The 144,179-nt window shown below is 44.9% G+C and overlaps 3 protein-coding genes and 1 pseudogene across 3 annotated transcripts; 3 read left to right on the top strand and 1 right to left on the bottom strand.

Moving 5' to 3' along the window:
- The first annotated feature begins 28,443 nt into the window (after positions 1-28,443).
- LOC149301502 (uncharacterized) lies at positions 28,444-112,842 on the top strand. Its single transcript, XM_089484017.1, has 4 exons — positions 28,444-28,533; positions 31,383-32,207; positions 82,060-82,614; positions 111,756-112,842. The coding sequence occupies exons 1-4, from the start codon at positions 28,485-28,487 to the stop codon at positions 112,463-112,465; spliced, it is 2,139 nt and encodes a 712-aa protein (XP_089340143.1). The 5' UTR covers positions 28,444-28,484; the 3' UTR covers positions 112,466-112,842.
- LOC149301504 (uncharacterized) lies at positions 45,590-53,436 on the bottom strand. Its single transcript, XM_089484071.1, has 4 exons — positions 53,395-53,436; positions 51,801-51,965; positions 50,174-50,294; positions 45,590-46,508 (listed from the first exon to the last, which is right to left on the bottom strand). The coding sequence occupies exons 2-4, from the start codon at positions 51,873-51,875 to the stop codon at positions 45,868-45,870; spliced, it is 837 nt and encodes a 278-aa protein (XP_089340197.1). The 5' UTR covers positions 51,876-51,965; positions 53,395-53,436; the 3' UTR covers positions 45,590-45,867.
- LOC149301503 (protein C-mannosyl-transferase DPY19L1 pseudogene) lies at positions 93,853-99,707 on the top strand (annotated as a pseudogene).
- Positions 112,843-129,813: 16,971 nt separating the features above from the next.
- Positions 129,814-137,256, top strand: LOC149301501 (uncharacterized). The gene is made up of 2 exons (XM_089484297.1): positions 129,814-129,844; positions 135,876-137,256. Exons 1-2 carry the CDS (start codon positions 129,814-129,816, stop codon positions 137,192-137,194), a joined length of 1,350 nt encoding a protein of 449 aa, XP_089340423.1. The 3' UTR covers positions 137,195-137,256.
- Positions 137,257-144,179: the final 6,923 nt, after the last annotated feature.

Here is a 144,179-nt window from a genome sequence, read left to right as displayed (position 1 = left end):
CGGGCTGCTTGCCGCTCCGATTCGTTACCTTCCTCGTCCCTTCGTCTCTCTAAAAAGCTTGTGAATCGGGCTCTGGGGAGTCCCCCGGAATGCTATGTGGGCGCCTCTGGATTCCCCTTATCGAGGGGGATACTTCGGTCCCGTCAGCTGTCTCCCGCGGGACCTAGTTGCTGGCGGTTGTCGCCCCAAGGAAGAGCCTCTCTCAGATGCGACCGCCGCGATCCACCATACCACCGGAAGCCCTTTCAAGCGTAGTTTAATTGTGATAGCAACATCCTGTAGAATATTTGAATTTGTAAGTTTACTGAGGCACTATTGCTCTCCAGTTTCTAAGGATTCTGAAAAACCCATCCTAAAGTTCCAATTCTAGGATTTTAGGGAAGAAGCCATGGAGATTAATGCTTCTCACTCCCAAATGGTACTCAGCACATTCCTGAGCAGGTTTTCTAACTTTTTTGGCCCCTCTTCCATCCTTTTAAGGCTCTGGAGAGTCTTCTTGGGGGAAAGACCTCCCTTGGGCCTGGAATGGCTCAGAGAGGGCCCAACAGTGGCAAAATGGCCTCCACTTCCCCAAAGGGATGCTGTGGGATGTTGGGGGCAAAATATTATTTCACCCCCCCCCCAGGCAATACAATGTGGGGTTGCCCCTGAGATCTCCTCCAAACCCCATCAGTAGTTCATGCCTGTCTTATAGATGTTTTAAGGCTGTTTTAAAGCTGCTCCCTGGCACTTGACCCTCGCCAAAATTGGAGTCCAGGTCCCAGCCCCCTTACTCTGCCTTTGCCAGTGAGTTATTGGAATCTGACTCCAACTTAATTTAATATCGAATAGGGAGGAATAAACATAGGGCTAAATCTTGGGATAACACTTTCCTCTCTTAACTCTGATATTCAGTATTACCTGTCATTATCCTTCTTTACAGAAGAACTTGTCAGTCATGAGAGAGTCCACAGAAGAAAGAAGTCACATAAATGCCAGCATTGTGGGAAATATTTTTCTTTCAAGTCAAACCTATTGAAACACCAGAGAATCCACACTGGAGAGAAGCCATACAGATGCCAGCATTGTGGGAACAGTTTTTCTTTTAAGTCGAACCTACTGACACACCAGAGAATCCACATAGGAGAGAAGCCATTCAAATGCCAGCATTGTGGGAACATTTTTTCTTTGAAGGGACACTTAGTGAAACACAAGAGAGTCCACACAGGTGAGAAGCCATACAAATGCCAGCATTGTGGGCAAGGTTTTTCTCAGAAGTCACACCTAGTGACACATCAGAGAGTCCACACAGGAGAGAAGCCATACAAATGCCAGCATTGTGGCAAATGTTTTTCTCTGAAGTCAAACCTAGTGATACATCAGAGAGTCCACACAGGAGAGAAGCCATACAAATGCCAGCATTGTGGGCAAGGTTTTTCTCAGAAGTCACACCTAGTGAGACATCAGAGCGTCCACACAGGAGAGAATTCAAACAAATGCCAGCAGTGAACTAATATTTTTTTTCAAGAAGGATTACAGAAAATATATTTTCAATCCAGTCAAACCAATGCTCTTATGATTTTGTTTGTAAGGTTTTCTGTCCATATGTCTGTGGTAGATCTGTGCATATGTCTGTTTATGTTTTAAAGTTATATTTTGTTAAGTTTAGGTTTTAATTGCCTTTACATTCTGCCCTTGGCTTACGTGGGGGATCCATTCTGGACCCCCCCCCAACATAAGCCAAATACCACACATGCTCAAGGCCTATTTAAGTGAATGGGGCTTGTGCTTGCGATGGTGCGGTGATGCCCATGCACCACGGGCCCGCGCCCCCATCATCCGAATGGGACACACCACCCCTTGCGCCCCTGCGTGGCTTTCACCATATACTGAAAGCCGCATGTGATGCGGGTGCGCTGTAATATAGATAATTGTTTTGGATTATAAACTTGGCTGGGGATTATGATTTGTGGTATAGGTTACCTAGATGGGGGGCTGGGATGTTTTGCAGCTGGCTAGAATATTTATGGGAATGATAGCATTTGCATTGTGTGGGATGTTGGCTGAAGAAAGTTGTCGGCTGGTATTAACAGAAAGGGCTAGTTTCTGAGAATGACAAAGGGGGCCTGGTTAACTGCGGGGCATAGTCTCTGGGAATTGGAGGTGGGGTTTAGGTTTGGAAGAGGGTGGGTTTCAATGTTTTCTTTGTCTTGGGGAGGGTAGTTCTGGCTTAAATGCTGGGTTTCTGATTATGTGTTCTCAATAAAGTTATTTGTTGTTTCAACACATTGGACTCTTTGATGCACAGAAGTTCTGAATTTGCACAAAACACACTTTCTTCTCTTCTCATTCTTCAACTCAGCTCCCAGCCACAAGAAGAACAGAGGCAAACACATCCTCCAAGTCTCCTCAAAGGTAGAAAGTGTATGGAAATGTATGAGAAAAGGGGGCAGGGGGCCCTTGAGGAGAGGCATGGCCATGGGGGGAGGGGGCAGGGTCCTTTCGATGTAAAAAGGGCTTTGAGGAGCCCCTCCCTCCTGGAAAGTAGGGCAGAGGAGAGACCCTCCTCCCTTCCTCTTCATTTGGGGGGAGATGAGGGCTGGCAAGCCCCTTTCTTTGGTCTTCCAATGGGGCATCCTCTTCATCTCTGGGGGGCTGGGATGGGGTTCAGAAGAGGGGAGGCTCCCAGTCAAAAGACTTTTGTGACAAACAAAAAGCATCAGACAGCATAGGCTTCAATAGCATTGGAAACAACAGTTTTCTGGGGGAAGGGGTTTTCTCTGGGGGAAGGGGGCTCTGTTTGAGTGGGAGAGAAGAGCCCAGATTTAGGCCAAAGCCAAGAGCAGGCAGATGGAGGGACCTCAAAGCCCCTTCTGGGGAGAGGGACACCACCTGGCTACTAGGCTTAGAGGCCCACAGGATCTGGATTAACCCCCCCCCCCCAACACACACATCCTTTCCTTACCCTTCACAACAACCCTGAAGAGGAGGGCCAGCAGAGAAATCAATGGTCCTCCTGCTGGGAACATACAAAAGGGCATGGAAGCCATTGTTAGTTCTTTGCCTGAAAGTCCCCTTCCTTGAAGGGATAGAGGTTAAAGGAAGGAAGGAAGGAAAGTGCCAAGGAAAGAGCAGGAATAAAGGGGGCATCTGGATAGGAATCCCTCAGTAGCCATTTTGGGAAAAGGCTCTGCCTCTGGACAGAGAGACGGAGAATTTGCACATTTGGGGAAAACGTTAGGATCCCTATATTGGGCCACCGGCCCCTCTGCCCTGGAGCCTTCTTCTGCAAGCCCCATAGACAGGGAAGATCTAGATCATGCCCTCCCCAGGAAAGGAAGCCCCCACCCTTCGCAGTCCCATAGACGGAGGGGAGATGATGTTATAAGCGCCAATATTATAATGAAGATTACTATGTATTGTAGGAAAGAAATGGTAATATCTGGGGAAATATGTACAAAGGATTTACACTGAAAAGGGGAGAGATTAATAAAAATGGCAAGAATAAGAAGGGGTCCCAAATCCTGAGAGCAGCCCCCAAGCAGCCCTCTCCTGCCTTCCCCCCAAATGCACCTGAGAGGTCCGTGGGACAGCAACCAGGGCCTCCCCAGAAGATCCCAAAACCAGGACAGGTTTCATGCAGGAGAGAACAGGAAGATTGGCTGCAAAATCCGAAACTGGCACATTTTTTGAAGGCCGAAGAACTAGAGTATCTTAGATGACAGCCTGCTCCATTATGGCTGAGGAGGACCTTTTGTCTTGAAACGTCCTCCATCAATTCCCAAAGACAGGGATAATAACACTTACTTAGTTTCAGTCCATCTATTTTAGCAGGTCACCTGGAGCAGAGATATTGGAGGCAGTTTGTGTCTTGTAAGTGTTCCTTTTGTTTTTTTGTTGTAGTCCATTTTTATCGATGTGTATTGTCACTGTACTGAAGCCTTTGTGTACCTGTACTCACAGTTGCCCTTGTGTATATTGTTTGTTCTAGATATTATCCTGTATTACCTACATTAGTAGGTTATTCATAGTAATAAACTGAAGTTAGCTCTTACATTATCATTGTTTAGATGTTATTCTGCATGACATCAGTATGTTATTCAGATTAGATCAATTGAAGCTGGTGTGTGTATTATAATTGCTCTTTGTACATAGATCTTTTCTTTTCATTACATAGCATGACCTTGCCATTACATGTCTCATGTTCACTTGGGGACCAATAAACCTATTTGGACCTCGTCCCCCCCCCCCAACTTGGTTTGGTTTCCCCCCAATAACACCCTCCCCCCAAAAAGGAAAGGAGACCCTAAAAGGGAGGTGTGTGTTTCTGATCTCTCTTTCCTTCCTTCGTTCTTCATTAATTTATAATTAATTCTTAAAATGTCATTGAAAACTGGTCTCTTTCAGCAGCAGGCCTGTCCTGGCAGTTTTCTAAAACTGTAAACTTTGATCAGTTTAAAAGGTGGATGGTTTAAAACATCTGTGTCTCCTTTTTCTTTTCAATGGATGGATGTTTGAACTGAAGTTGTCTTCTTAACTGATATTGTGTATTTTATGGTCTGTCATTGTTCCCTGCCTCCATCCATGGAGAGATGCAGATAAGAAATAATAATAATAATAACAATAATAATTCTTTCTTTCTTTCTGAAAAGCTCTCCTTTGGCCCTGAAAGAAGATCCCAGGTAAAGATGGGGCAGGAAGGAAGGAAGGAAGGAAGGAAGGAAGGAAGGAAGGAAGGAAGGAAGACAGGCCCCACAAAATAAATACAAGCAATCTCCTCTTTTTCTGTAGGAGCACTAGTATGTTTCTTCTTTTTGCCCCATTGAAAAGGTGCCTCTGGTTTCCACTGGTTTCCAGTATTGAATGTTCTTTTCCGTGGACAAATCCTTGAACACTTTTAAAGGAATTAAACCCCTGTCATCTCTCTTCTTGTGTTGGAATAGCATTGGGCTGGGAGGGAGGCAGAGATGGGGGAGCTTTGCAGTCAAATGTGGGGGAATATGTTTGTGCATCAGGACACCCCCCTCCCTCAGCAAAACAGGGTGGGAATAGGAGGCACTTTGTTTTATTCACCCAAATCCTCCTCCTCCTCCTCCTCCAAAAAGCCTCCCCCTCCAAGCCCCCCACATGCCTTCAACCCACACTTTTGCTGCCCCCAACATGGTGACTTCAGGGAATTTACTGTCAGGAAGTTCTTTCTAATTTTGAGCTGGAAGCTTTTTTCCTGGAGTTTGCATCCATTGCTCCATTTTGCTGTTCTCTGGAGGAACAGAAAACAAGCTTGCTCCCTCCTCAATATGACATCCCTTCAAAGGTTTTCAATAGGGCTTTCCTATCCCCTCTTAACTGTCTTTCTTCTCCAGGCTAAACATACCCAGCTCCCTAAGTCTCTTCTCATAGGGTTTTATGGTTTCAAGACCCTTCACCATTTTGGTTGCCCTCATCTGAACACACTCCAGCTTCTCAGCATCCTTTCCGAATTGTAGTGCCCAGAACTGGACACAGGGTTATGCCAGGTGAGGCCTGACCAAACCAGTGTTTGTTTTTTTTCTCCCTAAGCGCAGTACCTTACATTTCTCCCTGCTGAAATTGATTTTGTTCATTTTGGCCCAGCTTTCTCATCTATTAAGGTTACTATGGATATTGATCCTCTCCTCTGGGGTATTAGCTACTGCTCCTAATTTGGCCTCATCTGTCAGTTTGAGAAGCAGGCTCTCTGTTCCTTCATCCAAGTCCTTGATAAAGATGTTGAAAAGCTCTGGGCCCAGGACAGAAACCGGTGTCACCTCTGTGGCCCAGAACATCACATAGATGTAGAATGCCTTAATATTTAATAGTAAGGAGCAATGTGCCAGCATGGTGTAATGGACTCTGGGAGACCTGGGTTCAAATCCTCACTTTGCCATAGAAACTCATTGGGTAACCTTGGGCAAGTCACACTCTCTCAGCCTCAGAGGAAGACAAGAGCAAGCCCGCTCTGAACAAATTTTGTCAAGAAAACCCTGTGATAGGTCCACCTTAGGGTTGCCATACGTTGCCAACATGGAGAAGGCACACAGCAGCAACAACAACAAAACAAAGAAATACCTCTTGTCCTTGGAAGAGATTTCCAACGATGCCTTGCTTCCCAGCTGGGAAAAACAGGAGAATTCCAGAGGTTCCCACTTCCACTAAGATTAGCAGCTCCCTAATTTCCATGGAAGAGGTTTCCTAAGGCATGTGCCAGGACAGAAGGGGGGGGGGAAGTGGGTTCATGGTGGGTGATTTACCATTTGTCATCTGAACTTGGGGCTCAGAGTTCCTAAGAAGAGGAGGTGCCCAGGCCCCCCAGGTTCTCCTCTGAGCCTCCATGAGAGCAAGACTCAGGGAAGGGCCAGTCTGCAACGGGCTGAGAGCCACTTGGATGAAACCTTGAAGGCATATTTATTTATTTATTTATTTATTTATTTATTTATCTATCTATCTATCTATTTAATGGTATTTAAAGGCTATCAGAGAAGCTTACAATTATTATTTTTAATTAGACAGTTCCCTGCCCTCAGGCTTACAATCTAAAAGACACGACACAAAAGGAGAAGGGAATGGTAGTGGGAAAGGGGATGAGGTCCAGTGGTTCTTCTCTCCCTCTGAGGCCTGGGCCAAGGCAGATGGACTGGAGGGAGGGCTCTTCTTCTTCAGGCTAGCCCTGGTGGAGCTGGGCCTGCCTGGTCACTCCCTCACAGTCCAGAGGATGACAGTTATGGAGGGAGGAGTCTCTTCTTCCAGGCTAGCCTTGATGGAGCTGGGCCTGCCTGGTCACTCCGTCATGGGCCTGAAGATGGCAGTTATGGAGGGAGGAGTCTCTTCTTCCAAGCTAGCCCTGATGGAGCTGGCCAGGATTGGTTTCAGGGTCTGGCAGGAAGAGAAAGGGACAGACCTCTCAGCCTCTTGAGGTTATTGGCTGTGTTTGCAGAGTACTTCAACAGGAATGTGGATTTCAACAGTTCCTATGAAATGGTTCCTCTGGTCTGATGCCCAGAGAATACACCACAAGGATTCTACTTTAACTGATATGACAACACTGTGGGGAATCCCGCAGGCTTTGCACATTTGGAAGGTATACTGGGAGTTTCCTGCAAGAACGTTCTAGTGCCGACTACACTACAAATCCCAGGATCCCGTAAGATGTAGTCTAAACAGATAAAGTGGAATCAAAGGGTTCTTTCACACTACACTGCTATAGCACTGTTTCTGTTTTGAGTTTTAATGCCTACATGCTATGAAATGGTGGGATGTGTAGTATGGTAGGCACTAGATCTCTCTGGCTTGGATTTCTAAATGCCTCTCTCTATGCTGCAAATCCAGCATGGATTGTGGTTAGCTCATCCCCACATGCAAGAGCCAGCCTTTGGGGACTGGAAAGTACAGAATGGCCTCTTTGGTCTGTCTCCTTTCCCATCCTATGGTGGGTTTCTGATGACAAACCAGTCTTTCTTTTTGGCCTCTGAAGAACATCATAAGCCGGTTCTCCTCCTTCTGCCATAAGCTCACCTTGCACTAGCCCTACTAAACAGCCAAATAAGCCAAGGGTCCAGAAAAAGTCCAGCGAGCCTCGTCTCCTTTTCCCAGGAAGGGCCAGGCCAAGAAATGCCTTTCCATTGCTCCAAAGGGAGAGCCTTCCTCTGCTGAGGTTGCTCTCCTCCTGGGCAGCTGGGATTCAGAGGGAAAGGGCCACCTGCCTCTCAACACGGAGGCTCTCTGTAGCCAAGAGACAGTGGGGAAACCCACCCTCCGTGGGTCCATGCCATCCTCCCCACAGGCCTCTCTACACCAGGAACTGTCATGGCATCTTGGAGCAAGGCTGGCCAACACTTTGTGGAAAGAAGGGTTGGTTTTCTCCCTCCAGAACCAGAACCATTTCAAGAAGGGAGATGGAGAGATCTTTGTGTAGTACTACTCAGCATCATAGCTAGATGTCAAAGGGAAGCCATGTTCTCTAGGAGGGAGAAGCAGAGGGATTTGGGGAAAAAACCCTTAGTCTTTGAGAAGACTCTCTTGTCTGTAAACCCCCAAGAATAGGATTCCAATGAAGAACAAACCCACTCTCACTGGGAAATTAAAAGCGGTCAGGAACAGTCTAAGAGCCTGAGTCCTTCTTTCCCAACCCATCCCATCCTAGGGTTGATTTTCAGTTGAACTCTCTTCTTTCTCCAGAATTACTACATGAACTGACCTTGTGTTGTCTTCAAGCCTATCAAAAGAGTGCAGGAAAGCCATCAGGAGGAGAAGGCAACGTTCCCCATTGGCTCCCATAAGCTCTCCCTGAATCGTCCCAGGACCTGTGGTTTGGGAGCTAAATCCTAGCTCCTGGGGCAGGGCCTCTAGCAACGTCATGCAGCCGAATGCATAAAATACCAACCACAGTTGCTTTCAGCTTGACATTCAGATATTCACAATATATGTTCCTGTGTGGAAATGAAGACTGACATTTTTAACAGACTATTCTCAGATCAATGGGAACTGAGAAGAATATTCTTTTCCACTTCCTTGGAGAGACAGGATGAAGAAGATGTAATTTAGCCTCCTTGTTTCTAGCCAGATGGAGGATGCAGAGTAGAGAGTGATTCCCCTGCAATCTTTGCCAGTCGAAGCAACAAATCAATTAAGCCCTGCAATTATAACATTAGCAATCAATCAGTTATTAATACTTAATACTACTTTAACATTTGCATACAAAATGTTAAAATACAATACAGCTGTAGGAACAGCATAATAAAAGTACAAGACAAGTAAATTACATAATAATCTTGCATGTAAAAGGTTTAAAATACAATTCGGTTAAAATATAGACAACAAAACTATAACTAAATGAGGGCGTCCTCAAAGCAATCAACAGCAATATTGGCAATATATCTAGCCCCAAACTTCATTGCTGCCAGGGAAAAAGGAGGAACCTTAAGAGTTAAAATCAGACAGGAAATTAAAAAGGAAAAGCCCTTTCTGAAAGAAGAGTCGAATCCAAAGGAGGCAGAATAGATCGCCCCAAAATTGCTTCTCCTTCTTTGTCTTCACAGCTAGCGTTAATGGACTCCATTATGGCGCTGTTGCTTAGCTTTCCTTAAGCCGCGCGTCTTGTCTCTCCACTTACGGTACCCCGCTTCCGGCTTCGTTTGTGAGGCATTTCTGAGCGTCCAGGAGACTAGGAGCGGTTTGGACGCACTTTAGAAGCGGTTTAGTCGTCGTTAGGCAGAAACCCTTGAAGTATTTGTGTAATGACTGGGCTCCAGTCAATGGAGGTCTTCTTCAGGCAGTAAAGGGAGGTTTATGCAAATGCAGAATGACATCACTGCTACGGAAGGCTCTTTTGACCAATCAGAGAGCAAGATAAAGGTTCTTCTGGAAGCTTCCGTGAGAAGGAGATATAAGGCCTGAGAGACCAAGAGACAGTTGGGGGAATTGTGTCGGTTGGAGATCGAGAGAGAGAGTTAAAGAGCGGATCTTGGAAGTCAGTCTCAGAATTGGACGCTTAGGTTTATTTATTATTTTAATAGCTTGTGTGAATTGAATATTATATACTTACAAATATTGTACCTGCAAGATTCTTAATATCTTGTATGACTTATGTTTTAGTTATATTTTGTTATCCATAATAAATATCTCCTTGGAGTATCTACTACTCGACGCTCCTTTTACACGTGTCTTGGATCGGTTGATGCTTGGGAAGATCAGTAAAGAAGTAGAAATAAGGTTCCTTAACTGGTCCCAGTGTAGGTTAAGGGAAGTCCTTTTATAATTCACTGGATGATGGCAGAGAGATTTAAGGAATTTAAGGGTCTTCTGGACTAAGAGCCATAATGTCTAAATGTCTAATTAAAAATTTGTAATCCACTCTGATAGCCTTTTGGCTGAAAAGAGGGGTATAAAACTATTATTATTATTATTATTATTATTATTATTATTATTATTATTATTACAGGGTGCAGTTTGGCTGCTTGGACCACCGGAGATCATCACAGTGAGTCAGTTGGAAAAGTCCATCTCACTCCAGAAAATAAAGGTACTTGAGGAGTTTGCACTCTGCGTCTTTCTGTAATAATAGCTACAAAACTGATAATAGCATTTGGGACATTTAGTCTTTTAAAAACAAATATGGCAGATTTAAATGCTGCTTTAAAACCTCTTTCCATCTGCCAGCTTTGCTCTGGTTTTGGGGGGAAATGAGAAAGTGTTGGGAGGGAGGGACTGCCAACAGAATAAGGGATGCAGGGCTGGCTCATCCATATAGGCGAACTAGGCAGCTGCCTAGGGCGCCAAACTGCAGGGGGCACCAGAGAGAGAAAGAGAGATAGTGGCTTTAACCTGAGGATCATAGGCGCATTACAGACTGCCCGTTTGGGGCAGCCTGCACCCGCCCCTTTCCCCGCTGTATCGGGGCCTCAGCTGCCACAACGGCAGCCTCTGAGGCCCCGATCCGCTGCTTTTCAGGCAGTGGGGAAGCAGCAAAAGGCCGCTTCCCTGCGGCCTGGAAAGGGGTGTCCTTGGGGCTTCATGCCCCAAGGACACCCGACGGCAGCGGGGAGGAGGAGAAAGGGGCCACTTGGCTCCTTTCTCCCTTACCTTGCTGGTGCAGCCATCTAAAAGCTATGCCAGCGATGCAAACCGCAGAAGGAGCTCCGTTTTGGAGCTCCTTCTCGCGCCGCGGAAATGGCGCTTTAGGTGCCTTCGCGTCGCACAACGATGTCACCACCGCGCCGCATCATTTGGAGGCAGCACGGTGGTGACGTCATAATGGTGGGCCCCTTGTGGAACGGGTGCCGCCATTTTGTACGGATTGGGTCCGTACTAGGGTTAGGGGCGTCAAGAAGTGATGCCTCTTTCTAACCCTAGTATGGACCCAGTCCGTACTATTACGCCCGCCAGCCTCCAAGTAGCAGGAAGAGAGACCTGCTTGCTGAGGCTGGAAGGAGGAAGAAGTTTGCTGCACTCTGCAACTCCTGGGCTGCATCCACACTGGAGAATTAACCTGGTTTGGCACTGCTTTAACTCTTTCTGGCTCAAGGCTATGGAATTCTGAGAGTTGGAGTTTGTTGTGGAGTGCCGAGCACCTCCTTTCTCCTTCCTTCCTTCCTTCCTTCCTTCCTTCCTTCCTTCCTTCCTTCTCTCCTTTTCCTTCCCTCACTCTTTCTTTCCTCCTGTCAATCTCTCCCCCTTCCTTCTTGCCTTCCTTCCTTCTTTCCTACCTTCCCCCTTTCTTCCCCCTTCCTTCCTTCCCTCCCTCCCTCCCTCCCTCCCTCCCTCCCTCCCTCCCTCTTTCTTTCCTCCTACCCCTCCCTACCTCTCTCCCTCCCCTTCCTTCCTTCTTTCCTACCTTTCCCCTTTCTTCCCTTTTCCTTCCTTCCTTCATTCCTTCCTTCCTTCACTAACTCCTTCCCTCCCTCCCTCCCTCCCTCCCTTCCTTCCTTCCTTCCTTCCTTCCTTCCTTCCTCTCTCCCTCTCTCTCTTGCCAAGAGAGAGACTTGTTCAGGAAAGGCTTGCCATGGCCTTCCTCTGAGGCTGAGAGAGTGTGACTCCCCCAAAGCCACCCAGTGGGTTTCCATGGCCCCATCCTCCCCCCCCCCCATTAACTCCTTCTCCTTCCCAGACTTTGGCCCTATTCCTTCTCTATCCACCCACTTTTGCCTCCCTTCCCACTCACCCACCCTTTTCTCTTATTCATAGACCCTCTTGTTATTGTTGTTGTATGTTGCTGTGTGTCCTCAAGTCCTTTCTGCCTAAGGCCACCCTCTCATGGCGTTTCCTTGGCAAGGTTTGTTCAGAGGAAGCTTGCCATGGCCTTCCTCTGAGGCTGAGAGAGTGTGACTCCCCCAAAGTCACCCAGTGGGTTTCCATGACCGAGCTGGGATTTGAACCCAGAGTCATAGTCCAGTGCTCAAACAAATAGTCCACACTGGCTCCAACAATACACTTTAAAAGCTTGGTCTCCTTCCCAGGGTGTCCAGATGTCTTCACTGCAAAATAAGGCACCACAAAATGGAAGACATTCAAATAAAGGGGATGACAGGACTCAAGAAAAGTTCCAAACAATGTTAATGCATGCTTCTTAGTCATGCTCAGAATGGAGGACAGAAGGTTGGAATGGAGGACATGTCCTGGAAGAGGAGGAGGTCTGTCCTGCCCTGAGGTGAACCTACCATGGGGTTTTCTTGGCAATATGAGTTCAGAGAAGCTTTGCCAGGGCCTTCCTTTGAGGCTGAGAGAGTGTGGCTTGCCACTCTTGGTGGCTGTGCCTACTATGTGTCTTTTCTTTCTCAACCTGGAGCCATTCCCATCCTTTTTTCATAGGCTGCATCTACACTGCAGAAGTAATGCAATTTGACACCGCTTTAACTGCTCTGGCACCATGCTATGGAATCCTGGGATTTAAATTTTTGGAGGAGAATTCGCCTTCTCAGTCAGAGAGCAGTGGAGCCACAACAAACTACAAATCCCAGGGCTCCATACCATGGAACCCGCAGGATGACCAAATGTCCTCTTTTTCGGGGGTATACCTTACATTTCAGTCTTCTGTCCAGGAGGAATTCCAAAAATGTCCTCCCTTTTGAGCATCACTAAGAAGCATGAATTTATATTTATATGAAGGGTTTCAGCTTTTACTGGTCATGTCCTCCATTTTACTTGAAAGCCCTACATTTTGCAGTGCCTTGTCCTCCTTTGTGGTTAGTACAAGTGGTCACCATGGGAGCCAAAGGAAGCTAAAGTGGTGTCAAACTGCAGCCCCGGTCCTCTCACCTGGTGACCCTTCTGGTTTTCTTTCTTGTGAGACCCTTTTCTGCCCCTTGGGTGAAGATTTTTAGTTTTTAGGGGTCATACATGGACCACTACTACCCCATAAATTCATGGGATGGGACCCAGATTTTCCCACATCATTAGAATGAATAATGCTTCCAGATTGCAAAAGGAATATGTGTGCGTTAGTCGCCATTTGAAATATCACAGCAGTCAATTAACCTGTAAAAACCTAATTGGCTTTTTGACTAATTCGCAATATTGTGATGAGAGATTGGAACCTAAGTTTTATGTCATGTTTAGCTTTAATAAATGAAACAGTGGAAATCAAGGAATGAAAATAATTATGAGGGGCGACAGGGGTGCCAAAATATTTCTCGCCTAGGGTGGCAAAATACCTAGAGCCGGCCCTGGGAACAACTGTCCCCAAGCGTCTCCATCTGGAATCTGCTTGAGAGATAGGACTAGAACCACCACAACGTATTATCCCCATCCTCAATTTCCTCAAACCATTCTGGATGCCATGGTCGACGGTATCAAAAGTCGCTGAGAGATCTAAAAGCACCAGCAGGGTCACACTTTCCCTGTTGATATTCAAGTGGAGATCATCTACTAAGGCGACCATAACAGTTTCGACTCTGTATCCCATCCTGAAGCCAATTTGAAATGGTCTAGATAGTCTGTTTCATCCAAGACCGCTTGGACTTGAAGAGCAACTGCCCTCTCAAGCACCTTGTTTAGAAATGGGAGATGAGAGACTGTCTGTAATTGTTCATCTCCAAGGGATCTAGGGAGGGCTTTTCCATAAACGGCCGTACCACCGCTTCTTTTAAGCAAGATGCAAAATAGCCCTCCCTAAGAGAAGCATATCTCAGGTGAGTCCTAAGTGCATCTCCTCCTTGGATGACCAGCCATGAAGGGCAAGGGTCCAGAGGGCAAGTTGTCTTCTTCACACTTCCAAGGAGCTTGTCCATATTTTTGGTACTTACAGATTCAAATAGACCCAGTATGATCTTATTCACAGAGTCACTGGACACCTCACCTATAGCCTCTGCAATAATGCCAGTGTCCAATTCGGCTCTTATCTATGTTCTCTGTGAGATAGTAATTTAAATGGTCAAAGTGAGCTGTGGAAGGCTCTAATAATGAGTTCTCGGGGGAAGGTGCCTGAGTCAGGTCCCAGATGCCCCCCGCCCCCGACTTCAGCACTCCCTTTATGCTTTTCTTTCCTTGGCACTTTCACTCCATTCCTTCCTTCTTCTCCTTTAACATACATCCCTTCAAGGGAGTCCAAGGCCCTTTCAGCATGTTCCCAGAACCGGGGGGGGGGGGGCATACTTTCTGGGGCTGAGGGTCTCTCCTCTGATCCTCTTCCACAGACTTGTTTTGAAGGGAAAGGTATGTATGTTGGGGAGTGCCTAATCTGGATCCTGTGGGCCTTTAAGCCTAGTTCCCAGGTTGCCAGGGGGTGTCAGTGTCCCCAGAAGGGGCTTTGGGGTCCCTCCATCTCCCTTCTCTTGGCTTTGGCCTAGATTTGGGTCTTCTCTCCCCCCAGACAGAGCCTCATCCCTCCAGAGACAACTCCACCCTTCCCGAATAATGTTGTTTCCAATGCTATTGAAGTACCTGTGCCCCAAGGCCATGCCTCTCTCCAAAGATCCCCCTGCCCTCTTTTCCCATAATAACCCCCCCCCCCCAAGTACCTGGGCCCCGAGGAATCCCCTGAGGAGGGGGCAGTGTTTTGTCCCAAGAGCAATGCTATGGACTTTGGGTGTAGTAAGGCCTCTGGCTCTCAGGAACACAGCCAGAATAAAAGGCTTGTCCACAAATTTCTTAAGTTTCCAAAAGCTTTACTGGTTATAAACACAAAAAACACAAAACTGATCTCCTTTTTCTCAATAGTCCTTCCTAAATACCTTGTTCTCTTTTTGGTGGACTCCTATCTTTCTTCTTCTGAGGACAATCTTTCTTCTTTTGTGGACTTATCTTTTTGTCAAAGGAAAATACTCTTTCCAGGTATGACTTGGCTGAAATCTTACTACACACTGAAACTAACTAGACAGCATAAGACCCTGGGATTTTCCACAATCCTTGTCTTTCTTAAAGCTGTAGATTTCTATTTCCCCTCCTAAACTGATACATAGAAAGCCTAATATAATCTCAACTAAATATATGTCTCAAGAGCATCAAAGATGCTCTGGAGGCATGACAATAATAATCATGTCTCTTGTCCACAAAACCACAGAGCCTTGTGAAAACTGAAAGACTAACAGAGATCCAAAACACACTATCCAGTTTGGGACTGTTTAACTCCTCTGGCTCAATGCTAGGGAGTTCTGGGATCTGTAGTTTTGTGAGACATTTAGCCTTCTCTGTCAAAGAGCTCTGGGGCCACAATAAACAACAATTCCTAGTATTCTCTAGTATTGAACAAAGGCAGTTAAAGCAATCTCAAAGTGGGTTATTTCCGCCATGTGACTGGGACCTCTGTTAGTCTTTGAGCTTCCACAAGGCTTTGAGACCACTTTAGCTGCCCTGGCTCAGTTCTAGGGCATTCTGGGAAATGTTGTTTTGTGAGAAAGAGCTCTGGAGCCACAATAAACTACAATTCCCATGCATCTGAGGAAGTACGCTTAAGTCTAGGAAAGCTCACACTGCCAACTTTTCTTTCAGTGAGTCTCAAAGGTGCTACAAGATCTCTCTCTCTATTATTATCACTATTATTATTATCATTATTAAATCCAAATGCAGCTGAAGAAATGGATTTAAATTGGCAACACTGATATACTGTAGACTCTTTCTCTGGGGCTGTGATCTGGAAGCGTGGAGGCAATTCCCTTGTCAAACCAGGGAATCCTGGGAATTGTAGTTTGTTGTGACATGTATGTATATATATGTGTGTGTGTGTTTGACTGTATATATATATATATATGTGTGTGTGTGTGTGTGTGTGTGTGTAATACACTGGTACCCCGGGATACGAAAGGACCGGGTTACGAAATATTCGGGATACGAAAAAAGCGGCTGGTAAAAAGCTGTCCCGGGTTACGAAAGATTCTTCGGGTTACGCAATCCTTTTCGGCGCGAAATTCAAAAGATGCAAACTGCAGCGATAGGCTTTCCAGGGATTTAAAGGGCTAACGGCTAACCCAGGGGGCTGGGTTAGGGGTTAGCTTGGGCGCGAATTTTGAATTTCGTTAGCAGCAGTGATTGGCTTGCGAAATCAAGCTGATCAACTGTATTGGCTAACGAAATTGGGGGGGGTGGCCTGGCTTGAGGTACAAAAGCCGGCTTCCATCGATCTGCTCCTTTGTCTGGCCCTGTGGACTGTGTGAGGAAGAGTTGATATTTTGAGCTCTGACTCTTGGGTTCACTTGCGGTTCGGACTTTGCCTGGCTTTGGACTTTTGCTGCCTTTGCCAGGTGTATCTTCGGATCAAGACCGGCCATCAGGAATTTCTCTACAGGTAGGTTGATGGATTTTTACCTTCTTCTTGTGGGGTGGGGTGGGCTGAGACAGTGTGACCATGCTTTTGCTCTGGGGTGCTGGGGTGCTGTTTTTTTTTTTTAATTTTTTAAATTTTTTTTTAATTTTTATTTTTTTTTTTTATTTTTTTGGTGTTTTCAAAGTGTGGATTGTGGGTTTTGCTACACTACTGGCATGTTCAGATTTGTGGATGATGGGCTAGAGCTGCTGGGTTGCATTTTTGGGGTTTTTTTGCTGTTTGGGTAACATGCTCTGATGTGTGGATGATGGGTTAGAGCTGCTGGGTTGCATTTTTGGGGGTTTTTTGCTGTTTGGGTAACATGCTCTGATGTGTGGATGATGGGTTAGAGCTGCTGGGTTGCTTTTTTGGGGGTTTTTTGCTGTTTGGGTAACATGCTCTGATGTGTGGATGATGGGTTAGAGCTGCTGGGTTGCTTTTTTGGGGGTTTTTTGCTGTTTGGGTAACATGCTCTGATGTGTGGATGATGGGTTAGAGCTGCTGGGTTGCATTTTTGGGGTTTTTTTGCTGTTTGGGTAACATGCTCTGATGTGTGGATGATGGGTTAGAGCTGCTGGGTTGCTTTTTTGGGGGTTTTTTGCTGTTTGGGTAACATGCTCTGATGTGTGGATGATGGGTTAGAGCTGCTGGGTTGCATTTTTGGGGGTTTTTTGCTGTTTGGGTAACATGCTCTGATGTGTGGATGATGGGTTAGAGCTGCTGGGTTGCTTTTTTGGGGGGTTTTTGCTGTTTGGGTAACATGCTCTCATGTGTGGATGATGGGTTAGAGCTGCTGGGTTGCATTTTTGGGGTTTTTTTGCTGTTTGGGTAACATGCTCTCATGTGTGGATGATGGGTTAGAGCTGCTGGGTTGCTTTTTTGGGGGTTTTTTGCTGTTTGGGTAACATGCTCTCATGTGTGGATGATGGGTTAGAGCTGCTGGGTTGCATTTTTGGGGGTTTTTTGCTGTTTGGGTAACATGCTCTGATGTGTGGATGATGGGTTAGAGCTGCTGGGTTGCTTTTTTGGGGGGTTTTTGCTGTTTGGGTAACATGCTCTCATGTGTGGATGATGGGTTAGAGCTGCTGGGTTGCTTTTTTGGGGGTTTTTTGCTGTTTGGGTAACATGCTCTCATGTGTGGATGATGGGTTAGAGCTGCTGGGTTGCATTTTTGGGGTTTTTTTGCTGTTTGGGTAACATGCTCTGATGTGTGGATGATGGGTTAGAGCTGCTGGGTTGCTTTTTTGGGGGTTTTTTGCTGTTTGGGTAACATGCTCTCATGTGTGGATGATGGGTTAGAGCTGCTGGGTTGCATTTTTGGGGGGTTTTTGCTGTTTGGGTAACATGCTCTCATGTGTGGATGATGGGTTAGAGCTGCTGGGTTGCTTTTTTGGGGGGTTTTTGCTGTTTGGGTAACATGCTCTCATGTGTGGATGATGGGTTAGAGCTGCTGGGTTGCTTTTTTGGGGGGTTTTTGCTGTTAGTGTGGCATGCTCTGATGTGTGGATGATGGGTTAGAGCTGCTGGGTTGCTTTTTTGGGGGGGTTTGCTGTTAGTGTGGCATGCTCTGATGTGTGGATGATGGGTTAGAGCTGCTGGGTTGCTTTTTTGGGGGGTTTTTGCTGTTAGTGTGGCATGCTCTGATGTGTGGATGATGGGTTAGAGCTGCTGGGTTGCTTTTTTGGGGGTTTTTTGCTGTTTGGGTAACATGCTCTCATGTGTGGATGATGGGTTAGAGCTGCTGGGTTGCATTTTTGGGGTTTTTTTGCTGTTTGGGTAACATGCTCTGATGTGTGGATGATGGGTTAGAGCTGCTGGGTTGCTTTTTTGGGGGTTTTTTGCTGTTTGGGTAACATGCTCTCATGTGTGGATGATGGGTTAGAGCTGCTGGGTTGCTTTTTTGGGGGGTTTTTGCTGTTTGGGTAACATGCTCTCATGTGTGGATGATGGGTTAGAGCTGCTGGGTTGCTTTTTTGGGGGGTTTTTGCTGTTTGGGTAACATGCTCTCATGTGTGGATGATGGGTTAGAGCTGCTGGGTTGCTTTTTTGGGGGGTTTTTGCTGTTAGTGTGGCATGCTCTGATGTGTGGATGATGGGTTAGAGCTGCTGGGTTGCTTTTTTGGGGGGTTTTTGCTGTTAGTGTGGCATGCTCTGATGTGTGGATGATGGGTTAGAGCTGCTGGGTTGCTTTTTTGGGGGGTTTTTGCTGTTAGTGTGGCATGCTCTGATGTGTGGATGATGGGTTAGAGCTGCTGGGTTGCTTTTTTGGGGGTTTTTTGCTGTTTGGGTAACATGCTCTCATGTGTGGATGATGGGTTAGAGCTGCTGGGTTGCATTTTTGGGGTTTTTTTGCTGTTTGGGTAACATGCTCTGATGTGTGGATGATGGGTTAGAGCTGCTGGGTTGCTTTTTTGGGGGGTTTTTGCTGTTTGGGTAACATGCTCTCATGTGTGGATGATGGGTTAGAGCTGCTGGGTTGCTTTTTTGGGGGGTTTTTGCTGTTAGTGTGGCATGCTCTGATGTGTGGATGATGGGTTAGAGCTGCTGGGTTGCTTTTTTGGGGGGTTTTTGCTGTTAGTGTGGCATGCTCTGATGTGTGGATGATGGGTTAGAGCTGCTGGGTTGCTTTTTTGGGGGGTTTTTGCTGTTTGGGTAACATGCTCTGATGTGTGGATGATGGGTTAGAGCTGCTGGGTTGCTTTTTTGGGGGGTTTTTGCTGTTAGTGTGGCATGCTCTGATGTGTGGATGATGGGTTAGAGCTGCTGGGTTGCTTTTTTGGGGGGTTTTTGCTGTTTGGGTAACATGCTCTCATGTGTGGATGATGGGTTAGAGCTGCTGGGTTGCATTTTTGGGGTTTTTTTGCTGTTTGGGTAACATGCTCTGATGTGTGGATGATGGGTTAGAGCTGCTGGGTTGCTTTTTTGGGGGGTTTTTGCTGTTTGGGTAACATGCTCTGATGTGTGGATGATGGGTTAGAGCTGCTGGGTTGCTTTTTTGGGGGGTTTTTGCTGTTTGGGTAACATGCTCTCATGTGTGGATGATGGGCTTCATTTGCTGCTTTGATTTCTTCATGGCTGTGCTGTTTTCAAAGTGTGGTGTGAGACTTTTAACACTTTGGCTATGGTCACATGTGGCCAGAGACTCTCACCATAGGGTTGCATTTTCAGATTTTGGGTTTCTGGCCTATGGGCTTGTGTTCTTGTGTGCTTTGGCCATGGCTGTGATGATTTGAGAGTGTGGGGTGGGACTTTTGCAAGTTTGGGCCAGAGAGTGTGACCATGGGGGTGGGGGTGGTTTCCAATTGTGGCTTTTGCTCAGTGCCTGTTCCTTTTGTCCTTTTTAGGCTTGAGCTACAGTATGGCTCCCAAGCCAAGCGGTGAGAAGAAGAAGAGGGCTCCCTTGTCCTTGGAGGACAAGAAGGACATCATTGCCAAGCACGAGAGGGGCGTGCGCTTGGTGGACATTGCCAAGGAGTATGGACGCAACCCATCGACGATTGGCACTGTCCTCAAGCAGAAGGAGGCCATCAGAGCTGTTGTGGCTCCAGCGAAAGGCGTGACGACCATCGCCAAGCAGAGGACACCGAAGCATGAGGAGATGGAGCGCCTGCTTCTCCTCTGGATCAAGGAAAAGGAGCGAGTCGGGGACACTGTGACCACCTCGGTCATCTGCGAGAAGGCCACCGCCATCTACGAAGACCTGGCCAGCAAGGAGGCAGGCGAAGGAACTTCTTCGCAGGAGGAGCCAGCCACCCCGGACTTCAAAGCATCACGTGGCTGGTTCGACAGGTTCAAGAGGAGGACCGGGATCCACTCTGTCGTCCGTCACGGCGAGGCGTCCAGCGCAGACCACCAGGCCGCTGAAGCATTCGTCGTCGCGTTCAAGGCCATGGTGGAGGAGGAAGGCTACGTCCCGCAGCAAGTCTTCAACTGCGACGAGACGGGCCTCTTCTGGAAGAAGATGCCTCGCCGCACCTACATCACCCAGGAGGAGAGGAGACAGCCAGGCCACAAGCCAATGAAGGACCGCTTCACACTTGCGTTGTGTGCCAATGCCAGCGGGGACTGTAAGGTCAAGCCCCTGTTGGTGTACCACTCCGAGAATCCCAGGGCGTTCAAGGCACACAACATCCAGAAGGACAGGTTGCCAGTGATGTGGCGCTCCAATGGCCGCGCATGGGTGACACGCCTCCTTTTCGTCGAGTGGATCAACAGTGTCTTCGCCCCGACAGTGAAGCGGTACCTGGAGGAAGAAGATTTGCCCCTGAAGTGCCTCCTCCTCTTGGACAATGCTCCTGCGCACCCGCATGGCCTGGAGAAGGACATCCTCGCGGAGTTCTCCTTCATCAAGGTCCAGTTTCTGCCACCCAACACGACCTCCCTCTTGCAACCCATGGACCAGCAGGTGATCGCCAACTTCAAGAAGCTGTACACCAAGCACCTCTTCAAGCGTTGCTTCGATGTGACCGAGAGCACACAGCTGACCCTTCGTGAGTTCTGGAAGCAGCATTTTGACATCGTGGTGTGCTTAAAGATGGTGGACTTGGCCTGGCAGGCGATCACCAGGCGCAACCTGATTGCTGCGTGGAGGAAGCTGTGGCCTGATGCTTCTTCCTTGGAAGGGTCACAGTCCGAGGGTGCTGAGCCAGGTGAAGAGGAAGAGGTGCACGAGATCGTCTCCATCGCGAGGTCCCTGGGACTCGACGTGGACAACGAGGACGTGGAGGAACTCATCGAGGAGCACAACGAGGACCTGACAACAGAGGACCTGAAGGCCTTGGCGGCGATGCAACACTCGGCCGTGGATGAAGACGTGCTCCATTTCGACAGGGGCCAGGAGGAGGAGGCTGCGGGGGCATCTCTGCCAACGGCAGAAATTAAAGACATTTTGCGGCAATTCCACAATGTGGCTTCCTTTGTGGAGAAGCACCACCCTGAGCAGGTGCTCACCAGCCATGCCATTGCCCATTTTGATAATGTCTGCCTTAGCCATTTTAAGAACCTGCTTAAGGGCCGGCAAAAGCAGACATCCTTGGACCAGTTCTTCCCTAGAGCGGGAGAACCGTCTTCCAAGAAGGCAAAAGGTGACCCTTAAAAAAAAGGTGACCCTTAAAAAAAACACCAAATTCTTTTTAAAAAAATGGTTAACTTTGTTAAATTGGTGGCATTGGCTAAATTGGCTGAATTGGTTAAATTGCTTGAATTGGCTAAATTGGCTGAATTTGTTAAATTGCTTGAATTGGCTAAATTGGCTGAAGTGGTGAAATTGCTTGAATTGGCTGAAGTGGTTAAATTGCTTGAATTGGTTTAAATTTGGCTTTTTGGGCTGCCCCTCTCCTCCTCCTCCTCCTCCTGCCTCACTCCGAGATGCCAGGACCAGATGCCAAGACCAGCAAAGATAAGAAAAACACTTTTGTACTGTATGGTCATGGGTGTGATGATTTGAGAGTGTGGGATGTGAGGTTTGCATGTTTGGCCTTGATTTGATGTGGGCCAGAGAGTGTGACCATGGGGTGGCATGTTCAGATTTGGGGTTTCTGGCCTTTGGGTTTGGGTTCTGGGGTGGCATGGTCATGGGTGTGATGATTTGAGAGTGTGGGATGTGTTTGGCCTTGATTTGATGTGGGCCAGAGAGTGTGACCATGGGGTTCCTTTTTTAGATTTGTGGTTGCTTTGGTCATGGCTGTGATGATTTGAGAGCAGCTCCTCCTCCTCCTTCCCCTGCCTCACTCTGAGATGCCAAGACCAGCAACACTTTTTTTCTTTATCCTTTAGAATGGGCCTTACCATGGGGATGCATGTTCAGATTTGGGGTTTCTGGCCTTTGAGTTTGGGTTCTGGGGTGGCATGGTCATGGGTGTGATGATTTCAAAGTGTGAGATGTGAGGTTTGCATGTTTGGCCCTGATTTGATGTGGGCCAGAGAGTGTGACCTTGGGGTGGCATGTTCAGATTTGGGGTTTCTGGCCTTTGAGTTTGGGTTCTGGGGTGGCATGGTCATGGGTGTGATGATTTCAAAGTGTGAGATGTGAGGTTTGCATGTTTGGCCCTGATTTGATGTGGGCCAGAGAGTGTGACCTTGGGGTGGCATGTTCAGATTTGGGGTTTCTGGCCTTTGAGTTTGGGTTCTGGGGTGGCATGGTCATGGGTGTGATGATTTCAAAGTGTGAGATGTGAGGTTTGCATGTTTGGCCCTGATTTGATGTGGGCCAGAGAGTGTGACCTTGGGGTGGCATGTTCAGATTTGGGGTTTCTGGCCTTTGAGTTTGGGTTCTGGGGTGGCATGGTCATGGGTGTGATGATTTCAAAGTGTGAGATGTGTTTGGCCTTGATTTGATGTGGGCCAGAGAGTGTGACCTTGGGGTGGCATGTTCAGATTTGGGGTTTCTGGCCTTTGGGTTTGGGTTCTGGGGTGGCATGGTCATGGGTGTGATGATTTGAGAGTGTGGGATGTGAGGTTTGCATGTTTGGCCTTGATTTGATGTGGGCCAGAGAGTGTGACCTTGGGGTGGCATGTTCAGATTTGGGGTTTCTGGCCTTTGAGTTTGGGTTCTGGGGTGGTTTGGTCATGGCTGTGATGTTTTCAAAGTGTGAGATGTGTTTGGCCTTGATTTGATGTGGGCCAGAGAGTGTGACCATGGGGTTCCTTTTTTAGATTTGTGGTTGCTTTGGTCATGGCTGTGATGATTTGAGAGCAGCTCCTCCTCCTCCTTCCCCTGCCTCACTCTGAGATGCCAAGACCAGCAACACTTTTTTTCTTTATCCTTTAGAATGGGCCTTACCATGGGGATGCATGTTCAGATTTGGGTTTTCTGGCCTTTGGGTTTGAGTTCTGGGGTGGTTTGGTCATGGCTGTGATGTTTTCAAAGTGTGGGCATCGATTTTTGCAAGTTTGGCCTTGATTTGATGTGGGCCAGAGAGTGTGACCTTGGGGTGGCATGTTCAGATTTGGGGTTTCTGGCCTTTGAGTTTGGGTTCTGGGGTGGCATGGTCATGGGTGTGATGATTTGAGAGTGTGGGATGTGAGGTTTGCATGTTTGGCCTTGATTTGATGTGGGCCAGAGAGTGTGACCTTGGGGTGGCATGTTCAGATTTGGGGTTTCTGGCCTTTGAGTTTGGGTTCTGGGGTGGCATGGTCATGGGTGTGATGTTTTCAAAGTGTGAGATGTGTTTGGCCTTGATTTGATGTGGGCCAGAGAGTGTGACCTTGGGGTGGCATGTTCAGATTTGGGGTTTCTGGCCTTTGGGTTTGGGTTCTGGGGTGGCATGGTCATGGGTGTGATGATTTGAGAGTGTGGGATGTGAGGTTTGCATGTTTGGCCTTGATTTGATGTGGGCCAGAGAGTGTGACCTTGGGGTGGCATGTTCAGATTTGGGGTTTCTGGCCTTTGAGTTTGGGTTCTGGGGTGGCATGGTCATGGGTGTGATGATTTCAAAGTGTGAGATGTGAGGTTTGCATGTTTGGCCCTGATTTGATGTGGGCCAGAGAGTGTGACCTTGGGGTGGCATGTTCAGATTTGGGGTTTCTGGCCTTTGAGTTTGGGTTCTGGGGTGGCATGGTCATGGGTGTGATGTTTTCAAAGTGTGAGATGTGTTTGGCCTTGATTTGATGTGGGCCAGAGAGTGTGACCTTGGGGTGGCATGTTCAGATTTGGGGTTTCTGGCCTTTGAGTTTGGGTTCTGGGGTGGTTTGGTCATGGCTGTGATGTTTTCAAAGTGTGGGCATCGATTTTTGCAAGTTTGGCCTTGATTTGATGTGGGCCAGAGAGTGTGACTTTGGGGTGGCATGTTCAGATTTGGGGTTTCTGGCCTTTGAGTTTGGGTTCTGGGGTGGTTTGGTCATGGCTGTGATGTTTTCAAAGTGTGGGCATCGATTTTTGCAAGTTTGGCCTTGATTTGATGTGGGCCAGAGAGTGTGACTTTGGGGTGGCATTTTCAGATTTGGGGGTTCTGGCCTTTGAGTTTGGGTTCTGGGGTGGTTTGGTCATGGCTGTGATGTTTTCAAAGTGTGGGGTGGGACTTTTGCAAGTTTGGGCCAGAGAGTGTGACCATGGGGTTGCTTTTTTAGATTTGGGGTGCTTTGGTCATGGGTGTGATGATTTGAGAGCTCATCCTCCTCCTCCTGCCTGACTCTGAGATGCCAGAACCATCAAAGAGAGAAAAAAACTTTTTTTCTTTATCCTTTAGAAAGTTTAGAATGGACCTGTCAGTCATTGTTAAGATCATTAGAAAGTTTAGAATGGACCTGTCAGTCATTGTTAAGATCCTTAGAAAGTTTAGAATGGACCTGCCAGTCATTGTTAAGCTCTTTAGTGCCTCAGGCAACTTTGTATTACATTGTATTGTAGGGTACTTAGCTTAATAGGCCTCTATTGTGACTTTGTTTTGACTTGCAGGTTCAGTCTGAGGTCATGGAACGCATTAGTTATTTTCAATGGGAAAAGCGCTTCGGGTTACGAAATTTTCGGCTTACGAAAGGAATAGCGGAACGAATTAATTTCGTAACCCGGGGTACCAGTGTATATGTATATATTATGTGTGTGTATATGTGTGCGCGCATATATATAGATATATATAGAGATATAGATATATAGATATAGATATAGATATACCTTGAAGTCTGAAGAATAGCCAAGAAAATCCGACAAGAAAGAGGGCAAGGTAGGGCCTGAGGAAGAGGAGGAGGAGGAAGAAGTCTTAGAGGAAGGGCTTGAGGAGGAGGAGGAGGAGGAAGAAGAAGAAGTCTTAGAGGAAGGGCTTGAAGAGGAGGAGGAGGAAGACGTCTTAGAGGAAGGGCCTAAGGAGGAGGAGGAGGAGGAGGAGGTCTTAGAGGAAGGGCCTGAGGAGGAAGAGGAGGAGAAGAAGGCTTAGAGGAAGGGCCTGAGGAGGAGGAGGAAGAGGAAGAAGTCTTAGAGGAAGGGCCTGAGGAGGAGGAGGAGGAGGAAGAAGTCTTAGAGGAAGGGCCTGAGGAAGAGGAGGAGGAGGAGGAAGAAGTCTTAGAGGAAGGGCCTGAGGAGGAGGAGGAAGAGGAAGAAGTCTTAGAGGAAGGGCCTGAGGAGGAGGAGGAGGAGGAGGAAGTCTTAGAGGAAGGGCCTGAGCAGGAAGAGGAGGAGGAGGAAGAAGGCTTAGAGGAAGGGCCTGAGGAGGAGGAGGAAGAGGAATAAGTCTTAGAGGAAGGGCCTGAGGAAGAGGAGGAGGAGGAGGAGGAAGAAGTCTTAGAGGAAGGGCCTGAGGAGGAGGAGGAGGAAGAAGTCTTAGAGGAAGGGCCTCAGGAAGAGAAGGAGGAGGAGGAAGGTTGAAAGGAATAAGGAGAAGAAGAAACAACTCCTGGGCAGAATCCTTTTTGGTTGTTGCTTATTATTATTATTATTAAATTTAATTTATTTGTTTATAAAGACTTATTTATAAGGATAATCAGGGAGTTTCTATAGCATCACATTAGGAAAACATTTAGATGTTGTTAAGGCCTGGAAATGCTGTTTGGGGTCCCTTCCAACTTTCCAGCCCTTTCAGCCTCCATTTTCGGTTCCCTGAAGCCCTCAAACTGCCAAGTGATCAGGCAGAGGTGGCCATTTTGTGTCCTGGGGGCCATTTTGTGTCCTGGGGGCCATTTTGTATTCTGGGGGCCATTTTGTGTGCTATTTGTGATAGTGGGGAATAATGTTCCGGAACCTTCTCTGAGGCTTCAGTTGAACAGAGGCCTCTCTTTCTCTCCTGAGGCTCCAGAGAGAGAAGGAAGCCAGGCTCATTGGGTCAAAAGGAAGGAAGTGTGTCTCTTTGTGTGTCTTTTGTGTGTCTTTTCTGAGAGGGTTTTCTTATTACACAGCTCTGCTCCTTCTGGGGATCATGGGTTTTAAAAGGGATCAGAAATGGGGAGGAGAGTTTTAATACAAGCCTTATTATTATTATTCAGAAACATTGGGCTTTGGCTTCTAAGAGGAGGCTAGTCCCCCAAAAAAGGCCCAAAGTGGCTCCTTTGGGAGGTTTTAAAAGTCTCCCCAGTTTCCTTAATAATAGATTTTCAGGCAAGAAGGAAGCTGACATACCAGAATAACTCATATTACCAAGAATGATGTATACAATCATACAAACAAACAAGAACAACAAAAATAAGGTTTGGCGACTAAAAGAAATTACATATTTTTTTTAAAGGAAAACCATTATTAGGATGGTAAAAGCAAGAATTGGGTGCTTCTACCCTTTTACAACCAACTCAGGCTGTATCTGCACTGCAGAAATCATCCAGTTCTGAAGTGAGTTAACTCTTCTCGTTCCATCCTATGGAATCCTGGGATTTGAAGTTTGTTGTGGAATGACAGCTCTCTGGCAGAGAAAGCTAAGGCGGGATACAGACCGCCATAAAGTACGTCTTCTATACATACTAGGGTTAGGAAGGGGCGGTGCTTCCGCACCCCCCTAACCCTAGTACGTATAGAATACGTACAACATGGCGGCGCCCCTTCCACATGGGCGCCGCCATGTTTACGTATCGGACGCTGAGCGTCCGTATGTGTCGCGGCGCCTATGACGTCGCGAGTCCGCGCCAGGCGCCTCGCGACGTCATAAAGGCGCCGCAAAAAGAAGCTCCGAAATGGAGCTTCTTTTTTGCTCCGCGCGGGAGCCGCGCGGTTTGGCTGCTGCGGCTCCCTCGCGGAGCAAATGGCGCCGGCGGGAGACCGCCGCAAAGCGGCGGTCTGTATCCCGCCTGAGTGTCCAAAGGTAAAATCCCAGGATTCCATAGCACTGAGTGGTTAAAGCGGTGTCAAAGTGTCATATTTTTATAGTGTGGATGTAGCCTTCTTGGAAAAGGGGCTGATGATGGAGAAAAGCACTAAGGAACTCTGGAGGTTTCAGCAGATGATTTATTTATTTATGATGCACTCATTTCACATCTAGCTATGGGGACATAACCAGGGCCCTCTCCAATTCCCCACCACTCTAAGAAGGCATGGAATATCTGTTGTGAAGGGGAGCTGCAGTGAATCTATGCTAGGTCCAGGGGGCTTTGTTTGGTGCAGAGGGAGGAAAGGGATGCCCACCTCTGCATTGGCCCAAAGGAGGCATATGTCATCTGCGTATGTCACCAGGAGGATGCTGTTCTCTGTGTCTTTGAGTGCTGCAGGGTTTCTTGCCAAGCCAATCCTAACCCTGGTCCCTTTTCTCAGGAGCGTCATCTCAGACTCCTTGTACACGTCTTTGGGGCCTGTCTTTCTGGAAGTGACCCAAGTGCAGGACCACCAGGACCTCTGCCCACCTGATGGCCAACACAGAGGCCAACCAGAGGGAGTTGGGCTCCAAGAGAAGGAGGCTGCCGAGGTACAACAACTCTTTGGTGAGTCACTATCCTATTAGCTTCATCTGTGTCTCTGCTGTCCCAGTTTATGAAAGGATGCAAATAAAATACTGCCCGAGTTTGGCAGAGACAGTCCTGGTTAATCCTCTGTCACCCCATTATTTTGGGGGCTTTTAAAATGTCCTGGGTTCTTTTTCCTCCTCCCACTTTCCTTCTTCTTCAGCTCACTTCAATTTCTGCATAAGGAGTGCAAAGGGGTTTGCACCACATCAACTCAAAAGTGGGGAGAGAAGAGGAAAGAAGGAGGGTATGGCCCTTCCCAGGAGGCTGAAGCAAAAGCAAACTGCTGTGCACTTCCTAGCATGTGTGAACTTCCTCATAAACAACTTTGGCCATCTTGACCACCTTTTGGTGTTGCTTGTCCACATGTGTCTTGCTTTTCCTATCTGTGAAATGTTGGGGGCTGTGGGAGAACATCTCTGCATTTAAATATGGGGTGGGCCCAGTGGCCCTCAAGCCCACAGTGCTCCCCAGAACAGTTATTAAAAATGATGTTTGCCTCTCAAATGTGGCAAAAAATATCTAAATGCACCACAATTCTTTGGTGGCTAAATATACTGTATGTGTTGGGATAGTCAGTATCCTAATCCATCATCAATATCCCAAACATGTTCTCAATTATATTGTGTATTATAGTGTATATTATATATTATATTGAAAAGCTTCGAGACAAACTGGATTTCAAAGGCAGTAACTTTTTTCTGGCTGACAGAATTTAAAGTTTATTTCCTGGACTGAATTCTAAAGTGATCAAATAATATTTGGATGCACCATGTGCTTTCCTCCCCTTTTGCTTAGTCACTCTGTGGATGAGGGCTATTTTCTGTTGCAGGTGACCTTTGCAGATGTGGCAGTATATTTCACTGAGGACGAATGGAAACTGTTGTCGAAGAAACAGAGACTTATGTACAATCATATAATGATGGAGAATTATGAGAACGTGGCCTCTGTGGGTAAGGAACCGGAATCCACTAGCATTATAGAATCATAGAGTTGGAATAGACCACAAGGGCCATCCAGTTCAACCCTCTTCTGCCATGCAGGAATACACATTCCAAACACCATCCAGCCTCTGTTTAAAGACCTCCAAAGAAGAGGACTCCACCAAACTCTAAGGGAGTATATTCCACTGTCAAAGAGCTCTTACTGTCCCAAAGTTCCCCCTAATGTTTAGGTGAAATCTCTTTTTCTGTGACTTGCATCCATTGTGGTGTCTCTTTTTCTCTGTAGCAGCAGAAAGCAAGCTTGTTCCATCCTCAATACGACCCTTTCCAATATTTAAACATGGATATCATATCCACTCTTAACTTTCTTTTCTCCATGGTAAACATACCCAGCTCTCTAAGCTGCTCCTCATAAGGCTTGATGGTTTCCAGATCCTTCACCATTTTGGTTGCCTTCCTCTGGGCATGTTCCAACTTGTCAACATCCTTTTTGAATTGTGGAGGCCAGAACTGGACACAGGATTATTCCAAGTGAGGCCTGACCAAAGCTGAATAGAGTGGCACTATTATTTCCCTTGATCTAGAAACTATACTCATATTGATGTAGCCTTTTTAGCCGCCACATCACATTGTTGGCCTATGTTGAACTTGTGGTCTACTAGGAGTCCTAGATCCCTTTCAAGCGTAGTTTAATTGTGATAGAAACATCCTGTAGAATATTTTAAGTTGTAGGTCAGTGAGGCACTATTGCTCTCCACTTTATAAGGATTCTTAATACCGCATTGTAAACTGCCAATTGTCAGAACCAACTTCTGTGGTTCATCCAGAATGGTATTGGTGTTTAGGGGGGATTGTTAGTAGTTTAAATGCTAGTAGTTTTAAGTAGTTGGTAAGTATAATGGGGCCTAGAACGGCTTGGGGAAAGGAAGCAGTTGTGGAGGCTCTTAACTGACTAGTTTTCCTTAAGTTCTTTACAAGTGGGTAAGCCTGCCAGAAGAGATCCGTCTTAAGTGCTTTCTTGAAAGCATCCAAGGTGGTGATAAGACAGATCTCGTTCAGTAAGTTGTTCCATAACTTGGGGGCCATGGCTGTCTACGCTCTGTGAGAAGTTGTTAAAGGTAATAACCAAAACTTAGTATTGTGCCCAGAAGCTAATTGGCAGCCAATGTAGGGATACTGGTGTTATATGGTCTGACCTAGATGTTCTGGTGACCAATCTGGCTGCCGCGTTTTGAACTAACTGAAGCTTCCGAACTTGGAACAAAGGTAGCCCCATGTAGAGCACTGAACCTAAGAACTGAACTCGAAATCAGGCCCTTGTTTTCATACATATTAAGGGTTCCATTTAGCAATTATGAGCAATGTCTATGAAGAGAGGAAAGGGTGACACAAAAGTTCCTTTTTCTCTAATGTCTCTTTTCCAACCTGAATTTGCTTAGCTCCATGGTTGATTCCAGAGGCCCTTTGTCACTCGAATTGCTGGAGTCTGGGGAGGACAAACCCAAATGTTATGCTTTTAGGGGAATTTCATACTTAGCTCAAAGGAGAGATTGAGGCAACAGTGACCTCAGGATTCATCCCAACTATACCAGGCCTGAAAGAACACAGAAGTCCAGAGGCATTTCAAATAGGTTTTTGTGTTTTATTTAGGGGAAAAGCAAAATATATGCATACACACACATATACACATATAAGTGTTCACGCACACACGTAAGAACTGGGTAACAAAGGTGGGAGTGGTAAATAGTGTAAAGCTTTGCTAATGGTAATACATTACCTAGATGGATCTTGATCCCAATTGCTGAGGGTCCAGGAAGGGGAGAGAAGTCAGTAACTCCAATGGCAACTGGGGCTGGCGAGTGTAGTGAGGTGTTTAGCAATGTACACCAATGGACTGTCTGTCTGCAACTGGACTTACGCTGAAGAACAGCCAGTTAGGGCTGATATTTATACTGAAATTGTTGCTTGGGGGCAGAAACAGAGCATTCGAAGAGGTTTAAAATGTTTTAGAATGATTCCTGGGTGGGGAAAGTACTGTCTGAAACTGAAATGAATGTAATGGGTGCTTGGTAGAAATACTTCAACCAAAAAAGATTGTCACACCCGCTCTTAGGTCCTTCATGGCTCTGAATTCTGGTCCCATTCACAAGCCAATGTATAGCACAGTCTGAAGGCAACACTCCCAGAGCTCAACAATAACAGAGTACAGAAGCAAATCTCCAGATATAGGTATTGGCAATGCACTAACCACTTTCCACACTTAAAAATAACTCACAGACACAGTTGATTTCCTCCAAGTCCTTGGAGGTTCTTTATCTTGAGTTGCAATAGAAAACAAATATTTACCAGTTTTCCTCTCTGACTTCCATCAACTTCACAATCTCTTGTGCACACAACTCCAACCCACATCAATCCGCATGTGAGCTGTATACTGTATTGGTTGTGAGTCATCTCCTGGTGCCACACAGCATGAAGCATCCTCTGCAGTTAGCTTGCATCATGCCATGTGCTCTGACTCAACACTCTATGGCATTCTCACAGGAAATGATGCCACTTTTCAATTAAATAGTTTTACATATATTTAATGGTATATATTTCAACTGCCTGACTATCTGCTTCTACTGATTTCCTCATGGCAGTTCCCCTTCAATCTCTTCTTTGGTAGTTCCTATGTGTAAGGATACAATCATTATATGGATTTGGGGCATCCAGAACAGCGTCATGCTCAGGTCACTCTCACCAACTTTATTAAGTTAATCTCAAATAGGGAGGGGTGAACGTGGGGCTAAATCTTGGGACAAGACTTTCCTCTCTTAACACTGAGATTCAGTCTTGTCTGTCATTGTCCTCCTTTACAGAAGAATTTGTCAGTCACGAGAGAATCCACACAAGAAAGAAGTCACATAAATGCCAGCATTGTGGGAAATATTTTGCTTACAAGTCAGTCCTTGTAAAGCATCAAAGATTCCACACAGGAGAGAAGCCATACAAATGCCAGCATTGTGGGAAATGTTTTTCTCAGAAGTCAAGCCTAGTGACACATCAGAGAGTCCACACCGGAGAGAAGCCATACAAATGCCAGCGTTGTGGGAAAGGTTTTCCTCGGAGGTCACACCTAGTGAGACATCAGAGAGTCCACACAGGAGAGAAGCCATACAAATGCCAACGTTGTGGGAAATGTTTTTCTTCAAAGTCAGACCTAGTGACACATCAGAGAGTCCACACAGGAGAGAAGCCATACAAATGCCAGCATTGTGAGAAATGTTTCTCTCAGAAGTCAGACCTAGTGAAACATCAGAGAGTCCACACAGGAGAGAAGCCATACAAATGCCAGCGTTGTGGGAAATGTTTTTCTTCAACGTCAAACCTAGTGAGACATCAGAGAGTCCACACAGGAGAGAAGCCATACAAATGCCAACGTTGTGGGAAATGTTTTTCTTCAAAGTCAGACCTAGTGACACATCAGAGAGTCCACACAGGAGAGAAGCCATACAAATGCCAGCGTTGTGGGAAATGTTTTCCTCGGAGGTCACACCTAGTGAGACATCAGAGAGTCCACACAGGAGAGAAGCCACACAAATGCCAGCATTGTGGGAAAGATTTTTCTTGGAAGTCAGACCTAGTGATACATAAAAGAGTCCACACAGGAGAGAAGCCATACAAATGTCAGCATTGTGGGAAATGTTTTTCTTCAATGTCAGACCTAGTGAAACATCAGAGAGTCCACACAGGAGAGAAGCCACACAAATCCCAGAATTGAACGAACATTATATTTGTAAAGAAGCATTACAAAGAATATATTTTTAATCCTGTGGTGATAAGAAAAGGTCCTTGTGATTTTGTGTGTTAGGTTTGTGTGTCCATATGTCTGTTTATGTTTTTCAGTTATATTTTGTTAAGTTGAGGTTTTAATTCTATTAGTATAGATTATTGCTTTAGTTCATAAACTTGACTGGGGATTATGGGTGGTGGAATAGGTTAGCTAGACAGAGGGGTGGGATTTGTTGCAGCTGATTAGAATAGTTTTGGAATGATAGCTTTTGTAATTTGTGGGATGTTGGCTGAAGAAAGTTGGGGGCAGGTATTAACAGAAAGGGCTAGTTTCTGCTAATAGCAAAGGGGCCTTGTTACCTGTGGGGCATAGACTGTGGGAATTGGAGGTGGGGGCTAGGTTTGGAAGAGGGTGATGTTTTAGGTTTTGGGGTTTTAATGTATTGTTTAGCTTTGGGAGAGCAGTTCTGATTTAAATGCTGAATTTCTGATTATGTGTTCTGAATAAAGTTCTTTGCTGTTTCAACACATTGGACTCTTTGATGCACAGAAGTTCTGAATTTGCCCAAAACTGACCCTTTCTTCTCTCTTCAGTCCTCAGCTCCATTCCCAGCCATAAAACAGAGGCAAACACACACACACACACACACACTCTCAAAAAGACAGAGCTATATGTACAAAGCAGAGCCTTCCCAGACTTTCCCTCCTGAGCCCAGCTCCGCAGCTTGGGCTCCATTCCGGAAGGAGGAAAAAAAGGTAATAGTTGTTCCCTTCTTCCAAAGGCCTACAGTGGAATAAACAGCAGCAGCAGCAAGGGCCTTACAATCCCTGCACATACTCAGGAGCGGCCTTTAGGGCATCTGCGCATACACACTCTCAGCCCCTTAAGCTGCTGCCCTCGCAGCCTGCTGTGAGGGAGGGAAGTGGGGAGAGCCCTTGGTCATTTGGAGGAACCCCCCAGTTCGGGGACCATGCTGAAAGGGCCTTGGGCCCCCTTGAAGGGATCTATGTTAAAAGAGAAGAAGGAAGGAATAAAGGAGTGAACGTGCCAAGGGAAGAGAAGCATAAAGGGACTGCTGAAGCTTTCTGGGATCTGACCCAGGCACCTTCCCCTCAGAATCCACAGCTCACTATGATGGTTTAAATGACTATATCACAGATAATATCTCTCAGATAAGAGCCAAATTGGACGTCAGCATTATTGCAGAGGCTGTAAGTGAGGCGTCCAGTGACTGTGAGTAAGATCATAGTGGATCAAATTGAATCTGAGTACTGAGGACGTGGACAAGCTCCTTGGAAGTGTGAAGAGGAGAACTTGCCCTCTCAACCCTTGCCCTTCATATATTGCCCGAGATATATCATAGATGCATCTCTTAGGAAGGTCTATTTTCCATCATGCTTAAAAGAAGCGGTGTTACGGCCATTTATGGGAAAACGCTCCCTAGATCCCTTGGAGATGAACAATTACAGACCAGTCTCCCGTCTTCCATTTCTAACCAACATAATTTTGAGGGCAGTTGCTCTTCATCTCCAAGCAGTCTTGGATGAGAGATTATCTGGACCCATTTCAAACTGGCTTCAGGATGGGATACGGGGTCAAAACTGTTATGGTTGCCTTAGTAAATGATCTTTGCTTCAAGGTGGGATGTAACTTACCAAACTTTAAGCTGTATTATGCAGCTTGTCTCAAATGGTTAGAAGAATGGTTCAAATTAGAAAACAAGAATTTATTCAATATAGAAAAAGCTAACCTGAATCTTGGTATACATGCATATATGTGGTATAGAAAACGAAAAGATAATAATGCTTTTAACCATCATGTTATAAGAAGATCATTGCTTAAAGTATGGTATAAAATAAGACATCAGTTTTGGGTGTCATTGCAAGAAGCCTATTACAATAGAACAAAGGACAAAGATGCTCCATGGCTAAGATAACGGAGATTTAATGAAGAAAACACCAGAAGGAAAATACAATATGAAATCTATGGAAGAACTTAATGAAAAAGGAAACATGAAGAATTGGTTTTTATACAACCAATTAAACAATTGTTTTAAGGCAGACAATAAAGCTCCTGGGTTAAGGATGGATAACCGTGAAATAGATAAAATTATGATGGATAAAAAAGGTAAACACATATCTAAATATTATAAACTATTAAAAGAAAGAGACCTAGAAGATGAAATTATTAAACACAGCATTGTAAGATGGGCAGGTGATATAAATAAAACTATAACTATAGAGGAATGGGGAAAATCATGGAAAGGAACAAATAAATTCACTCTGTGCCAAAAGTACAGTGGTACCTCGGGATACGAATTACCCAGGTTACGAAATTTTCAGGATACGAAAAAAATTAATTTAAAAAAACTGTTTCGGGTTAAGAAAGTTTTTTCGGGTTACGAAAAAACTTTTGGTGCTTTTCGGCGCGATTTCGCACCAAAAAGCGGCTTTTCCCCATTAGCGCCTATGGGGATTCGGCTTGCGAAAGCCTTTCGGGTTACGAAATTGACAGCGGAACGAATTAATTTCGTAACCCGAGGCACCACTGTATAAAGAAAATGATATCAAAATGTTATTCAAGTGGTATCTAACCCCCAAAAAACACACCAGAGATACAAAGCTGGCAATACTAAGTGCTGGAAATGCGGAGAACCTGAGGGAAGCTTCTTTCATATTGGTGGACATGCATTAAAGCTCAAGGATTCTGGCAAAGGATTCATGGAAGCATCCAAAACATTCTGGATATAAATATTCCCTTTGAACCCAATTTATTTTTACTAAACATGACACACAACATAAAGTCAGTAAAATACAATAGACTTGTTTTATATATGGTCTCATGTGCAAGGATCTTATTTGCTCAAGTTTGGAAATCTACAATTACTCCTTCTATCGAAGATTGGTTGATTAAGATACATGAAGCTAGAAATATGGATATAGTTTCTGCCTTACTAAGAGGGAGATCAAAAGGATATTTAGAAATGGAACAGAGTTGTCTTAAAACATTTGAAGAAACGGATGATAACACTCCGTTAAATTAATAGTTAATGTTTGGTCGATATTTGGTAATTTAAATACTATCATGGGAATATCTCAGTGTAATAAACATTTTTGAAAGTCAAAAAAGGAAGACCCACATCATTGTTGTGGGGAGCACCACACACCGAGTTGTATAGCCACATTCTGTGCTGCTCCTGGCCTTGCTGCAGGTGAGCCATTGACAGTTCGAGGGTGGCGACACGCTCCAACGCTGCAATGGTCAAAGGAAGTGTTTAGACTTTGCTTGTTGTTTCTTGCTCCCTTCACCCTTAAATGTAGGGGCCATTCAGACTACATTTTACCCTGGTTCCCAAACCAGTTTAAAAGTTGGAAGTACACACTCACGCTGATTATAACACAACTTGATCAGGGGCTTGCGCAAGAGATCCAGGGCAAATCCCCCCTAGCGTGGCTTTACTGAAAGTGGACTATTGACCCTTTCTTTTTGAAAACAACTGGCTCTTCCCTGCTACCGGCAAATATGAACTCAGCCCCGGTCATGATCGGGTCAAGTTCAGGGGGTTGATTCCCCTGATTGAGGTCAAGGGTAGTAGGAACTTGTTTCCGGGGAGATTCAATATGGGGGAACCCGGATCTGCCCAGTTCTATCCAGGGCAAATGAGGGAGTGGGAATGGGGCCTTTGTGAAGGTGGGGGGACTGGCCTTCCTGGTGCTGGCCCTCCAGGTGAGCGATGCATTGGGCAAGGAGTCCCTCTCCTCATCGCCTGCAGCCTCTGGTTCCCCTGGAGGCAGGGACTCTTCTCCAGCATCACCTGGAACACGGAACCAGAACAATGGACAACAACAGACAAATAAGAGAAAACACAAGATTAGTATTAAACATATTGGAATTCTATGAAAAACACAACGAAAGAGAATTAGGCTTATTATTAGTAGATCTAGAAAAAGCATTTGACACAGTTTGTTGGGAGACACTTTTTGAAATTTTAGGGAAATTGGAATTAGGCACCAAGTGTATAGGATGGATTAGAGAAATATATAAAGACCAAAAAGCAAGAATTATGGTGAACGGCGAAAAATCCAATTTTATCAAAATTAACAGGGGTACACGACAGGGCTGTCCCCTCTCCCCGTTATTATTTATACTTACAATTGAAAGACTGATTAAAATGATCAAGAATAATGACCATATCCAAGGTTTAAAAATAAAAAAACCACGAATACAAAGTGCGGGCTTTCGCCGTTGACCTTGTAATTTTTTAAAATGACCCGTGTAAAAGCGCAATAGAATTAGTAAAAAAAGTTGAAGAATTTGGAGAAATAACAGGTTGTAAGCTAAATAAAGATAAATCCACGATATTAACTAAAAACATGTCTCCAGACAAAGAAAGGAAATTATCAGAAATGTTAAAGATTAAAATAGAAAAAAACACAAAATATTTAGGAATAACAATATCTAACAATCTGAATGAGCTATTCGACATTAACTATAAAAAAACATGGAAAGAAATTAAATTGAAATTGGAGAAATGGAGAAAATAAAATTTATCATTCATGGGGAAAATAGCAGCAATAAAAATGATGGTTCTTCTGAAAATTTTATATCTATTCCAAACACTCCCAATCGTAATCAAAGACATTTTTTTCAAAATCTGGCAAAGAGATTTAAGTCATTTTATTTGGCAAAAAAAGAGACCTGGAATTAGATTAAAAACAATGCAAGACTCAATAGAGAGAGGTGGATTAGGCCTACCAAATTTAAAATTATATTTTGAGGCATGCAGTTTAATGTGGATCAAAGAATGGATTTTGCTAAAAGATGAAGAACTATTAGAGATCGAGGGTGACAAAGTAATATTTGGATGGCATGCTTATTTGGGATACGATAAAATAAAAGCAAATAAAGATTTTAATTTACATTACATTAGAAGGTCACTACTCAAAACATGGAATAAATATAAATTTAGAATTATGGCAAAATTTCCTACTTGGCTTTCCCCCCAGGAAGCTATTCAAAAATCAGAAACGAGACAAAAAACAGAATGGCTAACATATTCAAAACTATTTAAAAAAGACAAAAAGGAAAGTGTAGAATTCAAAACACAAAAGGAACTCTTTGAGGAAGGGATAGAATTAGATTGGTTTAGATACTGGCAGATAAGAGAAAGATTCAAAGTGGATTCCAAAATAGCAAATTTTGAGGCCGAATCTAATGAATTTGGGAAAATAATAGAAAAAGAAAACCCAAAATGGATATCAGAATTTTACAAATTATTGCTTAGTTGGCAGCAAGAAGAAGAAGTAATAAAAGAAAATATGATACAATGGGCAAAAAATATTGGTTATCCTCTAAATTTAGATAGATGGGAAGCGGTGTGGAAAAAGAGATTAAAATATTCGGCCTCACATAATTTGAGAGAAAGCTATTATAAAACCTATTTCCGGTGGTACTTAACGCCAGAAAAGATATCCAAGATTTATAAATCAACAAACAATTTATGCTGGAAATGCCAAAAAGAACCTGGAACTTTATATCATTGCCTCTGGTCATGTAAATTAGTTAAGAATTTCTGGAAAAAGGTATACGAGACGATAAACCTGACTCTACCAACAAAAATCAAATTTCTCCCTGAAACTTTCCTATTAAATATGTGGGAAGAGGATGTAGACAGAAGACATGGGAAGGTTTTGTATTATCTAATATCAATGGCGAGATTGGATCTAACGCAAAAATGGAAAGGGAAAAAGTTTCCAAGCAAAAAAGACTGGCTAATGAAAGTTTATGATGCAATAGAAATGGATAAAATGACACAATTGCTCAGAAATCAATCTCTAGAGGAAGTAAATGAAGAATGGGCGAAGGTTTTGGAAAGTTTGAACAAGGAATGGGGAAAGATAGCAACAATTAGCTTTTGTAAGTAATAGTAATAAATAAAATAGTAGAGTACACATATCATTTCTAGTAGATTATAAGAGTTGGAGAGTTAAGACGAAACAAAAAATCTCGACGACCTAAAATAATAAAAGATATTAGATGGGTTTAAAATGAATTACGTATAGGATCAATAAATAGATAGCAGTAAGATCAAGAATAAGCGGAAAGGGAAGATTTAGAAATCATACCATCGCTGTGGATGGACCTTTGAAAGGAAAATAATAACGATATCATAAATCTGAAGTAAGTTCAAAAGGGTGGAAAACAAAAACAACTATACCCAATAGGATCAGAGAGAGAAGTCTGGTAAGAATGGGATGAGAGATGGTGGAAGAGTGGAAGAGGGAAGAGAATGAATGAATGAAGGTAAAGTAGGTGTTGGAAGGTGAGTGTATGTAGTAAAGATAGGAGAGAAGAGGAGTGGTGAAGGTAATTAGACGGGAGGAAGAGAAGAAGGGATCTAAGGAGAGGATGGAAGAAGTAGAAGGTAACAGTGGGAAGGAGTTCAACTAAAACAGAAGGAACAAGGAGGGATGTAACGGAAGACAAGAGGTAAAGGGGAAACAAAAACACTAAAGAAAGAAGATAAGATACAACATCTAAACTTTATGGGAATAGAGAAAGACTCACTTCTCCAACACGTAAATATATATATGTATATATATATCTGTACATGTATATCTTCCCCCTTGGGTTACGTAATCCTTTCTAGATCTCTGCTCTGTCCAATTTCCTCTTGATGTACAACTCGATATAAGGACTAGTGAGTCTGTACCGAGATACATTTGTTATTGTTGTTGTGTGTTTTTAATTTTCAATAAAAAATTTAATAATAATAAAAAATAGAATCATATTGTACAGACAATCACAGAGGAATAAGCACAACATTAAATCCAATAACAATAGTAAATGCAACATTGAAATGCCTATAGATCTATATTCTTGCATTTCCTCATGGTTTGTTGTTAACTTTCTGAAAGCTTAATTTTTTAAAATTTCTTCAAATATCCTTTATTTATGAGAAATTACAATCATTGATATCTACAGATCCTTTTCAAAAACAGATAATAAAACATACCCATCCTAAATTACTTCTGATATATACATTATGTACATCTTTGAATACTACTATATTATCTAATTCTACCTATCTCTTCCTAAGGCTAATTACCATTATCCTCCATTACCTCCTAAACTACATCCACTAGCTCCTATCTTTTTTCTTTTATGACTTTCCATAGAATCCTTTTCCTATTAATATGGAATCCTAAACTTCCTTTAATTACCCCTTTAGAGTGTTACCCCCCGGAACTAATTTCTCCTTCATATACTGTTCGCTTATACTTCAAGCCCCGTCTGTATTGTAACCGCTTTTTCTCTCTCTAAGTATTCCTTCCGAGGTTTCCATACTTGGTAAAATTTATTCAAGGTGCCTTTCCTGAGTAGTGTAGTCAGTTTGTCCATCTCTAAATAATCCATGACTTTCAGTCTCCATTCATCTATCCTCGGACTTTCCTCCACTTTCCAATATTTGGCGAATGATACTCTTGCCGCCACGATCAGAAAGAAAAGCAATTTTTCATTTTCTTTATCCAAATCTAAAGTGTCTGTCAAGATTAAGAGATACAGCTTAGGTCCGGCTTTTTCTCTAACCTTAATTATTTTTCCAATCTCTATGTATCTTCCTCCAATATTTTTCTAAATTACTACAGCCCCACCAACGGTGTAAGTATGTTCCTACTTTTGTTTTGCATTTCCAACACATTTTTGATATTTTATATGGTGTTAAATACCACCTATACATTGTTTTGTATACATTTTCTTTTAACATTACACGTTGTGTATATTTAATTTTTGTCTGCCACAAATTTTCCCAATGTTCCAATTGAATCCGTTCCTTCAAATCTTGTGCCCATTTAATCATAAATTCCTTGACTGTTTCTTGTTCTAATTCATACTTTCTAATTAAATTGTATAATTTGGAAATTTGTTTTGTGTGGTCTTCTATTATTTTTTCTAATTCTCTCTCGACCGAACCAATTCCACCTTAATATCCGTTAGAAATCTCTCCCTCAACTGTCTGTAGGTGAACCAGTTGCATGAGAAGCCTTCTTCAATCAACTCTTCCTGAGTTTTCATAACTCTCTCCCATTCTTGAAGTTTAGAGATATCCTTATATGCCACCCAGGGATTTTTTTTTCCAATTCCTCTCTCTTAAATAGTGCCTCATTAGACGAGGTCCAAAGTGGTAATTGGGGACACCATCTATTCCTGTATGTTTTCCAAATTCTTAAAAGGATTCTCCTGATTATGTGATTATTAAAATTTGCATCTATCTTAATTTTGTTGTAGAATAAGTATCCGTGAATCCCAAATTTTAAATCCATTTTTTCCAAATGTATTATTCTTTTATTTTGAAGTTTAACCCAGTCCAATACCCAATCCAACACACAGGCATGGTAATACCATTTTAAATTTGGGAGGGCAAGACCCCCTCTAACCACTGAGTCTTGTAGTACTTTTGTTTTTATTCTTGCTTTTTTCCTATCCCAAATGAATTTAGAAATTTCTTTTTCCCATTTCTTAAAAGTCAAGTCATTGCCAATTATTGGGAGAGTTTGAAATAAAAATAAAAATTTGGGAAGCACCGCCATCTTAATTATTGCTATCTTACCCATCCACGAAATATGTAATTTAGCCCATTTTTCCAAATCTAATTTGATACCACATCGTTTCATAGTTGTTCTTAAATAATTCTATATTTTTGATATTAATATTACCCCTAAATATTTTACTGATTTAACTATATTGAAACTTGATTTTTCTTGTAGGGACTTCCTTTCTTCTTTATTCAGATTCATCGTCAAAATGCTTGTTTTTTCTATATTTACATGATAACCTGCTACTTTTCCAAATTTCTTTAATATTTTTAAAATATGTTCAATGCTCTCTTCTGAATTTGAAATAGTCAGGACCAAATCGTCTGCATACGCACCTAATTTATACTCTTCCCCCTTCAGTTTAAATCCTTCAATTGATTAATCTTCTCTTATTTTGTTTAACAGTACCTCCAGGAAAATTATAAATAGCAGTGGAAAGGTTAATAAATTGTTATTATTACATTTTTGAGACTCCATTATAAACATTTTCCCCGATTTGATTTCTTTCCAGTCAGTTCCACCTGTAATGGTTGAATCTCATTTCATCTAGAAATAGTATAATGTGTAATATCTTCCCTATACACAAGTTGAGAGGTTCAAGTATCGAAGAGAAGCTCTTCAACGGGTCTATTTTGAGTCTGGCTAAAAAAAAAAAATCAAACCAGGAGTACTTTTTTGGGCTATGTGGCCATGTTCTAGAAGAGTTTATTCCTGACGTTTCGCTGATATCTGTGGCTGCCATCTTTAGAGAATGCTGACCTGGAAGAGAATGGGTACACACACACACACACACACACACACACACACACACTGTGTGATCCTGGGTAAGGAGAAGTGATTCCCATGTTAATCTGTGTATTGCTCTGTTATTGATGGCCTGGCTTCAGGGTTGGGGGATATCACCAGTGTGTGCATTACAGTTTTCAGTTCTTCAGGTTCCAGGAAGGGGTGCAGATAGCGTATCAACTGAAGCTAATAACAGGCATTCATGGCCATCATATCTATCTGAGCCAACGTCTGGAGCGATGGATTCAGGAGCACCCCTAAACTGCAAACACAGTCCTTTAGGGGAAGTGTGACCCCATCCACAGATGGATCGCAGGTGACAAACCTCCATATCTGGATTAGGATCTCCAACAACGAGCAGCTCCGTCTCATCTGGATTCAGCTTCATTCGGTTTTTCCTCATCTAGACCTTTACTTTCTCAAGACATTCATTCAGAGGGTAGATGCCTTCCTTAGTTGACACTGAGGCAGCCAGGCTGGTCGCCGGAAAAAATAGGAGTGACCGAATAACACCCATCCTAAAATCTCTACACTGGCTGCCTATTCATTTCCAGGCACAGTACAAGGTGTTGGTTACTCAACTACAAGGCTGACTCAACTGCCCCCTCCCCTGAACCCTATTTTAGAACCATCGATAGCCTGCTGTGATGAATTTAACAACTTCTTCGCGGATAAAATCTCTCAGCTGAGGGCTGATCTCGACGCCAGTATTTTGCCAGAACCTATAAGAGAGGTATCCAGAGACTTTGTGGACTCTATTAAATTGGATCACTTTGAGTTTGTGAGTACCGAGGAAGTGGACAAGATTCTTCAAAGCGTAAGGAAGACGACTTGCTCTCTCGATCCCTGTCCTTCATGGTTGGCAGCCCAAGGAGGAACGGCAGTTACTTCCATGCTCTGCTGTATAATTAATTCATTCTTCAGGGAGGGACAATTTCCATCAAGTCTAAAGACAGCAATAGTAAAACCATTGCTAAAAAAGCCCTCCCTGGACCCCCTATCACGGAATAACTATCGACCGGTATCACTGCTGCCTTTCCTGGGAAAGGTGATCGAGAGAGCGGTTGCTCTCCAGCTTCATGGGATCTTGGAAGAAACAGATTTTCTAGACCCATTTTAAACCGGCTTCTGGGCGGGCTATGGAGTTGAGATGGCCATGGTTGCCTTAGTCGATGATCTCTGTCTGGGCATGGACAGGGGAAGCGTGTCCCTGTTAGTGCTTTTGGACATCTCAGCGGCTTTCGATACCATCAACCATGGTATCCTTCTGGAACGCCTGGGGGAGTTGGGAATCGGAGGCACTGCACTCCAGTGGTTCCGTTCCTACCTCTCGGGTATATTCCAGATGGTGCAGCTGGGGGACGTGTGCTCCAACAGGAGGGCACTTACATCTGGTGTCCCTCAGGGAGACATTCTGTCCCCCATGCTATGTAACATCTACATGAAACCGCTGGGTGAGATCATCCGGAGACACGGGGCGTGGTGTTATCAGTATGCTGATGACACCCAAATATGTTTTTCTGTGTCTCCGACTGATGCAGTGACTAGGGTTGGCATCTCTCCTCTAAATGCTTGTCTGGAGTTGGTAATGGGCTGGATGAGGGAAAACAAACTCAGTCTGAATCCAGAGAAAATGGAAGTACTTGTGATAGGCTCTCCTGGTCGGGGTGAGGTAATTTTCCACTTGTCCTGAATGGGGTCACGCTTCCCCTGAAGGACACAGTCCGCAGTCTGGGGGTGCTCCTGGATTCGCTGCTCCACTTGACTTCTCAGGTGGATGCGACGGTCAGGGGCACCTGTTATCAGCTTCGACTGATACGCCAGCTGCGACCCTACCTCGACCGGGGGGACCTTGAAACTGTGGTACATGCTCTGGTAACCTCTCGATTGGATTTCTGCAATGCGCTCTACATGGGGCAACCCTTCTACCAAACTCGGAAGCTTCAAATAGTTCAAAATATGGCAGCCCGGTTGGTCTCTGGATGTTCCAGGGCCAACCACATAACACTGATTCTGAAAGACCTTCATTGGCTGCCTGTTCGCTTCCGGGCACAATACAAGGTGTTGGTTATGACCTATAAAGCCCTAAATGGCTTGGGCCCGGGGTACTTGGAGGACCGCCTCTCCCCATATAATCCGCCCCGCACTCTCAGGTCATCTGGTAAGGATCTGCTGAAAATCCCTTCCTCCAGATATAAGTCAACCTCACAGAGAGCTTTTTCCATCTCAGCACCTGGGATCTAGAACACCCTTCCAGAGGATCTCTGTGCCACCTCCACTTTAGATCTCTTTAAAAAGAGATTGAAAACTTTTCTATTTCATCAAGCTTTCCCCGAAGTCCCATGTTAACGTGATCCTTCCCTATAATTGTGTGATAACTTCAAATATTTCAGCTGGCGTGATTGTGTTTTATCGGTTTTAATATGGAATGTGTATTTTGTATTGTTTTATTAGCCTTTGTATGAATTGAGTATTGATCATTGCATTTTTATCTTGTATTGCATATTGAATGTTTTGTACACCGCTGTGATCTAATTTTGGAATAGCAGTATAGAAATAAAACTTATTATTAACTTATTATTATTATAACCTTTAAAGCCCTGCATGGCTTGGGTCCAACCTATTTGAGGGATCGCCTGCTCCCACATAATCTGCCCCGCACCCTCAGGTCCTCTGGGAGGAATCTATTGCAGCCTTTAAAAACCAGGGCCTTCTCTGCAATTACTCCCAAACTATGGAACGGTCTGTGAGACGAGATCCGTCAAATTGCCAGCTTAGACAACGTTAAAGAAGCTGTCAAGATGGATCTCTTCCGGCAGGCCTTTCCTGAATAAAAGTGCCGGCCACAGAATGACTGCCCCCCACATCATGTATTAGCCCACTGGTTTGTCCTCGCTGTATTTTTTATTGTGTTTTTAATAGATATTTTAACATGTTTAATCCTGTTTTAAGGGGGGGAATTTGGGACATAATTTTGTAAATGTGGATTTTAATGTGTTGTGAGCCGCTTTGATTGTCTTGTCACAGAAAAGTGGGATACAAATAAAAGATTTATTTATTTATTTATTATTTATACCCCCTTCCCCAAGTACCTGGGTCCCAAGGAAACCCCCAAGGAGGAGCTGGGAAGGAAAGAAGAACAGGAGGCCTGATAGGCCCCCTGCCTTTCTTTGGGGGAAGAAGAGGGGCTTCCTTCCTTCTTACAACACCCCAACTCTCCCCCAGAAGACCCTCCAGCCATTCCTCTGAATGGACGAGGGCTATCCCCACTTCACTCCCTCCCTCTGAATAGACTGTGAGGGCAGTAATGGCTTCAGGGGCTCAGACTGTGCATGCATAGATGCCCCAAAGGCCCCTCCTCAGCATGCGCAGGGATCGAAAGGCCCTTGCTGCTGATGCTTTTTCCACTGTCGGCCTTTGGAAGAAGGGAAAGAGTACGCCCTTCCTTCCTTTTTTCCTTTCTTCCTTCCGGAAAGGAGCCCGAGCTACAGAGCTGGACCCAGGAGGGAAAGGCTGGGAAGGCTCTGCTTTGTACATATAGCTCTTTCTCTCTCTCTGTGTGTGTGTGTGTGTGTGTGTGTATAAATTTATGTGTGTTTGCCTCTGTTTTTGTGGCTAGGAAAGGATCTAAGGCCTGAGGAAAGAAGAAAGTGTCGATTTTGTGCAAATGCAGAACTTCTGTGCATCAATGAGTACAGTGTGTTGAAACAACAAAGAACTTTATTAAGAACGCATAGTCAGAAATTCAGCATTTAAGTCAGAACTGCCCACCTCAAGCCAAAGAATACATTTAAACCCCAAAACCTAAAACTCCACCCTCTTTCAAACCTAGCCCCCACCTCCAATACCCACAGTCTATGCCCCACAGGTAAGAAGGCCCCTTTTGCCATTCCCATAGACTAGCCTTTCTGTTAATACTGGCCTCTAACTTTCATCAACCAACATCCCACAAATTCCAAAAGCTATCATTGCCATAACTATACTAGCCAGCTGCAACAAATCCCACCCCTCTATTCAGCTAACCTATACCACGACCAATAATCCCCAGTCAATCTTATAAACTAAAGCAATGATATATACTAATAGCAATTAGAACCTAAACCTAACAAAATAAAATTTAAAAACATAAACAGACATACGGACAGACACACCTAACACAAAACATCACAATTCTTGACAAAAATAATGTTAGTTCACTTCTGGGATTTGTGTGGCTTTTCTCCTGTGTGTCACTAGTTGTGACTTCCAAAAAAAACATTTCCCACAATGCTGGCATTTGTATGGCTTCTCTCCTGTGTGGACTCTCTGATGTTTCGCTAGGTCTGACTTCTGAGAGAAACATTTCCCACAATGCTGGCATTTGTGTGGCTTCTCTCCTGTGTGGACCCTCCGATGCATCACTAGGACTGACTTCCAAGAAAAACATTTCCCGCAATGCTGGCATTTGTATGGCTTCTCTCCTGTGTGGCCTCTCAGATGTGTCACTAGGTGTGCCTTCCGAGGAAAACATTTCCCACAATGCTGGCATTTGTATGGCTTCTCTCCTGTGTGGATTCTCTGATGTCTCACTAGGTGTGACTGCTGAGAAAAACATTTCCCACAATGCTGGCATTTGTATGGCTTCTCTCCTGTGTGGACTCTCTGATGTGTCACTATGTTTGACTTCAAAGAAAAACATTTCCCACAATGCTGGCATTTGTATGGCTTCTCTCCTGTGTGGACTCTCCGATGCATGACTAGGACTGACTTGTAAGCAAAATTTTTCCCACAGTGATGGCATTTATGTAACTTCTTTGTTGTGTGGATTCGCTCACGACTGACAAGTTCTTCTGTAAAGGAGAACAATGACAGAGAAGACTGAATCTCAGCGTTAAGAGAGGAAGGTGTTACTCCAAGATTTAGCCCTACATTCACCCCTCCCTATTTCAGGTTAAATTAATAAAGTTGGTGTGAGTGACCCGACATGACCCTGTTCTGGATGCCCCCAAATCTATATAATGGTTGTATCCTTACTTATAGGAGCTTGCAAAGAAGAGATTGTAGGGAAACTGCCATAAGGAAATCAGTGAAAGCAGAAAATCAGGCAGTTGAAAAAATTCCATTAAATATATGTAAAACTATTTTGATTGAAAAGTGGCATCGTATCTTGTGAGACGGCCATAGAGTCCTGATCCAGACCCTAAGGCATGATGCAAGCTAACTGCAGAGGATGCTTCATGCTGTGTGACACAAGGAGATGCTTCACAACCAATACAGTATACAGCTCACATGCGGACTGATGTGGGTTGGAGTTGGGTGTAGAAGAGATTGTGAAGTTGATGGAAGTCAGTGAGGAGAGCTGGTACATATTTGTTTTCTATTCCAACTCAAGATAAAGAACCTCCAAGGACTTGGAGGAAATCAACTGTGTCTATGAGTTATTTTTAAGTGTGGCAAATAATCAGTGCATTGCCAATACCTATATCTGGAGATTTTCTTCTGTTCTCTGCTATGTTATTGTTGATCTCTGGGAGTGTCGCCTTCAGATTGTGCTATACATTGGCTTGTGAATGGAACCCAAATTCAGAGCCAAGAAGGACCTGAGAGCCAGTGTGATGATCCTTTTTGGCTGAAGAATTTCCACCAAGGACCCACTGCATTTAATTCAGTTTCAGACAATTCTTTCCCCATCCAGGAAACATTCTAAAGCAATTTAAACCTTTTCGAATGTTTTGTTTCTGCCCCCAAGCAACGATTTCAGTATAAATATCAGCCCCAACTGACTAGTCTTCAGCATCAGTCCAGTTGCAGAGAGACACTCCATTGGTTTACATTGCTAAACACCTCACTACACTAGCCAGCCTCACTTGTCATGGGAGTTACTGACTTCTCTCCCCATTCTGGACCCTCAGCAATTGCAATCAAGTTCCATCTAGGTAATGTATTACCATTAGCAAAGCCTTGCATTATTCACCATGACCACCTTTGTTACCTAGTTCTTGTGTATGTTCATGAACACTTAGATGTATGTGTGTGTGTGTGTGTGTTTTGCTTTCCCCTTAAAAAAAACACAGAAACCTATTTGAAATGCCTTTGGAGTTCTGTGTGCTTTGGGGCCTGATATAGTTGGGATGAATCCCGAGATCACTGTTGCCCCAATCTCTGCTTTGAGCTAAGCATGAAATTCCCCTAAAAGCATAGCACTTGCGGGTGTCCTCCCCAGACTCCAGCATTTCAGGTAACAAAGCACTTCTGGAATCAACCATGGAGCTAAGCAAGCTCAGGTTGGAAAAGAAACATTAGAGAAAAAGGAAATTTTTTGTGTCCCTCTTTCCTGTCTTCATAGACATTGCTCATAATTGCTAAATATGTTAGAAAACAAGGGCCTGAACCAGTTCTCACCAGTTCAGGTCTTAAAATCTGTCGAGTTGGTGGCTGCCTCCCAATCCCCAAGGCCCCTCTCCTGGCCCTTCCTAGAGATCCCTTCCTGTCTGCACAGAGCTAGGCAATCCTGGCTTTGCTCCTGCCTTCCCCTCCTGGCTCCCAGAGGCCTGATCCCCTTCCCTTTCTCTCTCTGCTCTCCAGCCTTCACTCTTGCGCATCTGCACTGCTTCAGCATTTCACCTTCACCATCTCTTTCCTGCTTTTCTGTTTTTCACATTCCCTCCATCTCTCTATCACAGACACACACCCACAGAGTGTGATGCACAAAAGGGACACTTTGAGACTCATTTCTTGAGAAAGGCAGGACAATCAATTTACAAATAATGCATTAGGAAAAGCAGAATAAAGGGGCTGGGACCTGGATTCCAATTTTGGTGAGGTTCAAGGAGAGCCTTAAAACAGCTTTAAGACAACTCCAAGACAGGGATGGACTACTGTTGGGGATTGGGGAGAGTCACATTGGCTGCCACAGGATCTTGAGGCAACCCCACATTGTGTCGCCTAAAAATATGGCATAATATTTTGCCCCTCAATATCCCACAGCATCCCTTTGGGGAAGTGGAGCCCATTTGGCACTGCTGGGCCTTCTCTGGGCCATTGCAGGGCCAAGGGAGGCCTTTTTCCCACAAAGCCTCTCCAGAGCCTGGAAAAGTGGAAACAAAAGCCAGGAAACTTGTTCAGGAATGGGCTGAGGACCATTTAGGGGCAAAAAGCATTAATATCCATGGCTCCTTCCCACAAAATTCCAGAATTAGCAGTTTAGGGTTGGATATCCTTACAAAGTGGAGAACAATAGTGCCTCACTAAAACTAAAAATTCCAAGATTCCACAGGAATATGTTTTGACAATTAAATAATGTGTGAAAGGGAACTAGGAATGGTAGTAGAGCACAAGTTGGGCATGTGTCAACAGTGTGATGCAGCAGCTGAAAAGGCCAATGTGATCCTAGGCTGTATCAATAGGAGTATAGTGTCAAGATCAAGGAAAATAATAATGCCACTCTATTCTGTTTTGGTAGGGCTCACTTGCAATAATCCTGTGTCCAGTTCTGGGCACCACAATTCAAACAAATGCTGAGAAGCTGGAGCATGTCCAGAGAAGGAAACCAAAATGGTGAATGGTCCGAAAACCATGCTCTCTGAGGAACCACTTAGGGAGCTGGGTATGTTTACTTTAGAGAAGAGAAGGTTAAGAGGGGACATGACAGCCCTGTTCAAATATTTGAAGAGATGTCATATTCAGGATGGAGCCAGCTTGCTTTCTGCTACTCAGAGAAAAGGACATGGAACAATGGATGCAAGCCACAGGGACAAGAGATTCCACTTAAACTTTAGGAGGAACTTCCTCACAGTAAGAGCTCTTCAACAGTGGAATATAGGCCCAGTACTGACCATGGAAAAGGGGTGGTCTGCAGCTGGCCCTTTCCACTGAGGATTTGGGCCAGGGCAGCGATACTGGCAGCCAAGAGGCCCCCAATCCAGCACAATTCCAGGCCATGGAGAAGCGGCAAAATGCTGCTTCCCTGTGGCCTGGAAATGGATGTCCTTGGGGCTTCATGCCCCTGGACACCATGGGAGCCAGAGCTATGGCAGAAAGGGGCCTCTCTCCCTGCCATCATTCTCGCAGCCGTTTGGTGGCTGTGAGAATGAGGTGCGTGTCCAGAAGGAGCTCTTTCAGGTTTAGACATGGTGCGTGCGTGACATCATAATAGCAGTGCCCATGTACACAGGGCGCTGGCATTATGGTGCTGCTGGTATGTATTACGGTTAGGGAGCATGTACATGATGCACTCTTCCCAACCCTAATACCGGTGCTGGTATGCCGCTTGTTGACGGTCTGTACTGCGCCATATTCCCTCAGAGTTTGGTGCTCTTTCTTTGCAGGTTTTTTGACAGAGACGGGATGGCTATCTCTCTATTCCTGCATGGCAGAGGATTGACCCGGATGGTCCTTGCAGTCTGTTTCAACTCTTTGATTCAATAATTCTAAAGTGGAATTATAGCGTTCTGACATTGAATTATGAAAGGGCCCTCAGTCTCCACAGGAAGGGCAATGGATTCAGCTTCCTTACCCACAGAGGCCACATTTTCATAATTCTCCATCATCACAGAACTGTACATAAGTTTCTGCTTCTTTGTCAACAGTTTCCATTCCTCCTCGGTGAAATATATCGCCACATCCGCAAAGGTCACCTGCAATAGAAAATAGCCCTCATCCAGAGAATGACCAATAAAGGGGGGGGGGGGGGGAGCACATGGTGCATTGCAAATATTATTTCAACACTTCAGAATTCAGTCCAGCAAATAAACTTTAAATTCTGCAAGCAAGCAAAAAGCTAAAGCCTCTGAGATCCAGATTGTCTTGAACCCTTTCAATATAATATACAATATAATAAAGAATATAATTTAGGCCATTTCTGGGATATTATTGATTGATTAAGATACTGACTATCCAGACATGTATAGTACATTTAGTCACCAATGAATTATAGTGCATTTAGCCATATCTCACCTAATTTGAGAGGCAAATTCCATTTTTAAAAAACAGTTCTGGGGAGTACTCTGGCCTTGAGGGCCACTGGGCCCACCCTCAATTTAGCCCCAGAGATATTCTTCCATATCCCTCAGCATTTCAGAGATGGGGAAAGAAAGACACATCTGGATAAGCAACACCAAAAGGGGGTCAAGATGGCCAAAGTTGTTAATGATGAAGATCACAAAAGTGAGGAAAGGTACAGCAGTTTGACTTGGCCCCCAACTCCTGGCAAGGGCAAGACCCTGCCCCTTCTCTCCTCCCTTCTCCTCTTTTGAGTTGTTGAGCTGCACACATCTTTTGAACTTGGAACACATTTTGCAGCAACTGAACTGAAGGGAGAAAGTGGGAGGAGGAGAGAGAACTAGGACATTTTCAAAGCCCCTGAAAAAATGAGGTGACAGAGGATTAACCAGGACTCTCTCTGCCACACTGGGACAGTATGTTCTCCGCTTGCTTTCATGAGGTGGCCCAGCAGGGACACAAATGAAACTAATAGTCAGAAAATTCTTCTCTATGCTATAATAGCAGCAAGGTCAGTGTTTGCAAAACAATGGAAAAAAGAAGAATGTCCTACAATTGAAGAATGGGGATTGAAAATGTTAAGATTTTTTCGAAATGAATAAATTGACTTACTTTGTAAATAATAAATCATTAGATAATTTCTACAAAGAGTGGAATGTTTGGAAGGAATATATTAAGGAATGGAATGTTTGGGATGAGTATTGTAGAATATGCCAAAAGAGTTGAAATGATATTGGAAAATATGAAATATAGAACATATGAAGGTAAATATATGAAGAAAAATAAATAAACAACACAGTGGTGATATTGATAACACAGTATATGGTATAAGGTGGAATGAAAAAAGTATAGAAAAGTAACGTGATAACAGGTATACAAGCCTTTATTCAGAAGTATTAAGAAGCCATTGATAAATAGTTGGTAAAGAGATAAGAGTTCAGTTAAAATAAAATGGTTTTTATTTTTGGAGAGATCTGGAGAACCAGGAAGTTTATTTAAAGAAATCTTCATAAGTCTAATAGATAAAAGGGTTTGCTTGATAATGTAATTGGATTGTCATATGTCTTTTTGTCATTTGTAATTTTTAATATTTTCAATAAAAACTTTTAAAAAAGAAATTAATAGTCAGGGTGGCAACTTACAAAAGAGTTGTTGTACCTCAGCAACCTCTTTCTCTTGGAGCCCAACTCCCTCCGCTTGGCCCCTGTGTCGGCCATTAGGTAGAGAGGTCTTGGTGGCCTTGCACTTGGATCACGTCCAGCAAAAGATACCCCAAAGCAGTGTACAAGGGGGCCAAGATGAAGTTCCTGAGAAAAGAGACCAGGGTTAGGCTTGGTTTGGCAAGAAACCCTGCAGCACTCAGTCACAGAGATCAGCTGGTGACATATGCAGGTCACATATGCTTCCCTTCTGGATACCGAAACACAGCTGGATGCTTCTCTAATACCTCGCACCCAACTCTCCCACCAGGGTGGACCCTCATTCTCCCAGTGGCCAAACCAGTTGCACTCCACTGACCAGTGAAGCCCCTGGCCAGGCATGGCAGGAAAGGAGCTCTCTCTTCTCAAGTTTCTTCCCTTCCATGGTAACCAGCCCTCCTCCCAGGATCAGGGGGCATCAGAGGATTGAGCTGATGGGAAGGGAGCACCCAATTCCCATGGCAGCCTTCTGCATGCAGAAAAGTCACAATTTGGAGAGTGTCTCTTTCCATGTGGAGAGTGTCCACTTTCCAAATGTTACCTGGCCATCTTTGCTTGGGAATATCCTGTTCCAGGCACATGCTGGCCTAAATCCTAGTCTGTATCCTATGCTTAGTCCTGATCAGAGTAGAATCACTGAATCAGTTGGATTTATCTATATGTGGACATCAGCAGTCACTTATCGATTGAGTGAGTCTACACTCAAGGGTTAACCAACAGGATTCAGGACTCCTCAGATTTTTAAATGCAGGAATGCAAATTTTTCAGGCTGTGTCATCATCACTGATGAGAATTTGACTTCTCTTTCACACAGAGGAAAAGGAGGAAGACCTGCTTTATGTCCCAGGTGGAGAAGCTCTAGCTCCTGGGCTGGATAAGACCTGCATTACCTTAAGGATCTGATCCATGGCCTCCCCTCATCATGGCCCCTCCTAATTTACACACTGGTGAAAATAATTATTTTATTTTTGCAAATAAGACCATTTATCTGAGCTTAACTGCTGTGTTTATATTTCGGTCAGAGATGGAGCATGAGGTGTGCATCACCTCTCTTTGTTTCCTGAAGGCACGCAGAAATTGATGCATGTACATTTGTGTGCACTGTTTCTGAATTAACCTATTGTCAAAATCACATTCACTTCACTTTACCTTGCATGTTTTTAAAAAGTCTGCACAATGCTGAAGGCGGTGCATTTGAAAAAACAAAAGTCTATAAATGTATAGGTCTTTGATGGAACATTGCACCCTGGACTGTGGTCATTTTTGAGAAGCGAAATCATATGTAAATTCCATGAAACAAATATCTCACAAAGCTCTAATAACACGTACACACAGTCCCCACACAAAGGACTTACTGTGTGTCTGGGTCTGGAAATCTCATTTCCACTTTCTGGAAAGACAATGCTGCCAGAGAATGAATTTGGGGCTTTATGCTTGCAAAACATGGGCTCTTTCTCTCAGCTGCAACCTTTCCATACAATCCTGGACTGAAATATTTAAACAAAGTCCTCTTCCAGCTCCAGGAATAAAGACCTACCTTCAGTACAAGGACACTGATTCCTGCAGCCCCACAAAGGGCTCTTCTGTAGTCCTTTATGGCCAGATCTTCCCTGGGTCAGAGGCCGTCTCCTCAGCCTTAGAGAAGGGTTGCTCTGAGTGCGAAGGAGGAGGAGGTCCAAGGGCTGAGGGAGGGAAGGCAATGGGAAAAGGTCAGTGCCAATGGCCATGGAGGGCAGAAGGTCACAATGCCTAGGAAACTCCTCTGAGTCCCAGCCATTCTAGGAATGAGTGGCAGGAGTGAGTCCAGGGGGCTGAGGGGGTTTCCTTTCCCAAAGGGGGAGGCAAGGATTGGTGGACCCTCCCCAGCTAGGGCCCAAAGGGAGGGTCTCTTTCCTCACCTCTCTCTCCCAGCCCCCAAAGCCCAGCCTCCCCACTGGACCTGAGTTCCTGCCTCCCTTCCTCAGACCCCACAGGCCCCTTCCTTCCTTCCTTCCTTCCTTCCTTCCTTCCTTCCTTCCTTCCTTCCTTTTCCCCAAAATGGAAGGCCAGAGGCACAAAGGGACACACTTCCTTCCCTTTGGCCCAAGGAGCCTGGCCTCCTTCTGACTCTGGAGCCTCAGGAGAGAAAGAGAGGCCTCTGTTCAACTGAGGCCTCAGAGAAGGTTCTGGAACATTATTCCCCACAGTCACAAGCAGCACAAAATGGCCTCCTGAGTCTCAGCACTTGGCAGTTGGCAGTTTGAGGCCTTCAGGGAACCCAAAATGGAGGATGAAAGTCAGAAGGGACCCCAAACAGGATTTCTGATCCTAAAGAAAGGTTTTCCTGATGGCACCCGATGGCTGTGAGAACAGAAAAAGTCCCCAAACAAGACTTCCAAATCTTAACAACACCAAAACATTTTCCTGAAGCTATTGAAAGGAGGAACCTCATCCCCTCCTTAATTACAATCAATAGTGGAAGATATTAATATTAATATTAAGAGTGTCCATCGTCCACAACCCAGCTCAGGTCTTGACCGCTCAGGGAGGCCAGTCCAGCTGCAAGTGACCCTCCGTCCGTCCGTCTGTCTGTCCTCCTTTCCTTCTGCATTCCTCCTCTTTTCCCCAGCATCAGCCCCTTTCCCAAGAAGGCTGCATCCACACTATAGAAATAAGGCACTTTGACATCGCTTTAACCGGTCAGTGCTATGGAATCCTGGGATTTTACCTTTGGGACACTTAGCCTTCTCTGCCAGAGAGCTCTCATCCCACAACAAACTACAAATCCCAGGATTCCATAGGATGGAGCCAGGGGAGTTAAACCGGTTTTGAACTGGATTATTTCTGTAGTGCAGATACAGCCTGAGTCGGTTGGAAAAGGATAGAATCACCCAAATCAAATTTTTATCCCGTTTATGGTTTTGCTTTTTCAAAATATAAGAATTTTGTTTGTCTGTATAATTCTTATTCTTTTTCTTGTTGTTTGTTTGTATGTTTGTATGTATCATTCTTGGTATAGGAGATGATCTGGTCTGCCTCCTTCTTTCTTCCCTGAACATCTATTAATAAGAAAACTGGGGAGACTTTTAAAACCTCCTAAAGAGCTCCTTTTGGCCTTTTTTGGGGGACAAGCCTCCTCTTGGAAGCCAAAGCCCAATGTTTGTGAAGAATAATAACAATAAGGCTTGTATTAAAACTATCCTCCCCATTTCTGATCTGTTTTAAAACCCATGTTCCCCAGAAGGAGCAGAGCTGTGTAATAAGAAAACCCTCTCAGAAAACACACACAAAAGACACACAAAGAGACACACTTCCTTCCTTTTGGCCCAAGGAGCCTGGCGTACTTCTGACTCTGGAGCCTCAGGAGAGAGAGAGAAGACTCTGTTCAACTGAGGCTCAGAGAAGGTTCCGGAACATTATTCCCCAAAGTCACAAGAACACAAAATGGCCACTAGAACACAAAATGGCTGCTGGAACACAAAATGTACAGAGGAACACAAAATGGCCACCAGAAAAAAAAAATGGCCACTTGGACACAAAATGGCTTTCAGAGCACAAAATGGCTGCTTCTGTGTCAGCTCTCGGCAGTTGTCAGTTTGAGGTCTTCAGGGGAGAGAGAGAGACTGAGAGAAGAGTGGAAGGAGGCCCTGGAGGGAGGGGGCCTTGGGAGATATAGGGCCTTCCTGAGCTATTCAGGGTTCACTTCCTAACAAAGGGGTTTCTGGCCTCATAAAGGATTTGGGGCAAACTGGATCTGAAAGGCAGTACAGTGGTACCTCGGGATACGAAATACCCAGGTTACGAAATTTTCAGGATACGAAAAAAAATAATTTAAAAAAAAATTTCCGGGTTAAGAAAGTTTTTTCGGGTTACGAAAAAACTTTTGGTGCTTTTCTGCGCGATTTCACACGGAATCGCGGCTTTTCCCCATTAGCGCCTATGGGGATTCGGCTTGCGAAAGCCTTTCGGGTTACGAAATTGACAGCGGAACGAATTAATTTCGTAACCCGAGGCACCACTGTAGTAGCCTTTTCTCTTGCCAATGGGATTTACAGTGTATTTCCTGTACTGGATCGCCCAACATCCCCATGGCCAGAGAGAGGAGGGGTCCTGCCCTGCAGTAAGGCCCCTCCAATCCCTCTGAACCCAGGACTACAACTCCCACATTTTCCTGGCCAGACACATAGTCAATATCTTTCTTTCTTTTTTTCTCTCTCCCTGTCTGTCTTGTGAGCTGTGATTAGGCCCTGTTAGTGGTGTTACTGCTCTTGTTGTCATTTTGTGCCTCCAAGTTTTTCTGACTTATGGCAACCATAAGTGAAGCCCTTCTCAGGCTTCTTTTGGCAAGATTTGTCCAGAAGTGGTTTTTTAAGTCCTTTCAAGTGCGGCTGAGAGAGTGTCACTTTCCTAAGGTCACTCAGTGCGTTTCTGTGGCCAAGAGGTAATTCATACCCTGGGCTCCAGGGTCATATTCCAATGCTCCAGCCACTAAACCACGCTGTCTCTTTCTTGAGCCTTTGTAGTTTTTTGTGGAGTGGCTCCAAGTCATTGCCGATTTCTGGGGAGCCTCTCCTGGGGTTTTCTCTGCAAGAGTTGTTCAGAGGAGGTTTGCCATTGCCTTCCCTGAGGCTGAGAGAGTGTGGCTTCTTGCCCATGGGACCCAGCTGGTTTCATGGAGGAGTGGGGCACTGGATCCTGGCCTCCAAATTTGCAACCTAACACTCAAACCACTGCACCACATTGCCTCCCATTCCCATGTGCAACCTGAGAAATACCACTTTTTTCTCCTCTTCATGTGTGTCTTCAAGTCGTTTCCAACTTATGGCAACCCTAAGGCAACCTTATCATGGGGTTTTCTTGGCAGGTTTCTTCAGAGAGGGGTTGCAATTGCCATCCTCTGAGGCTGAGAGTGTGTGACTTGCCAAGGGTCACCTGAGTCCAAAACACACTGCAGCAATAATCCAATCTGAGTCCGCTTTAACTGCCCTGGCTCACTGCTAGGGAATTCTGGGAAATGTAGTTTTGTGAGACATTGAGCCTTCTCTGTCAGAGAGCTCTGGTGCCACAATAAACTCCAGTTCCCAGGATTCCCTAGCACTGGGGCAGGGCAGTTAAAGCGCTCTCAAACTGGACTATTGCTGCCGTGTGTTTTGGACCTTTCTTGGCCGCAAACTGTCCATATCCTGCAATGCATCTCCTAATTCTGTTGGCAGTCCCTCCCTCCCAACACTTTCTCATTTCCCCCCAAAACCAGCGCAAAGCTGGCAGATGGAAAGAGGTTTTAAAGCAGCATTTAAAGCGTCGAGTAGTAGATACTCTAAAGAGATATTCATTATAAATAACAAAATATAACTGAAATATAAGTCACACAAGGTATTAAGAATCTTGCAGGTACAATATTTGTAAGTATATAATGTTCATTTCATACAAGCTATTAAAGAAATAAATAGACCCAAGCGTCCAATTCTGAGACTAACTTCCAAGATCCGCTCTTTAACTCTCTCTCGATCTCCAACCGACACAATTCCCCCAACTGTCTCTTGGTCTCTCAGGCCTTATATCTCCTTCTCGTGGAAGCTTCCAAAAGAACCTTTATCTTGCTCTCTGATTGGTCAAGAGAGCCTTCCATAGCAGTGATGTCATTCTGTATTTGCATAAACCTCCCTTTTCTGCCTGAAAAAGACCTCCATTGACTGGAGCCCAGTCATTACACTTTCCCAAGGCAAGGCTTGCCCCTATTTCCCAATGTTGTTCTTGGGGTCTGCCTTCCAGTTGTTTCCAGGTCTTATGGTGACCTTATGGGAGTCTCTGAAGGGGTTTTCTTGGCAGGTGTCTTCAGAGTGGGTTTCCCATGGCCATCCTCTGAGGCTGAGAGAGTGTGACTTGCCCAAGGCTTCAGTTCTTTTGGAAGCCTTTTTGCTTTCTCTTCTAGAAGGCAGCTGAGATGTTGCTTCTTGCTCTGAAGAATGAGAGGAACCTTCTGGCATCCAAAAGGCTAACATTCTCTGGAGTTATGTCTGATAATATATATAGATAGGATTGCAATCCCTGTTCATTTATTAAAAGGTTTCATATCATAGAATCTCATAGCTATGACCCTTAATAGCAGTTAACCAAATTAAAGAGTATATAAAACAAAAACATGAAACAGGCTAGACAAGGTAATTGTAACATAGATTTCTAATTGGTTGACCGGCCGAACCGAAAGGTTGCTCAACAAAGGCTCCTTTTCATCCTGGGGAGAAGTGACCAGTGTCCAGTGGGGTTCTCTCCTGGGCACAGTGCTATTCAACATCTTTACCAAGGACTTGGATAGTTATCCTATTAGAAGATGACACCAAATTAGGAGGAGTAGCTAATAACCCAGAGGACAGGATCAAAATTCAAAAGGACCTGAATAGACTAGAAAGCTGGTCCAAAGGTAACAAAATCCATCTGGGAGAAGGGGGAAAATATAAATAAATTTTATTATTATTATTAAAATCATTTTCAATACGGAGAAATGTAAGGTATTGCACTTAGGGTGGTAAAATTAAATGCACAGATATAGGATGGGTGACACCTGGCTGAATGAAACTACGCGTGAAAGGGATCTCGGAGTCCAAGTAGACCACAAGTTGAACATGCGTCAACAGTGCTTTTCGGCAACTAAAAAGGCCAATGTGATTTTAGGATGCATCAATAGAAGCATAGTGTCTAGATGAAGGTAAGTATTAGTGCCACTCTATTCTGCTCTGGTCAGGCCCCACCTGGAATATTGTGTCCAGTTCTGGGCCCCACAATTAAAAAAGGATGTTGAGAAACTAGAGCGTGTCCAAAGGAGGGTGACCAAAATGATGAACATTCTGGAAACCATGCCCTATGAAGAAAGACTTAGGGAGCTGGGGATGTTTAGCCTGGAGAAGAGGAGGTTAAGAGGTGATACAATAGCCCTGTTTAAATATTTGAAGGGATGTCATATTGAGGAGGGGAGCTAGCTTGTTTTCTGCTGCTCCAGAGACTAGGACCCAGAACAATTGATGCAAGTACAGGAAAAGAGATTCCAGCTCAACATTAGGAGGAACTTCCTGACAGTAAGGTCTGTTCGACAGTGGAACAAACTCCTTCCTTGGAGTGTAGTGGAGTCTCCTTCCCTGGAGGTCTTTAAACAGAGGCTGGATGGCCATCTGTCTAGGATGCTTTGATTGAGATTTCCTGCATGGCAGAATGGGGTTGGACTGGATGGCCCTTGAGGTCTCTTCCAACTCTATGATTCTATGAATCCCCTTAAATCTTGCATCATTTTGATATAGTCCATCACTTTATCCCATTCAACCAGTCTTATTATATAATGTACTATATTCCAGTATTCTTTCACTTTGACACAGGACCACAAGAGATGGAAAAATGTGCCCTTTTCATTTCCGCACATCCAGGTCCCATCAGGTCTTAGATATTTTATGTATTTTTTCAGGTTTCAAATACTATATAAAATACTTTGTAGTAGTTTTCCTTAGGGCTTGGGAAGCTGTGTATTTTATCCTCTTCAGATTCCATAAAATGTTTTAACAGGATTGTATACAATCTCCTCACAAGTGAACCTTTTCCGATAGCAAGCACATTTCCTAGTATTTCTGTACTAATTATTTCTATTCCATATGTTTTCATATCCAACAAAAACCTCTCTCTTATTTGCCTGAAAATAAGCCACTTACATTGTTTACTTTCTGCTCTTATTTCTTCTAACGTTTTTAATTTAATCATATTGCCTTGCTTATTTATCATTGTATTATTATTATTATTATTATTTATATCATGCTTCTCCAAACAGATCAAAGAGGCTAACAGTAAAACCATCAGTAAAATGCAATAGGAACTTACCATTGTTGCGTCCAAAACTCTCTGAATTCCTCCCTTCCACATTAAAATACAATTAAATTCTTAAACAATTATTAAAATAATTATTAAAAATAGATCAGAGGCAGTTAGAATAGTTGTTGAACAATTTATTAAATTAATTGGAGATTGCTGTAATGTTATTCTGGAAAGGCCTGCTGTAAGATATACGTCTTGATTGCCTTTTTAAAGCCTTCAAGACGGGTGATATATCAGACCTCTTCTGGAGGCTATTCCATAAACTGGGAGCGGCAGAAGAGAAGGTCCTCTGGGTAACTGCAGCCAGCCTTGTTATTGCTGGTTTCATTAAGCTTTTACTAGAGGACCTCAATGTGTGGGGCAGGTTGTGTGGGAGAAGGAGATCACGTAAGTAAGCTGGACCCAAGCCATGAAGGGCTTTAAAGGTTATAACCAAGACCTTGTACTGTCCCCGGAAATTAATGAGCAGCCAGTGAAAAGACGTTAGTATAGGTGTGATATGGTCACCTCTAGATCTTCCAGTGACCACTCTATCTGCCATATTTTGTATTAGTTAAAGTTTCCGGACTTGATACAAGGGTAGCCCTATGTAGAGCACGTTACAGAAGTCAAGACATAAGATTACCAGCGCATGCACCATAGTTTTTAGGTCTTCCGGTTTCAGGAAGGGACGCAGTTGGCGTATCAATCAAAGATGATAACAAGCACTCTAGGCCATCGCATCTATCTGAGCTGACATCTAGATAGATGGATCCAGGAGCACCCCCAAACTGCAAATACAGTCCTTTGGGGGAAGTGTGACTCCATCCAGGACCGGTTGACAGACCTCCATACCCAGAATAGGACCTCCAACAATACACATCTCCATTTAATCTGAATTCAATTTCAATCTGTTTTTCCTCATCCAGCCCATTACTGCCTCAAGACATTCATTCAGAGGGAGATGCCTTCTTTAGTTGACACTGAGATATCTCTGGATGTCATGAGCATACAGATAACATATAGATAGCACCCATCCCATGCCTCCGGATGAACTCTCTTGGCGGTTTGATGTAGATGTTGAATAGCATTGGGGATAGGAAGGCGCCTGGGGAATGCTGAATTTAAGATCCCTTTTAGAGGAACAACTGTCCCCAAGCATCTCCATCTGGAATCTGCTTGAGAAATAGGACCGGAACCATTGCAATGCACTGCTCCCGATCCCCAATTCCCTCAGGCCATCCAGAAGGATGCCATGGTCAATAGTATCAAAAGCCACTGAGAGGTCCAAAAGCATCAACAGGGTCATACTTCTCCTGTCAGTACTCAAGCTCAGATCATCTAAGGTGACCATAGCAATCTTGACTCCGTATCCCATCCTGAAGCCAGGTTGAAATGGATCTAGGTCAGTGGTTCCCAACCTGTGGGTCAGGACCCCTTTGGGGATCGAATGACCTTTTCATGGGGGTCCCCTAAGACGATTGGAAAGCACCTATTTAATTACAGTTATGAAGTAGCAACGAAAATAATTTCATGGGTTTGGGTCACCACAACATGAGGAACTGTATTAAGGGGTCACGGCATTAGGAAGGTTAGGAACCACTGATCTAGGTAATCTGTTTCATCCAAGACCATTTGGAGTTGAAGAGAAAAGAAAGACGGGGGATCGCTCTGTAATTCTTCATGTCCAAGGGATCTGCGGAGGGCTTTTTCAGAAGCTGCTGTATCACTGCTTCTTTTAAGCAAGATGGAAAAGAGCCCTCCCTAAGAAATGCATCTATAATATATCTCAGTTGAGTCCTCAAAGCATCTCCTCCTTGGAGGACCAGCCATGAAGGGCAAGGGTTGAGAAGCCATGTTGTCTTCTTCACACTTCCAAGGAGCTTGTCCATATCCTCGGTACTCACAGATTCACATTGATCCAGTATGATCTTTTTCACAGAGTCACTGGACACCTCACCTATAGCCTCTAAAATTTTAATCAAATGTTTTTACTGTTTTACTGTTTTAATTGTTGAGGTATGGAGCAGCATTGAAAATGTTCAGATGTGGCAGAGAAGCTAATGGACACTTGCTGCTCTTAACCAGGAATTGGTTGCAGCTGTGGCTCCAGACAGCAGGTGATTGTCCAAGATTGTGGCGGAGTGTGCCAAAGAGCGCATAGCACTTATGGAAATATGCTGTGTCATCTGGAATGGTGGACAGTAATCCAGGTAACACAGGAAATTGTACAGGAAGGGCTTGAGCTAGATTGCCACATGGCAAATGTGTATATAAGCTCAAATCATCATTGTACAGTGTGGGTTTTATAATTGGTGGATGAGTTGGTCTAGCTCTCGTGTATGTTTTGCAACCAAAAATAAACAGTGCCTCTTTGGAGAAAAGCCAGCCTACGGTGCTTTAATCTAGCAGCTGTGATTCCTGGCAAAGCTCCAGTCTGCCAGTTTGTCTATCTACTCACAAGCCTCCAAGATTACTCTGAGTTCATCTCTGCATTTTCTCCCAACATTTATACTGTCATTGTTTAATCCAGTTTTAGTACTGGGATCGGGAGGGGAGGTAGGCATAGGGACTGATTTCTTTTGGATTTTATTGTAACCTCGATGTATTTTATTGTTGTAACCAGCCCAGTTTCTCCGTCATAGAGTGGGATAGAAATAAATCTTTTCTTATTATATTATGCTGGCATCCAAGTCGGCTCGTATCTCGTGTGTGTGTTTGCCTTTGCTGTTCTTATGGCTGGGAATGGAGCTGAGGACTGAGGAGAGAAGAAAGTGTGAGTTTTGTGCAAATTCACAACTTCTGTCCATCAAAGAGTCCAGTGTGTTGAAATAGCAAAGAGCTTTATTGAAAACACATAGTATTTAAGCCAGAACTGCCCTCCCCAAACCAAAGAATATATTGAAACCCCCAAACCTAAAACTCCATCTTCTACCAAACCTAGCCCCCACTTACAATCCCCACCATCTATACTCCACTATTAACCAGCCCCACTTTGACATCCTTTTCACACGCACAATCTCTCCCTGCCCCAGACATTTGAAGAAACTAGATCCCTTTCTGTTACTACAGGTCCCCAACTTTCTTCAGCCAACTTCCCACAAATTCCGAATGCTATCATTGCTATTCTAGCTAGCTCCAACAAATCCCAGCCCCCAATTTAGCTAACCTAAACCATGACCCATAATCCCCAGCCAAATTTATAACCAAAGCAATTATCTATACTAGTAGCAATTAAAACCTAAACTTAACAAAACATAACTTTAAAACATAAACAGACGTATGGACAGAAGAACTGTACAAATAAATTCATAAGGGTTTTTTAGCACCTCTGGATTCACTTCTTGGATTTGTGTGGCTTCTCTCCTGTATTGCCTCTCTGGTGACTGAATAGGCCTGACCTCCAAGAAAAGCATTTTCCACACTGCTGGCATTTGTATGACATCTCTCCTGTGTGGACTCTCTGGTGTATCAGTAGGCTTAACTGCTGAGAAAAACATTTCTCACAATGCTGGCATTTGTATGGCTTCTCTCCTGTGTGGATTCTCTGGTGTGTCAGTAGGTTTGACTGCCGGGAAAAACATTTGCCACAATGCTGGCATTTGTATGGCTTCTCTCCTGTGTGGACTCTCCGATGTCTCACTAAGTCTCCCTTCAAAGAAAAACAGTCCCCACAATGCTGGCATTTGTATGGCTTTTCTCCTGGGTGGACTCTCTGATGCATCACAAGGATTGACTTGTATGCAAAATGTTTCCCACATTGCTGGCAGTTGTATGGCTTCTCTCCTGTGTGGACTCTCTGATGTGTCACTAGGATTGGCTTTAAACAAAAACATTTCCCACAATGCTGGCATTTGTATGGCTTCTCTCCTGTGTGCACTCTCAGATGCTTTACAAGGATCGACTTGTACGCAAAATGTTTCCCACAATTCTGGCAGTTGTATGGCTTCTCTGATGTGTGGACTTTCTCATGACTAACAAGTTCTTCTGTAAAGAAGGAAAATAATACTGAATATCAGAGTTAAGAGAGGAAAGTGTTAGCTCAAGATTTAGCCCTACGTTCAAGCCTCTCTATTTGAGATTATATTAATAAAGTTGGAGTGGGAAATCCATGAAATGATTATATCCTTACTCACAGGAGCTGCCAAAGAAGAGATTGTGGGGGAACTACCTTGAGGTAATCAGTAGAAGCAGATAGTCATACAGACTGTTGAAAAAAGATTCTTTTAAACATGTGCAAAATATTTTGATTGAAAAGTGGCATCATATCCTGTGAGACGGCCAGTGAGTGCTGAGTCAGAGCACATGGCATGATGCAATCTAACTGCAGAGGATGCTTCATGCTGTGTGGCACCAGGAGGTGAATCACAACCAATACAGTATACAGGACACATGTGGATTGTTGTGCATAGGATTGGATTGGAGTTGTGTATACAAGAGATGGTGAACATGATGGAAGTCAGAGAGGAGAGCTTGCAAATATTTTTATTATTTTGCAACTCAAGATAGAGAACCTCCAAAGATTTGGATGAAATCAACTGTGTCTGTGACTTATTTTTAAGTGTGAAATGTGGTCAGTGCATTGCCAATACCTATATCTGGAGATTTGCTTCTGTTCTTGATGTGTTATTGTTGAGCTCTGGGAGTGTCGCCTTCGGACTGTGCTATACATTGGCTTTGAATGGGACCAGAATTCAAAGACAAAAAGGACCTGAGAGCCGGTGTGGTAATCCTTTTTGGCTGAAGTATTTCCACCAAGCACCCATTTCATTAAATTCAGTTTCAGACAATTCTTTCCCAATGCAAAAAACTTTCTAAAGCAATTTAAACCTTTGTGAATGCTCAGTTTCTGCCCCCAAGCAACAATTTCAGTATAAATATCAGCCCCACTGGGCTGTTCTTCAGCGTCAGTCCAGTTGCAGACAGACCCTCTGTTGATTTACATTGCTAAACACCTCTCTTCACTCACCAGCCCCACTTGCCATTGAAGTTACTGTCTTCTCTCCCCATTCTGGACCTGCAGCAATTGGAATCAAGTTCCGTCTAGGTTATGTATTACCATAAGCAAAGCCTAACATCTATTCACCACTCCTACCTTTGTTAGCTAGTTCTTGTGTGTTTTTGTGAACACCTATATGTGTGTGCATGCATGTACAGTGCACCTGTGTCATACGCGGGCACGCCTTATGTGGATTTCAGCATACACTAAAAGCCACACTGTGAAAAGGGGTGACATGCCCCATAAGGGTTAATGGCGCCTGTGTCTGTGGCGGGAGCGCCTGCTCCACTGGCGGAGTGCCATTCATTTAAATAGGACCCAAGAATAAACAAATTCCCCTAAAGCTGGGGGGAGAGTCCGGAACGGGATGACTCCCAAGGTTGCTTGGGCCCAGAGTACTTGAGGGAACGCCTTCTTCCCTATTGTCCATCCCACACAATAAGGTCCTCTGGAAGAAATCTACTACAGCCAAAAAAATCTAGGCTAACATCAGTCTCCCAGAGGGGCTTTTCTATTACTGCTCCAAAACTATGGAACGACTGCCGGAGGAGATCCATCACATTCCCACTCTGACAGCCTTTAAGAAAGCACTCGAGACGGACCTCTTCCGGCAGGCCTTTCCAACCTAGTTTTCCTCCTCAGATATAGAGATATTTGTCCCCTCATCTGTCTACTCTTCCCCGCCTATGTTTCTACCTATTTTTTAAAATGTCTTTAATGTTTTTTAATGTTTTTACTGTTTTTATAGTATTACTGTTTAATCCTGTTTTAATAATGGAAAATGGGGGGTAGGTCAAGGTTTTTTTTAAAAAAACTCTATTGTAATTTGATCTATTTTATTGTTGTAACCCACCCGGATTCTTCATATTGGGTGGGCTAGAAATAAATTATTATTATTATTGTTATTATTATTATTATTCTCTCTGGCTTTGCTTCGCGAACGAAGATTCAGGAAGGACTCATCCTGCACTTTGTACAAGCGCGTTGGTGACTAAAAAGGCCAATTCGGGATAAGCAGATCTGGTTGCAGAAAGCACAGCAGAAAGTCTCCTTGGGTGATGTTTCCAGGTTGCAGTTCTTTCTGCGTTGTCGTTTCTCTTCTAGGCTCATTCGGTGTGAGCTTTCAAAGAAGGCTGCAGCGTCATGGATAGTGCATCTCCATGTCTCCCGATGCGAGGCCAGGGAGGACCATTGTTGGTGATCTATCTGGCTCTCCGCACAGAGCTAGGAGATTCTGGCTTTGCTCCTGCCTTCCCCTCCTGGCTCCCATCTGCCAGATCTCCTTTCCTTTCTCCCTCCGCTCTCCAACCTTCCTTCTTGCCCATCTGCACTGCTTCAGAATCTCATTTTCAGCCTCTCTTCCCTGCCTTTCTATTTTTCACTTTCCCTTCATCTCTCTATTACAGACACAAACCCACAGAGTGTGATGCATAAAAGGGATCATAGGCGGGTTACAGACGGGCAGGGGAAGACGTCTTGGAGGTGTATTCTGCTGAATACGGAGCCTCCAGACCACCTGCCCCGGGGGCATGCTTCAGGTGTTGGGGCTTCCACACGGGGGGCAGTGAAGACACCTCACCTGGGTCCGTTTCGGACCCGTAGCTTCTATACCGCCGCCTCAGAGGACGCCGCAAAGAAAGAGGCAGCTTCCGCACGGGCGGCCCAAACCGCGGCTTTTTTTTCTTTTGCCGCATGAGAAGTGCGCAGCTGCGGCAGACCAGCACCAGCCGGCAATTTCCCTTTTGCCGGCTGCGAAGTGCGCATGTGCACATTTAAAGCGCCCAGGCCCCCTGGCCAGAGTGGCACGCCTCCGCCGATGCTGGAAGGTCCCTGCATCGCAAGACTTGTGGGACAACTTTGTGTCAACCATATGGTCTGACGAGAAATGGAGGCATTTCTTCCGAATGCCCCGTGTCCTCTTCCACAGACTAGTGGGCATCCTGCGCCCAGAACTGGAGAAGTCAGACACAGTGATGAGGAAGCCATCCCGGTGGAGAAGAGAGTGGCCATTGGTGTCTTTTCACTGGCACACAAGTCCAGCTACATTGTGACGGGGGCGCTGTTTGGGACTGGCGTTGCCACCGTGGGGGAGATCGTGGTGGAGTTTGCCCTGGCCATGGAGAAGCTGCTGCTGTCACGGACCGTGTACCTGGGGAACGCACGTGAGGTAGGGACAGCCACACCACCTTCCCTTTAATCTTTGGCAGCTCTGTGATATTCTGTGTCAAGTGTCACCCCCTCACTGTACATTTGCTGTTCTTGCTATGGTGCAGTTGCGTACGTGTAAAAGAGTTGTCATGTCAATTCCTCTGTTTCTCTCCCTTCCTTTCCCTCACAGATTATGGATGCCTTTGGTCGCCGCGGCTTCCCACAAGTAGTTGGTCTCATGGACGGGTGCCACTGCCTGATCATACCACCCTTGGGGCTGAGGAATGCCTATGTCAACAGAAAGGGCTCCTATCCTGTCATCATGCAAGGGACATGTGACCACACAGGAAGATTTGTGGACATGGAGCTCGGATGGCATGGGTCAGCCCACGATGCCAGGGTGGCACGGAATTCTCTCATCTACAAGGCCATGGAGGCTGGCATCTATGTGCAAGGGAACCCCAGCATCAACATCAGAGGCCAGCAGATCGGGCCCCTGATACTGGCTGACTGTGCCTACCCCATTCGGAAGTGGCTCATGACACCCTTCAAGACCCGCCCCCCCACTCCCAAACAGAAGCTCTTCAACAAGAAGTTGAATCGCGTGAGATCGTTTGGCAGATTGGAGGCGAGATGGCGCTGTCTCACTGCCCCACTGCTGGTGGCAGAGGAGAACGTGGTGTCCATCCTGGCATCATGTGTCATTCTGCACAACATCTGTGAGACCAAGGGCAGGGTCCTGGATGAGGGCATGCGATATAGGCGCCGTTTTGTGCTTTCCACCCTGGCACCAATCACAGAGGCTCAAGAGAAACAGAAGAAGAAAGCAGGGGAGACTGTGAGGGATGCCCTGGCAGATTTTTTTCTGACAAGGAGAATCTGAAGGATGGCTCCTGTGCCATCATCTGTGATGTCAGAGTGCATTGTCCTGTAATAGCATAAGCACATGAATAAATGTATCCCATTATCCACAGTTTGAGTCTGCCTATCATTCCTGATCTGTGCTGTGGGCATGTTTTGCCACGTGCCTAAGGGGGACACACACAAACACACACACACAAAAGGTCTCCTGGCGCCTGTTTTCCTGGGTCAAAAAGATACATCAGCTCCAACTGCCAATTTCCCCTTTGACAATGTATCAATCCCCCTCAAATTCAAGCTTTCCTAATGGCTCATTTGAATGTATCAATAGGGCACCCAGAGGGCATCTATTGGGGGACAGATTCAAACTGCTCCTCTGAGAGCTTTCATTGGCCTAGGACCACCTTGGCCTAACGGCCCTGAGCCGCAGGTGCCCATATATACCCGTGCGCAACTGTGCAAGACCCCAGGACGGCGATCAACATGGCAGTGCCACGCAGGAGGGTCCCGGTCCGATTCGCCTATTGGACCGATGAGGAGGTCAGGATCCTCCTGGACTCCCTGATGCCACAGGCAGCTGCGAGGAGGATGATGGCCATCACCAACAAGCCCAACCGGGGGCATTTTCTCGAGTCATCTCGTGCCCTCCGAAACCAAGGGTTTCAAAGAACGATGCACCAATGTAGAGTTAAGTTTAAAACTCTCAAGGCAGCGTTCTTTGAAACCCTTGAAGATTTCGGAGTGGAGCCCCCGGTTGACAAGCGGCCACCATTCTTCTCGCGGCTGAAGGACCTGTGGGTCAGGGGAGATCGGCCCAGACCAGAAGATCGCCGTCCTCCAGGTAAGCCAGAGCTCTTGCCATGCCCTGTCCTCCCCTCCTTGACCCTTCCCTTGCCCTCCTCTCCTTCCTGCATGGTGCCAATGCCATCCCTCCTCTTCCCTTCTGCAGGCGTGCGACTGAGGCGGAGGCGGAGGGAGGGAGGGCACTGTGCCAGGTCGCCCTCTCCACCATCCTCAGGGGACGAGGATGTCCCCGAGGGTGGGCCACAGCCAGGACCAGCTGCTGTGGCCCCTCCGCAGCCAGAGCAGGCTCCTCTGGCGGCAGGTAGGTCCCCAGGGTGAGGGGTGGGGGTTGCCTGACTGCAGCCCCCACGACACTTGTGCCCTTCTCTGCCATGCCAGCATGGTAACTTGGGCCTTTTTTTCCCCTTTGGCAGGGCTTCATGTCCTTGCTGCTGTCGCCACCGCTGAGGAACCTGGCCCGAGCCGCCGCCTGCCAGCAGAGCCAGGGGACTTGGCCCTCGATGCCAGGACCCTGGATCGAGTCCTCCAAGCCCGGCAGCAAGGTAAGTGCGGAGGTGAACCCAGGGAAGGGAGCGGGGGCACCCAGAAACCCTGCCTGTGGGAGTGGGTGATGGGCTCCACAGGCTGACCCTAACCATCCTCTTTCTTTTCCCCCCACAGAGAACCGGACGGAGCGGAGGTTCTCTGCGCTGGAGGAGAAGGTGGACAAGCTGGCGGAGAGAGTCTCCTCCATGGAAGAGACCCTCCTGGAACTCCTCCGCCGGCTTCCCACCCCACCGCCTCCTCCCCCTCCCTGAAGCAGCTTCCCTCCCCTGCCCCCTCTGCCATCCCCCCTTCACCACCCTTCACCCTCCCCCTTCCCTTTGTAAATAGTTGTAAATAAGATTTTTATTGTTGTTATTAATAAAAAACTTTATTTTTTAAAAAAATATTGTGTGGTTCATTATGCGCAACTGCGGCAGTGTGGCTGTGAGTGTGAATGTGACAGCTTAGGCGCAACTGTGCACTCTAAAGCTAGGCAGGAGTGCTGGGAGGTAGCAGTGTCCAAACTCTGTCCTTCCAGGCATTTGGACTTCATCTCCCAGAATCCCAGACCACAGGGCAAGGTGGCTGGGGATTCTGGGAGATGAAGTCCAAACGCCTGGAAGGACAGAGTTTGGACATTGCTGGTTTGGGGACCAGCGAGCCAGGCATGGTGGGAGGAGGGAACAGGAAGGGTAGACTAGAGTAGATAGGGCTGGGAGGGAACACATGCCCTGGGAGGCGAAATGATGTCTTTATGGGACATCTTGGGACCTAGTGCCTTGTCAGTGCTCCCTGCCCCTTGATCCCAGGCCCCCTCTAGTTGCCCTTTGCCTTTGGGGGCGGGGTGTGGGCGGTGGGATTACCACAGAGTCACTGAAGAGGCTGGAGGATGGCCCAGCAAGAGGCTGCTGAGACAACTCCACCTCCATGGCAACTCCCTGCTCCTCAGCTGGAAGGATTGCTCTTGCTGGGGGCTCCTGCTGCCCTACTCCTTCCTCCACGACCCTGGGGACAGCCCTGGCTCTTCCAGCTCTTGCTGGGGGCTCCTGCTGCTCAACCCCTTCATCCACGACCCTGGGGACAGCCCTGCCTCTTCCATCCTGCTACCTACGTACCCTTCTGCGTCTCGGGCCACCCTGCCCTCCTCTCATGATCTCCAGCATTTGCCCCATCAGAACAGTCTGCGCTTCCAAGGTGGTGTTGAGTCGCCTCTGCTCCTGGTCTGACCTGTCTATTGATCTCTCCTGGTTCTGAACGGCCCTCTCTTGAACTTCTAGGTTCCTCTCTTGAAATCCCAGTGCCCTCACTTGAACTTCTAGGTTCCTCTCATGAACTCCCAGTGTCCTCTCTTGAAATCCTAGTGCCGTCTCTTGAAATCCCAGTGCCCTTTCCATGAGCTCCCTGCGGGACTGTCTGCCCCTCTCCCTGTCCTCAAAGGCTCGCTGCCCCTGCTGCATCAGTGCTGCCATGTGCTCTTCTGAGCAAGCCTTGAGCTGATCCACAGCCGCCACAGTTTTAGTAGCTGCTGACGGACGCACCCTTTTCTTCTTGGTGGCAAGTCGCTCCTCTGCTGACATGGCAGCTATGGGATTAGCTGGAGGTGGTTCTCCTTCTCCTTCTCCTTCTTCTTCTGCTTCAGTTCGTCCTCCTACTATGGGACATACAAGCAGAGAGTCACAGAAGCCTACAGTTAGCAGAGACCCTGAGGGCCATCTAGTCCAACCCCATTCTGCCATGCAGGAACTCTCACTCAAAGCTGTGGCAAAGGGTAGAGCTTCAAACTAAGGGCATGGGGAAAGGAGAGATTTACATGCAAGGGAGGGGTGCCTTAGGAATGTGGGACACATGCAGCACATGACCATGCCAGGGACACTCACAATCCTACTTCCACAGCAACCTTGCAAACATACCAGCACAGTAAGCAGTGAAAGAAACATGCCACAATTGCGCAGTTGAGCCATGCAGTTATAAACATAAATATAGGGTTTACCTTGCATACTCTCTTCGGCCTCACTGCCATCACTGGCGGGTGCACTGGCCCGGGAGACAGGTGAGCGGTCACGGCAGCTGCTGGTCGTGGGAGAGGATCCAGCACGAGATGGTGGTCTCCTTCTGGAGCTCCTGGCCCCAGCAGACATTTGTCTGAGCAGGGCGCAGCGATCCAGAGGTCTCTGGCTGCTGGAGGAATCGCCCGAGTCGGGGTGTTCCTCCTCCTCCTGCTCCTCATCTGTATGACAAGGGACAAGGGTCATCTCTGTCCTGTGCCCACCCCGGGGCCACATCTTCCCCTTCTCCCATTTCCCCCTCCCTTCCCCCCAGGGGCCCTGGCGCATCTTACCCTGAGGGGGCATCAAAAGGTCTTGGGCACATTCAAGGTCCGGGGTCTCGTCCTCCTCCTCCACCACCACAGGCTCCGCTCTGGCTGGCTGGCCCGCCGGGACCCTCACACGCTCCCCACTGGTGGCTAGTCTATTGGGTCTGATGCTTCCATCACTTTTAATGAAAACATGCAGCTCCTTGTAAAAGGGCAGGGGGGTGCCCTTCTTAGTACCTCTGGCCAGGGCATCTCTGTATTGTTTGTATTGAGATTTTAGCGACTTGCATTTTTGGCGACACTCCTCCAAAGTTCTGTTGTGGCCCTTGGCTCTCATGGCTTCTTCCACTTCTCGATATGTGTCAGCATTCAGGTAGGACTGCTCCAATTTTTGCAGAATGTTTGGCTGGGACCATATAGCTATAAGGTCAGCCGTCTCCGCATGAGACCAAGACGTCCCCCTACCTTTTTTCGGGGTGCTGGTGGATGGCTGAGCCATCCTGCCTGGTGGCCAAGGGGAGCCGCCGCACAGCTGTGCCACGAGCGGCCGAACTGTGCCCGTTCCCAGGTGAAAATGGCGCAGGAATGTGTGTATGGGGTCACTTTAAATTCCAAACTTTCCCTTATCACTTTCTACAACCAAAACATCCGCCGGCAAAACTTACAACTTCCCGCGATTCCAGCAACGCATGCGCACATGGAGCTCTAGGGTTAGGGTTACGAGACTTAAAATGCGCCGCAGCTGTGCCGCAGCTTCCACAGCTGCATGGCAGCGGACGCTGCAATTAAAGCCCGACTGCAAACCACGCATGTCCCGGACCCCGACCCAATATGCGACACAGCTGACACGGAGCTTTTAAACGGGCAACTTATATTTGCGGCGTGGCAATTCTGGCGTACCGGTGCAGCAGCTTACAGACGGAGATGCGCATGTACGCCGCATATCAAAAAGAAGCGGAAAAAAGCAGCACCTTTTTAATGCCGCTTCTTCCCACTTGGGGCGTGCGGGGGGCGTGTTCATGGCGGCATTCAGGTAAGGCCCATCTGAAGGCTCTACCTTCATGACGTCATGAATACACCCCTTTTTGCCCGTCTGTATCCCGCCTATGAATGCTTCAGGTAAGGAGCATCAGACTGAGGTCACAATGGGCCAGTCTCAAAATGGCCGCTGGACCACAAAATGGCTGCCAGAACACAAAATGGCCACCTCAACCTTAGCGCGTCACAGTTGGCAGTTTGAGGCCTTCAGGAAACCCATAATGGAGGATGTAAGGTCCCTAAAGTCAGAAGTGACCCCAAACAGGATTTCCCAACCTTAACAACCTCAGCCTGAAAACCAAGGATAGTATAGGGATTCTGTTAGTATACCGTCCACCCTGTTGTCTAACAGACTCCCTATCCGAGTTGACACAGCTGGTCTCGGAGTTGTTGTTGGAGTCGCCCAGACTTAAAATTCTGGGCGACTTCAACATCCCACTCGAGACCAGTTTAACAGGTGCGGCTCGGGAGTTCATGGATTCCATGACAGGCATGGGCCTATCCCAATTGGTTTCCGGGCCAACACATTGCGCAGGTCATACCCTTGATGCGGTCTTCAGTACGGAGCAGGAATATCCGTGGGCGGAGGTAACTAGTACCACCGCACTGTCGTGGACGGATCATTTCCTGGTCAAGGCTGAACTAAGAGCCACAGTCTGCCCCGTCGGAGGTGGAGGACCCATTAGAATGGTCCACCCTCGAAGGTTAATAGAACCAATTGGATTCCAGAAAGGCTTAGAGGGTTCCTTGGTTGGTAATGCCAGTGATTCTGTCGATGCTCTGGTTAATACCTAGAACACCGATATCGCCAGGGCCATCGACACAATTGCTCCCAAGCGTCCTTTCCAACACGCTCCTAATCGTAAATCATGGTATACTGAATATCTGAGGAAAATGAAGCGGGTTGTACAACGACTAGAGCGCGACTGGTGTGACAGTCGACTCCTATCTGACAGAACTCGTCATAGGAAATTCCTTCATTCCTATAGAGAGGTGGTACAGGCAGCACAGAGATCTTTCTCCTCTGCACGTATTGCATCTGCGGAGTCCCGTCCAGCAAAGCTGTTTGGGGTGGTAAGGGAACTGACACAGGTTCCACCTGTGCAGAACCCTTTGGATAACCCAACAACGGCCTGCTGTGATGTTTTTAACAATTACTTCGCAGATAAAATCTCTCAGATAAGAGCCAACCTGGATGCTGGGATTGCAGCAGAATCGACTGATGAGGTGTCCAGTGAACCCATTGTTGAGGTTAAACTGGATCGGTTTGAGCTTGTGAATACTGATGATGTGGACAAGATCCTTGGAAATGTGAAGAAGATGACATGTCCCCTTGATCCCTGCCTGTCATGGCTTGCTGTCCAGGGGGGTGATGCCTTGATGGCATTTCTTAGAAATGTCATCAATGCATCCCTTAGGGAAGGTTGTGTTCCACCTTGCTTAAAGTAGGCAGTTGTCAGACCGCTCCTGAAAAAACCTTCCCTGGACCCCCCGGATATGAAGAACTAACTACAGGCCTGTATCCCATCTGCCATTTTTGAGCAAGGTGATCGAGAGGGCTGTCGCCTTTCAACTCCAAGTCATCTTGGATGAAACCGATTATCTAGACCCATTTCAAACCAGTTTCAGGACGGGATATGGGGTGGAGACTGCCATGGTTGCTCTGGCTGACAGTCTTCGTCTAGGCATTGACAGAGGAAGTGTGACCCTGTTGGTGCTTCTAGATCTCTCAGCGGCCTTCAATACAATTGATCACGACATCCTCTTGGAACGCCTGGGAGAGTTAGGAATTGGTGGCACTGCACTCCAGTGGTTCCGATCCTTCCTCTCGGGTAGATTCCAGAGGATGATGCTTGGGGACAGTCGCTCCTTGAAAACGGATCTTAAATATGGAGTCCCTCAAGGTGCCATACTGTCCCTGATGCTATTCAACATTTATATGAAGCCCCTGGGGGAAATCATTCGCAGACATGGGGCAGGGTGTTATCAGTACGCTGATGACACCCAAATATATTTCTCCATGTATTGATCAGCAACTATGACAACAGATGGCATTTCTCCCCTCAATCAATGTCTTGAAGCAGTAATGGGCTGGATGAGGAAAAACAAACTCAGGCTGAATCCAGACAAAACGGAGGTACTTACAGTAGGGGGCCCCAAGCCAGGTACAGGGTTGCAACCTCCAGTCCTAGATGGGGTCATGCTCTCCACAAAGGACTGTGTTCACAGTCTGAGGGTGCTCCTAGACCCATCGCTTCACATGAGAAATCAGGTGAATGCGACGATCAGGAGCGCCTGTTATCAGCTTCGGCTGACACGCCAGCTGCGCCCTTTCCTGGAAGTAAAGGACCTGGAAACTGTTGTACATTCACTGGTAACTTCATGACTTGATTTCTGTAACGCGCTCTACATGGGGCTACCCTTGTGTCTAGTCCTGAAACTTCAACTAGTGCAAAATATGGCAGCCAGGCTGGTCGCCGGAAAAACTAGGAGTGACCGAATAACACCCATCTTAAAATCTCTTCACTTGCTGCCTATTAGTTTCCGGGCACAGTACAAGGTGTTGGTTATAACATTTAAAGCCCTACATGGCTTGGGCCCAACCTATTTGAGGGATGGCCTGCTTCCATATAATCCGCCCCACTGCACCCTCAGGTCCTCTGGGAGGAATCTATTGCAGCCTTTAAAAAACAGACTAACTGCTACTTCCCAGAGGGCCTTCTCTGCAATTGCTCCCAAACTATGGAACGGTCTGCCAGACAAGATCAGTCAAATTGCCAGCTTAGACAGCTTTAAAAAAAGCTGTCAAGACGGATCTCTTCCGGCAGGCCTTTCCTGAATAAAGTGCCCAGCCACAGAATGACTGCCCCCCACATCATGTATCAGCCCACCGCTCTCTCCTTGTTATATTTTATTGTGTTTTTTAATTGTGTTTTTAATAGATATTTTAATTGTACATGTTTAATCCTGTTTTAAGGGGAGGAATTTGGGACATAATTTTGTAAATGTGGATTTTAATATGTTGTGAGCTGCTTTGATTGTCTTGTAACAGAAAAGCGGGATATAAATAAAAGTATTATTATTACTACAATACCTAAAGGTTTTCCTGATGCTCTAATATAGAGACTCCCTGAGATAGCCAGTATTCTCAAGCAAAGGAGGGCCAAGAGAGTCCTGGAGAAGCTTATGTTGGGGTGGCTCTGGATCTCTGGTGCCCAACAAACTACAAATCCCAGGATTCCAGAGGATGGAGCCAGGAGAGTTAACGCAGTTTCGAACTGGATTATTTCTGCAGTGCAGATACAGCCTGAGCTGGTTGTAAAAGGGTAGAAGTACCCAAGTCTGGTTTTTACCCTCTTAATAATGGTTTTACTTTTAAAAAATAAGCACTTTTTTGTCTAATCCTTATTTTTGTTGTTTGTTTCTATATTTGTTTGTTTCATTCTTGTTAATATCAGATGGTCTGGTTTGTCAACTTCCTTCATGCATAAAAATCTCTTAATAAGGAAACTGGGGAGACTTTTAAAACCTCCCAAAGAGCCACTTTTGGCCTTTTTTGGGGAACAAGCCTCCTCTTAGAAGCCAAAGCCTAATGTTTGTGAGGAAGAAGAATAAGGCTTGTATTAAAGCTATCCTCCCCATTTCTGATCCCTAATTGTCTGTAAAAGAACCATGAAAGATCATATCCCTGATCATTAGGATCTTCTCATGTCTTTATTCTATAACCAGTTCTATCTATTTGCATTAATTCTTTATAGGAGATCCAATTTGCATCTTTTTTTGAATCTCTGGTCTCCTTTCGCAGGAACTTCATTTCGGACCCCTTGGACACAGCTTTGGGGCACCATTTGCTGGAAGTGACCCAAGTGCAAGACCACCAGGACCCCTGCCCACCTGATGGCCGACACAGAGGCCAAGCAGAAGGAGATGGACTCCAAGAGAAAGAGGATGCAGAGACACAAGAACTCTTTGGTGAGTCAAGGTTCTTGACTATTAGTTTCATCTGTGTCACTGCTGGGCCAGTTCATGAAAGCAAATAGAGAACATACTTTCCCAATTTACCAGAGACAGTCCTTCGGTAAGTCACTATCCTATTAGCTTCATCTGTGTCACTGCTGGGCCAATTTATGAAAGGAAGCAAATCACATACTGTCTGAGTTTGGCAAAGACAGTCCTGGTTAATGCTCTGTCAACCCACTTTTTCAGGGGCTTTTAAAAATGTCCCGATTGCTCTCTCCTCCTCCCATTTTCCCCCTTCTCAGCTTACTTCAATTTCTGAGTGCCATTCAGTTTGCACCCCATCAACTCAAAAGTGGGGAGAGGAGAGGAAAGAAAGAGGCAGGATATTGCCCTTCCCAGGAGGCTGAAGCAAAAGCAAACTGTTGTGCCCTTCCTAGCTTGTGTGATCTTTCTCATAAACAACTTTCTCTGTGGCTTGCATCCATTGTGGTGTCTCCTTTTCTCTGTAGCAGCAGAAAGCAAGCTTGCTCCATCATCAATACGTCCCTTTCCAATATTTAAACATGGATATCATATCCGCTGCTAATTTGCTTTTCTCAAGGCTAAACATACCCAGCTCTCTAAGCCATTCCTCTTAGGGCTTCATGGTTTCCAAATCCTTCACCACTTTGGATGCCCTCCTCTGGGCATGTTCAAACTATTCAACATCCTTTTGAATTGTGGGGCTCAGAACTGGACACAGGATTATTCCAAGGGAGGCCTAACCAAAGCAGAAGAGAGTGGCACTATTACTTCCCGTGATCAAGAAACTATATTCATATTGATGCAGCTTAGAATGACATTGGCTTTTTTAGCTGCCGCATCACACTGTTGGCCCATGTTCAACTTGTGGTCTACTGGGAGTCCTAGATCCCTTTCAAGTGTAGTTTAATTGAGATAGCAACTTCCTGTAGAATATTTGAATTTGAATTTAGTGAGGCACTATTGCTCTCCACTTTATAAGGATACTAAATACCCCATCGTAAACTGCCAATTGTCAGAACCAGCTTCTGTGGTTCATCCAGAATGGTCTTGAGGTTTAGGGGGGAGTAGTAGTTTAAATGTTAGTAGTTTTAAGTCGTTGGTAAGTAAAATGGGGCCTAGAACGGCTTGGAGGAAGGGAATCAGTTGTGGAGGCTATTAACTGACTGGTTTGTGAGATTTGGGTGGCAGGCATGCCCCAGGGGGAGAGGCATATGAGAATGGTGGAAGAAGAAGGCAAGAGGTACCTCCCTTCAGCCACCATCTTGGGGGGAGAGAGGCAGGCAAGTTCCAACTGCCTGCCTGAAGAAGAAAAGCCCTCCCTTCAGCCACCATCTTGGGGAGAGAGAGGCAGGCAAGCTCCAACTGCCTGCCTGAAGAAGAAAAGCCCTCCCTTCAGCCACCATCTTGGGGGGAGAGAGGCAGGCTAGCTCCACCAGGCCTGCCTGAAGAAGAAAAGCCCTCCCTTCAGCCACCATCTTGGGGGGAGAGAGGCAGGCTAATCCAACTGTCTGCCTGAAGAAGTAAAGCCCTCCCTTCAGCCACCATCTTGGGGGGAGAGAGGCAGGCTAGCTCCAACTGCCTGCCTGAAGAAGAAAAGCCCTCCCTTCAGCCACCATCTTGGGGGGAGAGAGGCAGGCTAATCCAACTGCCTGCCTGAAGAAGAAAAGCCCTCCCTTCAGCCACCATCTTGGGGGGAGAGAGGCAGGCTAGCTCCAACTGCCTGCCTGAAGAAGAATAGCCCTCCCTTCAGCCACCATCTTGGGGGGAGAGAGGCAGGCAAGCTCCAACTGCCTGCCTGAAGAAGAAAAGCCCTCCCTTCAGCCACCATCTTGGGGGTGAGAGAGGCAGGCAAGCTCCACCAGGCCTGCCTGAAGAAGTAAAGCCCTCCCTTCAGCCACCATCTTGGGGGGAGAGAGGCAGGCTAGCTCCACCAGGCCTGCCTGAAGAAGTAAAGCCCTCCCTTCAGCCACCATCTTGGGGGGAGAGAGGCAGGCTAGCTCCACCAGGCCTGCCTGAAGAAGTAAAGCCCTCCCTTCAGCCACCATCTTGGGGGGAGAGAGGCAGGCTAGCTCCAACTGCCTGCCTGAAGAAGAAAAGCCCTCCCTTCAGCCACCATCTTGGGGGGAGAGAGGCAGGCTAATCCAACTGCCTGCCTGAAGAAGAAAAGCCCTCCCTTCAGCCACCATCTTGGGGGGAGAGAGGCAGGCAAGCTCCAACTGCCTGCCTGAAGAAGAAAAGCCCTCCCTTCAGCCACCATCTTGGGGGGAGAGAGGCAGGCAAGCTCCAACTGCCTGCCTGAAGAAGAAAAGCCCTCCCTTCAGCCACCATCTTGGGGGGAGAGAGGCAGGCTAATCCAACTGTCTGCCTGAAGAAGAAAAGCCCTCCCTTCAGCCACCATCTTGGGGGGAGAGAGGCAGGCTAGCTCCAACTGCCTGCCTGAAGAAGAAAAGCCCTCCCTTCAGCCACCATCTTGGGGGGAGAGAGGCAGGCTAATCCAACTGCCTGCCTGAAGAAGAAAAGCCCTCCCTTCAGCCACCATCTTGGGGGGAGAGAGGCAGGCTAGCTCCAACTGCCTGCCTGAAGAAGAATAGCCCTCCCTTCAGCCACCATCTTGGGGGGAGAGAGGCAGGCAAGCTCCAACTGCCTGCCTGAAGAAGAAAAGCCCTCCCTTCAGCCACCATCTTGGGGGGGAGAGAGGCAGGCAAGCTCCACCAGGCCTGCCTGAAGAAGTAAAGCCCTCCCTTCAGCCACCATCTTGGGGGGAGAGAGGCAGGCTAGCTCCACCAGGCCTGCCTGAAGAAGTAAAGCCCTCCCTTCAGCCACCATCTTGGGGGGAGAGAGGCAGGCAAGCTCCACCAGGCCTGCCTGAAGAAGAAAAGCCCTCCCTTCAGCCACCATCTTGGGGGGAGAGAGGCAGGCAAGCTCCACCAGGCCTGCCTGAAGAAGAAAAGCCCTCCCTTCAGCCACCATCTTGGGGGTGAGAGAGGCAGGCAAGCTCCACCAGGCCTGCCTGAAGAAGTAAAGCCCTCCCTTCAGCCACCATCTTGGGGGTGAGAGAGGCAGGCAAGCTCCACCAGGCCTGCCTGAAGAAGTAAAGCCCTCCCTTCAGCCACCATCTTGGGGGGAGAGAGGCAGGCTAGCTCCACCAGGCCTGCCTGAAGAAGTAAAGCCCTCCCTTCAGCCACCATCTTGGGGGGAGAGAGGCAGGCAAGCTCCACCAGGCCTGCCTGAAGAAGTAAAGCCCTCCCTTCAGCCACCATCTTGGGGGGAGAGAGGCAGGCTAGCTCCACCAGGCCTGCCTGAAGAAGTAAAGCCCTCCCTTCAGCCACCATCTTGGGGGGAGAGAGGCAGGCTAGCTCCACCAGGCCTGCCTGAAGAAGTAAAGCCCTCCCTTCAGCCACCATCTTGGGGGGAGAGAGGCAGGCAAGCTCCACCAGGCCTGCCTGAAGAAGAAAAGCCCTCCCTTCAGCCACCATCTTGGGGGGAGAGAGGCAGGCAAGCTCTAACTCCCTGCCTGAACGAAGAAAAAGCCCTCCTTCCGACCACCATCTTGAGGGGGAGAGAGGCCTGTTATGTTTTATTTTGACTTTGTATTGTACTTGCTGTTGTACGCTGCTTTGATCTAATTTGGAAAAACGGTATATAAATAAACATTATTATTATTATTATTATTATTATTACCTTGGCAGCTCGGTTGGTTAGGGGCTGAAGGGCCAGCAAACACACAGAACTCCAGAGGCATTTCAAATAGGTCTTTGTGTTTTTTTAGGGGGAAAGTAAAACACACACACACATACATATACGTGTTCATGCGCGCGCACACACACACAAACACACAAACTGGGTAACAAAGGTGGGAGTGGTGAATAGTGTGAGGCTTTGCTAATGGTAATACATTACCTAGATCAGTGATGGTGAACCTTTTAGAGGCCGAGTCCCCAAACTACAACCCAAAAGCCACTTATTTATTGCAAATTGCCGTGTCCCTCTGGCTTTCTAGTAACAACCTCTGGCAAAATCTGTGCTGGGGTGATGGCACACGTGCCCACAGAGAGGGCTCTGAGTGCCACCTCTGGCACGTGTGCCATAGCTTCGCCATCACTGACCTAGATGGATCTCGAATCCAATTGCTGAGGGTCCAGAATGGGGAGAGAAGACAGTAAATTCAATGGCAAGTGGGGCTGGCGAGTGTAGAGAGGTGTTAGGAATGTAAATCAACAGAGGGTCTGTCTGCAACTGGACTGACGCTGAAGAAAAGCCCGTTGGGGCTGATATTTATACTGAAATTGTTGCTTGGGGGCAGAAGCCGAGCATTCAAAAAGGTTTAAATTGGTTTAGAAAGTTTTTTGTGTGGGGAAAGAATTGTCTGAAGCTGAATTAAATGCAATGGGTGCTTGGTGGAAATACTTCAGCCAAAAAGGATTATCACACCAGCTCTCAGGTCCTTCTTGGCTCTGAATTCTGGTCCCATTCAAAGCCAATGTATAGCAGAGTCTGAAGGCGACACTCCCAGAGCTCAATAATAACACAGCAAGAACAGAAGCAAATCTCCAGATATAGGTATTGGCAATGCACTAACCACTTTCCACACTTAAAAATAACTCAGAGACACAGTTGATTTCCTCCAAGTCCTTGGAGGTTCTTTAGCTTGAGTTGCAATAGAAAACAAATATGTACCAGCTCTCCTCTCCGACTTCCATCAACTTCACAATCTCTTATACACACAACTCCAACCCACATCATTCCACATGTGAGCTATATACTGTATTGGTTGTGAGTCATCTCCTGGTGCCACACAGCATGAAGCATCCTCTGCAATTAGCTTGCATCATGCCATGTGCTCTGACTCAACACTCTATGGCAGGCTCAAAGGAAATGATGCCACTTTTCAATCAAAGTATTTTTACATATATATATTGGAATATTTTTCAAATGCCTGACTATCTGCTTCCACTGATTTCCTTATGGCAGTTCACCTACAATCTTGTCTTTGCTAGCTCCTAGGAGTAAGGATACAATCATTATATGGATTTGGGGCATCCAGAACAGGGTTATGCTCGGGTCACTCACACCAACTATGTCACGTTACAGACGGCCTGAAAGGGTGGTTTGCCGGTGCTGCCTGTTGCTGTGTCCAGGAACCGCAGTGGCCAAACTGCGTAGTTTCCAGACACAGCAAAAAAGCAGCTCGAAAATGGCGCTTCTTTTCTGCACCCCAGAAGTGGCACCGAGAGGCGCTAGTCGCACACTTGCAGCGTCACTTCTGCCGTGCAACATCTGGACGCTATGCGTCCGTGACATCAAAATGGCGGCGCCTGTGTGGAAGGGTGTCAATTTGTACGCTCCCTGTGCATACTAGAGTTCAGGGGTGTCTAGAATAGATGCCCCTTTCTAACCCTAGTACGCCCCTTCCTAACCCTAGTATGTGTGGAGCGCGTACTTTCGGCGCATGTGTAACGCGCCCAAATTAATTTAATCTCACCTAGGGAGGGGTTAACGTGGGGCTAAATCTTGGTGTAACACCTTCCTCTCTTAATACTGAGATTCAGTCTTGTCTGTCATTGTCATTGTTTACAGAAGAACATGTCAGCCATGAGAGAGTCCACACAAGAAAGAAGTCACATAAATGTCAGCACTGTGGGAAACATTTTGCTTACAAGTCAGTCCTTGTCAAGCATCTGAGAGTCCACACAGGAGAGAAGCCATACAAATGCCAGCATTGTGGGAAAGGTTTTCTTGGAAGTCTGACCTAGTGAAACATCAAAGAGTCCACACAGGAGACAAGCCATACAAATGTCAGCATTGTGGGAAAGGTTTTTCTTGGAAGTCATACCTAGTGTTACATCAGAGAGTCCACAGAGGAGAGAAGCCATACAAATGCCAGCATTGTGGGAAATGTTTTTCTTTGAAGTCACTGCTTGTGCAACATCAGAGAATCCACACAGGAGAGAAGCCATACAAATGCCAGCATTGTGGGAAATGTTTTTCTCAGAAGGCACACCTAGTGAAACATCAGAGAGTCCACACAGGAGAGAAGCCATACAAATGCCAGCATTGTGGGAAAGGTTTTTCTTGGAAGTCAGACCTAGTGAAACATCAGAGAGTCCACACGGGAGAGAAGCCACACAAATGCCAGCATTGTGGACAATGTTTTGCTCAGAAGCCAAACCTAGAGACACATCAGAGAGTCCACACAGGAGAGCAGCCTTTCAAATGCCAGCATTGTGGGAAATGTTTTTCTTCAAAGTCACACCTAGTGAAACATCAGAAAGGCCACACAGGAAAGAAGCCTCAAAAATCCCAGAAATGAACTAACATTATTTTTGTGGAGAAGGAATACAAAGAATATATTTTTCTTCCTTTGGTGATAAGAAAATGAGCTTGTGATTTGTGTGTTAGGTTTGTCTCTCCATATGTCTTTATGTTTTAAAGTTATATTTTCTTAATTTTAGCTTTTAATTGCTATTAGTGTAGATCATTGCTTTAGTTTATAAATTTTACTGGGGATTATGGGTTGTGGAATGGGTTAGCTAGATAGAGGGTGGGATTTGTTGCAGCTGGCTAGAATAGTTATTTGATTGATAGCCTTTGGGATGTGTGGGATGTTAGCTTAAGAAAGTTGGGGGGAAGGTATTAACAGAAAGGGGACTAGTTTCTGGGAATGACAAAGGTAGCCTTGCAACCTGTGGGCCATTGACTGTTGGAATTGGAGGTGGTGGCTAGGTTTGGAAGAGGGTGGAGTTTTAGGTTTTGGGGTTTGAATGTATTATTTGGCTTGGGGTGGGCAGTTCTGATTTAAATGCTAACTTAAATGCTGGACTGATTTAAATGGGCCTTTGCGCAGCCCCCGTCACATGATAGGGGTTGGCCGAGAACGTAGCGTCCATACCGGCCTCACTCCTAACACGTGGTGGGGGCGTCAAAATGACGGTACCCTGTACACACGGGCGCTGCCATTTTGATGCGACGGATGCGTAGCGTATGCATGTCCCGGCCCCTTTGTGACACCGCAAGTGCGCCATTGGTGCCTTGCGGCGTCACAAAGGCACCACAACAAGAACCTGCTTTTTGTGGGTTCTTTTTGTTTAGCGATGGAGCCATGCAGTTTGTTCACTTTGGCTCCCTTGCGGAGCAAACCAGGGTGGCGAGAGACTGCCATTTTTGGGCATTCTGTATCCCGCCATTGTGTTCTTAATAAAGTTCTTTGTTATTTCAACACAATGGACTCATTGATGCATATAAGTTCTGAATTTGCACAAACTGACCCTTTCTTCTCTTCTCAGTCCTCAGCTCCATTTCCAGCCATATGAGCAGCAGAGGCAAACACACACACACACACACTTAGACAGATCTGTATGTGAAAAGCAGAGTCTTCACAGCCTTTCCCTCCTGAGTCCAGCTCCGCAGCTTGGGCTCCATTCCGGAAAGAAGGAAGGAGAAAGGAAGGAAGGGTGTAGTCCTTCCCTTCTTCCAAATGCCAACAATGGAATAAGCAGCAGCAGCTAGGGCTTTGCGATCCCTGCGCATGCTCAAGAGGGGCCTTTGGTGGGAAATGTGCATGCACAGTCTCAGCCCCTGAATCTGCCGCCCTCACAGCCTGCTCTGAGGGAGGGAAGTGGGGAGAGCCCTCATTTATTCAGAATGGCTGGAGGATCTTCTGGGGGAGGGTGATGTAAGAAGGACAGAAACCCTGATCTCCTCCCCCCAAAGAAAGGGAGGGAGCATCATCCTCTCCCGAATGCTATTTAACACCTAAATGGAACCGCCTGGAGAGATCATCCGGAGGTATGGGATGGGGTTTTATCAGTACTCTTATGACATCCAATATCTCTCCATGCCCCAGACTTCAGCGTCAACTAAGGAAGGCATCTCCCCTCTGAATGAATGTCTGGAGGGAGTAATGAACAAGATGAGGAAATCAGATTGAAAGTGAATCCATTTAAGACAGAAGTACTTGTTGTTGGAGCCTCTAACCCAGGTATGGAGGTTTGTCTACTGCTCCTGGACGGGATCACAGTTCCCCTAAAGGACTATGTTTGCAGTTTGGGGGTGCTCCTGGTTCCTTTGCTCCAGATGTCAGCTCAGATAGATGTGACGGCCAAGAGTGCCTGTTATCAGCTTCGGTTGATACGCCAGCTGCGCCCTTTCCTGGAACCTGAAGACCCAGAAACTATGGTTCATGCACTGGTAAGTTCACATCTTGACTTCTGCAATGCACTCTACATAGGGCTCTGGAAACTTCAACTAATTCAAAATAAAGGCTATGGGCCCTTCCTCCTCCTCCTCCTCCTCCTCCTCCTCCTCCTCCTCCTCTTTCTGGAGGGAGTGAGCATGCTCAGTGGGAGCCAGGACAGCCATCTTCCTTCAGGGCAGAGGGGCTTCAGGGGCTGCTACTGAGCATGCCCAGATCTCCCAAGAAGCATCTCCTTCCCTCAGTGTTTCCATGGTGACAACAGACTCTGCCTGGCAACAGTGAAAGAGGCCTTTCTTTTTTGTTTTGGCGCTTTATAAAGTGCCCAAAAAGGGCGCTCTGCCGGTGCCTGTGTTTGCTGTGCGAGGGAGCCGCATCGGACAAATCGCACGACTCCCCCGCGCAGCAAGAAGAACCCGCTTTTTGCGGGTTCTTCTTGCGGCGCAGCTGTGACATCGCAAGGTGGCAATGGCACACTTGCAGTGTCACATCCGCGCTGCAACGTGCGGACACTAAGTATCCGGCACGTCAAAATGGCGGCGCTCATGTGTATAGGGTGCCACCATTTTGACATCCCCAGTACATACTAAGGATGAGGCCTGATTGGACGCTGCGTCTTCGGCCAACCCCTAGTATGTACTGGGGGCAGAGCCAAGGTCCGTCTGGAATGGGCCTTTGTTTCTTTCTGTTTTGGGAGAAGAGAGTGGGAAGAGCTTCAACACGAGAGATGGTCCTCTCTTACCTAAAAAGAGGCCAATGTATATTCACACACAGAGACCCTTTGATTCCCCTCTGAAATATCATAGACCCACGGAGGCTCCCAAGAGAGAGAAGGAGGCCTGGCAGCCAGAGGAGCCTTTCTGCCTTGGCAGGGAAGGGAAGGGAAGGTGGGGGCCTCCATGGGGGACTCCCCAATTAGGTTCTTCTGTGAGAATGAGGACTGAAGGGGAAGAGGCCGGAGGAGGAGGAGGAGGAGGAGAAGGGCCTTACTTGCTACAGCCCCCAAAGCTGCCTCCCTACAGGAGACCCTGCAGCCCCCATCATTGGCTCCAAAATGCGTTCATTGACTGCAAACTACATTGAACCTTAATAAAAATAATACCAACATAATAATACAAACATCATCATAATAATAACTAAAACCAGAATATTATTTATTAAGGATGTTTGAAGAAAATTTGGACAATAAATATGGGAAGGCACTGTTTTATATGACAACCTTAGCTAGAATAATGTTTGCACAAAACTGGAAGTCAAAATCTATCCCAGAAAAGGAGGTTGCCTGAAGGACTGAGACTGGTCCATTGCGACCTCCGACTGAGACTCCTTGCCTAAAGGATCCAGACTGCCCCATTGGGATCTCAGGCTGATGCTCCTTACCTGAAGCATTGAGACTGGCCTATTGGGACTTTAGGCTGTGGCTTCTTTCCTGAAGTCTATAGACTGGCCCATTGTAACTTCAGGCTCATGCTCCTTACCTGAAGGATTGGGATGAGACTATTGTGACTCAAGGCCTGTGCTCCTTGCCTGAAGGATTGACATTGGCCTCTTGCAACCTCATGCTGATTCTCCTTGCCTGAAGGATTGAGACAGGACTATTACGAGTTCAAGCTGGTGCTCCTTACCTGAAGGATTGAGATGATACTGTTGTGACTTCAAGATGGAGCTCTTTACCTGAACTATTTCAAGTGGCCCATTGCAACCTCAGGCTGATGCTCCTCACCTGAAGCATTGAGACTGTCCCATTGTGATCTCAGAATCGTAGACTCATAGACTCCTAGAGCTGGAAGAGACCACTAGGACCATCCAGTCCACCCCCTGCCATGCAGGAACTCTCAATCAAAGCATCGCTGACCGATGGCCATCCAGCTTCTGTTTAAAGGGTAGAAGAATCCTCCACACTCCTAAGAAGGAGTATGTTTCACTGTCCAAAAGCTCTTATTGTCAGTTAATTCCTCCTGTTGAGGTGGAATCGCTTTTCCTGGAGCTCGCATCCATTGTTCCAGGTCCTGTTCTCTGGAGCATCAGGAAACAAGCTTGCTCCCTCCTCAATATGACATCCCTTCAAATATTTAAACAGGGCTGTCATATTACCTCCTAAATTTCTCTTCTCCAGGCTAAACATCCCCAGCTCTCTGAGTCTTTCCTCATAGCGCATGGTTTCCAGACCCTTCACCATTTCAGTCGGACACCTTTGGACAAGCTCCAGTTTCTCAACATCCTTTTTTAATTGTAGGGCCCAGAACTGGACACAGTATTCCAGGTGGGGCCTGACCAGAGCAGAATAGAGTGGCACTATTACTTCCCTCGATCTAGACACTATACTTCTATTGATGCAGCCAAAAATCGCATTGGCCTTTTTAGCTGCTGCATTGCACTGTTGTCTCATGTTCAGCTTGTGGTCTACTTGAACTCCTAGATCCATTTCATAAGTATTTTCATTCAGTCAGGTGCCCCCCATCCTGTATCTGTGCATTTCATTTTTCTGCCCTTTAATGCAGTACCTTACATTTCTCCCTGTCAAATTTCATTTTGTTAGCTTTGGCCTAGTTTTCTAGTCTTTTCAGGTCATTTTGAATTTTGATCCTGTCCTCTGGGGTTTTAGCTACTCCTCCTTGTTTGGTGCCATCTGCAAATTTGATAAGTATGCCCCCAATTCTGTCATCCAAGTCCTTGATAAAGATGTTGAATAGCACTGGACCCCAGACAGAACCCCACTGGACACTTCTCTCCAGGATGAAAAGGAGCCATTGTTCAATATCCTTCGGGTTTGGCCAGTCAACCAATTATAAATTCATGTAAGTTTCCTTGTCCAGCTTGTTTCATGTTTTTTTAATTTATTTTATATCTTCAAACATTACAAACATTACAAACATTAAAATTCCATGAAACAAATCATCTATTACTACTATTTTTAAATCTGCGATGTATATTGCTATCCCTATTCCTTTCTTCATCGACACTTCCTTAGGCATACTCCAAAAATCCAATACATTCTTATCATTACCTACCAGCTCTTATCTTTTTTCGATATTATACTTCCATAGATACATTTTTTACTAGGTTTCAGGAACTTTTCCATTTTAGATCATCTATTCTTAAATTAATTCCACTTACTCCTCGGTGCTTAAAAAAGGACCCCTAGTTATACTAAAGTTAAATCCTCCAGCACTATATGAATTACATCTCTTTTTTTCTTTTATCATGTATTGTTTCCATGGATCCCCTTCTTTATAGAATTTATCCATCGAGTTCCCTCTTAGGATCGTAGTCAACTTGTCCAATTTGTAGAAATCCATGACCTTTAGCCTCCAATCTTCTATCGTTGGGATTTGTTCCGATTTCCAAATTTAGCAAATAGTATTCTTGCTGCGACTATCAAGTAAAACAACAATTTCTCCTTTCCCTTTTCCATATCAAGAGTGTCTGTTACATTCAAAAGATACATTTTGGGTTTGGCGTTTTCTGTAGTTTCCACAATTTTACCAATTTCCTTATGAATTCTCTTCCAAAACTCTTAGATTTTATACAGCCCCACCAACAATGTACATACGTTCCTGCTTTCTTATTACATTTCCAACACTTATTGTTTTTCCCCTTAAACAGTTTTGAAATTTTATATGGTGTTAAATACCACCTGTACATGGTTTTGTAAACATTTTCTTTCACTGCCACACATGGTGTATACTTTAATTTTCACCTGCCATAATTTTCCCCATGTTTTTGTTTTATATACTGTTTAATTTGGTTAACTGCTATAAGTGAATTTCGAAGAGTGGCCACCAGATGGCGCTCCAGGATAGAAGTTGGTGAGAAGCCCAAGCAGGCTGCAGTGCCCTGAGTATCCACAAGAGGGCGGCGTTGTATTAGGAATGTTCTTTATTGATAAAATCAAAGTCTATGGGGACTCATGTGATTTTCCCATTGGCTCCCATTCCTGAGGGGCGTGGCCTCCTTCCCTTTACCTGGACCTTCCTCCGCTCCCATTGGCTGCCTATTCCCCCCTCCCCCTCGGTTGCCCTGAAAGCGAAAGGACCACCGGAAGGAAATGGGGGAATTGCAGCACTGCATCATGGGAAATTTGCAACCAGGGGGTTTGTGGTGATGAAACAGAGCAAAAGCAGAGTTGCATTCACACCAGACCAATTCAGAGTGGAATCGGAGTGACCTTGGAAGCGATTTCTGTGCATTCGCTTGTTACCGATTTCAGCAAAATGAGGGGTCACTTTGGAATCACTTCGGAAGCCCCACGGAAGGAGCCCCATAGAAAGGAATCGCGTGTGATAACACAAAACGATGTCGCGTGGATTCGCATCGTTGGACCCGCAGTGGCTTCGGATCTGAGCTGCAAAGAGCTGCAAAAACCTCCATGTGATAAACACAGACTTTGAGATTTCACAAGGCTCTGTGGTTTTGGGAACAAGAAGCTAATTACCATAATTGTTGTTGATAATAATAATAATAATAATAATAATAATATTCCATTCTCCCTCATAAAGGGACACAACTGGAATTACAAGTTTAAGACAATAAACTCTCTTTCCCTGGCGTTTGCACCCATTGCTCCGTCTCCCGGTCTCCTTCGCTGGGAGGAGGGAGAGCGTGGGATTCTGGGAAGGGCTGGTGGTTGGCTTGGAGCCTGAATAGGGTTCTAGAAGGCTGGTGGCTTTGACCGTTGGCTGCTTAGGAAGAAGAAGGGCTCCTTCTGGGTTTCCTTGACAGGAAAGGGAAGGTGGGGGCCTTGAGATGGCAATGGGAGACCCCCAAATTTGGTTCCTCTGTGAGAAGGATGGCTGAGGGGGAAGAGCCCCCATTTTGGAGCCAAGGATGGGGGTCTGGAGGGTCTTCTGGAGGGAGGCAGCTTTGGGGGCTGGAAGCAAGGAAGCCCCCCTCCTCCTCCCCTCTTCTCCGGCTGCCAGGCCTCCTCTCCTCTCTTCGGAGTCTCTGTGGGGCGAAGAGATTTTGGAGAGGGATCCAAGAGAATCAAAGGGAGGCTGGGACCAAATAACCTCAAAATATGATCAAGATTACAAGGTTGTTTCTGAGGAAGGAGAAGCAAACTAGGAGAGGCTGCAGCTGTTTGCTTTTGCCTGAGCCTCTGGGAAGGGCCCCTCTTCTCCTTTCTCCTTGGCTGTCTTCATGGAGGGCAGACTCCTTTTGCCCTTTGGACTCAGTTTGCAGCAATGGCAGTGAGCTGAAGAGAAGGGGAGAAATGGCAGGAGAAGAAGGAAACTGTGGCCTTTGAAGCGCAGCTGAAAAGGTGGGAGGGCAGAGGATGAACCAGGGAAGGGTCCCTGCCAAACTGGGAGAGTTGGAGGGCTTTCAGAAGGAGCTGGGCCTGGAAATGGAGAAGGAGAAGGGGACTTATAAAATGACCTCCATGGATGAGGAAGCTTGGCCCAGTCCATGACATACAATGGCCCAGTGAAACGATGACATGTTGTAGGAGCCAGTGTGGCCTAGTGGTTTGAGCATAGTGGAACTAGGACTCTGGAGATCACGGTTTGAATCCCAGCTCCAACATAGAAACTCTCTGGGGGACTGGGCAAGTCACACTCTCTCAGCCTTAGGGGAAGGCAATGGGAAACATTAAATATAGACATTTGAATATTGCAAGTGCTATGGTTGTTGTTATTGGGTTGTTGTTGTTGTTATTGCTGTCTATCTATACATTATGATTTTATGTAGATTATTGGAAGAAAAAATTTAAAAATAGACCCATTAAAATCAATCAGACCCATGAGTCCTACGCAGCCCTCCTCCTATTGACATCTTTGGGAGTGATAAAGGCTGGGGCCAACCCTAGGACTCCAATCCTAGCCCCATTTTCTGGAAATTAAGAGGCTTTACAGGCCGCCCCTTTTAGCACCAGATCAGGGCCATTGCAAACACGCTGCTTTTTGTAGCTCCTTTTTGCATTATGATAAGGCTACGCCATGGCCCTGATATGGCCTTGCTGTGGTGCAAAAAAGAGCTCCTTTCTGCACCGGGGAAAAAAATGCCATATCCACCAACAGTGCAACTTTTCTGCACTCCTTTGGCATTGCGTCATCTGGATGTAGCGCCAGAGGAACGCCGTGACGTTACCTCTGATGTGGTGCAGTGTGCAGCATCACACCGACATGAGGGAAGAGTCAGGGAATGTGCTGTGCAGACGCCATCTTCGCCCTCATGCTGGCTAACAATGCTGGTCCCTATGCCCCAAAAGGCCCAGTGAACTGTCTTAGTCTTTCAGGATTCCCCAGATCCTCTCTCTGAGGGTTTGGAGGCGAGACTAATAATAATAATAGTAATAATAATATCATCACTAATTTATATCCTGCTTTCCAACGGATTTATTTTGAATTTTGGGGAAGGTTCAGGTTTGATTTGCCCTTAGCGCTGTTGAATTGTGTTTTCGGTGGTCTGTGAAAGACTGCATAAATGTGCACACATAAAATCACTTTGTATTTTCTGCAGGTGTGGAAAGAACCAAGATGCTTCCAAAGGAAGGGAGAGAACATAAAGGACCCTCAATTCCTCCTTTGTGGAAGAAACAGGAGGAAAGAAGACCTGCAGACAGGTTAGTGTCCAGGCCTCCTTTTTTGTGGTAGAGCCATTGGGAATTTGACTGACTAGGATGCAATGGGGGTGTTATTTACAATCCTCTGTCTTTCAGCGAAGGCTATTTTCTATTGCAGATCACCTTTTGAGATGCGGCAGTGTTCTTCACAGAGGAGGAATGGCCACTCTTGGGTCCAAAGCAGAAATTTCTGTACAACGAGGTGATGATGGAAACCTATGAAAATGTGTCCTCTGTGGGTAAGGACCCATTGCCCTTCCTATAGAATGGGGGCAAGTGCTCTAGAAAGCTACATTGCATGCAACACTGACTCCAGTTTAATTTTTATAGCAACATCCAGTGAAATCATGGAATTTGTAGTTTGTAGTTTCTAGAACAGCCCTTGCAGGAGTGCCTTCTTCCACACAATCTGCCCATCACTGGAAAAAGTCTCCTAAAGCCTAAGAAGACTAGATTGGCTACAACAACAGAGAGGACCTTTTCTTCTGCCATTCCTAGGCTTTGGAATGACCTGCCAGAAGAGATCCATCACATCACCACCTTAGAAGCCTTTAAAAAGGCTTTTAAGATGGATCTCTTTCGGCAGGCCTTTCCAGATTAGGGATTTTCACTGTCACCGACAGTGATATTGGTACCGATACCCCGGCTACCTTGCATAGATAGAAGTTTTCCCTTCAGCCTCTCCATCCTAATTTTAGCCAATTTTATCTTTCTCTTATCTGTATTGTAATTTATCTTTCTTAGAGCCCATACAGACAGGCGAAAATAAAGCTGCTTCGGGTCACTTTGGAGGTATGCTATTTAAATTATGCATGTGTCATCTGAACAGCATACCTCAAAAGTGACTAGAAACAACTTTTTTTTTGGCCTGTCTGTTCAGGCCCTATAATTGGGACTGGGGTGCGGGAGGGAGGGTTACAGTTTTTACATATATTGTATTTTATTACTCTTTCTTGTAACCCACTTGATTCCTTCTGGAAAAGGCAGGATCCAAATAAATTATTATTATTATTATTATTATTATTATTATTATTATTATTATTTTCACCCAGAGTTAGAGGGCATAAGAGTGGAGTAGAGTCATCACTATTGTATATAATGATGCAGAAATGCATCAGTCAGCCTTCAAAGGAGATAGAAGGAGATGACATTGTAGATTCTTCTCTGTGTATTAACTGAACTTTTGATAGAGTAGAAGAATGTAAATTGAGTAACAGAAGTCACAGTCTGACAAAGTTTACATGAACTGTGTGAAATGTGGTTTTGTTTTGCTGTTGTCTGTCCTGAATTTCCCATCTCCACTAGATGACCCCAAGATCAAGGAAGAAGAGAGAAGGAGAAAACTGTGTCTCCTTCCACTTTCTCAACCCCATTTAGAAATGTATGAACCTCTTTCATGGCCATGCTTAGACACAGCTTTGCTCCTTAAAAAACACAAGGCTTGTAATCTTTCACAGAAGACATATTATTTGGGAGGCAGTTCAAGAAAAATCCGGTCTTGAAGTCCCTACACTGGCTGCCTATTAGTTTCCGGGCAAAGTACAAGGTGTTGGTGATTACCTTTAAAGCCCTACATGGCTTGGGCCCAGAGTACTTGAGGGAACGTCTTCTTCCCTATTGTCCGCCCGCACACTAAGGTCCTCTGGAAGAAATCTACTACAGCCAAAAAAAATCTAGGCTAACATCTGTGTCCCAGAGGGCCTTTTCTACTACTGCTCCTAAACAATGGAATGACCTGCCAGAGGAGATCCATCACATTCCCACTCTGACAGCTTTTAATAAAGCACTCGAGACAGATCTCTTCTGGCAGGCCTTACCCACTTAGTTACCCTCCCCAGATATAGAGATATTTGTCCCCTCATCTGTCTATTTTCCCCTGCCAATGTTTCTGCCTATTTTTTGGTTGTTCAATGTTTTTAATGTTTTTAATGTTTCCAATGTTTTAATATTATTACTGTTTAATTCTGTTTTAGTACTGGGAATGGGGGGGGGGGGTAGGTCTAGGGTTTGATTTTTTAACTCTATTGTAATTTATTGTATTTTATTGTTGTAACCTGCCCGGATTCTTCGTGATTGGGCGGGCTAGTTATAAATCTATTATTATTATTATTATTATCGGAAGGTGCCCTCAATTTCTTTTCCTAGGCATATAGCCTGGTGGGCTTTTTCATCCACAGTCATACGGTGGAGGGGGCCTATGACAAACCTCCTTTGAACACAGACAAGTGAATAACTGCCTTCAACTTGACTACTAGCCAACCTGTTAAAAGTTTACATGATGAAGAGAGTTCTTCCTGATATGTGTAAATTTACAGTGCTTTATAAATAAAGGTTAATAATAATAATAATATATCCTATGATGCTTCTTCTGAGCTTCACTTAATTTGCTGAGGTAAAATTATATTTATTTGTTACTTGGAAAGAAGAAAGGTCCCTCCACAAAATTGTCTGGCCTTAAGATGAATGACAAAGGCATCATGCGAAATGAAGAAGAGATGGCAATCGTGAACCAGACAATTCTTGCTGACCCAGAGGAGGGACCCAAGTGAGTCTGGGACACTTTTATGCAAGAAGTTCTTGGCCTTAGGAGACAAGCCGCAATATGGAAAAGGGGCACCAGCTCATCTTTCTACTCTTTGTTCAAATGGACAGGTTTTCTCTGACCTACGGAGTCAAAGCAGCCATTTGGATGTTGAATGCAGATTGGAGGATGACCCACATTTGCCGCTGGGATCTTACTGGCATGGCTACAGGAACATGGATCTCATAGAATCAGAGGATGACCTGGAGCTAACTGGCAAGGTACAGAAGAAGCCTATGCACTTTCCATGGTGTTTTAGAGTTGGGCAGCGTGTTCGCATCTGGCTGTCTTGAGAAGAGAGTTAGTTATTCCTCCCCACTGAGAATTTATCCTTAAAGTAACGGAGGTCAGGGCAGAGGAACATTAAATCCACTCTAAACTTTTTACTGAACTTTCTTCCCCCCAATGAATTCAATGCCTTGGACAGTCAAGATTAAAACCAACATGGATTCACTGTACCACTAGGATGTAAGCCACTAAGGGGCTTAGACATAATGGGACACAGACCTTTGTCTTTAGTGAGAGCCATGCAATGAATTTTATGAGACAAGTCAGGTCAGATCTAGGAGTCCAAGTAGACAACAAATTGAACATGAGTTGACAATGCAATGTGGCAGCTAAAAAGGCCAATGTAATTTTAGGCTGCATCAATAGAAGTATAGTTAGAAATTAAGAGGTGATATGATAGCCCTGTTTAAATACTTGAAGGGATGTCATATTGAGGAAGGAGGAAGCTTGTTTTCTGATGCTCCAGAGACTAGGACCCAGAACAATGGATGCAAGCTACAGGAAAAGAGATTCCAGCTCAACTTTAGGAGGAACTTCCTGACAGTAAGGTCTGTTCAACAGTGGAACACACTCCTTCCTTGGAATATAGTGGAGTCTCCTTCCTTGGAGGTCTTTAAACAGAGGCTGGATGGCCATCTGTCGGGGATGCTTTGATTGAGAGTTCCTGCATGGCAGAATGGGGTTGGACTGGATGGCCTTTGGGGTCTCGTCCAACTCTATGATTCTATGAATCCCCTTAACTCTTCCATCATTTTGATCTGGTCCATTGTTTTGTCCCATTCTACCAGTCTTATTAAATAATGTACCCTATTCCAGTATTTTTTCACTTTGACACAGGACCACAAGAGATGGGAAAATGTGCCCTTTTCATTTCCGCACATCCAGCACACATCAGAACAAGTCTTAGATATTTTATGTATATTTTCAGGATTAAAATACTATATAAAAATACTTTGTAATAGTTTTCCCTTAGGGCTTGGGAAGCTGTGTATTTTATCCTCCTTTTCCAGGTTAACTCCCATTCTTCCATCTCAGTATTGTGTCCTAGATTTCTTTGCCATTGAACCATGTTTTCTTTAACCACTTCAGATTCCATAAAATGTTTTAACAGGATTGTATACAATCTCCCCACAAGTGAACCTTTTCCTATAGCAAGCACATTTCCTAGTATTTCTGTACTAATTATTTCTATTCCATATGTTTTCATATCCAACAAAAACTCTTATTTGCCTGAAAATAAGCCAATGACATTGTTTACCTTCTTCTCTTATTTCTTCTAACGTTTTTAATTTAATCATATTGACTTCCTTATTTATCATTGTATTATTATTATTATTATTATTATTTATATCGCACTTTTCCAAACAGATCAAAAAAATCAGTAAAATGCAATAGCAACTTATCATTGTTGCGTCCAAAACTCTCCCAATTCCTCTCTTCCACATTAAAATACAGTACAATTAAATTCTTAAACAATTGTTAAAATAATTATTAAAAATAGAGCAGAGGCATTTAGAAAAGTTGTTGAACAATTTATTAAATTAATTGGAGATTGCTGTAATGTTTATCTGGAAAGGCCTGCCGGAAGAAGTACATCTTGATTGCCTTTTTAAAGCCTTCAAGACGGGTGATATATCAGACCTCTTCCGGAGGCCATTCCATAAACTGGGAGTGGCAGAAGAGAAGGTCCTCTGGGTAACTGCAGGGAGCCTTGTTATGGTTGGCTGCAGTAAGCTTTTACTAGAGGACCTCAATATGTGGGCAGATTGTATGGGAGAAGGAGATCCCGTAAGTAAGCTGGACCCAAGCCATGAAGGGCTTTAAAGGTTATAACCAAAACCTTATACTGTCCCCAGATATTAATGGGCAGCCAGTGAAAAGACATTAGTATAGATGTGATATGGTCACCTCTAGATCTTCCAGTGACCACTTTGGCTGCCATATTTTGGATTAGTCGAAGTTTCTGGACTTGATACAAGGGTAGCCCTATGTAGAGCACATTACAGAAGTCAAAATGTGAGGTTACCAGCGCATGCACCATAGTTTTTAGGTCTTCACGTTCCAGGAAGGGACGCAGTTGGCGTATCAACTGAAGCTGATAACAGGCACTCTTGGCCATCGCATCTATCTGATCTGACAACTGCATAGATGGATCCAGGAGCACCCCCAAACTGCAAACACAGTCCTTTAGGGGAAGTGTGACTCCATCTAGGACCGGTTGACAGACCTCCATACCCAGAACCTCCAACAATACACACCTCCGTTTAATCTGAGTTCAATTTCAATCTGTTTTTCCTCATCCAGCCCATTACTGCCTCAAGACATTCATTCAGAGGGAAATGCCTTCTTTAGTTGACACTGAGGTAACTCTGCATACAGATAGCACGCGCCCCATGCCTCCGGATGAACTCCCTTGGCGGTTTGATGTAAATGTTGAATAGCATTGGGGATAGGAAGGCGCCCTAGGGAATGCTGGATTTAAGATCCCTTTTAGTGTAGCAACTGTTCCCAAGCATCTCCATCTGGAATCTGCTTGAGAGATAGAACCGGAACCATTGCAATGCAGTGCTCCCGATCCCCAATTCCCTCAGGCGTTCCAGAAGGATGCCATGGTCAATAGTATCAAAAGCCACTGAGAGGTCCAAAAGCATCAACAGGATCACACTTCCCCTGTCAATACCCAAGTGGAGATCATCTAAGGTGACCATAGCAATCTTGACTCCGTATCCCATCCTGAAGCCAGTTTGAAATGGGTCTTGATAATCTGATTCTTCCAAGACCGCTTGGAGTTGAAGAGCAACTTGTCCTCTCAATCACCTTGTTTAGAAATGGAAGATGGGGGACCGGTCTGTAATTCTTCATGTCCAAGGGATCTAGGGAGGGCTTTTTCAGAAGCGGCCGTTTCACTGCTTCTTTTAAGCAAGATGGAAAATAGCCCTCCCTAAGAGATGCATCTATGATATATCTCAGGTGAGTCCTCAAAGCATTTCCTCCTTGGAGGACCAGCCATGAAGAGTAAGGGTTGAGAGGGCAAGTTGTCTTCTTCACACTTCCAAGGAGCTTGTCCACATCCTCGGTACTCACAGATTCACATTGATCCAGTATGATCTTATTCACAGAGTCACTGGACACCTCACCTATAGCCTCTATAATTTTAATCAAATGTTTTTACTGTTTTTATTGTTGAGGTATGGAGCAGCATTGAAAATGTTCAGATATGGCAGAGAAGCTAATGGACACTCGCTGCTCTTAACCAGGAATTGGTTGCAGCTGAAAGTGTCAGTTTTGTGCAAATTCACAACTTCTTTGAACACTGTGTCCAGTGTGTTGAAATAGCAAAGAACTTTATTGAGAACACATAGTCAGAAAATCAGTGTTTAAGCCAGAATTGCCCCCCCCCCGAGCCAAACAATATACTGAAACCACAAAACCTAAAACCACCTTCTACCAAACCTAGCCCCCACCTGCAATTCCCACCATCTATCCCCCACTATTAACCAGCCCCTCTTTGCCATCCTTCTCACACGCACAATCTCTCCCTGCCCCAGACATTCGAAGAAACTAGATCCCTTTCTGTTACTACAGGTCCCCAACTTTCTTCAGCCAACATCCCACAAATTCTGAATGCTAGCATTGTTATTCTAGCTATCTACAACAAATCCCAGCCCCCCATCTAAGTAACCTAAACCATGACCCATAAACCCCAGCCAAATTTATAAGCCAAAGCAATTATCTATACTAGTAGCAATTAAAACCTAAATTCAACAAAACATAACTTTAAAAAATAAACAGACATATGGACAGAAAAACTGTACAAATAAATTCATAAAGGCTTTTTAGCACCACTGGATTGAAAACATATTTTTGTATTCCATCTTTACAAAAATAATGTTTGTTCACTTCTTGGATTTGTGTGGTTTCTCTCCTGTGTGGCTTCTCTGGTGACGGAATAGGCCTGACCTCCATGAAAAGCATTTTCCACACTGCTGGCATTTGTATGGCTTCTCTCCTGTGTGGACTCTCTGATGTCTCACTAAGTCTCTCTTAAAAGAAAAATATTTTCGAGCTCGTCCCCCGTCCCCGCCCCTGCCTCCTCCTCCTCCTCCTCCTCCTCCTCCTCCGCAGGAGGAAGAAGAAGGAGGAGGAGCGGAGGCGCTGCAGGACGTGCAGCGGCAGCAGCAGCAGCTGCAGCAGCAGCAGCAGCATGGCCCAGGTGAAGACAAGGGCGAACAAGGGCTGCAGCTGCTCGGCGGGGCCCACGGCACGAGGAGGGCAGGAGGAGGAGGAGGAGGGCCTGGCCGGAGAGGGGCCAGGAACGATGGGCAGAATCAGGAAGTCCTGGGCGTCGGGAAGTGGCTGAGCGGCATTCTGCAGGATACAGGGATTGCGAGAGGAGACATCAAGATATGGTTTACTCTTGTACTAGCTGCTGCTGCAGGATTCCTTCACTGGTATCATATTACTACTCTGTTCGAGAACACTTATGAGTTTTCTCATCTGTCTGCATTAGAAAAAGAGGTGTCTTTTATCGGAGAAATGGGTTTTTATTATACGTATTTTAAGAAGATCGTTGAAGCACCATCATTTCTTAGTGGAATGTCAACACTTATTTACGATAACAAAACAGAATTTCCTTCCCAAACAAACAGCTTAAGAGATTTTAATATATATCCTGAGGATTGGGAGATCCTGCTTCTTTTTATGTGGCTATAATATTTCTTCTGAATGGATTAATGGTGGCAGTGTTCTTCCTGTGTGGGACATACCTAAGTGGGCACAGATCTGGAGGTCTTCTTACAGTGGCTTGCTTCTTTTCAATCACGCTGAGAGTACCCGAGTGATGTGGACTCCTCCTCTTCGTGAAAGCTTCTCGTATCCATTCTTTGTGGTTCAGATGCTATTACTAACATATATTCTCAGGACTCAGAATGTTAATAATGTTTTTTTCATGCTTCCATGGCAGTTTGCTCAGTTTGTTCTTCTAACGCAGGTTCGATCAGTTTTTGGTATATACATTTTAGGATTCATTGAGTCATCTAAACTAAAGAACATACTTCGTGCACATATGGCATCACTTGCAGTATGCTTTGTCCTTATGTTTGCAAACTCTATGTTGCTGACATCCTATTATGCTGCCTCTTTGATAGTTTGTCAGGTTATTCTTGAAATCAGTCCCAAATATCTGCAAACATATAGCAACATTTTTCCTCTGTGGGCCATTGAAGGATCTTCTTGCCTCATCGGGACAATTATTTTGAAGTATTTGATGTGTTTAATATTGAGAATAACTGATGATGGTAATATAATAAATCTGCTAAAAGCAAAACTCACTGGCTACAAAGATTTTCATACGTCGATGTACACCTGTGCTGTGGAGTTTGACTTCATGGAAAAGGAGACTCCAGTCAGGTACATGAAGACCTTGTTGCTTCCTGTTGTTCTGATTGTTTTTGTGGCAATTGTTGTGAAGGTCTTTCAGCATTGCAAGAACGTCGCTGGAAGACAGAGAGACCTTAACCATGGAGAGTTGACATACCATGCAGTACAGCTGACATTTTTTATAATTTCTGCAATTTTGATTATGAAACTGAAATTTTTCCTAACACCATATATGTGCATCATGGCATCCTTGATATGTTCAAAGCAACTGTTTGGATGGATCTTTGAGAAATTTTCATATAGAATATTTGTTATGGCTTTAATATCCATGATGCTGTACTGTGGTGGAAATATTCCTTGTTGAAATAAAAAAGCTATAGAAAGATGGAGTCACCTTTGTCAGCCAGAGAGATGGTTTTTGAAATAAAGGCTTGGAGTTTAGAAAAACTAGAGCAAAGGAATAATGAGTGCGTCATGACCTGGATGGAAGCTGGCTCCAGTAAAAAGACATAACATAAACTACTGAGATGAGGACATTCAGGAGCAAGGTTAGGAGGAAAGCCACTGAATTCCTACAGGAGGGGGTAAGGAGTGATGATGCAGTTTTAATGTATGCATGTATTTCTGTTCTGATTGTAAGAATTCTGTATGTTTAAATTGTAATTAGCCAATCAGGTGTATTGAAGAAGCTTCTTTGTCTTGAATAATATAAAAAGAGCCATTTTGTCTTGTTCTGGGTCTCAGCTTTTGGAACTTGAATTCCACTGAGTTCATTGTTTTCCTTTGTCGACAATTGGAAATAAACTTATGGATTTTCAATTACTAGGTCCTCTTGCCAATCCTATTGCTCTGCCAATCCTAGAAATTTAAGTTTCCTGACATTTCTGTTACACTATAAATGACAGACCTCCAAATCTCACCTTCTTTATCAATCACCTTGCTTAGGTCCTGCAGGCTCAGGGCAACCGTGATTGAGTCTATCCTTTCATTCATAATCTTGGGAAATTATCCTGCCTTTAGTTTCATTAGTATTCTTAAAACATATTCACATTTATTTATTTATTTATTTATTTATTTATTTCCAATAAAATATATATTTTCCTATTTTTTATTTGTTGCCTTGATTGTTACCTTTAAGGTTACTTCCCATTGGAATGATAGTACCAGGGAATGTCTGAATTCGTGGCTGAGGTTGCAATCCAGGGCTTGCTTAAGTGGGAGTAGGTTCCATTGGCCTTACAAGAACTGATATCCATTATAGCAGTGCTTCCCAAACCTTGGCCCTCCTAGTGTTTTGGACTTCAGCTTCCAGAAGCACCCACCAATTTGGTCCAAAGTCAGGAATTCTGGGAGCTGAAGTCCAAAACATCTGGAGGAACAAAGTTTGGGAACCACTGCATTATAGGATGGCTCAGTAAAGGTTCATTACAGTGTGCAGGGATGGGAGGTGAATTTTGATCACTTGCCTTCAGTAGTGGGTTTCAAAAAATTATATTATTTCAAATTATATATATATATATATATATTGCACTGTTGAACATTTCCTCTGGTTCTGATGCTCAGTTGTCACATAACTGGGTTCAATTGTACTTTTACCTTTAGCTGGTAGATAGTTAATAGTACACTAGTGGAAATCAGGAAATGTATTAAACGTAATCTCATGGTATGTAAGAATATGGAACTTTGCTCTATTGGAAAAGTTAACACAAACAGTCAAGGAACTGAATGAAAAGTACATTTTCTGCAGAGGGAGTTTGAATAGATGCAATTTTGCATGTAGGGCTTTAAAAGTTATAACCAACACCTTGTACTGGAACTTGGTGAAAAATAACACTTGAGATTTGTGTAAGTATGTGAATATCTGAATATATAAAATTATTTTGTGATAGATAAGATTTAAAAGGTATACAAAGAAAGACATGCAAAATAAATTAAATAACAAGAAATGTCAATGGTGATGTAATTTAGGGGGTTAGATAGACTGAGATAATGTAATACGATAGACTGCGATATAGATTTCGACTTCAGATACATACATATATATATATGATCAAGGATAAGGACATAGAAGTATAGATTAATATGTATGTATATAAGGAAATAAAGGAATAATAGATATAAAATAAAGTAAGGAAATATAGAAACCACCATTTTAAGACATATATATGCAAAACAAATTTTTTATTATGAATAAGGTTTATATAAAAGCCAGTATACATAAATATAAGAACCAACAGAGAGGAGTGGAAGCGATATATTTCCATGGTATTAGTGTGTTTTATTTGTATTTTTGTTGTCTGATGAGTTAAGTTTTATGTTTATTGTTTCTGACTTTTAATAAAAAATATTTTTTTAAAAAATACTGATGTTCCATAATTAATGCTGTCTTTCACAGATTCAAGATATGAAACGAAGAATGAGAATGCTTCAATTAATGCAAAGGTTTATTGAATGTCCCTATAAGGGCAAGATACTTTCAAACCAACTATTTTGTAGCAGAAGTAGTATAAATGAAGATTGCAATAGACCTTTACAAAATACAACAAAATATATGAAGGCTGCTTCTCCAAAAAAGTATTTTCAACCACTAACATTTGCACATTTTGTCCCTAATGTGGATTTTTGGATGCCTCTAAAAGTGTAACTTCTGAGAAAAACATTTTCCACAGTCTTTCTTTTCTATAGCTTCTCTTCTATATGAATGCTATGGTGGTGTGTAAGGTTGGTACCTGAATCAAAACACTTGCCACACTCCTGGCATTTGGATGGTTTCTCTCCTGTGGGGACCCTTTGATATCTCAAAAGGTCTGACTTCTAAGCAAAGCATTTTCCACACAGCTGGCATTTGTGTGGTTTCTTTCCTTTGTGGACTCTCTGATGTAAAAGAAGGTGAAACCTCCAAGCTAATCATTTTCCACACTGGTGGCATTTGTATGGTTTCTCCAGAATGTCGATTCTCTGGTGAGCCACAACTTCTTCTACAAAGAAGAGGAAAGACAGAAAATACTCATCTCAGCATCATGGATCTAAGCAAGCTCTACTATGAAAAGAAACAAGAGAGATAAAGGATGTTTAGTGTTCCCTTTCCCTCTCTTCATAGATATTAGTCATAAGTGCTACATGGAATACCTTAAAATGTCTGAAAACAAGGACTTGAGCTGGTTCCCACCAGTTTACTTATTTAGTTGTTAATGTTTTTCAGGTTCATGGCTGCCTGACAATACTCTTCTAGCTGTTTTATGGACACCTCTTCTCTCTATTGTGCGCTTTCCCTGAGTTACTTTCCTGTCCAAAGAGAGCTAGACTTTGCTCCTGCTCTCTCCTCCTCGCTTCCACTTTCCTGATCTCCTTCCATTTCTACCTCCTCTCTCCAATTTTCCTTCCTGCTCTCTTTCCATCTGCACTGCTTCTGTATTTCAGCTTCAGCATCTCCTCCTGCCATTCTGTCTTTCACATTTTCTCTCTCTCTCACACACAAAAAGTATGGTGCAGGAAAGAGACATTTTCATTCCCATTTAGTGAGACATGTAAGATAATGATATAGAAATCAATCCATAGGAAGGCTGAGGAAGGGTGCTGAGAATTGGATTCCCAATTTGGTGAGGATAGGGCTCAAGGGAGGAGCCTTGAAGCAGCCTGAAGCAGCCCTCCAAGACAGGGCTGGGCAGCTGTTGGGGATTAGGAGCCAGACTGGGCCCACAAGGGACTTCAGAGGCAACCCCCATTGGACCATCTTGAAAAATCCTAAATGGCGTTTTGCCCCTCAATATCCCCCAAATGTCTTAGGAGAAGCGGAGGCAGTTTTGTCACCGTTGGGCCACTCTGAGCCCTTGTAGGAGGGCCAAGGGAGGCCTTCTTCCCAAGAGGATACTGGAGGCCTCTCCAGAACATAGAAACACTGAAACACTGATCAAAAAGACCCGAAACCTTGCTAAGGGATGTAATGAAGAGCGTTTGGAGCCAAAAGATATCAAGTGCCATGGTTCTTTCCTAGGATATCCTAAGATTTGCAGTTTAGCAAAGGGCATTTACAATCATCAACTAGAGAGCTCTAGTGGCTCCTTAAAGTAAAGTACAAATCCCAAGATTCCCAGGATGTTGCTTTGACCATTAAAGTGGAACCATAGAGCCATGTATGTAGCATGCAAGGCCCCCTGTTCTGAAGGAAGAGCAATGGATCCAAGTTCCTTCCCCAGAGAGGAGACATTTCCATAGGCTTCCATCATCACCTCATTGTACAGAAACTTCTGCTCTGGACTCAAGAGTGGCCCTTCCTCCTCAGAGAAGAAGACTTCCACGTCTGGAAAGGAGATCTGCAACAGAAAACAGCCCTCATCCAGAGACTGACTGAGCAAAAGGGGAGGAAGAACACGGAGCATCCCAAATATGATTGATCCCTTCAGAATATCAACAGAGTGGGATACATTGGGATATCCTCCCTTCCCTTTTCCTTGGCTCCCTGGATCTTCATGAATGGTGAGAGAGGGGAAGACAAGGCTGCCATCTTGGTCCCTGGTCCTCTAGATTTCTCCTTGATGGAGACTCTGTTTAGCAATGGAGGCTCTTCCCTGGAGGTCTTCCCAATCTGCTTCAATGAACTGACAGAAGTCTAGGGCAGCCTTTGTAGTCTGTCTGGAGGTCAAGTTCTCTTTGGATCCAAGGCAGAGAACACTCCAGGGCCCCCTTCCCTTCCCTGGGAATAGAAATAGGAAGACCAGTATTCAGCCATTAGGAATGGCCTCCTTTCATGATGGCTCCAAACCAACTGCCTTCACCAGGAGCCTCACTGCATCAAGCCCTGTCTCAAAGCCATGGGTTCAATGCTCTTTTAGGAACAGAAGAAGTCCTCCTGAGGACACTCTGAGGGCTGCCATTGGCTGGAATCCCAGTCCCTCCCACCATCCCTAGATCTCATTGGCTGGAATCCCACATCCAACACAGAGTGACATCACTGCTACGGAAGGCTCTCTTGACCAATCAGAGAGCAAGATGAAGGTTCTTCTGGAAGCTTCTGTGAGAAGGAGATATAAGGCCTGAGAGATCAAGAGACAGTTGGGGGAATTGTGTCGGTTGGAGATCGAGAGAGAGAGTTAAAGAGCGGATCTTGGAAGTTAGTCTCAGAATTGGAAGCTTGGGTTTATTTATTTCTTTAATAGCTTGTATGAATTGAATATTATATACTTACAAATACTGTACCTGCAAGGTTCTTAATATCTTGTAGGACTTATATTTCAGTTATATTTTGTTATTTATAGTAATCATCTCCTTAGAGTATGTACTACTCAGGCAGAGGCAGCCATTTTGTCTTCCAGTGGCCATTTTGTGCTGCTTGTGTCTGTGGGGAATAATGTTCCAGAACCTTCTCTGAGCCTCAGTTGAACAGAGTCTTCTCTTTCTCTCCTGAGGCTCCAGAGAGAGAAGGAGGCCAGGCTCCTTGGGCCAAAAGGAAGAAAGTGTGTCTCTTTGTGTGTCTTTTGTGTCTCTTTTCTGAGAGGGTTTTCTTATTACACAGCTCTGCTCCTTCTGGGGAACATGGGTTCAAAAGGGATCAGAAATAGGGAGGATAGTTTTAATACAAGCCTTATTCTTCTTCTTCACTAACATTGGGCTTTTGCTACTATCCCTGTTTTAATAACTGTTTCAATAACTGTCCAATAATTTAATGGTATTTTATTTTGGATGGGAGTCTTAGGGTTTTGGACATAATGAAAGATGTTGTTATTGTATTGTATGGATATTTTTTGTGAGGGAGTGTTAGGAAGGGTTTGGGATACAATGAAAGATGTTGTTATTGTATTGTATGGATATTTTTATTGTAAGCTGCTAAAAGGTGGCCATTCTTGTGTAGTAATTGTCTTGTGATAAACTCCCACAACAGCCTTGTAAGGTAGGCTTCATAGGCTCCTAGGGCTGGAAGGGAGCCCCAAGGGCCAAACAGTCAGCCCCATTCTGTCCTCCAAGTCCTCCGAAGAGATGGCCATCCATCCAGAGACTCCTCCAATGCTCTTTGAGGCAGCATCTCCCATAGATTTGCTCAGAGGTCATGGGGCCCATGGGAACTGGTCCTTTCAACCCACTTTGGTAAAGGAGACAACCGCCCCCCCTCAGCCTCCTGGACTATTTACTACCAGGAGTTACTATGGCTGTGACTCAGAGGCGTTTCCTAGGCATTGTCACCTTCTGCCCTCCATGGCCATTGGCACTGACCTTTCCCCATTGCCTTCCCTCCCTCAGCCCTTGGACCTCCTCCTCCTTCGCACTCAGAGCAACCCTTCTCTACGGCTGAGGAGACGGCCTCTGACCCAGGGAAGCTCCGGCCATAAAGGACTGCAGAAGAGCCCTTTCTGGGGCTGCAGGAATCAGGGTCTTTGTACTGAAGGTAGGCCTTTATTCCTGGAGCTGAAAGAGGACCTTTCTTTAAATGTTTCAGTCCAGGATTGTGTGGAAGGGCTGCAGCTGAGACAGTGATCCCATGCTTTGCAGGCATAAAGTCCCCAGTTCATTCTCTGGCAGCATTGTCTTCCCAGAAGGTGGAAGTGAGATTTCCAGACCCCAGACACACAGAGCCCCAGTGAGTCCTTTGTGTGGGGACTGTGTGTGTCCATGTTGTTTACTAGAGCTTTGTGAGATATTTGTTTCACTGGGTTTATAAAATGAATTTACATAGGTCTTCACTTCCCAAAAATGAGCATAATCCAGGCTGCAATCTTCACTCCTAAACCTATACATTTATAGATTTTTGTTGTATAAGTGCAATATATTTAGCATTGTGCATCTTTTAAAAAAATATACAAGGAAAAGTGAAGAAATTGTGATTTTGACAATAGATCCATTCAGAAACAATGCACACAAATGTACATGCCTCAATTTCTATGTGCCTTTAGCAAGCAAAGGAAGAAGGTGCATACTTCATGCTCCTGCTATGACTGACACACACAAACACACAAATCTTGTAATTGTCCATTTGTAAACTGCTTTGATCTTTTTGGAAAAGTGGCATATAAATAAATGTATTATTATTATTATATTATTATATTATTATATTATTATATTATAAACACAGCAGTTAAGCTCAGAGATTTGTCTCATTTGTAAAAATGAAATGATTATTTTCACCAGTGTCTAAATGGGGAAGGGGGCGTAATGAGGGGAGGCCATTGATCAGATCATTGAAGAAATGCAGGTCTTATCCAGCCCAGGGACCGGAGTTTCTCCATCTGGGATATAAATCATAGAATCATAGATTCATAGAGTTGGAAGAGACCCCAAGGGCCATCCAGTCCAACCGCATTCTGCCATGCAGGAACTCTCAATCAAAGCATCCCTGACAAATGGCCATCCAGCCTCTGATTAAAGACCTCAAAGGAAGGAGACTCGACTGCACTCCAAGGAGGGAGTTTGTTCCACTGTCGAACAGCCCTTACTGTCAATTAGTTCCTCCTAATGGTGAGGTGGAATCTCTTTTCCTGTAGTTTCCATCCATTGTTCTGGGTCCTAGTCTCTGGAGCAACAGAAAACAAGCTTGCTCCCTCCTCAATATGACATCCCTTCAAAAATTTAAACAGAGCTATCATATCACCTCTTAACCTTCTCTTCTCCAGGCTAAACATCCCTAGCTTCCTAAGTCATTCCTCATAAGGCATGGTTTCCAAATTCTTCACCACTTTAGTTGCCCTCCTTTGGACAAGCTCCAGTTTCTCAATGTCTGTTTTGAACTGTGCCCAGAACTGGACAAAATATTCCAGGTGGGGCCTGAGAGAGCAGAATAGAGTGGCACTACTACTTCCCTTGATTTAATATTTATTTAGGTATTTATGCCCTGCCCTTCAGCCCTAATAGCTCTCAGAGCGGCTTACGATTATTCTTGTTAATCAGACTGTTCCCTGCCCTCAGGCTTACAATCTATAAGACACGAAACAAAAGGAGAAGGGAATGGTGGAGGGAAAGGGGATGAGGTCCAGTGGTTCTTCGCTCCCTCTGAGGCCTGGACCAAGGCAGATGGATTGGAGGGGGGGCTCTTCCTTCTTCCAAGCTAGCCCTGATGGAGCTGGACCTGCCTAGCGAACTCCCTCTCAGGCTGGCAGATGGCAGTTATGGAGGGCGGAGTCTCCTTCCTTCAGGCTAGCCCAGATGGAGCTGGACCTGCTTGGTGAACACCCTCTCAGGCCGGCAGATGGCAGTTATGGAGGGTGGAGTCTCCTTCCTTCAGGCTAGCCCAGATGGAGCTGGACCTGCCTGGTGAACTCCCTCTCAGGCAGAAGGATGGCAGTTATGGAGGGCGGAGTCTCCTTCCTTCAGGCTAGCCCTGATGGAGACGGACCTGCCTGGTGAACTCCCTCTCAGGCCGGCGGATGGCAGTTATGGAGGGCAGAGTCTCCTTCCTTCAGGCTAGCCCTGATGGAGCTGGACCTGCCTGGTGAACTCCCTCTCAGGCCTGCGGATGGCAGTTATAGAGGGCGGAGTCTCCTTCCTTCAGGCTAGCCCTGATGGAGCTGGACCTGCCTGGTGAACTCCCTCTCAGGCTGGCGGATGACAGATTTAGACACTATACTTCCATTGTTGCAGCCCAAAATCGCTTGTTTGCAAGAATGACAAGGGGATACTTGTCAAAGGCCTTACTGAAATCAAGATATACTATATCCACAGCATTCCCTTCATCTACCAGGATCATCTATGGAGATTAGATTTGTCTGGCATGATACCCACCTCTGCATCGGCCCAAAGGAGATATATGTGACCTGCGTATGTCACCAGCAGGATGCTGTTCTCTGTGTCTGAGCGCTGTAGGGTTTCTTGCCAAACCAAGCCTAACCTTGGTCCCTTTTCTCAGGACCTTCATCTCGGCCTCCTTGTACACGGCTTTGGGCCCTCTCTTTCTGGACGTGACCCAAGTGCAGGACGACCAGCCCCCCCCCCCCCCCCCCGCAGACCTGATGGCCAACACAGAGGCCAACCGGAGGGAGTTGGGCTCCAAGAGGAAGAGGCTGCCAAGGTACAACAGCTCTTTGGTGAGTCACTATCCTATTAGCTTCGTCTGGATCACTGATGGGCCAATTTATGAAAGGAATGAAATACAATACTATCCGAGTTTGGCAGACACAGTCCTGGTTAATCCTCTGTCACCCCATTATTTGGGAGGCTTTTAAAATGTCCTGGTTTCTCTCCTCCTCCCACTTTCCCCCTTCTTCAGCTGACTCCTATTTCTGCATAATGAATGCCAAGGAGTTTGCACCCCATCAACTCAAAAGTGGGGAGAGGAGAAGAAAGAAGGGGGCAGGGACATGTCCTTGCTAGAAGTCTGAGGCAAAAGCAAAGTGCTGTGCCCTTCCCCGCTTGTGTGATCTTCCTCATAAACAACTTTGACCATCTTCACCACTTTCTGGCGTTGCTTTTCCACATGTGTCTTGTTCTTTCCATCTGTGAAATGTTGGGGGATATGGGGAAATGTCTCTGGATCTAAATTGGGGGTGGCCCCATGGCCCTCAAGCCCACAGTGCTCCCCAAAACTGCTTTTTAGAAATGACATTTGCCTCTGAAATTTGGCAACAAATGGCTAAATGCACTATAATGTTTGGAGGCTAAATGTACTATATGTGTTGGAATAGACAGTATCCTAATCCATCATCAATATCCCAGCCATGGTCAAAATTATATTGTTGATTATATTGTATATTACATTGAAAGAATTTGAGACAAACTGGGTCTAAAAGGCAGTAGCTTTTCTCTTACTAACAGAATTAAAAGTTTATTTCCTGGACAAAATTCTGAGGTGATCAAATAATTTTTGGGATTTGCTCCTCCCTCCCCTTTTATTAGTCGTTCTCTGGATGAGGGCTATTTTTTATTGTAGGTGACCTTTGCGGATGTGGTGGTATATTTCACTGAGGAGGAATGGAAACTGTTGACAAAGAAGCAAAGACTTATGTACAATGATGTGATGATGGAGAATTACGATAATGTGGCCTCTGTGGGTAAGGAAGGTGAATTCATTGCCCTTACTATGAAGACTGAGGGCCCTTTCATTCTACATTATCATGGCACTATGATTCCACTTTAGATCTGGAATAGACCACAAGGACCATCTGGTTCAACCCCTTGCCATGCAGGAAACACATTGAAAGCATCCCTGACAGATGGCCACCCAGCCTTTGTTTAAAGGCTTTTACAGACCTTCAAAGAAGGAGAACTTTAACAATTAATAATAATAATAATAATAATAACAACAACAACAACAACAACAACGAGATGCCACCATGCTCTGAGGGGGTATATTCCACTATGGCATAGCTCTTACTTTCAGGAAGTTCCTTCTAAAGTTTAGGTAGAACCTCTTTTCCTGTGGTTTCTGACCATTGTTCTATGTCCTTTGCTATAGAGTAGGGTTGCCATATTCTTCTTGGGCTAAACCAGGATGGGGTGGACGCTCCCCCTTCCCAGCCTCGCAACCAATCAGAGAAGCTTCTGGGGGCGGAACTTCAGGTCGCAATGACCGCTGGGGCTTGTAATCACAGTGGGTTCCTATTGGAAACTACAAGCTTCAAGGGCCAGGAAGAAGGCCAAAATGGAGGAGGTTAGTGGGCTGGAGGACAAGGGCAGCAGGCTGGAGGACAGGAGGCCAAAACATGGGATTGTCCCACCTAAATCCGTGACATAGCAACCCTACTCTAGAGCAGCAGAAAGCAAGCTTGCTCCATCCTCAGTATCTCTTCAAATAGTTGAACAGGTCTAACATATCCACTCTTAACCTTCTCTTCTCCAGGCTAAACATTCCCAGCTCCCTAAACCACTCCTCATAGGGGCTTGATGGTTTCCAGACCCTTCACCATTTTCATTGCTCTCCTTTGGATACACTCCAGCTTCTCAACATCCTTTTTTGAATTATGGTGACCAGAAGTGGACACAGTATTCCAAGTGAGGGCCTGACCAAAGCAGAATAGAGTTGCACTATTACTCCCCTGAATCTCTAACATAGAATCATAGAGTTGAAAGAAATTAGCTTAGCTGAAAGCAGATATATAGTTTGGTTGGGGCAAGAGTGACCTCGGGATTGAGCCCAACTACACCAGGCCTGGAAGCCCACAGAACTCCAAAGGCATTTGAAATAGGTTTTTATGTTTTATTTAGGTGAAAAGCAAAATACACACACACACATAAGCATTCACACACACGCACAAGAACTAGATAACAGGAGGAAGTGGTGAAGAGATGTAAGACTTTCATAATGGTAATACTTTACCTAGGTGGATCTTGATTCCAATTGCTGAGTGTGTGAAATGGGAAGAGAAGTCAGGAGCTCCTGCGACAAATGGGTTTGGCGAGTGCATTGAGGTGCTTAGCCATGTAAACCGACTGTCTGTAATTGGACTGACGTCAAAGAACACACACACACACACACACACTGGAATTGTTGCTTGAGGGCAACAAGGTTTAAATTGCTTTAGAATGTTTCCTGGGGGGAACAATGGTCTGAAACCAAATTGAATGCAATGGGAGCTTGGTGCAAATATCTCAGACAAAAAGGATTAGCACACTGGCTCTCAGTCCTTCTTGGCTGTGAATTCTGATCGCGTTCATGAGCCAATATACAGCACAATCTGAGGGTAACGCTCCCAGATGCAGCTCAACAATAACATAGCAGAGTACGGAAGCAAATATCCAGATATAGATATTGGCAATGCACTGACCACTTTTCAAACTTAAAAGTAAGTCACAAACACAGTTGATTTCACTGAAATCTTTGGAAGTTCTCTATCTTGAGTTACAAATTAATACAAATATTTGCAAGCTCTCCTCTCCGACTTCCATGAACTTCACCATCTCTTGAACACACAACTCCAATCCAATCCACACCAATCCGCATGTGAGCTATATAATGTATTAGTTGTGACTCATATCCTGGTGCCAAACAGCATGAAGTGACTTCTGCAGTTAGCTTGCATCATGCCATGTGCTCTGACTCAGCACTCTATGGCAGTCTCACAGGATATGATGCCACCTATCAATCAAAGTATTTTTGCACATGTTTCCTGGAATATTGTTTCAACAGTCCTTTGACTATCTGCTTCCACTGATTCCCTCAAGGCAGTCCCCAACCAGCCACTTCTTTGCTAACTCTTATGAGTAAGGATACAATCATTCCATGGATTTAGAGGCATAAGCAACAGGGCCATGCTTGGGTTCCACACAGCAACTTCATTAATTAAATTTCAAATAAGGAGGGGTTAATGTGGGCTAAATCATGGGGTAACTCCCTCCTCTATTAAGTCTGATTTTCAGTCTTAACTGTCATTGTCCTTTTTTACAGAAGAATATCTTAGTCATGAGAGAGTCCACACAGCAAAGAAGTCACATAAATGCCAGCATTGTGGAAAATGTTTTTCCTCGAAGTCACACCTAGTGACACATCAGAGAGTCCACACAGGAGAGAAGCCATACAAATGCCAGCATTGTGGGAAATGTTTTTCTTTGAAGTCAGACCTAGTGAGACATCAGAGAGTCCACACAGGAGAGAAGCCATACAAATGCCAGCATTGTGGGAAATGTTTTCCTCGGAGGTCACACCTAGTGAGACATCAGAGAGTCCACACAGGAGAGAAGCCATACAAATGCCAGCATTGTGGGAAATGTTTTTCTTCAAAGGCACACCTAGTGAGACATCAGAGAGTCCACACAGGAGAGAAGCCATACAAATGCCAGCATTGTGGGAAATGTTTTTCCCGGAAGTCAAGCCTCCTGATACATCAGAGAGTCCACACAGGAGAGAAGCCATATAAATGCCAGCATTGTGGGAAATGTTTTTCCTCGAAGTCACACCTAGTGACACATCAGAGAGTCCACACAGGAGAGAAGCCATACAAATGCCAGCATTGTGGGAAATGTTTTTCCCGGAAGTCAAGCCTCCTGATACATCAGAGAGTCCACACAGGAGAGAAGCCATATAAATGCCAGCATTGTGGGAAATGTTTTTCTTTGAAGGGACACTTAATGACACATCAGAAAAGTCACACAGGAGAGAAGCCATACAAATGCCAGCATTGTGAGAAATGTTTTTCTCAGAAGTCGCACCTAGTAAGACATCAGAGAGTCCACACAGGGGAGAAGCCATACAAATCTCAGGAGTAAACTAACCTTATTTTTGTCAATAAGGAATATAAAATACTTTAATTCAGGAGATTATCGCACTGGGTTCTGAGAACGTTCTCATCCCGTGATGAGAACGGAACGCATTTGAGTATACCGCACGTATGTGTTCCAATCGGGTTCTCAGAACGCTTAAATGTGTTCCAAATGTGTTCCAGGAGGGTACAGATATGAATGTGTTCCCAGAGAGCTGAAACGGGATGAGAACGTTCCAACAGAGGTGTGTGCGATATTCTTATCTGTTCTCAAATCCGTTCTCTCATTCCTCCGTCTCCTGATTGGCTGAAAGAATGACAGGCAGGGAGGGAGGCAGGCAGGCGAGCGACTGCAGTGAGGGAAGGGGTGTGTGTGAGAGGGGGGAAAGAAGGAGGGAGGGAAGGGAGGAAAGTTGGGACAAGTGAGAGAAGAGGAAAGAAGGGAAAGAGAGAGAAAGAGAGAGGGAAACAGGGGGGCCAGAGCTGAGAGCAAGAGGGAGAGGGTCTGGCTGCTTCTGCGGGGGCCTCTAGTGTCATGTCCAGTGGGGCTCCTGTGCTGTCACAATGCAGGAGGCAGGGATGCCCAGGACCTTCTCCTCCTTCCCTCCAGGAGGGAACCCACAAAAGCTCCTCTGTTTGGAGCACCACACAAAAGCAAGCAAACAACTCCCAGAATTCCATAGCAAAGAGCCAGACAAGAGTTAAAGCGGGGAGGGAAGCTCACAACCTGAAGGCACACATTACATGCACACACACAGGAGGAAATGGGATGACAGCAGAGGACTCTTCTTTTCTAACCGGTTTAAAGAGCTGCAATGGCTGCAGGGGCTCTCCCCTTGGTCCAGTCCCCTCCCTTTCCCTCCGCTTGAAGGGACCTCCGTGGAGCTCCCTTAAAGCCCAGGCTGCCAAGGAGGGGACTCTGCCCTTGGCCCATCAAGTTACATAAGTTTTATCCTATTTTCTTCAAACATATGCCAGCATATGAAGCCCCAGCGTTTTATAGGGGCTTGCCTTCCTTCCCTCCCAAGAGAATCCTTGGACTCCCTTCGGAGGGAAGACAAGATGGGAGGGGGGGATGCTTGCCTTCCTTTCCTCCCAAGAGAATCTTCGGAGGGAAGACTTCTCAGTGAGGCTGAGAAGCACTCTCCCAGCCAGAGTCCCTAGGCTTACTGAAATCCCCCACCTCCCTTCCCCATAGAAATCAATCCAAAAACTGAGTTTAAAAGGAGCAGAGGCAAGCCCTTTGGGTCTGCATCTGGGAGAGATTTTAAACTCCGTTTTTGGATTGATTTCTATAGGGAAAGAGGGGAGAGGGAGAGATGGCAGGACATCCCCATAGCCAAGCAAGCTCTGCCTCCCCAGATGAAGACCCATAGGGCTCACTGCTCTTTAAGCTCCGTTTTTGGATTGATTTCTATGGGGAAAGAGGGGAGAGGGAGAGATGGCAGGACATCCCCATAGCCAAGCAAGCTCTGCCTCCTCAGATGAAGACCCATAGGGCTCTCTGCTCTTTAAGCTCCGTTTTTGGATTGATTTCTATGGGGAAAGAGGGGAGAGGGAGAGATGGCAGGACATCCCCATAGCCAAGCAAGCTCTGCCTCCCCAGATGAAGACCCATAGGGCTCACTGCTCTTTAAGCTCCGTTTTTGGATTGATTTCTATGGGGAAAGAGGGGAGAGGGAGAGATGGCAGGACATCCCCATAGCCAAGCAAGCTCTGCCTCCCCAGATGAAGACCCATAGGGCTCACTGCTCTTTAAGCTCCGTTTTTGGATTGATTTCTATGGGGAAAGAGGGGAGAGGGAGAGATGGCAGGACATCCCCATAGCCAAGCAAGCTCTGCCTCCTCAGATGAAGACCCATAGGGCTCACTGCTCTTTAAGCTCCGTTTTTGGATTGATTTCTATGGGGAAAGAGGGGAGAGGGAGAGATGGCAGGACATCCCCATAGCCAAGCAAGCTCTGCCTCCCCAGATGAAGACCCATAGGGCTCACTGCTCTTTAAGCTCCGTTTTTGGATTGATTTCTATGGGGAAAGAGGGGAGAGGGAGAGATGGCAGGACATCCCCATAGCCAAGCAAGCTCTGCCTCCTCAGATGAAGACCCATAAGGGCTCTCTGCTCTTTAAGCTCCGTTTTTGGATTGATTTCTATGGGGAAAGAGGGGAGAGGGAGAGATGGCAGGACATCCCCATAGCCAAGCAACCTCTGCCTCCTCAGATGAAGACCCATAGGGCTCTCTGCTCTTTAAGCTCCGTTTTTGGATTGATTTCTATGGGGAAAGAGGGGAGAGGGAGAGATGGCAGGACATCCCCATAGCCAAGCAACCTCTGCCTCCTCAGATGAAGACCCATAAGGGCTCTCTGCTCTTTTTTAACCTCCATTTTTGGATTGATTCCTATGGGGAAGGGAGGTGAGGGATTTCAGTAAGCCAAGCCTCCCTTTTTCCTCTTTCCTGGGAGCAGCGCCTCTCCCGAGCCGTCCAACCTCTGAGTGGCGACGTCATCAGAACACAGCCCACAAAACGTAATACAGCAAACCGTTCTGAGAACGGTTTTGCTGTGCGGTAAAATGCAGTTCTGATCACGTTCTGATCACGTTCTAGTTTACTAATGCAGTAATATCTGTTCCAGGAATGTTCTCATCACGTGATGATAGGAACGTTCTCAGAACGCAGTGCGATAATCTCCTCAGTGTTACTAAGAAAAGCCCTTGTGATTTTGTTTGTAAGGCTTGTCTGTCCATATGTCTCTTTGGGTTTTAAAGTTGTATTTTATTAAGTTTAGATTTTAATTGCTAATAATATAGATAGTTGCTTTGGGTTATAAATTTGGCTGGGGATTATGGGTCATGGCTGGGGATTATGGGTCATGGTATAGGTTAGCTAGGTTAGCTAGATGGGGGGCTGGGATTTGTTGCAGCTGTCTAGAATAGTTATGGCAATAATAGCTTTTGCAATGTTTGGGATGTTGGCTGAAGAAAGTTGGAGGCTTGTATTAACAGAAAGTTTCTGGGGATGGCAAAGAGGGGCTTGTTTACTGTGGGGCATAGACTGTGGGAATTGGAGGTGGGGGCTAGGATTGGAAGAGGGTGGAGTTTTAAGTTTTGGGGTTTGAATGTATTGTTTGACTTGGAGTGGGCAGTTCTGGCTTAAAGACTGAATTTCTGACTATGTGTTCTCAATAAAGTTCTTTACTTTTTCAACACACTGGACTCTTTGATGCACAAAACTGACCCTTTATTCTCTCCTCAGCTCCATTCCCATCCGTAAGAACAGCAGAGGCAAACATACAGGATACACAGAGAGAGCTTTATTTCCAAAACAGAGCCTCCCTTTCCTGCCTTTCCCTCCTGAGTCCAGCTCTGCACCTTGGGCTCCATTGCAGTCTTCTCAAAGGAAGAAAAGAGGGAAGGAAGGGGAGGCCGCTGAATCCCTTTCCTTTCCCACAAAGGATGCCAGCGGAATAAGCAGCAGCAGCAGCTAGGCCCTGGCAATCCCTGCGCATGCTGAGGAGGGGCCTTGAGGGGGATGTTGCGGTCGCCCAGGACCAAAAGCCTAGGCGACTCCAGCAGCAGCTCTGAGACCAGTTGTGTCAGCTTGGCTAAGGAGTCTGTTACGGAACAGGGAGGATGGTAAACCAACAGATTCCCAAGACTTTCTCTAGTCTTTAAGCTGAGGTAAATACATTCGATGTGGTCGATCATACGGATAGGTATCCTGCTCAAGGCAAGATTGTCTTCATGGACCAAAGGCATTCCCCTTACCTTCTCATTGATGGAGAACCCAGCTGGTAAGGCCTGATCCCAGCTGGCTGAGCTATCATCACCAGCCAGGTCTCCATGAAACAAGCCAGGTCAGCCTCTTGGTCCAGTAGGAGATCATGGACTATGTGCGTTTTATTTTTGACTGACCTGGCATTACACAAGAGCAGGGGAAGGTTCTGTGGTTGGTTTGGTATGCTCTCCAGCCCTTTTGGGATAGCAGGGTGAATGGAAGGGGAGAGAGATATCTGTCAGGGTCCTAATCGCAGCCCCTCTTGCAACACAAAAGGCAGTACTTTGCAAAAGGAAGAGCTTGTATTGAAGAAGAAGTAATGGAAGTAACTTTTTTGTCACGAATGAAAGAAAGTATAAAGATATCCAGTTTATAACCATATGAATCCACCCCACTCCATTTACCAGTAAACCAAATTAATTGGATAGCCCTTTCCCGCACAGCGTTCTCCCGCCCTTTTCTGCGCAGTGTCCTCCCATCCGGGATTCTGGCAGCTTTCCTAAAACCAATTACGCTCTCATGTGCCTTTTCTCAACCACTGCACCTGTGGCCTTGGACCACAGAACTCAGCCACACAACAGTTTTCATTAACATTATGGCTTAACAATATATATAGCTATCTATAATACAAAACCCCATCAATCTCCACATAATATGGTACCATATGAAAATATAACAAGCACAAACCCATAGCAACATAATGCAATATAAAAAATACCAATAACTCTCTAGGTTCCCCCTCCTTTTACAGAGACCAGTCTTTTAAACTCAAGTCTCTGTTAGAAGGGTGATGCCCACACATTCCAATCCTAGCAAAGAAGCACATTCTTTAGCCATGATCTCTCTACCTCTTTCTAGTATCTTCTATTAAAGCAGATATTAAAACATATTATTTTAACCCACCATAAATCCCATCTATCTTAAGTCTAATCTACACTAAAACCTATAACCTTTATGGCATGAATCCCTAAATGAATAAATGCATGAATAAAAGGATTCATGACATATTGTGACTTCAGGCTGATGCTCCTTGCCTGCAACAATGAGATGGGACCATTTTGAATTTAGGCTAATGCTGCTTACCTGAAGGTTTGAGACGTGACCATTGCAACCTGAGGCTGATGCTCCTTGCCTGAAGGATTGAAACTGGCCCATTGTGATCTCAGCCTGAGTTTCCTTGTCTGAAGAATTGAGACATTACTATTGTGACTTCAGGGTAGTGCTCTTTACCTGAAAGATTTAAACTGGCCCATTGCAACCTCAGGCTGATGCTCCTTGCCTGAACAATTGAGATGGGAGAATTGTCACTTCAAACTGGTGGTGTGTCCCTGAAGGATTGAGAAAGGTCAGAACTTGTGTATAAGAGTTCTGTCATAAAGGGTAAAAATATTAGGGGTTGGTTATTAAAGTAGGAGTTATAGTTGTAGTTCTTAGTAGGCAGTGTAGAGTGATGGGTTATAGAAAGCACATAATGGAAAGTGATAGAAGGACAGATGGAGTGGCTTTTAGATGAAGGAGGGCGTTTGGAGAGGGGCTGGGGTTGCAGCTGTAGACGGGTTTTCAAGGAGGAGTGAAGCTGGCTATTGAACACCGCTCTTCAAGGTGAGGCTGTCTGGGAGAAGGGAAGGGAAGTATAGACAACCTTGGTATCTATGCAACCTCTGCTTGTGTTGTTTTAGCTTGGGAACTGGGGGCTGGGTTGAGTGAGTTAAGAAGGGAGCAAGTTCCTTTGGACTTCTGACTTTGCAGAAAGGTGTTAATGGATGTTTCTGCCTGGATTCATCAATAAAGCTTCTTTTGTTTCAAATGAGTTTTATTTTTTGAGCACAGGACTGACTCCAGATCTCACAGTTTGCAAAGTCTCACAGATTTACCTCCAGTGGAGACCCAGGAACAAGAAGAGTGGTTCTGGAGATCCCGGTGGTGGAGGAGCAGGTGCCTTCTTCAGAGGAACTAGGAGCCAAGCCCAAGACTGGGAAACCTCCTGAAGCTCACACCATCCAGGCCACCACTGGAGGATTTGGGTTTCCGGCCCCAGACTGGGGAAAGGAAGGCCGTCGGGAGGCAGAGTGACAGCCTGGGACCTGGCAGTGGGGGAGTCGCTTGATAGCCGCCCCAGCAAAGAAGAACCCCAGGTAGACGTTTATCGAATGGAGGAAGACATCAAGGAATTAAAAGACCTTATGAAGTGGATGGTGCCCAGGTTAAAGGTGGAGAGGAGGAAGATGTCAGAGGCGAACCGAGGGCATCTGATGCTCCTTGCCTGAAGCATTGAGACTGTCCCATTGTGACTTCAGTCTGATGCTCCTCACCTGAAGCATTGAGACTATTCCATGGTGATCTCAGGCTCTCATGGATGACTACGTTGGGGCACGTCCATGACATACAATGGACCAGTGAAACGATGTCCATGATATAGGAGTCAGTGTGGCCTTGTGGTTTGAGCATAGTGGAACTACAACTCTGGAGATCAGGGTTTGAATCCCAGCTCCAACATAGAAACTCACTGGGTGACTGGAGAAGTCACACTCTCTCAGCCTTAAGGGAAGGCAATGGGAAATATTTAATAGCAACATTTAAGTATTGCAATTACTATGGTTGTTGTTACTGGGTTGTTGTTATTGCTGTCTATCTATACATTATGATTTTTATGTAGATTATTGGAAGAAAAAAAATAGAACCATTAAAATCAATCAGACACATGAGTCCTACCCAGCCCTCCTCCTCTTGACATGTTTGGAGTGATGAAGGCTGGGGCCAGCCCTAGGACTCCAATCCTAGACCCATTTTCTGGAAATTAAGGGGATGTACAGGCCGCCCCTTTTAGCACCAGATCAGGGCCATGGCAAACACACTGCTTGTTGCAGCTCCTTTTTGCACTATAATAAGGCTACGCTGTGGCCCTGATGTGGCCTTTCCATAGTGCAAAAAGGAGCTCCTTTCTGCGCCAGGGAAAAAGTGCCATATCCACCAACATTGTGGCTTTTCTGCACTACTTTGGCACTGCGTCATCTGGATGTAGTGCCAGAGGACTAGCACTACGTCGCCTGTGATGTAGTGCGGTGTGCAGCGTCACACTGGCATAGGAGAAGAGTCAGGGAGTGCACTCTGCAGACGCCATCTTTGCCCTCATGCCGGCTAAGGATGCTGGTCTCTATGCCCTCAAAGGCCCAGTGAACTGTCTTAGTCTTCCAGCATTCACAAGATTCTCTCTCTGAGGGTTTGGAGGTGAGACTGATAATAGTAATAATAATAATATCATCACTAGTTAATATCCTGCTTTCCAATGGATTTATTTTGAATTTTAGGGAAGGTTCAGGTTTGAATTGCTCTTAGCGCTGTTGAATTGTATTTTCAGTGGTCCGTGAAAGATTGCATAAATGTGTGCACATAAAAACACTTTGTATTTTCTGCAGGTGTGGAAAGAACCAAGATGGCTTCCAGAGGAAGGGAGAGAAGAGAAACAACCCTCAATTCCTCCTTTGTTGAAGAAATTGGAGGAAAGAACACCTCCGGACAGGTTAGTGTCCAGACCTCCTTTTTCGTGGTGGAGCCATTGGGAATTTGACTGACTAGGATGCAATGGGGGTGTTATTTACAATCCTCTGTCTTTCAGCAAAGGCTATTTTGTATTGCAGATTACCTTTTGAGATGTGGCAGTGTTCTTCTCAGAGGAGGAATGGCCACTCTTGAGTCCAAAGCAGAAATTTCTGTACAAAGAGGTGATGATGGAAACCTATGAAAATGTGTCCTCTGTGGGTAAGGACCCATTGCCCTTCCTATAGAATGGGGGCAAGTGCTCTAGAAAGCTACATTGCGTGGGACACTGGTTCCAGTTTAATTTTTATAGCAACATCCTGTGAAATCATGGAATTTGTAGTTTCTAGTTTCTAGAACTGCCCACTTTACACCGGTTCTTAAATCCCTCCATTGGCTGCCCATTAGTGTCTGGGCAAGATACAAGGTGTTGGTTGTAACCTTTAAAGCCCTACATGGCTTGGGTCCAGACTACTTGCAGGAGTGCCTTCTTCCACACAATCCTCCCTTCACTGGAAAAAGTCTCCTAAAGCCTAAGAAGACTAGATTGGCTTCAACAACAGAGAGGACCTTTTCTTCTGCCATTCCTAGGCTTTGGAATGACCTGCCAGAAGAGATCCATCACATCACCACTTTAGAAGCCTTTAAAAAGGCTGTTAAGATGGATCTCTTTCGGCAGGTCTTTCTAGAACACTGTCACCGACACTGTTATTGATACCGCTACCCCGGCTGCCCTGCATAGATAGAAGTTCTCCCCTCAGCCTCTCCACCCAATCTAGTCTTCACATGTCTTTAAAGAACAAAGGAGGTAGGAAGGAGAAAGATGTAGATGGTAATAATAAGAACAAAAATAAGAAAAAGTGTGATGTTTGTTTGAATTGTAATTTTATTGATTGTATGGTTGTTTATTCTGAAAGTAAAAAGAATTTGAACATTATTTACAGTTTGACCTCAGTATCTGCTGAGGTTTGGTTTCAGGACCCCACTTAGTAACCAAAATCCGTGGATGTTCAAGTCCTATTACAAACAATGGGGTTGTAGTATGATGCGCCTTACATAAAATGGCAAAATCAAGGTTGGCTTTTTGGGGATATATTGAGATGCAGAATCTGTGGATACTGAAAGCTAACTGTGAAATGTTAAAAAGCAGTTGAAATCATCCCATTAAGAGAAATGCAACCCATGTCATTGGACTCATGGAGAAGTGGTCAGATGGAACCAAGGAGAATGTGTTTCTTTGGTTGGTTTCCCTGGAAAGAACTGAGAATCTTGGCCAAGGTGGGAGTTGAGTCAGTTGAGGCTGAAAGAAGGAGGAGAGACCTCAGGAGAAGAGCATTTCTCTGGGTTAGTTTGCCTGTTTCCTATTTTATGTTAGTGTTTTGAATACTGTCTTTCTTACAGTGGAACCTACTCCTGCTTTGTGAAGGCATCACAAGTTGGACTGGTTGATCTCACCTGAAAGCATCCTCCTTATTCATTCATTCCTATTGTACGTTCTTTGAACTGTATGGTTGTGTTATTTATTACATTTCATCCCACCTTTCTCCCATGGATGGGTCTCAAGGTGGCTTAGAAGACAAAATGTAGAATGAACAAAAGCATTTCTTAAAAAAGAACAGATGCTAGTAAAATAAGGATACTGCTATTCCTTCGGTTGGAAGTTCGTTCTCCAAGATCTGCAAGGGATAATCTTCAAATGTTAACTGGGAGGGAAAGAGGACATTGGAGGACAATGGCTTAGAGTCATATCACATAGACAGTAGTGAATGGAGACTTCCATGTTAGTGGGTTGGTGAATCTGCTCTGTCTTTTAGTCTGAGCTCTCTCTGCTGCTGAGTCTATTTTGGAAATGGGCTCCAGCCCCATGGATGAAAACCTGGAGGAAATTCAATGCCCCAATAATATGGAAGTCACAGTCTGTCAAAGTTTACATGAAATGTGTGAAATGTGGTTTTTGTTTTGCTGTTGTCTGTCCTGAATTTTCCATCTCCACTAAATGACCCCAAGATCAAGCAAGAAGAGAGAAGGAGAAAACTGTGTCTCCTTCCACTTTCTCAACCCCATTTAGAAATGTATGGACCTCTTCCATGGCAATGCTTAGACACAGCTTTGCTCCTTAGAAAACACAAGGCTTGTAATCTTTCACAGAAGACATATTATTTGGGAGGCAGTTCAAGAAAAATCCTTCCAGGAAGGTGCCCCAAATTTCTTTTCTAGGCATATAGGCTGGTGGGCTTTTTCATCCACAGTTAAACGGTGGAGGTGGCCTATGACAAACCTCCTTTGAACACAGACAAATGAAGAACTGCCTTCAACTTGACCACTAGCGATCCTGCTAAAAGTTTACATGATGAAGAGAGTTCTTCCTGATAGATCCTATGATGCTTCTCCTTAGTTTCACTTAATTTGCTGAGGTAAAATTGTATTTATTTGTTAGACTGTTCTTATACTTAAAACAAAAATCTTCTCCAGACAATGGTCTTGGAAAGAAGAAAGGTCTCTCCACAAAATTGTCTGGCCTTAACATGAATGAGAAAGGCATAATGTTAAATGAAGAAGAGACAGCGATCGTGACCCAGAGTCCAAAGCAGAAATTTTCTGACCCAGAGGAAGGGAGCCAAGTGAGTCTGGGACACTTTTATGCAATAGGTTCTTGGCCTTAGGAGAAAAGCCGCAATATGGAAAAGGGGCACCACCTCCTCTTTCTACTCTTTGCTCAAATGGACAGGTTTTCTCTGACCTACGGAGTCAAAGCAGCCCATTTGGATGTTGAATGCGGATTGGAGGATGACTCACATTTGCCGCTGGGATCTTACTGGCATGGCTACAGGAACATGGATCTCATAGAATCAGAGGATGACCTGGAACTAACTGACAAGGTACAGAAGAAGCCTCATGCACTTTCCATGGTGTTTTAGAGTTGGGCAGCGTGTTCACATCTGGCTGTCTTGGAAAGAGAGTTAATTATTCCTTCCCACTGAGAATTTATCCTTAAAGTAATGGAGGTCAGAGCAGGGGAGCATTAAATCTGCCTCAAACTTTTTACTGAACTCTCTTCCCCCCAATAAATTCAATGCCTTGGACAGTCAAGATTAAAACCAACATGGATTCACTGTCCCACTAAGATGGAAACGACTAAGGGGGTTAGACACAGTGGGATGCAGACCTTTGTCTCTAGTGAGAGCCGTTCGATGAATTTTACGAGGCAAGTCAAGTTTATTTACATACCCCCTTTCTAATGGGAAAATGTATATAAAGTGAATTCCTTGCCATGATAAACACAGATTTAGGCTACAGATACAAGGGAATATTTGATTATACAACATTTTTGTTGGAGATTTGGGATATCTGCATTGCATATGTAAACAAAACTAGACACATTTCCTGTTAAACTTCCTGCATCTATTTGTAGAAAGGTACACAAGCCGAAATGATTTGTCTTGCTGGGATTTGCTGTTTTAGTTGATTTGGAGATAGTTATACAAACTCATTTTTTTTTGTTTGTTGTATCATTACCTTTACGTAACTGTTACTTCTCATTGTTATTAATACAGAATGACAGGGAGAAAAACTGTGCAATCACAGATCATGCGTTGTGGAGTTCCTATTACAATGGAACAACCATTAATACCATAATGACCATGTGAATCAGATGTGTCACCTACAAGCTGCTCGCAGAAAACAGTGTTCACATCACGTTCAAAATCACGCCTTCCAACCCTTGCTTGCCTTGCTCTGGTAGGGGACTTTTAAAAAACATGTGGGATATTCTTTTCTTTTTGTGTATTTTCCCATCCAAAGATCCTGGAAGTTGAGAGAGACAAAACGCCACAGGAGGAGCATCTCCAAACCCAGCGTGACTACTACTGAATTTGGTCAAGAAAAAGAAGCAGGAAAACAAGCGCTTGAAAGAGAAAAGCTCACAGGTGCCACAAGATCTCTTTGCAAATTTAAAGAAGAGTGATTTAAGTCGGGTAAACCTATATTCTAAAAATATGGCAAATTAAAATAGAAGAGCCGACAGCCTTTGAAAACAATTTGAAACCAAACACATGCACAAATATGGATTAAATCCAAAGGCACCGGGAAGCAAAAAGCCAAGTTTTATTTGGCATTCAATGAAATCGGTGTTGGTGCCAATTGGACCCCTGAAGGCGCCCTAGTAGAAAAGGCCCTCTCTCACATCCTCCCACCATAAACAGAGCCCACTGGAGGAACATGGAGGAGGTCCTCTCCAAAAGACTTTATTTCTTAGGCAGATGGGTCCATAGGAAGCACTCCTTCAAGTACAGGGGTTCCAAGCCATTTAGGTCTTTAAATAACTAAGTGCCTAGTTCAAATCGTAGCAGATGTAGTTTTGCAAACTTGCGGGAAGCAGTTAATGAAACCTCTTGAAGCCCAAGAGAGGTTTGACAGGGATGGGATCCAGTGCTCACATAAATGAGATGCTTCCAGCTGCTACTATTTTCCTTCTTAAGTAGGGATCCTTTCCCTCCTCTGATCAAGGTGAAAAACAAACAAACAGCTTCATTTATATACCGCTTCATACTGAACTAACAGTGTCTAAGTGATTTACAACTGTAAGCTAATTGCCCCCAACAATCTGGGAAGTCATTTTAGCAACTTCCTCGGAAGGATGCAAGCTGGAGTCGAGCTTGAGCCCTTTCGCTGGTCTTGAACTCGCAACCTTATGATTTTGAGTGAGTGGCTGCAGTACAGGCATTTATCCGCTGTGTCACCAGGGCTCCTAAAAGCAGAAGCCCTGTGTAAAAAGGAAAACAAATCCATCAAAGGCAAGGATGAGGGTGGGATTAAAGTCTCTCTTCAGCACTCGGACAACCCGTCGGAAGAAGGAAAGGATAAGGTAAAGCAAACCCCATAGATCCCATCATCAATGTCTCTCCTGTACCAGTTTAGTAAAATGCATCAGGAGATTTTTGGCTGGCCATTGGAAGAACATCCCGTGGATGATATGTTGGATTCCAGGATGCAACCTCATACTGAGAAAAGCGAGAGAGGCAGGCTGACTTCTGAGCAGGTACATTTCAGCCAGCTAAATGGAGTGTCTCCTCCATGTGCCAGCCAGCTCTTTCACAAGGGGCATTGTTCTTGCTACTTCATTGCTTGTTTTGGGATTGAAAAAAATATTCATTTGCATCTTTTAGCAGAAAGAAGGTATAAAAAGGATTCCCTTGGTCGCCTTTCCTCCATCCTTTCTTCCTTTTTTCTAGAAGCAGGGACAGGATAAGAGCCTTGAAAAAATGGGGGAGAAGAAGGAGAACAAGGAAGATACAGAAAAGGAGGATGAGAAGGAGAAGAAAGAAACAAAAGAGGGGGAAAGAGAAGGTAGAGCCAGCATGATGTGGCTATTTTAGTTTTAAACTAGGTCTCCCAAAAAGTCCCTTTGTCTCCTTTACTCCATCCTTTCTTCCTTTTTTCTAGAAGGATGGACAGGATAGGAGCCTTGAAAAAACAGAGCAGAAGAAAGAGCACAAAGAAGATAAAGAAATTCTTGCAATCAGTCCAGAAAAGAAGGATGAGAAGAAGAGGGGAAAAACCAAGGACAAGACAGAGAAGGTATAGCAAGTATAGCATGCCTGTTTAAATATTAAATTAGGACCCTAGCAATCAGGGTTCAATTCCCTGATCAAACATAAAAAAAACCCACTGGGTGACCTTAGGCAGGTCAAACACTGTCAGCCTCACAAGATTGCAATGGCAAACCCCCTCTAAATAAATTTGCCCAGAAGAACCTAAGACAGGTCTGCCTTTAGGCCTCCATTAGTCAAAAATGACCCGGAGACATGCCAGCACCACCAACAGCAGCACCACAACAAGGCAATGTCACACCTTCTTCCCCTCCTTTCTTTCAATGGCCAGATCCCTGATTTTGTCACATCCTTAATTTTACTTTAGGACTAATCTGCCCAATTTTCTTCTTTCACAGGCCAAAGACAGTGAGGCCAAAGTTGGAGATACAAGGAACCCACCAAAGTGTCCTGTCTACGTTGCAAATGGGAGCGAGCCCATAGCTATCGTGGAACAGGAGGAAGAAGAGGAGGAAGAGCAACTGGACCAAGAAACATTTGACATTGTACGTTTTCTGCCATTCCTAACATGTTGAAAGCATGCAGAAAAGAGTATCCATTGAACTCTTCTTCAGCATCACATTTTAGATGAGCTGATTTTCCTCTTTACTTAGCTGTCCAAAGCAATAGGCAAGTTTAAACAATTCCTCCCACCTTCCCTCCAACCCTTCACTTTCACATGGCTCCTCTCTGTTTGTTCCCCTCTTCAGTGCGAAGAGAAGATGCGGCCAGTCAGGAAGGCCATACAAGATCTGGACAACCCAGGCACGGGGCGCTTGGTGGAAGAACTGGAGAATATTATACACAGCTGAGAGGCAGTGAACAGGCAGGCCCAGCTCCATCAGGGTTAGCCTGAAGAAAGAGAGCCCTCCCAGCAGTCCATCTGCCTTGATCCAGGCTGCAGAGGGAGAGAAGAACCACTGGCCCTCATCCCCTTCCCCACCACCATTCCCTTCTCCTTTTGTGTCGCATCATTTCAGATTGTAAGCCTGAGGGCAGGGAACCGTCTAATTAAAAATAATAATTGTAAGCCACTCTGAGAGCCATTAGGGCTGAAGGGCGGGGTATAAATACCTTAAATAAATAAATAAATAAATAAATAAATAAATAAATAAATAAATATTTAAACAGGGCTATCATATCACCTCTTAACCTTCTCTTCTCCAGGCTAAACATCCCGAGCTCCCTAAGTCGTTCCTCATAGGACATGGTTTCCGGACCCTTCACCGTTTTAGTTGCCCTCCTTTGGACACGCTCCAGTTTCTCAACATACTTTTTGAACTGTGGTGCCCAGAACTGGACACAATATTCCAATTAGGGCCTGACCAAAGCAGAATAGAGTGGCACTATTACTTCCCTTGATCTAGACACTATATTCTATTGATGCAGCCTAAAATCACATTGGCCTTGTTAGCTGGCTCATCGCACTGTTGACTCATTTTCAACTTGTGGTCTACTTGGACTCCTAGATCCTTTTCATACATAGTTTCATTCATCCAGGTGTCCCCCATCCTATATCTCTGCATTTCATTTTTCCACCCTAAGTGCAGTACCTTATATTTCTCCGTGTTGAATTTCATTTTGTTACCTTTGGCCCAGCTTTCTGATCTGTTAAGGCCATTTTGAATTTTGATCCTGTCCTCTGGGGTATTAGCTACTTCTCTTAATTTGGTGTCATCTGCAAATTTGATATGCCCCCATTTCTGTCATCCAAGTCATTGATAAAGACGTTGAATAGCACTGGGCCCAGGGCAGATCCCTGTGGGACCCCTTTTCTCTTGCCAATGGGATTTGCAGTGTATTCCTGGACTGTATCTCCCATCATCCACAGGGCCACAGAGAGGAGGGTCCTGCCCTGCATAGGGTGCCATTTCATGGCTCTTAGGCTTTGGGAATGTGTGCCTTTGGCCAGTGTCCGTGTGGCTGGGGCTCCAGGGTCCCTCAGTCCCTCCTGCCTTGTTCCATATTAACTGCAGGAGGAGCCTGTGAGGGTGGGGCAGGGGGCGGGGCCTTCCAGCTCCTCTGCCCCATTGGCCAGAATGAAGAAGGGGAGGAGCTTCTGCCTCTCTATTTAGCTTTGTGTGGGGGAAGAGAGAGTGAGGAGCAGAAGAGAACAGAGAGAGACAAGGAGGAAGGAGAGAGACAAAGACAAGGAGGGAAAGGAAGGAGGGAGGGAGAGGAAAAGAGAGGGAGCAGAGGGACAAGGCCTGGAAGTGGTAGGCTTCACTGCTGTGCTGAGGCCTCCAACTGCCAAGCGCTGAGGTGAAGGTGGCCATTTTTTGTTCCGGAGGCCATTTTGTTTTGCTTGTGACTGTGGGGAATAATGTTCCGGAACCTTCTCTGAGGCCTCAGTTGAACTGACCATTGGCTTCTCTTTCTCTCCTGAGTCTCCAGAGTCAGAAGGAGGCTAGGATCCTTGGGCCAAAAGGAAGGAAGTGTGTCTCTTTGTGTCTCTTTTGTGTCTCTTTTCTGAGAGGGTTTTCTTATTACAAAGCTCTGCTCCTTCTGGAGAACATGGGTTTTAAAAGGGATCAGAAATGGGGAGGATAGTTTTAATATAAGCCTTATTATTATTATTCACAAACACTGGGCTTTGGCTTCTAAGAGGAGGCTAGTCCCCCAAAAAAGCCAAAAGTGGCTCCTTTGAGAGGTTTTAAAAGTCTCCCCAGTTTTCTTATTAAGAGATTTTCAGGCAAGAAGGAAGAAGAAAGACCAGAATAACTCATATTACCAAGAATGAAGCAAGACTTGGGCATTTCTACCCTTTTACAACCGACTCAGGCTGTATCTGCACTGAAGAAATAATCCAGTTTGAAACCGCTTTAACTCTCCTGGCTCCATTTTGTGGAATCCTGGGATTTGTAGTTTGTTGTGACACTAGAGCTCTCTGGCAGAGAATGTAAAATCCCAGGATTCCATAGCACTGAGTGGTTAAACCGGTGTCAAAGTGCCTTATTTCTATAGTGCGGATGCAGCCTTCTTGGGAAAAGGGCTGATGATGGGGAAAAGCACTGGGGAACTCTGCAGGTTTCAGCAGATGATTTATTTATTTATGATGCCCTCATTTCACATCTAGCTACAGAGACATAACCAGGGCCCTCTCCAGTTCCCCATCCCCTAATCCCCCACCACTCTAAGAAGGCATGGAGTATCTGTTGTTTAGGGGAGCTGCAGTGAATCTATGCTAGGTCCAGGGGACTTTGTTTGGTGCAAAGGGAGGAAGGGTTGCCCACCTTTGCATCGGCCCAAAGGAGGCATATGTCACCTGCGTATGTCACCAGCAGGATGCTGGTCTCTGTCTCTTTGAGTGCTGCAGGGTTTATTGCTAAGCCAATCCTAAACCTGCTCCTTTTTCTCAGGAACTTCATCTCAGCCTCTTTGGACACGGCTTTGGGCCTCTCTTGCTGGAAGTGACCCAAGTGCAGGACCACCAGGACCCCTGCCCACCTGATGGCCAACACAGAGGCCAAGCGGAGGGAGTTGGGCTCCAACAGAAATAGGAAGCCGAGGTACAACAGCTCTTTGGTGAGTCACTATCCTATTAGCTTCATCTGTGTCACTGCTGGGCCAATTTATGAAAGGAAGCAATTAATATACTGTCCGAGTTTGGCAGAGACAGTCCTGGTTAACCCTCTGTCACCCCACTTATTCAGGGGCTTTTAAAAATGTCCCAGTTGGTCTATCCTCCTCCCACTTTCCTCTTTCTCAGCTCACTTTAGTTCCTGAGTGCAATTGAGTTTGCAGTCTATCAGCTCAAAAGTGGGGAGAGGAGAGGAAAGAAGGAGACTGGATATGGCCCTTCCCAGGAGGCTGAAGCAAAAGCAAACTGCTGTGTCTTTCCTAGCTTGTGTGATCTTCCTCATAAACAACTTTGGCCATCTTCACTACCTTCTGGGTTGCTTGTCCACATGTGTCTTGTTTTTCCCATCAATGAAATGTTGGGGGCTATGGGAGAATGTCTCTGAATATAAATTGGGTGTGGGCCCAGTGACCCTTAAGCCCAGAGTGCTCCCCAGAACTGCTTTATAAAAATGACATTTGCCTCCAAAATGTGGCAAGAAATGTCTAAATGCACCAAAAATCTTTGGTGGCTAAATGTACTGTATGTGTTGGGATAGTCAGTATCCTAATCCATTATCAATATCCCAGCCATGGCCTAAATTATATTGTTGATTATATTGCATATTATATTGAAAAGATTCAAGACAAACTGGATCTCAAAGGCATTAGCTTTTTTCTTGCTGACAGCATTTAAAGTTTATTTCCTGGACTGAATTCTAAAGTGATCAAATAATATTTGGATGCATCATGTGCTTTCCTCCCCTTTTGCTTAGTCACTCTCTTGATGAGGGCTATTTTCTGTTGCAGGTGACCTTTGTGGATGTGGCAGTATATTTCACCGAGGATGAATGGAAACTGTTAACGAAGAAGCAGAGACTGATGTACAATCATATAATGATGGAGAATTATGAGAACGTGGCTTCTATGGGTAAGGAACTGGAATCCACTAGCATTATAGAATCATAGAGTTGGAATAGACCACAAGGGCCATCCAGTTCAACCCACTTCTTCCATGCAGGAACACACATTCCAAGCACCATCCTGCCTCTGTTTAAGAAGAGGACTCCACCAAACTCTAAGGGAGTATATTCCACTGTCGAAGAGCTCTTACTGTCGCAAAGTTCCTACTAATGTTTAGGTGGAACCTCTTTCTCTGTCGTTTGCATCCATTGTGGTGTCTCTTTTTCTCTGTAGCAGCAAAAAGCAAGCTTGCTCCATCCTCAATACGACCCTTTCCAATATTTAAACATGGATATCATATCCGCTGTTAATTTTCTTTTCTCCAGGGTAAACATACACAGCTCTCTAAGCTGCTCCTCATAGGGCTTGATGGTTTCCAGATCCTTCACCATTTTAGTTGCCCTCCTCTGGGCATGTTCCAACCTGTCAACATCCTTTTTGAATTTCGGAGGCCAGAACTGGACACAGGATTATTCCAAGTAAGGCCTGACCAAAGCAGAATAGAGCAGCACTATTACTTCCCTTGATCTAGAAACTATCCTTGTATTGATGCAGCCTAGAATCACATTGGCCTTTTTAGCTGCCGCCTCACACTGTTGGTCCAAGTTCAACTAGTGGTCTACTAGGAGTCCTAGATCCCTTTGAAGCGTAGTTTAATTGTGATAGCAACATCCTGTAGAATATTTGAATTTGTAGTTTAGTGAGGCACTATTGCTCTCCACTTTATAAGGATTCTAAATACTGCATTGTAAACTGCCAATTGTCAGAAGCAGGTTCTGTGGTTCATCCAGAATGGTATTGGGGTTTAGGGGGGATTGTTAGTAGTTTAAATGCTAGTAGTTTTAAGTAGTTGGTAAGGATATTGGGGCCTAGAATGGCTTTGGGGAATGGAAGCAGTTGTGGAGGCTATTAACTGCCTGGTCTGTGAACTCTGGGTGGCAGACATGCCCCCGGGGGGAGAGGCGCCTGTGAACGGTAGAAGAAGAAGGCCATAGGTACCTTGGCAGCCGGGCTGGTTAGGGGCTGAAGGGGAGGAAAAGGGAGGAGTGTGAAGGTAGTTAACGACAGAGGGAAAAGGTTTAGACACTTCAGGGACAGCTTAGATGTATTAATGGACCCTTCTGCTTGAGTTTCTCAATAAACCTTTTGGTGGAAGGAAAGGACTTTTTAATTCTGAAACTAAGTTCTGCCCCCAGATATCTCACCAATGCTAGGATTTTGTAGGAAGAAAGCATGGAGATTACCAGTAATGCATTTCTCATTGAAATGGTAGCACATCTCTGAGTATGTTTCCTTTTTTGGCCCTCTTCCAGCCTTTTGAGATTCTGCTTCACTTCCCCAAAGGGATGCAATGGGATACTGAGGCACAAAACTTTATTCCTATTTTCAGGCAATACAATGTGCAGTTTCCCCTGAGATCCCCTGGGGGCCAATGTGACACCCCCAATCCCCAACAGTAGCCCATCCCTGTCTTAGAGATGTCTTAATACTGCTCCCTGGTGCTTGATCCTCACCAAAACAAGTCCAGGTCCCAGCCCCCTTGCTTTGCCTTTCCCAATGAGTAATTTGTATATGGATTATCCTGCCTTTCTCAACAAATGAGCCTCAAAGTGTCCCTTTTATGCATCACATAAATGGGTGTGTGTCTGTGATAGAGAGAAGGAGCGAATGTGAAAAACAGAAAGGCAGGAAAGAGATGGTGAAGGTGAAATACTGAAGCAGCGCAGATGGGCGAGAAGGAAGGTTGGAGAGTGGAGGGAGAAAGGGAAGGAGATCAGGCTTAAGAGGGAGATGAAATGCACAGATATAGGATGGGGGACACCTGGCTGAATGAAACTACGTGTGAAAGGGATCTAGTAGTCCAAGTAAACCACAAGTTGAACATGAGTCAACAGTGTGATGCAGCAGCTAACAAGGCCAATGCGATTTTAGGTTGCATCAATAGAAGTATAGTGTCAGGATCAAGGGAAGTAATAGTGCCATGGTATTCTGCTTTGGTCAGGCCTCACCTGGAATATTGTGTCCAGTTCTGGGCACCACAATTCAAAAAGGATGTGGAGAAACTGGAGCATGTCCAAAGGAGGGCGACTAAAATGGTGCAGGATTTGAAACTATGAGGAACGACTTAGGTAACTAGGGATGTTTAGGCTGGAGAAGAGAAGGTTAGCCCTGTTTAAATATTTGAAGGAATGTCAAGCTTGTTTTCTGCTGCTCCAGAGACTAGAACACGGAACAATGGATGCAAACTGCAGTAAAAGAGATTCCACTTCAACATTAGAAGGAACTTCCTGACAGTAAGGTCTGTTCATAAAATAGCCACAAAACAACAATAGCATCCAGTTTACACACAGTAAAACAACAAAACGGTTAAAACTCAATTTGGGACAAATAAAAACATCATTTAAAATGCACAGTTGTGATCAGAAGTGGGATTTTTCCTTAAGTTCTTTACAAGAGGTCAGGTGTGTAAGCCTGCCGGAAGGGATCCGTCTTAAGTGCTTTCTTGACAGCATCCAAGGTGGTGTTAAGACGGATCTCCTCTGGCAAGTTGCTCCATAACTTGGAGGCCATGGCTGTGTATGCTCTGTGAGAAGTTGTTCTTAGCCTGACCTTTGGGTAATCTAATAGATTCTTCCCAGTTGTTATGAAAGTGAGGGGCAGATGGTGTAGGGAGAGGCGTTCCCTCAAGTAGCTCAGGCCCAAGCCATGTAGGGCTTTAAAGGTAATAAGCAACGCTTGGTATTGCGCCCGGAAGCTAATTGGCAGCCAATGTAGGGATACTGGTGTTATATGGTCTGACCTAGATGTTCTGGTGACCAATCTGGCTGCCGCGTTTTCAACTAACTAAAGCTTCCGAACTTGGTACAAAGGTAGCCCCATGTAGAGCAGTGAACTTAAGAAATGAACTTGAAATCAGGCCCTTGTTTTCATACATATTAAGGGTTCCATTTAGCAATTATGAGCAATGTCTATGAAGAGAAGAAAGGGTGACACAAAAATTCTTTTTTCTCTCATGCTTCTTTTCCAACCTGAGCTTTCTTAGCTCCGTGGTTGATTCCAGAGGCCCTTTGTCACTCGAAATGCTGGAGTCTGGGGAGGACACCCACAAGTGCTATGCTTTTAGGGGAATTTCATACTTAGCTCAAAGGGGAGATTGAGGCAACAGTGACCTCGGGATTCATCCCAACTATACCAGGCCCAGAAGCACACACAACTCCAGTGGCATTTCAGATAGGTTTTTGTGTTTTATTTAGGGGAAAAGCAAAATACATGCACGCACAAACAGATATACACATATAGGTGTTCACGCACCACATGCAAGAACTAGGTAACAAAGGTGGGAGTGGTAATTGTGTAAGGCTTTGCTAATGGTAATACGTTACCTAGATGGATCTTGATCCCAATTGCTGAGGGTCCAGAAAGGGGAGAGAAGTCAGTAACTGCTATAGCAAATGAGGCTGGTGAGTGTAGTGAGGTGTTTAGCAATGTAAACCAACGGAGTGTAAGTCTGCAACTGGACTGATGCTGAAGAACAGCCAGTTGGGGCTGATATTTATACTGAAATTGTTGCTTGGGGGCAGAAACTGAGCATTCAAAAAGGTTTACATTGCTTTAGGATGTTTCCTGGGTGGGGAAAGAATTGTCTGAAACTGAATTAAATGAAATGGGTGCTTGGTGGAAATACTTCAGCCAAAAAGGATTATCACACCGGCTCTTAGGTCCTTCTTGGCTCTGAATTCTGGTCCCATTCAAAGCCAATGTATAGCACAGTCTGAAGGCGACACCCCCAGAGTTCAATAATTTTTTTAAATCTTTATTGAAATTATTTACAACATAAAAAGGGCAGTACCAAAACATTTCCAAATTCTTATTCCAATATTTCTTAACCCTCCCCTCCCCCACTCCACCCCCTCACTTTCTATTTCACTTACTCCTTATTTATTAGCTATAAAATCTCTATTTCTCAAAGATCTATCATCCTTACTTCCTTATCTCATTGTCTTTCATTCTATTTTGCTTAAATCCTAAGTTTATACAATAATTGACTCTATATCAATAATTCTACACAGCAATGGTATCACCTATCTAACATGATTTCCCTTCACTCCTTATTACCTTATTTAACCTTTCCCTTTTGAAACAATTCTCTTATTCTCAACCAAATTAAATTATCTTCTTCTCGTGTTTCATCTTTTAATTTCAAAGTTATGGTATCCATTTCTATGATTTCTAGACACTTTCCTAACCAATCCTCCACTTTAGGTACTTCCTTATTTCTCCAGACTTTGGCAATTGTTATTCTGGCAGCAGTGATTAAATATAATAGTGGTTTCAATTTTGATCTTAAATCCTTGTTTTCTACTATGTTTAAAAGACAGAGCTCCGGGACCAGAGGGAATTCCAATTGTATAATTGTTTCAATTTTCTTATGTACTTCTCTCCAGAATTTTTTAATCAGAGGACAACTCCACCACATGTGGAAAAAACTTCCCGTAATTCGTTCACATTTCCAACATTTTCCTCTATCTTTTGTATATATTTTCGCTAATCTATTCGGTGTCATATACCATCTGTACATCATTTTGTAAAAATTTTCTTTTAGATCCATACACAATGTAAATTTTAAATCCTGTACCCAAGCTCTTTTCGACGCCTCGTACTGTATGTTCTTCCCTATGTTCTGTGCCCATACAATCATACAATGCTTAATTTGTTCTTGTTCCAATTCAAGCCTCAAAATTAGATTATAGAAATTTGTTATTTTTTTCTTATCCTTATCCATCCATATTACATCCAATTCTGTTTCTTTAACGTTATACCAACATTTTTTCTGTCTGCTTTATATTTTTCCGTTAATTGGTAATATAAATACCAATCTATTTTAATTCCCTCTTTTAGCATTTCTTCCCTAGATTTCATTGTAATTTTCCCCTCTATTATCTTTACATAATCTTTATATTTTAGCCAATCTCTTCCCTCAATCCTGCCCTTCTTTAATACTGCTTCATGAGGAGAAGCCCACTCTGGTAACTTTGTATAATATTTTTCCTTGTATTTTGTCCATACTTTATATAATGCTTTCCTTACAATATGCTCTTTGAATTCCTTGTTTAGTTCAACTTTATTCCACCACCCGTATCTTAGATTAAATCCCTCTAAATCTAATAATTGCTCATCCTTTAATTCCACCCATTTTGTTATCCATTCCAAGCAACATGCATAAAAATATAATTTCAAATTTGGCATCCCTAATCCTCCTCTTTCTTCGCTGTCCGTTAATATTGTCCAATTGATTCTGGCTTTCCTTCTTGCCCACACAGAGTTCAATAATAACATAGCAGAGTACAGTAGCAAATCTCCAGATATAGGCATTGGCAATGCATTAACCACTTTCCACACTTAAAAATAACTCACAGACCCAGTTGATTTCCTCCAAGTCCTTGGAGGTTCTTTAGCTTGAGTTGCAATAGAAATCAAATATGTACCAGCTCTCCTCTCTGACTTTCATCAACTTCACAATCTCTTGTACACACAACTCCAACCCACATCAATCCACATGTGAGCTGTATACTGTATTGGTTGTGAGTCATCTCCTGGTGCCACACAGCATGAAGCATCATCTGCAGTTAGCTTGCATCATTTCATGTGCTCTGACTCAAGACTCTATGGCAGTCTCACAGGAAATCATGCCACTTTTCAATCAAAGTATTTTTACATATATATATTGGAATATTTTTCAAATGCCTGACTATCTGCTTCTACTGATTTCCTCATGACAGTTCCCCTTCAATTTCTTCTTTGGTAGCTCTGAGTAAGGATACAGTCATTATATGGATTCGGGGCATCCAGAACAGGGTCATGCTCAGTTCACTCACACCAACATTATTAATTTAATCTCAAATAGGGAGGGATGAACGTGGGGCTAAATCTTGGGGTAACCCTTTCCTCTCTTAACACTGAGATTCAGTCTTGTCTGTCATTGTCCTCCTTTATAGAAGAATTTGTCAGTCACGAGAGAGTCCACACAGGAGAGAAGCCACATAAATGCCAGCATTGTGGGAAATGTTTTTCTTCCAAGTCAAACCTAGTGAGACATCAGAGAGTCCACACAGGAGAGAAGCCATACAAATGCCAGCATTGTGGGAAATGTTTTGCCTACATGTCAGTCCTTGTCATGCATCGAAGAGTCCACACAGGAGAGAAGCCATACAAATGCCAGCATTGTGGGAAATGTTTTTCTTCAAAGTCATACCTATTGGCACATCAGAGAGTCCACACAGGAGAGAAGCCATACAAATGCCAGCATTGTGGGAAATGTTTTTCTTCCAAGTCATACCTATTGGCACATCAGAGAGTCCACACAGGAGAGAAGCCATACAAATGCCAGCGTTGTGGGAAATGTTTTTCTCAGAAGTCAGACCTATTGGCACATCAGAGAATCCACACAGGAGAGAAGCCATACAAATGCCTGCATTGTGAGAAATGTTTTTCTCAGAGGTCACACCTATTGGCACATCAGAGAATCCACACAGGAGAGAACCCAAACAAATGCCAGCATTGTGGGAAATGTTTTTCTTCCAAGTCATACCTATTGGCACATCAGAGAATCCACACAGGAGAGAACCCAAACAAATGCCAGGATTGTGGGAAATGTTTTTCTTCCAAGTCATACCTATTGGCACATCAGAGAATCCACACAGGAGAGAACCCAAACAAATGCCAGCATTGTGGGAAATGTTTTTCTTCCAAGTCATACCTATTGGCACATCAGAGAGCCCACACAGGAGAGAAGCCACACAAATGCCAGCATTGTGGGAAATGTTTTTCTTCCAAGTCAAACCTATTGGCACATCAGAGAGTCCACACAGGAGAGAACCCAAACAAATGCCAGCATTGTGGGAAAGGTTTTTCTTCCAAGTCAGACCTATTTGCACATCAGAGAGTCCACACAGGAGAGAAGCCATACAAATGCCAGCGTTGTGGGAAATGTTTTTCTTCAAAGTCAAACCTATTGGCGCATCAGAGAGTCCACACAGGAGAGAAGCCTTACAAATGCCAGCGTTGTGGGAAATGTTTTTCTTCCAAGTCAAACCTATTGGCTCATCAGAGAGTCCACACAGGAGAGAACCAACACAAATGCCAGGATTGTGGGAAATGTTTTTCTTCCAAGTCAAACCTAGTGAAACATCAGAGAGTCCACACAGGAGAGAAGCCATACAAATGCCAGCATTGTGGGAGATGTTTTTCTGATAAGTCAAACCTAGTGACACATCTGAGAATCCACACAGGAGAGAAGCCACACAAATTCCAGAAATGAACTAACATTATATTCATCAAGAAGCAAAACAAAGAATATATTTTAAATCTTGTGGTGATAAGAAAAAGCCCTTGTGATTCCGTGTGTTAGGTTTGTGTGTCCATATGCCTGTTTATGTTTTTCAATTATATTTTGTTATTTTGAGGTTTTAATTGCCTTTATTATAGCTTATTGCTTTCGTTTATAAATTTGAGTGGGGATCATGGTGGTGGAATAGGTTAGTTAAACAGAGGGGTGGGATTGGCTGCAGCTGGTTAGAACAGTTATGGGAATGATAGCATTTGGAATTTGTGGGATGTTGGCTGAAGAAAGTTGGGGGCAGGTGTTAACAGAAAGGGCTAGTTTGTGGGAATAGCAAAGGGGGCCTTGTTATCTGTGGGACATAGACTGTGAGAATTGGAGGTGGGGGCCAGGTTTGGATGAGTGTGATGTTTTAGATTTTGGGGTTTTAATGTTTGGTTTTGGGAGGGCAGCTCTGACTTAAACACTGAATTTCTGATTATGTGTTTGAAATAAAGTTTTTGTTGTTTCAACACACTGGACTCATTGGTGTACAGAAATTCTGCATTTGCACAAAATGTACCCTTTCTTCTCTCCTCAGCCCTCAGCTCCATTCCCAGCCATAAAAACACACATATATACTCAGAGAGACAGAGCTATATGTACAAACCAGAGCCTTCCCAGCCTTTCCCTCCTGAGTCCAGCTCCGCAGCTTGGGCTCCATTCCGGAAGGAAGGAAAAAAGGCCGTAGTCCTTCCCTTCTTCCAAAGGCCGACAATGGAATAAACAGCAGCAGCAGCAAAGGCCTTACGATCCCTGCGCATGCTGAGAAGGGGTCTTTGGGGCTTCTGAAAGGAATGAAAGTGCCAAGGGAAGAGAAGCATAAAGGGACTGCTGAAGTCGGGGGGGGGGGGATTTGGGACCTGTTTCAGGCACCTTCCTCCTGGAACCCATTACTAGAGCCTTCCACAGCTAACTATGATGATTTAAATGACTATTTCACAGATAATGTCTCTCAGATAAGAGCCAATTTGGATGTCAGCATTATTGCAGTGGTTGTAAGTAAGGTGTCCATGAGTAAGATCATACTGTATCAGTTTGAATCTGACTACTGAGGACGTGGACAAGCTCCTTGTAAGTGTGAAGAGGAGAACTTGCCCTCCCAACCCTTGCCCTTTTTATATCACCTGAAATATATCATAGATACATCTCTTACTTAGGGCTATTTTCCATCATGCTTAAAAAAAGCAGTGTTACGGCTGTTTATGGAAAAGCTAGATCTCTTGGACATGAACAATTACAGACCGGTCTCCCGTCTTCTATTTCTAACCAACATAATTTTGAGGATAGTTGCTCTTCATCTCCAAGCAGTCTTGGATGAGACAGATTATCTGGACCCATTTCAAACTGCCTTCAGGATGGGATACGGAGTCGAAACTGTTATGGTTGCCTTAGTAAATGATCTTTGCTTCAAGGGGGGATGTAACTTACCAAACTTTAAGCTGTATTATTATTATGCAGCTTGTCTCAAATGGTTAGAAGAATGGTTCAAATTAGAAAACAAGACTTTACTGAATATAGAAAAAGCTAACCTGAATCTTGGTATACATGCATATATGTGGTATACAAAACCAAAAGATAATAATACTTTTAACCATTATGTTATAAGAAGATCATTGCTTAAAGTATGGTATAAAATGAGACATCAATTTTGGGTGTCATTGCAAGAAGCCTATTACAATAGAACAAAGGACAAAGATACTTCATGGCTAAGATATGGAGATTTAATAAACCAAACACCAGAAGGAAAATACAATATGAAATCTATGGAAGAACTTAATGAAAGAGGAAACATGAAGGACTGGTTTTTATACAACAAATTAAACAATCGTTTTAAGGCAGACAATAAAGCTCCTGGGTTAACGATGGATAACAATGAAATAGATAAAATTATGATGGACAAAAAAGGTAAACACATATCCAAATATTATAAACTATTGAAAGAGATCTAGAAGATGAAATTATTAAACACAGAATGGTAAGATGGGGACGTGATATAAATAAAACTATAACTGTAGAGGAATGGGGAAAATCATGGAAAGGAACAAATAAATTCACTCTGTGCCAAAACTATAAAGAAAATGATATCAAAATGTTATACAGGTGGTATCTAACATCCCAAAAAACCCACTAGATATACAAAACTGGTAATACTAAGTGCTGGAAATGCGGGGAACCCGAGGGAAGCTTCTTTCATATTGGTGGACATGCATTAAAGCTCAAGGATTCTGGCAAAGGATTCATGGAAGCATCCAAAACATTCTGGATATAAATATTCCCTTTGAACCAAATTTATTTTTACTAAACATGACACACAACATAAAGTCAGTAAAATACAATACAATTGTTTTATATATGGTCTCATGTGCAAGGATCTTATTTGCTCAAGTTTAGAAATCTACAATTAATCATTCTATCGAAGATTGGTTGATTAAGAAATATGAAGCTAGAAATATGGATATAGTATCTGCCTTACTAAGAGGGAGATCAAAAGAACATTTAGAAATGGAATGGAGTTGTCTTAAAACATTTGAAGAAAAGGGTGATAACATTCCGTCAAATTAATAGTTAATATTTGGTCAATATTTGGTAATTTCAATACTATTGTGGGAACATCTCAGTGTAATAAACATTTTTTAAAATAGAAAAAGGAAGACCCACATCATTGCTGTTGGAAACGCCACACACCGAGTTGTATAGCCACATTCTCTGCTGCTCCTGGTCTTACTGCAGTTGAGCGATTGACAGTTCGAGGGTGGCGACACACTCCAACGCTGCAATGGTAAAAGGAAGTGTTTAGACTATGCTTGTTGTTTCTTGCTCCCTTCACCCTTAAATGTAGGGGCCATTCGGACTACATTTTACCCTAGTTCCCAAACCGGTTTAAAAGTCGGAAGTTCACACTTGCGCCGATTTTAACACAACTTGATCAGGGGCTTGCAAAGAGATCCAGGGCAAATCCCCCTTAGCGCGGTTTTTCTGAAAGCGGACTATTGACCCTTTCTTTTTGAAAACAACCGGCTCTTCCCTGCTGCCGGCAAATATGAAGTCAGCCCTGGTCATGATCGGATCAAGTTCAGGGGGTAGATTACCCCGATTGAGGTAAAGGGTAGTAGGAACTTGTTTCAGGGGAGATTCGATATGGGGGCACCCGGATCTGCCCAGTTCTATCTAGGGCAAATGAGCGAGTGGGAATGGGGCCTTTGTGACCTTACTGGTGCTGGCTCTCCAGGTGAGCCATGCATTGGGCAAGGAGTCCCTCTCGCTCATTGCCTGCAGCCTCTGGTTCCGCTGGAGGCAGGGCGTCTTCTCCAGCATCACCTGGAACAAGGAACCAGAACAATGGACAACAACAGATGGATGTGTGCATGTGTGTTTGTGCATATTCATATATGTATATATGTAGAGGCATCTCTATCTAAGAGCACTCAGACTTATACCTTTATGAGCCTATATATATATATATATATATATATATATATATGTATATATGGAATGTTTCAAGTCTATAGATCTTGCATACAACACCCATAGATACATCTATACATACCCATAGATATCTGTTGGGATGTGTGCATGTGTACACACATGTATTTATATATATATATATATATAGAGAGAGAGAGAGAGAGAGAGAGAGAGAGAGAGAGAGAGAGATGCAAGCATATGTACACATATATGTTGGATCATATATATATATATATATATATATATATATATACACACACACACACACATATACATACAAACATTTATATATACTCTTCCACTTGCATACAATTTAAACATAAGCAAACGCATGGAGAAATATGTGGATACCTATGCATGGACATGGACGCACCTGCGCATGTATACACTGCCCACATTCTGGGCAACATCAGCATGTATATATAATTATAACTGTATATATGTTTACTTCCGGTCATAACACATAACTGTCCTGCGATTACTGTAACTGAGATTTTTATAGTTTGTGATGTTTTTATGACATGTAAAGTCGAAGGCTTTCATGGCCGGCCTACACAGTTTTTTGTGGGGTTTTCAGGGGGCTCTGTGGCCATGTTCTGGCAGAGTTTCTTTCTGACGTTTCGCCAGCATCTGTGGCTGGCATCTTCAGAGAATGCTTTGCCTCGAAAAATGCTTTGCCTGGAAAAAGGACCAGAGAGACCCTCTCACAGCCGCAGGAGTTTGCTGCATACCATGCAGCTGCAGACAAGTCTACATAGGGACCATCAACTGTACAGGAATATACCACAAACCATCCTGGGCATAAAATACTGTTTGAAAACACTGAAGTTCTGGACGATGCCAACCACTTCCATGTCAGGATGCGCAGGGAAGCCATTGAGATCCACAAACACCTGGATAATTGCAACCGGAAAGAGGCAACCCATAAAGTGAACAAATGTTTCTACCAGTCCTGAGGAATAGCAAAATAAGGGCTCAGCAAATGCAAATGGGAAACCATCCAGAGTCAGGGGCTTTCCCAGCAGATAATGATCACCAATTAGGAGACATTGATCCTCTTTTGCATTAGCCTTCCAGGCTGAGGCTGGCCATCAGCACAGAACAAGACACATGCAAATCCCTCCTGCATTCCCAGGATCACACAGTATATATATATCCCCAATTTTCCTTCTCTGAAGAGGCCAGCCACAGATGATGGGGAAAAGTCAGAGAGAAACTCTGCTAGAACATTTTTATGATATGTAGTTTACACATGATTGCCTCCTAAGGACACTCCCAGGGGCTGCCATTGGCTGGAATCCAAGACCCTCCCTCCATCCCTGGCCCTGATTGGCTGGAATCCCAGTCCCCCCCCACCATCCCTGACCCTGATTGGCTGGAACCCCAGTCCCTCCCACCATCCCTGGCCATTTTGTGTTACAGTGACCACTTTGTTCCAGAACCTTCTCTGAGGCCTCAGTTAAACAGAGGTATCTCTTTCTCTCCCTGAGTCTCCAGAGTCAGAAGGAGGCCAGGCTCCTTGGGCCAAAAGGAAGGAAGGGGTCTGTTGGGGTTTGAGGAAGAGGAGGCATGGACTCAGGGCCAGTGGGGAGTCAGGGCTTTGGGGGCTGGGAGAGAGAGGTGGGGAAAGAGACCCTCCCTTTGGGCCTTAGCTGGGGAGGGTCCACCGGTCCTTGCCTCCCCCTTTGGGAAAGGAGACCCCCTCAGCCCCTGGACTCACTCCTGCCACTCATTCCTAGAATGGCTGGGACTGAGAGGAGTTTCCTAGGCATTGTCACCTTCTGCCCTCCATGGCCATTGGCACTGACCTTTTCCCATTGCCTTCCCTCCCTCAGCCCTGTGACCTCTTCCTCCTTCGCACTCAAAGCAACCCTTCTCTACGGCTGAGGAGACGGCCTCCAACCCAGGGAAGCTCCGGCCATAAAGGACTGAAGGAGAGCCCTTTCTGGGGCTGCAGGAATCAAGGTCTTTGTATTGAATGTAGGCCTTTATTCCTGGAGCTGAAAGAGGATCTTTGTTTAAATGCTTCAGTCCAGGATTGTGTGGAAGGGTTGCGGCTAAGAGACTGAGCCCATGCTTTGCAGGCATCAAGCCCCAAATTCAGTCTGTTAAGCTTAGAAAAATAGTCTCATTTGCAAAAATGAAATAATTTTTTTGACCAGTTTCTAAATGGGGAGGGGGTCATGATGATGGGAGGGCATGGATTAGATCTGTAAAGTAATATAGGTCTTATCCAGCCCAAGAGCTAGAGCTTCTCCACCTGGGTCATAGAGCAGGTGCTCCCCCTCCTCCTCTGTGTGAAAGAGAAGTCAAATTCTCATCAGTGATGATGACACAGCATGAAAAAATTGCATTCCTGCATTTAAAAATCTGAGGAGTCCTGAATCCTGTTGGTTAACTCTAGAGAGTAGACCCACTGAAACCATAAGTGACTGGTGAGTCGACATATAGATAAATCCAACTGATTCAGTGATTCTACTCTGATTAGCACTAGGCACAAGATAGAGGCTAGGATTTAGGTCTGCATGTGGCTGGAACAGGATATTCCCAAGACAAGATTGACAGGCAACAGTGTGGAAAATGGGCACTCTCCACATGGGCAGAGACACTCTCAGAATTGTGACTTCTCTGCATGCAGAAGGCTGCCATGGGAATTGGGTGCTCCCTTTCCATCAGCTCAATCCTCTGGTGCCCCCTGATCCTGGGAGAAGGGTTGGATCCCATGGAAGGGGAGCAGCCTGAGAAGAGAGAGCTCCTTTCCTGCCCTTCTTGACTGGGGGCCTCCCAGGAGAAGGGCCATTTGTAGACTCATTCCACCCAGAGAAACACTGGAGCATAGAGAGTTCTGCTGGTTTGGCCATTGGGAGAATGAGGAACCACCAGGCCAGACAGCCTGACCCAGCAAAGCCCTCTATGCTCCAGTGTTGCTCCGAGTGGAATCAGGCTACAACTGGCCATTCAGTGCCCCAGGTCCTACCATAGAGTTGTGGAAGCCATCCCGCATGGTCACTCCATGCCTGGTGAGAGTGTTGGTGTGAGGTATTAGAGAAGCATCCAGCTGTGTTTCTGCAGTCAGAAGCAAAATGAAGAAATCTTCCTCTGATGGCATTGTGGACCTCTGCAGGTTTCAGCAGATAATGCACTCATTTCACATCCAGCTATGAGGACATAGTCAGGACCCTTTCCAATTCCCCATCCCCTGATCCCCAGCTACTCTCACAAGGCATGGAGTAACTGTTGTGTAGGGGAGCTGCAGTGAGTCTGTGCTAGGTCCAGGGGGTTTTGTTTGGTGCAGAGGGAGGAAGGGGATGCTCACCTCTACATCGGCCCAAAGGAGGCATATGTTACCTGCGTATGTCATCAGCAGGATGCTGTTCTCTGTGTCTTTGACTGCTGCAGGTTTTCTTGCTAAACCAAGCCTTACCCTGGTCTCTTTTCTCAGGAACTTCATCGCAAT

Source organism: Sceloporus occidentalis, unplaced genomic scaffold, assembly GCF_023333645.1.
Source record: "Sceloporus occidentalis isolate IW3139 unplaced genomic scaffold, rSceOcc1.0.p SCAF_21, whole genome shotgun sequence".
NCBI classification, from domain to species: Eukaryota; Metazoa; Chordata; class Lepidosauria; order Squamata; family Phrynosomatidae; genus Sceloporus; species Sceloporus occidentalis.
Note: the sequence above shows the minus strand (reverse complement) of the source record. Positions and strands in the feature narration are given on the sequence as shown.

What these genes read in the sequence shown, in the direction of transcription:
- LOC149301502 (XM_089484017.1), top strand. Translation starts at nt 28,485, where the DNA reads ATGTACAATCATATAATGATGGAGAATTATGAGAACGTGGCCTCTGTG. An exon ending in ATGTCAGCATTGTGGGAAAT is followed by an intron (nt 32,208 to 82,059) that starts GTTTTTCTTCAA and finishes TACAAATGCCAG; the next exon opens with CATTGTGGGAAAGGTTTTCT. An exon ending in CCTAGTGAAACATCAGAAAG is followed by an intron (nt 82,615 to 111,755) that starts GCCACACAGGAA and finishes CACATCAGAGAG; the next exon opens with TCCACACAGGAGAGAAGCCA.
- LOC149301504 (XM_089484071.1), bottom strand. Translation starts at nt 51,875, where the DNA reads ATGGCCGACACAGGGGCCAAGCGGAGGGAGTTGGGCTCCAAGAGAAAG. An exon ending in TGAGGTACAACAACTCTTTT is followed by an intron (nt 50,295 to 51,800) that starts GTAAGTTGCCAC and finishes TTTCTATTGCAG; the next exon opens with GTGACCTTTGCGGATGTGGC. An exon ending in TGAAAATGTGGCCTCTGTGG is followed by an intron (nt 46,509 to 50,173) that starts GTAAGGAAGCTG and finishes TCTCCTTTACAG; the next exon opens with AAGAACTTGTCAGTCGTGAG.
- LOC149301501 (XM_089484297.1), top strand. Translation starts at nt 129,814, where the DNA reads ATGGAGAATTATGAGAACGTGGCTTCTATGG. An exon ending in TGAGAACGTGGCTTCTATGG is followed by an intron (nt 129,845 to 135,875) that starts GTAAGGAACTGG and finishes CCTTTATAGAAG; the next exon opens with AATTTGTCAGTCACGAGAGA.